Source organism: Cupressus sempervirens, chromosome 10 (assembly GCF_028749045.1).
Source record: "Cupressus sempervirens isolate cs-2001-9-10 chromosome 10, ASM2874904v1, whole genome shotgun sequence".
Classification (NCBI taxonomy): Eukaryota; Viridiplantae; Streptophyta; class Pinopsida; order Cupressales; family Cupressaceae; genus Cupressus; species Cupressus sempervirens.
This window is the reverse complement of record NC_143127.1, coordinates 424454715-424598893: the sequence shown is the minus strand read 5'-3', so window position 1 is coordinate 424598893 and position 144179 is coordinate 424454715. Positions and strand designations below refer to the sequence as shown.

The following is a 144179-nucleotide window of genomic DNA, read 5'->3' as shown; positions in this document are numbered from 1 at the left end:
AAATAAACCTTAGTTTATTTAAATTAGGGTAAGGAAAATGTAATTAAATAAATGCAAATTTATTTAATTAAGGTAGGGGAATTAAATAAATAATGAATATTTATTTAATTGGTCAGGAAATGGGTTTTGGACAAATTTAGGTGTCTACATTTTGCCCCTCTTTGATATAGCATTAGTAATGTTATATCAAAGAAGAATAAAATATAGTGCCTGAAAGGATAAGATTAGTAGCGTGATGCCCCAGTCATGAAAGGATGAGGAAGGATGACGAGGGTGGAAGGGTATGCCCCCTCGAGAGGACATGCGGGTTAGGAGAACACAGATGTTCTCTCGAAATGGATAGGAAGATGGAAGGGAGTTATGCTGCAATGGTGTGAACAACCTAAGTTTGATATTGTATTTAACACTATGCACCAAGGTATGAGGAACCAAGATGACAATGTGTCAAGTACATGATAAACAATGGGTCTAATACAACCATATGTCTTATGAAACCATGATATGGAAGACCATGATTCTTGGGACAATAGGATGCAAAGACCATGATAAATGCAAGAAATGCTAATGCATACAAGTAATCAAGCAATCATGCACAAGAAACCAAAAGCAAACCAACATTTTGCCCCTAGTCAAGTTGAAAACCCATGAATGGATTGATTGATGATGATTGATTAAGGATGGAAAAGCTAATGCTAAGTGTAATGCACATCCAAGGATTGGGAAGGATTCATCCCATGATAATGATGTTTGAATATAATAAATGGATTATCAGCTGATCGGGTCAAATTGATGAATCGATTAAAGATTGATGTACAAGATTACAAGATTAGATTGATTGAATTAGTATTGATTTCACAGTGATTGAGATTTTTTTGATTTTTTGATTTTATGGCGGATAGAAGAATGAACGTGGATGAGATTGGAAGAATAGATATTGATAGGATGAAAAATGATGAAAGTAGAATAGAAATTGATGTGAAATAATTAGAAGAATTGAAAATTGATTGAATTAGAGGATGAATGAATTGGATTGAAGTGATTGGAAGAATTAGATTGAATGAATGTGAGATAGAATGGATAGAAATGAATTGATCAAATGAATGTGGAATAGAATGAATAGAATGGAACCAATGACAAGGGAGGGTCAAGGTATGGTAAATGGAGGAAAAGCAACATGATGTTGGTGGATGCAAGGAATAGTGAAAGGATATGAGGGGCCAAATGATATGGAATTGGAAAATGTGGAGTCAAGGACCATGTTTCAAAGGAGTCCAAATGATGCCCCATACCAAGGGTATGAAGATGGAAGGAAGTATGGTGGGAAAAGAGGCATGTGCTCTTCCAAAGCATGTATGAACATTTTTTTATTGTGCCTCTAGTATTGATCATGAGCATGGGTATGAAAGGGGAATGAAGAGGGGAGATGTGAGGGAGGGTATGAAATAGGAATAATGATATGAAGGGTATGGATGACATGTGGGATATGAAGTGGATGAAATGGAAGGGAGGACCAAGATCAAAGACATATGAAAGGAGGAAGGAAGCATGTAGGAGTATGGATGGAAAATGGATGAAATTAACATGATAGGGACTATGGGATGCAAGAGAGGGATAGCATGTCAAGATCAAATATATGGAAGAATGATGGGCGTATGTAGGAGAATGGATGGACAATGCGCAAAAGATATGTCAAGTGAGCATATGGATGGATGAAAGGAAAGTGAAAGTCAAGATCAAAGATGGAAGCAAAATATGAACGGTAGATGGAAGGATGGAAGATATGTATGTAAGTGTAGTATGGATGGAGCTTGCCCCCAGTGTAGAGTGCAAGTGGAAGAGGAAAAGTGAATTGATGGATAAGTGGAAGAGGGAGGAAATGAATACATGATAGGGAAACGAAAGGAGGACTCAAGCATCTATTTACATAGATGGTATCCCTTGATATTGTTCTTTTTATTTTCAAGGAATTTTTTTTATTTCCTCCTAGATGTTGGTAGGATAGTGAATGGAGGACAATGACTTATGAAAAGGTTTGGATTACCGGGGTGGAGTGGGTGGGAGGAAGATATGGTTGATGGATGCTAGGTTGGAAGACTTGCGAATGAATGGATGAAGGAGGTGGAAAGATCGTCATTGGCACACACCTTGGAGGGTGATGGAAAAGAGGAAATTGTGGAGGATATGTAGGGGAAAGTGTGGATTTTGGGACATAGGGACCTAAAATAGATGAAGTAGATGATGGATTTGGGATGGTGGATTTGGGTATATAAGGACCCAAAACGGATTTGGAAAATGGAAGCATGGATGGATTATGCATGAGGGAAGCCTTTGGATTAGCAAGATTGGATGCCATTTGGAATCTTTCTTTGAGATTCATTACTACATTAAGTAGCTTTGGTATCCACAAAATTTTTGCATTTTTGATTTTCAACCTTTGTGGCCTTCTGATTTTGCTTTGGATTAGATTTTTCTTTTCTTGGACATGTTGTTTAGAGGGGACATGTTGATCCTTGGATTTTTGTGGATTTTTTGCTTCATTTGCTTTTTCTTTGGCATCCAATTTTCTTCCATTGGCTATGGTATGGGTGGATGAAGGTAAATGGGATGGAGAGTGTATGGATGGTGAACATTGGAAGGAAGTCAAGGATGTGTGCCTTTGTTGATCTTTAGGAGCATGAGTGGATGAAGGGGAAAACATGGATATGGTGGATGGGTGTATGTAAGGACCTAAAATGGAAGGAAGGGATGAAGGATTTGGCGGTAGAATATAAGGACCTAGAATGGATAGAAGGGAGGAAGGAATGGGAATATGGATATAAGGTCCTAAAATGGATTTGGAAGAGGAATGATGGGAAGTTTTAGGTTTGGAAGGATGAATTGTGGGGTTGGAAGAAGTGGAAGGTGTACCAACATCTTGAGACATTATTTCATTAATGGGATATTTATTATTTTCAACACAAAATGCGAGTCCAGGTATATGGGGTTCATGAGTGGATTGGATAGGTATGATAGGATCATGTGGAGGATTAGGATTACAAGGGGGATCACGAGGGATAATAGGATCTTGGGATGGGGTGGGATCATGAAAGGAAAATGGAGGGGTGTTTTGATCTTGACTTGAAAGAGGATCGTGAAGTGGAATGAGAGGATCATGAGATGGAATAGGATCATTGAATGGAGTGGAGGGAATGGAGCCATGAGATAGGGTGATTTGATCTTGACATGGAGGAATATTAATGGATGGAGTGGAAGGAACTTCTGCATGAAGGGGATGATCTATGGATGCTAACTTGTGAGATGGAGTGGAAGCAGTAATGTGCATGGTACATGGAATGCCTTGATCTTGATTAGGAAGGGAAACATGAGATGGACTAGGAGGGATAAACAGATCTTGAGGGATAGGGGAAGGATGGGATGGAGAAATGCTCGGATCTAGAGGAGAAGAGGCATCTATAATGTCATGCTTTGGATGAAGGTCATGAGATGGAATTAGGGGTATCACTTTGGGTGATTGGATCGCTTTATCTTATTCTTTACACTTAGCCAAGAGTGATGTGAAAAACCCCTTACGAGGTGGGGATGAGCTTTTTGGAGGATTAGGATTGTGTGAAGGTGGAACTATGGTTAAGGGATTGCATGGAGGGTTGGGGTTGGATGGTACATGAGGACTAGGATCTTCGAAACATGGGGGAAGAGGACACATGGCATGGAAGGTGGCCTCTTGTTGTTGGCTTGCCAAGAGATAATTCTTTCATTGTTCCATTTCCATGGCAAGGGCATTTGTGTTTGAGGAAGTGTGTGGGCTATGAATGGAATTGTATGTAGCGTAAGGATAATGAAGTGGATTTCCCTTGTCAAAGGTAGAAGAATAATGCACATGAGATGGATGAGAGTTGGATATGAAGTGTTGAGGATGGATTTGATATGCAGGTTGAACAAGAGGTAGAACTCCATATTGTCTTTGAAGATTGTCAACCATTTGATTAAGCAAATTCAAATCCATAGATGCTAGAAGAAGAGTGATGAAAGATTTGATATGAACTTAGGACTAGGAGCTTTGGACTTGGCGTTGATTCGAATTGGATGTGACTTGATATGATTTGATTGAATTTGATTTGATTTGATTTGATGTTGATTGGATATGATGTGATTGAATTAGGGTTTGATTTGATTTGATAAAAACCCTATGATATTGCAAATAAGTGAATGTGAAATTTGAATGAAAGTCCAATGTTAATGATAATGCTCCTATGACCAAAGTAGAATGATTGGTGAAAGATTGAATTAGAGGAAGACGAATGAAATTAGGAAGATTGATTATGGAGGAATATGTAAATGAATTAAATTAGAAATTCATTAGAAATGAATGAATTTGACAAGGGATTGGATTAGAAGAATGATGATGTGGAGGATTGAATTAAGAATGAATCATGAGATTGGCGGAGGAAATTGGATCTGGATGATGATGAAGCATGACTAGGATGAAGATTAAGAATGAGATTGAATGATGAGAAAATGATTTGGACGAATATAGAGATGATGAAGATGTCAAGGAATGTTGTGAATGATGAGGACAAGAGATGTATGAGTGTGATGACTTGGATGGAAAGAAGATGTGACGTGGAAGTGATGTGGACAACTTGACTAAGAGGTCTTGAACTAAAACTTGTTTTTGTTGTTTTTGAAATTTGTTTTTGATTTTTATGGATTTTTGAAGTTTTATGATTTTTTATGGGTTTTTATGTTTTATGATTTTTTTTTGGATTTTTAAAGTTTTATGATTTTATTTTATTTTTTAATGTTTTATGATTTTTTGGATTTTTAGGTTTTAAGATGCAAAATATATACAATGAAATATGTATAAGGCAAGTGTGTTTCAAACACTGAAGAACGTCAAACACACCAACAAACCTATAAGGTTTTGACTAGGATGTACAAGGATCAACTAAAGGGTGTCCTCGATATACGCAAGGTACGTGAGGCCCAAATCTGTAGATGAAAGAAAATACTGCCACACAGCCGGGGGGAGACAATAACCCAAATCTCCTCCTTCACTTCCCAAAGGTATAAAGTTCTTTGGGTCTTAGCCAAGAGTGACAATATTTTGCTTCCAAGAGAGGTGTCTTTCGATTCACCTCCCGATTTTTATACTCCGGCAGAACGCTGGAGTTGAGGTTGTCCAAAGGGGTGATGAAATCTCCAAGCAGGCCTCCTAAAAAGAAAAATAAGACCACTTATTTCTTGTGCACCCAAGATCGCCCAAAGGCACGAGGGGAGAGAATACATAAGTGCCCTTGGGGTTCAAAAAGACACGCGTTTGTTCCCAATGAAACTTTAGGTTATTTAATCTACTTGAAGACACACGTGTTTAAAGCTTACAATGTTCTTTTCCAATTTGAAATCATGCCAACGTAAATAAAAATGTAGATTCGTCAACAAGAAAGTAAATCGAGCGTGTGCATAAGAAAAATGTTGAAAATGAAATCAATTTCCCTTACGGCATTCAAGATTGTGTGAGTTCATTTTAAGCACCAATTCCAAATGTTTGCTAGCCTAAGCATACATGTCCATTCCCTTAAGGCATTCAAGATTGAATTTGATTGTTTGAGTGTGTAACCATGCATTCAAAGACGAGTGTTTAAGCATACAAGTTCATTCCCAAAACAAAATTAAAACAAAAATCTACAAGCAATATGGTTAGTGACAAAATATCCCTACAAAATAACAAGTTAGGGCAACGAAAATGTAGGACAAACGTGAAACAACCCTGCAATGAAAAGGTTAGCACAAAGTTTGGTCTTTGATAGGAAAAATAGAGATATAAATAGTATCAAAATCTCATGAAACTAGAACCATGACGACAGGCTCAGAATCAGCTTTCTGATGATATTTTGTTTTGCAAAAACAGAGCTCGTATGCTCAAGTTATGAGCAAAAAACCAAAGGTTGCTTTTTATGGTCTAAAAAGGCATGTGGACTGCTGATGCAGTGCTGACATCAGCGACCTGCGAGGAAAAATTTGACAGTTAAGAGAACATCAAGCAAAAAAAAAATTTATTTTTGGATGTTTTTGCAAAATAAAATTTAAAAAAATGAAATATTGTTCATTAAAAAGATAAATTTTATGTTGAAAAAGTAAAATGACAATGCAATGTTTGTGTTGTTAAAATGAAAAAAAAAAATAATAAACCTAAAATATTTTAAAATTGAAACGTGGGCAGGGAAGGGTTTTGAGTGGGCGGAGGAGGAGTGGGGAGTTAGGGTTGTAGGCCGGCAGAGGCGGCCAAAGGCGGTGGTGGCGGTGCGGCCACGCGTGGGTTTCAGCAGCGGTGGCGAGAGGTTGCGCAGGGAGGAGAGTAGGTAGCGGCGCGCGGGGAATAGCAGTGGGGTGGAGCAGAGGTGTCGTGGTGGGGTTTCGCACTACCGACGGGCAGAGAAGGAGGGGTTTGTTGGGCAGTGGAAAGGGGAGGAGCGACGAAGGAGGGAGTGGTGAGGCACCGAGGGGTGAAGGGTTACAGCGGGCTGTGAAAAGGGGAGGAGCGACGAAAGTGGAGGTTGTCGGGAAACAGCGCGGGGAAGTGGAGGATGGGCAGTTTGAAGCGGCAGGGTTTTCGCAGGAGGAGCGACAGCGACGTTGGCAGAGGAGGGGGTAGGAGGTAAGTCGTGGCAGAGGAGGCAGCATTTTCAGCAGCTGCGGCGGGGGAGTGTTAAGCCGTGGGTAGAAGGCTAGCCGCGCAGTGAGCGGGAAGCAGTGGCCACGGCCTGCTGAAGTGTGGGGATTTTTAGCCATGGTGAGTGGCGCAATTGTAGGCCGAGTGACGATCGACACCAAGCAGCGGTAATTGGAGATCGAGGCCGATGTTATGAACAATGGTCGCACGGAGGATTTGTGGTTGGATGACAGCGAAGGAATTTGTTGCAGACGGGTGTGGGCTTACAACGTTGGCGGTAGGAGATTGTGGATTGCAGAAAAGTGGCAGAAAGCGACCGCAGCCTTGCCGTGGGTGGCGAGAAGGGGGGGTGGCCGCCACGACAGTTGCGCCACTTGTGGGCGCTGCCTGTGGGTGGCGCGACAGCCGGCCTATGACCAAACTAGAAAAAAAAACAAAGTTAGACAATGTTTTTTTTTTTGTTTTTTTTTTTGGGAAGGTTTTTTTTTTTTTTTTTTTTTTTTTTGTATTTTGATATTTGAATATATATAAAAATGGTAACAAAACCCCCTCACCCTTTTTTTTTTTTTGGTTTAAAAAATCTTTTCAACCCACCCTTTTAAACTTATATAGATGTATATAATAAAAATATATATAGAAACCTATTTTTGCATTATTAATATATATACAAAAGTGATTAAAAAAAGAACAAGAAGAACATGAACAACACAACTTTTTTCTTTCTTTTTTCTTTTAAGCCATTTATCTATAAACAAAAAAGGAGTAAAAAAAAAAAATTCTTTTAAAATTTTTCCTAATAACAATTAGGATATTCAATGCATATGTACCCTAAAACTTGAAAACAAAGCAACAGGCAAAATATAAAGTGTTTTATGTCAAAAAACTTCCCTTAAGTCCTCCAAATGCAATGATGGGCTCCTTGACTTGATTAGAGGCTCCTCATGAAACTTGATCTCCAAATGCATGCTTTTGACCTACAAGCTTGAAAGCTCATAAAACACTCAAAACACATTAGATCGTTAGTTTGAACCTGTGAAGTGGGTCCCACCGGGTGTGCCAAAATGTGTTGCATAAAAATGTAACTAAATGAATAACATCAAGCAACTAATGCACATTCCTACATTATCATGAAAAACCTCAAAATATGAAAGAAAACATGTAAATAAGCAACATGAAACAAAAAAGAGCATAAAAGCATTCAAAATATCACTATGCAAACCTCATGAAACCATCAAGTGGAGATGATTTCATCACTCATGGGATGTGGTTGCTCACTATTCTTGCAACATAACAATGAGGTAGATAGTAAATGTGAAAATGAGGAGAGGGCTCTCCATTTATAGGAAAATAGATGCAACAAACGATTGAGATTGAATGCAAGATGGAGGGCTAGGATCCCTCAGGATCGATGAGGTGTCAATGAGGTGAAGGACAAGTAGACTCCACATGGATTACGGTTTTGACCATTCAAAAGGGGCAATATGCTCACACATGTGTGAGAAACCTTTGATGGTGAATGAGGTGTGAGAAGCATGGCTTCTCACATATGTGTGAGACAACTTGACTCTCATGCAAGAGGACAAGTGTGCAAGAGGTGTGAGAAGGATGGCTTCTCACACATGTGTGAGACACCTTGACTCTCATGCAAGAGGAGAAGTGTGCAAGAGACATGCAAGACATGAGGGATAAGGAAAGTGTGAACATCTCTCACATGTGTGAGGATTCCTCACACATGTGTGAGAACACACTTAGGATTAAGAGGTGATTAGCTAGGATAATTATGCAAAGCAAGCATGATTAGGAAGTGGGTAGGTTTAGCATGATGGGTTAGGTATGATAGTGAGGTTAGGTGAGGGTTAAAAGTAGGAGCCATGTGCTCAAATAGGATTAAATGCAATATTTAATTCCAAGGGGGGATTAGGAGGGAATTAATTAAGTAAACGAAGTACTTAATTAAAAGGGATGGGTTAGGATTTAAATAAACTTTATTTTATTTAAATCAAGGAAAGGCAAAGGATTTAAATAAACCTTAGTTTATTTAAATTAGGGTAAGGCAAATGTAATTAAATAAATGCAAATTTATTTAATTAAGGTAGGGGAATTAAATAAATAATGAATATTTATTTAATTGGTCAAGAAATGGGTTTTGGACAAATTTAGGTGTCTACAGTACTAATTAAATATTCATCCATTAATTCATCAACTTTGCCAATTAAGTCCTAATATAGAGCATAATGAAAAATCACAAGGTAAATATCATTAGATAAGTAGTAAAATTTACTTTCCATCAAGTATCAAAATATATGTCGAGATATCCAGTTCTAAATAGCAAAAATAGAAATATAGTATCTATGTTATGATGGATTGGGGTGAGGTCTCACAATAAGTTTCACTAAATTTGTAAAAATGTCAAAAAAAAAATGTCTATAGTGGAAAAAAGACAATAAATAAATAAAAGCCCCTAACTAGACAAACTAATTTTTTAATATAATTTTTTACAATAATCAGAAGCCATATATCAAGCACATTATATTGTTTTATATTTTATCCATGTACAAAATTATTATGATCTAAAATATACGCATAGAAATTGGCAAAAAAAAAAATTAATTCATTTACAACAAAATTGATTCTACATAATAGATCGTAGATCTCAAATTTTGAAAAATCAATTTCAATTTTTTTTAAAAACTCAATTCTTTTACAGCAAAATTAATTCTAAAGAATAAATTTGGACAAGCGTCTATATATAGATTTCACTTGTATCTTGAAAGATCTCTTATGTTCAGAGGTAAAGTGGGTTATGTTGGATCTACATCCTATAAATATAATTAAACACTCAAAGACGCATTTATACAAACAACACAAAGACAACACTTTTACACAAACATTAAACATAAAAAACACTCATCACAAACTATATTCAAATTTTTAATATAATTTTCAACAATAATTAGAAGCCATTTATCAAATACATTATATTGTTCTAAATTTTATCCATACACAAAATTGTTGTGATCTAAAATATACACATAGATCTTAGTGAAAAAAACTCAATTATTTTACAACAAAATCGATTCTAAACAATAGAATTGGACAAGCTTCCATAAATAAATTTTATTTAAATATGATGATCACAAAAAATAATAGAACTATAACACAATATGATTTAAACAATAGATTTGGACGAGCTTCCGTAGATAGATTTCATGTAAATACGATGATCACAAAAAATAATACAACTACAACGCAATATAATCTAAAAGGAAAAAAAAATAGAAAAATCCTAGACATACCATGTATTTTAGTAAGAAGAGATGAAAGTCTTTAGAAATGTGAATTAAAAACAATCAACCAATGTTATAAATAGGAAAAAAATAATTACAAAAGATTTCGTAATCAATGCTCACATAGGACAAATTTTGACCTCAAAATAATTTATGAGCCACAACTATAAAAAGAAATATCTCATATCATCTATTCCAAGCAAACTTATGCAACACAACAATCATAAAAGACACAAAAGGTCATCCTTCTCATTGTTTGTGTTGTCTTGTTTTATTTATTTGTGTTAAATTTTTAGAAATGGAACACAACTATAACCACAATCTATTAATGTTTGGCAATATCTATCATTCTTATTATTATTATTCTTAGTATTGATATCTAAAGTTAGGCCAAAAAAAAAAAAAAATTGTATTAAAAAAATGAAAAATTTTCAAAACTTATGACTGTAGCACACATAAGCCAATCAAATTGCATAAAAATAAATTTCACTAAATTTACAAAAATGTCCAAAAAAAAATATGTCTATAGTGGAAAAAAGATAATAAGTAAATAGAAGCCCCTGATTGAATAAACTAATTTTTCAATATAATTTTTCACAATAATCAAAAGTCATATATCAAGCACATTATATTGTTCTAAATTTTATCCATGCACAAAATTATTGTGATCTAAAATATATGCATAGACCTTGGCAAAAAAAAAATTCAATTCTTTTACAAAAAAATTGATTCTACACAATAGATTATAGATCTCAATTTTTTTTAAATCAATCTCGAATTTTGAAAAAAAAAAATTAATTCTTTTACAACAAAATTGATTCTAAACAATAAATTTGGACAAACTTCTATAAATAGATTTAACTTGTATCTTGAAAGATCTCTCATATTTAGAGGTGAAATGAGTTATGTTGGATTTGCATTCTATAAATATAGTTAAACACTCAAAGACGCATTTACACAAACAACACAAAAATAACACATTTACACAAATAATACTAAACATAAAAAAAATCTTCATCACAAACCATATTCAAATTTTCAATATATTTTTTCACAATAATCAGAAGTCATATATCAAGCACATTATATTATTCTAAATTGTATCTATGCACAAAATTATTGTGATCTAAAATATACACACAAATCTTGGCGAAAAAAAAAAATCAATTTTTTTACAACAAAATTGATTCTGCACAATCAATCATAGATCTCAAATTTTGAAAAATTGATTTCAAATTTTGAAAAAAAAAAATTCAATTATTTTACAACAAAATTGATTCTAAATAATAGAATTGGATAAGCTTCCATAAACAAATTTCATGTAAATATGTTGATCACAAAAAAATTACAACTACAATATAATGTTCTAAACAATAAATTTGGACAAACTTCCATAAATAGATTTTATGTAAATATGATGATCACAAAAAATAATACAACTACAACACAATATAATTTAAAAGAAAAAGAATAGAAAAATCTCAAACATACCTTGTACTTCAGTAAGAAGGGATGAAAGTTTTTAAAAATATGAACTAAAAACAATCAACCAATGCTATAAATAGGAGAAAAAATATTTTTAGAGAATTCCATAATCAATGATCATATAGGACAAATGTTGACATCAAAATAATTTATAAGCTACAACTATAAAGAGAAATGTTTCATGGTATCTATTCCAAGCAAACTTATACAACAATCATAAAGGACAAGAAAGGTCATATTTCTGATTCTTTATCGTGTTGTCTTGTTTTGTTTATTTGTGTTAAAATTTTAAAAATAGAATACAACTGTAACTACAATCTATAAATATTTAACAATATGTATCGTTCTTATTATTATTATTCTTAGTATTAATATCTAAAGTTTGGCAAAAAAATTATTTTATGTGCAAAAAAAATAAAAAACTTTCAAACTCATGATTGTAGCACACATAGGCCAATCAAATTGCATAAAAATAAGTTTCACTAAATTTTGTAAAAATGTCAAAAAAAAAAAATGTTTATAGTGGAAAAAAAGATAAAAATAAATAAATAAATAAAAGGTCCTTATTGGACAAACTAATAAGATCATTCGCTTTTAACAAATGCATAAGTTTACTACCATGGTAGGAACTAATAATATTGTCAAAATTTTAAATAGTAAACTTAATGTTACTTTTTAGATTAAGAATTAAATAAATAGTTTATCCAAATTTTAATTCTTATAAAAGCAATTATCATTCATTTAATTAATTTAAACAAACTTAGTAAATTATAGTTAAGATTGTGTGTGTGTGTATAATTTTTATTATCATAAAAAATAAATATCATGTATTTAATTAATTATAAAAATCTCCATAAACAAATTATTAATAGAAAAACAATGTTGTTTTTAACTTTAATTTTTTATTAATCATAAAATTAAAATAATAATAACAATATTGTATAAAAAATAGCAGAGTAGATAAAATTAGTATAAAACTTAAAACTTATTTTTTTTGGATAAAAAAGATATGTATTAATCAAATAAAGTATTAAAGCTAGGAAAAGATTGTCTTTGAATTTCCACCCAATTTCCAATTTGAGAATTCCAAGGATATTGCTGAAATTATTATGGTTGTCTGGAAATAGTAGTTTGACTCACATATGAGTTATATGTAGATGACTAATTTTTGAACATCCACTGTTAGTTTGAGGGTTCCCGTGTTTTGTTTCCTTTGTTCTACCCTTGGCCCCTTCAGTTATGTTTTGGTCTTTGTTTGGTCCTTTTGTCTTATCCTTTTAGCCTTATAGACGATGCTACTCATAGGTTGCCAAGTTGGTATGTCATGGGCAATCATTGTATGTGTATAATGTCTCTTCATTCAGAATAGTATTATAGATGGTATGTTTTGTTTTGAGTCTATGTAAGAAATTAAGGATAATATTAGATCTTATACAGGTCATTGCTTGATACTTTGAATTTTGCTATCCTCTTTAACCAAAGATTAATAAGCTTGTTTTCATTGTATAGTAGCTTGGGTTTCCCTAATCCAATTCTATGTATATTCATCATGATATTAATATATATGATTTATTTTTTCCATATTTGTGGTGAGTTTATTTATGTCTTTGCCTCCTCTAAATGGTGCATTGTGTCTAGATTGAATCTGCTTAGGATGAATTATATATTTTGTTAATAACTTGAGTTTCTATTTACAGCTAAGACAGAAGAAATGTTTGGTTAAAATCAAACTAATGGCGATAATAAAACTAACTAGTTTTAAATAATCCAAATCATCCTAGAAGGGTAATTAAGTAATCATACAGAGCATTCCACAAATGCAATTCAAAAAAGAACAAAATCTTAATATGATGTTATTAAATGGCATTATTTGAATAAGTAATAGTAATAATCTCTTTTCATATGAAAGAACTAACCACTAAAAGTTTAGTGAGTTTCAGACTGATATTTAAAACCCATTTTTTAGCAGGACTCTGAATAATTGATGTGGTTTCTGGTTTTGACTAAAGAATGTTAGGACTAAGTAAATATTCGATCAAATTTGAAAGTGATCAACTTTATTGGGATTGACCCCTGTATTTTTGTCCCTCATGGACTATCAAAGCATTTTAGTATCTTGCTAGGAACTCAAATCTTCAACTATTTTTAACTAACAGCACAATGTTTTGCTCTAAGCTGCATAATTGATTAGCAGGATAGTAACGTACATGCATCTCAAGAAAAATAGCTAAGAAGGGGTACCTACTAAGATTATAAAGTTTTGGCTTAAACAGTTTTCTCAGATATAAGTTTATGATTGATTGGTATAGGAATCATCAGAGTTTACAAATTTTTAAAAAGGACTCTTGTCCTCATCCTTGTAATTATAATAAAATTTTGGACTATGACAACTAGGGTATGCCCCTTTTAATAATGTAATAATAAAGGACTATAGTCTTGGGCAAAACTAGAGGTTTTATTCTTCGTTTTTTCCTACTAGTGCCTGTTTGAATGAAGATACTCTATTGTATTTTTATTTTTATTTTTATTTTTATTTTTATTAAATTAATATAATCAAAGGCTTCTGTCGTTTACCGATCAAATTTTTTTAAAAAATCAAATAAAGTATTAAAATTGTAAAATATTATAATTATTTAGAAAAGATCTCATTCTAATTAACATTATATCCTTGAATTAATAAAATAGAAAAATCTAATTATAATGATAATATATTTACATTAAAAATGATAAATAATAATAATATTTTAAAAACTTTATATACTAACTTTAAGATTACTTTTTATATGAACTATTAAATAAATAGTTTTTTAATAGTATATTTTCACAAAAAATAACTTAGGCAAGAGCCTACAACACAATGGTAAATTGTGAGTCTCTTAATTGGGAGGTCTTGGGTTCAAATCTACTCGAAATTAACTAATAATTGAAACAATTAATCACAACAAATAATAATAATTAACCTTGGCTTCGGCCTCTTACCGATCAAAAAAAAAATATTTTCACAAAAAATAACTATCATCTATTTAATTAATTTAAATAAACTTACCTCACGAATTGGGTTGTACTCTCTTTTTTTACTTTTAATATATGGCCTCGGCCTCTTGCTTATAAATAAAAAAATAAAAAGTTAAACAAATTTAAATTTAAGATTTTTTATATTAAAAATTATATAAATATTTTCTCATTTTTTTTCAATATATTATTTTTCTATTTATTTATAAATAAAATAATCAAAATAAAGTATCTTTTTATTTAATAAAAATATAAAAATTAAAATATATAATAATAAAATATTTAAATATCTAAAACTCTAAATAAAATATATTTGTATGAAATCAAATAGATTTGTATTAATTAAAATTTTATATTTTTAATTATAATTTTGCCAAAAAAACTATGAAAATAATTTTAAAAAATTCAATGAGAAAAATAATCAATATAAATTATTTATTTTATTAAATAAAATATAAGAAATTAGAATAAATAATATAAAACTCATAAGTCTCTAAAATAATAAATAAAACAAAAAAATCATCCATTTTTTATTATTTTTAATTTCCTTAAAACTATGCATAAATCTTGCCATTTGTTTAACTTATGCCTATAAATATAGGGTCAGTGTATTTCAAATAACCATAAATTTGAGAAGACTTGCATACTGAAATGTATTTAACATATTTGTATAAATGAAGTTCAAATTGGATTTTTAATTGTCTATATTTTGGTAGTTGTTTATTTTGTATAGTGTTAAGTATCAATTGTCCATTCAATATATCGATTATTGCTAAAATGGAACAACTATTGCAAAAATTGATTTTCAAGATTTCTGAGTTTGTGTTTCAAGACCTTTTGAATATACTCAAGATATTTTTTCAGGGACAACTTGTCACTTGGTAATATCTACTTGTGTTTTAGATTGTAATAATTTTTGGTTTACTATGTGGTATGATTTTAGATTCAAAAGTCATCTAAAAAATCTTGCAATGTTTTGAAGTTAGTTTAAGTAAGTAATTATTACATGGATGGTTGGTTTTTTTGGGTGTAGCAACCTTTACTTTCCTTGCTTTTCGCACCTTTTGATTGGGATTTAATGGCTTTGTATGCATAATGTTTCATTGGCCTCTCTATGATTGATATCAAAAGTAGATTGTGATAAACACTTGGTTTATTTGAGCTAACTTCGATAAGAATCATCTTTCATGCAAATGAGATCCTTTAAGCAGTGTTATTCTGATTTCATCTTCTTATTACATCTGCAGGTTTGCATCTATGTGAAGAGATTTTGGCAATTGGTCATCAAAATGCTTTTCATGTCTCCTTTGGGATGAAGGGAAGTTCTATGTCCAAGATTGTAACACCCCACCAAGGAACCCAAAAGAAATTAATCGAAAGTTTCACTAATTTTTTCAAATAATTTTATTTTTTTTGAAAGATAATAACAACAATAGATAATGTAGCAGAAGCAATAACTCACATACATACAACCATCATAAATAGATTGCATCTCTTAAAGGTCCCATGACATTGAATCACATTTAAGTTTTATTAATATTAAATCTAGCACATAACCAAAATTCACATCATAGAATAATCACAAGTAAAAATCTAATTAAATAATGTACAATTACAAAGGATGCCACTTGGCATAACCAAAATGCGTAATCATCCATTATAAAAGTTACATGGTATGAAAAACTCAAAGAATACACATCATAAATAAATACATCATCTCATAAGATCTCTGATAATCAAGTATAGTACAATAGAGTATAATCATTCAACAAAAATATAAGATTAGATAGAAAGGAACATCTGCACAAGCACATCCAACAATGACATCCACTGGTTGAATCTCAATGGTATAAGAAAAATGCACTACCACCTGACCTCATGGAACCTAAAAGGCCTACTCACACCACACTAAGGAGATACTCTCAAGTTCCAAGTAGGGTAACAATACCCACAAATCATAATCAACATCTAGGTCAAGGAAACACCTAAAAGAAAACTATCTCAAAGGGTACCAAGACATAAATATCATCTAATCTCAAAGGCAACAAAGACACGTAGGAATTATATTATGCAAGTGGGAAAGTTTCATTGCACGAGCCAACTCTAAGGTTACCCTAGCAGCCTCTCTAGACTTTGTCCTCCTAGTGTCTCTATGTGGCACCAGTACCCTTTCGTACAAACAAGGCATACTAATGAAGTAAGGTCACAACCAAGCATACTCTCTACTCCCATCCTAGCTTGTACTAGTACTCAAGGCATGGGCAAAGAAAAATAATGAATTTTGTTAATTCATTTTAACTCAATTAATGAAATGTTATCACTTATTAAAACAACTTACAATGGGTTACCCAGGCAGCCACTCTGGGCTCCAAACTCCATTACAAGCCACTTCTCAATGTACACATAGATTACCTACCCTAGGCTCATAAAAGTACAAACAAAAGAATCACAGTTTTCAACTTAGTCCTTTACAAGCAACTGGAAAGAACCTATAGATAAAACACATTAATTACCTCACTCCTTTACAAGCAACTAGAAAGCACCTAAAGATCAAACCTCAATATCGCCTCAGTCCTATACAAGAAACTAGAAAGCACCAAAAGATAAAACATAATAATCACCTCAATCCTATACAAGCAACTAGAAAGCATCAAAAGATAATTGATCGAAGGCTTAAAGGTTACACCAGAAAAGTCACACCATTCACCATAGTTCTACACAAGAAAGTTGGAAAGCAATAACAACCAATAGATCAAACTCATCATAGAAGACATGTCATAGTGGTCAAGTATAAAAGATCGCATACAAAACACCATCATAGAACAAACACCCCTAAGCCTCTAGTAAATATCGTGACTAGTCAAAGCATTACATCAAACCCTAAACCCACAATAATAAACCACACATCACATAAAGTACAAGACAATGTAACTTTTATAACTCCCTAGGTTTCGACAAAACTAAAGTTCAATTTTCACTTATAGGTTTTCAAGTTTTCATTTTTGTCTTCAAGTATTATAGATTTGCTAAAGTTCTTGAGTCCATATGAGTCTCAACACTCAACAAATCATAAAAATTTGTTTAAAAATTGTTTCATAGTTCAATTCATTATCAAAACACAAGATTCAATAAACAAATAGGTTATAGTTTTCATCTTTTCAGAGTATTATATTCGTTAAGGGTTTTCAAGTTTGCAAGCATAACAAAAGACTCTACAAACCAATAAGATCACCTTGGTAGAAAACCCATTTTAGAAAAAGAGAGATGCCTTTATAAAACCAAAATCTTACTTTTATAAAAAATTTCTCTTAATTAAAATTTGGATATCCCAATTTAAAATCTAGTAGTCACATACTTAAATATTAACCAAAACAAAAGCTTTAATTTAGAAGTTATACCAATCTAGTAATAATTATGAAATTATTATTAAAAAATAATAATTTATTTTTTCTGGTTGGTAATAAGATTTTATTATATTAAATAAAAGTGTTTACATAAGGTTCTTACATAGGATTTTTTTATTTGTCTTAGAATCCATTTACACCTATAGAAAAACATAACTTTCCACTACACTTAACCTTTAAACATCTGTTGCCCCTTTTCCTAAGCTATACATCATTTACATAAACAATTTCTTACATGCCAATAAACATTTAAAACCTTTCATATTTATCCCATCTGTCCTTCCTATGGCTTTGTTCGATGACTGCCTTCACTTCTTCACACGATTTACCTTTTATTCTTGTGTTGGCATTCTTGATTTCCTTCGATGCTAAAAAAAATTCCTTCAACAAAAAATTCCAGCATCCTCGCATTTCAAAAACATTTGCCCTTAACCAGAAATCCTCTCAAACTTGGCCCTATCAAAATTTTGATTGCTCATTAATCCTTCCTTCCTTTTCCACCATGAAAACTCAAAACCTTTTCTAACTTTTTTGTTCAAAAAACAAAACAAAATTACATGACATTCCTTCTACAATTTAATCTTCTACATTTAGAGGAAATCACACTCTCACCACCCATCGGCTTCTTCTCCTTTCTCCACTCCTGCGGTGTTTTAGTGAGCCATTAGAAAACCCATTATCTTCCTTACCTCACCATCTCTAAACCTATGAATTTCCTCTACCAAGATCATCCAAGCCACTTTAATCTTTTCTCTGTAAGCCACTTTATCAACCATAATTGGCCACTAGACAAAACCAAAATTTCTTTGAGTCTTTCCTTCCTCCTCATTTTCAAAACACTTGTTATAATCAAACCCTTGTCCTAGCCATGCCCATTCCAACAATGATCCTACCCCAATGATCAAATCCATAGGGAATAACATTTTCATTACCCATTCCACCTCCTCTAATGGGAATGCCAGTTCTAGACCCCATGCCATTATCATTGTAGCTATATCTACATTTATTTTCCAATGGTGGGTGGAATTTTGATACAATTCCCTCACTATTTCTTTTACTGCCTCCATGACTCCTTGCATTGGGCACTTCAACAATAGCCTCAGTCTTTGATTTTGAACCGGGTCATACAACACCTTTTTTTGTCTTGGCATTTTGAATGTGAAGGTAGCTTCCATCCTCTGCTCACTATTTTCTATCACTTTCACCCAATTTAGAAATTTATTGTTTTGCTTGTTAAAAAAACCTTTTCAGGTTCTATATTTATAGAATGTCAGTAGTCACCTTTTTATGCTTCCCTCCAAAAATTCATAAAGCATAATCATTCCATATACTTTAGTGCATATTTTCATCATATGAGCATTAATATTAAATCTTCCATATCTTACAACTTGCCTTGTGTTAACAGTCCTCGTTTGCTTCATTTTCCTTGCATTCATTTCCCCTATACTTAGACTTCAATATCTTAACATCAATCATATTCAAAAACGCCCTCCCAACAACTACACCATTCAAACCAAAACGGTCCTTCTCCTAAATCCTTAGCTACCAACTTTGATAGTTTATCCACCTTGATAGTTTATCCACCTCATTATTGGCTTCTCTATAGACATGGAAATTTTTGAAATCCTCCAATGACTTTAACTCTTCATTGACACAAGCCAAAAAATTACCTAAGTGCCATACTGATATCACATTGTTTCTTAATGCATGAACCACTACCATTGAGTCACCTTCCAAGATCACTTTACTCTTGCCCACCTTCTTTGCACATTGAATTCCCAATAATGTCGCTTGAAATTCGGCTTCATTGTTAGTGTCATTAGGTAATCTCTTTGCCTCTAATGCCAATGTCTCTCCTAAGTGATCTCTAACTATGTATCTAGCACCTAATTTTCTTGGATTACATCTTGAAGCTCGATCAAAATTTACTTTAATCCATCCTTTCTCAGGAGATTCCCACCTTGCTTTTTCCCTTTTGTCCACCTTTGAAGAACTCTTTCCATTTGCACCAGGTTGACAAATTTTAATCCTTGGCCATGCCTTCTGGATAACTTTGTTACTACTCATAAACATAATCTTTAACACATCCTTTCTAAATATTGCTACACTAACCACTTCCTCAATTGATAGATCAATCCTTTGCAAGAGCCACTTCGTTGTTTCTAACTTTTTCTAAAAAATTATTTTATTCCTCTCCTTTCACACTTTTCAAATAACAATTGAAGGGATAACTCTCCATACACATTCAAACATATTTTTCCTACTTTCCCTTGGCCATGAAATAAAGAAGGTCAAAATGGAGGGACGCCATGGTCCTTTCCATACCAATCTTCCCTGAATACAACTCCAACATTTTGTTGCTACTTTACAATTTAGAAATAAGTGATCAACATTCTCTTCCTCCTTACCACACATAATGCATTATGTTGGTCCATGAAACCCTAATCTCCTCCTTCTTTCCCCTATCAAGATTCTTCCTTGAATAGCTAACCATGAGAAATTTATAGACTTTGATAGAATTTCTTTATTCTAGCATAAGTCCCTAGCCTCAAAACTCACATCTTCTCTATTTTCTATTAATTCATAGCCAAGTTTTACTAAGAACTTACTGAGGCTACAACACACTAGCTTATCTTATCTATTCTATCAATAAAGCATACTTTCCTTTGCATAAAAATCTCCTTTATAGATTGTTGTTGCCACTGTGATAAGCCCTCCACCTGCCAATCCTTCCATTACCACACTTTCCCTAGGATTCCATCCTTCCCGATTACATAATCTCTTACTTTTCACCCCCATAAAGCACATAGTTTTTGTTTCATATCTCTATCCAAACTTTCTTCATCTAAAGTTTTATATCCATTCCAGGAATCCTCCCATAACTTAGCTTGATTTCCATCTCCAATCACCCATGAAATGTGGTCAATTATGACATGTCTACATGAAAAAATAAAGTTCCAAATTGTTGACCCCTTCATCAAGTTTTGAATTTTTAAAATCCTATTTTCTTCAATTGAGTCCAATTATTTTACCCTTAGAACTTTTTCCCAAGTCTGATCTGCATCATAACCATCTGCCATACTAATTTTGCTCCTAAGGCAGTATTCATTAGGTTCCAATCTCTGATTCCAGCACCCCCATATTTTTTTGGTCTACAAATTTTATCCCAATTTAGCAAAGGTCATTTTTTACATTCCCTTGCTCCACTCCAAAAGAATTTCCTCATCTATTTCTCCACACTATTAATAACATTTTTTGGAATTTTTAAGCACATCATTAAAAAAATAGGAACAACAGAAATTACTACTTTTAACATCAAGATTCTCCTAGCCGAGGATAACCATTTACCTTTCCATCCTTCCATTTTCTTAAAATATTGTTCTGCTAGACCTTTCCATACATCACTTTTATTTCTTCCTTGAAAAAAAGGAATCCCTAGATATCTACTAGGAAGTGAGCCTTGCTTTATATTCAAAATTTTGCATATAGTGATTCTTATATCGATAGGGGTATTAAAAAAAAAAAAAACCTAATTTTGCCCAGTTTATCTTCTGTCTAGAGACTTTCTCATAAATCTCCAGAGTCTTTTTCATTAGCCTAGCTTCCTGCTTTGATGCTTCCCTTGTTAGAAAGGTGTGATCCACAAACTAAAGATGAGAAATTGGATCCACTCCCCTTGCCACTTTTACTCCTTTCCAAAGACCTCTAATTCTTTTTTCTTTGATCAGACTTCCCATAACTTTTGCTAGGATAATAAAAAGAAAAGGGGATAATAGGTTCCCTCGTCTTGTACCATTTTCCAACTCAAAGAATCCCTAAGGACTTCCATTTACCAGAACCCAAAATCCAACCGAACTTAAACAACCTTTTACCCATCTAATCTAGTCATCATTAAATCCAAACTTATTCAAAACTTTGAACAGAAAACCCCTATGCACCTATAAGCATGCTTTATATCTAGTTTCACCATCATTTTACTTAGTTTTTTAACTCTTATGGAGTGAATCATTTCATGTATTGTAATCACCCCCTCGAAAATTGATCTCCATGGAGAAAAACCACTTTGTTCCTTTGAGATTACATCATTTAGGACTGCCTTTAACCTATTAGCAATTATGTTGGAGATGATTTTATACAAAATATTGCATAGAGAAATTGGCCTGAAATCTTCAAAAAAATTGGACTCTTCTTCTTTTGGCACTAGAGCAATGAAAGTATTGTTTATATCTTTTAAAACAAAACCACCTTTCCTAGATTCCTCTACCATCTTTCAAACATCATCTCCTATGTTGTCCCAAAAAAATCTGAAGAAACTACCTATGAAACCATTTGGGTAAGGGTTCTTATCCTTTCCTAAACCCCAAAGAGCCACTTTAACCTCCTCTTTTGATGCTTCTACACTTAGCATTACATTCTACATCTCTATGACACACCTTGGAATATACTCCAAAACTTCCCCTTCTAAATCTCCACCTTCATCCTCAAGCCTTCCTCTATCTTTGAAAACTCAACTGCCTCTCTCTTAATTTCCTTTGGATAGCTAATCGTTATTCCTACAGAATTTTTTTATAGAGAAAATCCTATTTTCTCTTCTGAATTTAATTGAATTATGGAAAAACTTTGTATTCCTATCTCCTTCTTTTAGCCATGTTTCTCTAGTTTTTTGCCTGCAAAATACTTCTTCTCTTAGCAAAATACCTTCATATTCCTTTTTTAACTTTTTTTAATTCTTGAAAAACCTCCTCATTCATCCCCAGTAGAATAATTCCTTCTTTCAATTTTTTGAAATGATAGTTCCAACTCTTCTTTTCTCTTAAAGATCTTTTGGAAAGATTCCTTGTTCCGCACCTTTAGTTTTCCTTTGATATGTTGTAGTTTTTTTTAATTTTGAAGGCTTTATTGCCTTCCCAAATAGGGGCACTTTTCCACCAATGTTCAGTCATTTCTTTAAACCCATCCGCTCTTAGCTACATTGCTTCAAATTTGAACGGACATCTATCTGGGGCACTCTCCACCTGAATTTTCAAGCTTATTGGAAACTGATCCGACCCATGGATTGGTAGAATTTCTGCTTCTACCATCCATTCCACTTGTGTCTAGCTTTTCAACTATATTGACAAAACCAAGTCTTCTATTATTCCATGTAAATTTCCCTTGCTTAAATGGGATGTTCACTAATCCATTATTAGTCACAAAGGCTAAGAAGCCTTCCTATTTAGCCATTCTCTAGCACTCCCCCCCCCCCCCCCCCCCCCCTTTTCTCCCCAGGGTAAAGAGTAGCATTGTAATCCCCTCCGAAAATTGTAATTTCATCTTGTAAAACCTCTAAAAAATTTGTTAATGTTTTACATAACTCTCTTTTCTCCCTACTAAGGATAGGCCCATAAACATTTATCACATTAAATTCAATCCCTAATTTTTTTGAAGTTACCTTGATCCATTGCTAGTTTTTCTCCTTCTGCCTCATGACTCTAATCATTGAATCTCCTTTCCACAGCACACTAATTCCTCTAGATGCTCCTTCTGTAGCTACCCAATCACTTTGTCATTTCCCAAACTTCCTTTTCACGCCATCCAAATCATCTATTTTTATATTTGTTTCCTACAATAGAACCACATCTAATTTCGCTTGATTAAGGCCTCTCTTGATCAACCAGAGCTTGTGGGGGCATTACAACCCTTGACATTCCATGATAAGATCTTCATCCCTTCGAGAAGGGGTTTTTCCCCCTTCCTTTCTTCAACTTACTTTGGCCCCTTACACTCCCTACAATTTGAATCAAAGCATTCAGTGTTCTTCTTCCTCTCTTTTGATTATCCCCCACCTGAAATTTAAGCCTTTAACTCTCTATTTTTTCTAGAGATATTTTCTCTTTAAGAGCCATTTGCTCCTCCAAGCCTAAGTAATCCATCCATAGTCTCTTCTCTATCCCATTCATCCTCATTCAAACTCTCATCTGATCTTGATACTTAAGAAGCCCCTTTTAAGTTTCTGATTGGGGAAATTTGAATATCTTTAAAAGCCTCCCCCAAACTTCTATCCTCTTCCTCTTCAGACCAAGTCTTATAGGCTTCTTCCTCCCCCCATCCCTATTGAGTTTCCCCTTTCCTGATCTCCTCAATTACTTCCCTTCCCACCTTATTTTTTAAATCTTGAAGATCCTCCCTTATGACATTAGCAGTTTGTTCATCTCTAACATTACCCCCTCCTTCCACCTCTTTGACCACCCTCGGCCATTGCAAGCCTTCACCCCCTTCAAATCTATTCATTACTATAGTTTTCTAGTCATTTTCCCCTGCCTCACCTATCTAGATTGTTTGCTTCATCCTTCCATCCACATTTGTATTTGGTCCAGTCCCTTCCTCATTCACCCTTTTTTCAGCCTTAGCTATTTCACTCACTTGACAGTTATGTTCTCTTGTTTTCCAAATCATAGAACTTTCCACTTCTATTGTAGCCCCTTTCAAATTCTCCTCTAATACCACCTGCACCCCTTCCTTTATTAAAGCCATCTCTACCACCTTATTTAGAATATTTTCCTCCTCCTTTCCTTTGTGTTAGCCTTCGTGCTTGCATTGCTCTGAATCATGATCCTCACAAAGATAGTGCTCACACACAATTAGCCCTTCTTCCATAGATAGATGTTGCCTCCAAACCTCCCCCTCACAAAACACTTCAATCATTTTAGGTATAGGATGACAATCATTCCACATTATGCATATTCTTGGAAATATTTGTAAAGTTTCTTTATCCACCATTTCCACAACCTTTATAAAAGTTCCCAGTTTATTTCCTATCTTTCTATAGTAGTGTTCAATCCAATATTCCCGAGGAAGGTTTCTTAGGCCCACCCAAATAGGAAATTGCTTTATTATTTCATTTGTGGGGTTGAAGTTTGGAATCCAAGCTTTCATGTAAAAACCAAACCCATTTAGAAAATATGGTCCACCATTTAAAATCCATTCTCTACCCTGGGCCATCTCCACTGTAACCATACAAAACCCATTCTCCAAAGTTTTGAAATCTTTCACCTTACCCCACTTCTCATCACACCAAGACTTTATCTTCCCTATAGCTGGCCATGGTCCTCCCTATTTCAAGAAGAAAGAATTTTTTTCAAGCTGAGCTCTCTTCTCCTTCATTGGACCCATATCTAACACCACCCTTTCTATTATGCATCTTACTATTTGTTGTTCCTCTATCATTTACTTCTATTGGTTCATCACCACTTGTGGTTTCCTTAAATTTTTTGCAATCTCTTCAAAGTTCACCCTACCTCCCAAATTGACAGATGTAAATCTTTGCATTAGATGACTTCTCTATCCATTAAAACTATTTCTTTCTCCCTCATTTTGCCATGATCTCCCATTCTGTTGTCCCACTTTTATCTACTGCCATCTTTGAAAGGTTTTTCTCTCCCCCTACCATCTCCCATTACTATTTCCCTTAAACCTAAAACTTTCATACCTACTGAACGGTACAAACCCTCCACACTATTGAAAGTTTCAACCTTGTTTACTGTAAACATCCTCAAACATGTATGACAACCTTGCTCTCCCCCATTCAACCATCTAACCATTCTTTAGTTTTTTTTTTTTTAATACTATAAAATCAAAATAACTAATATATATATATATATTTATTTATTTATTTATTTATTTATTTATTTATTTATTTATTTATTTATTTATTTATTTATTTATTTATTTTTAATTTTTTTTTTTTATAATTTTGAAAAAAGGAGGGGTAAAAATTTATTCAATCAAAATCAAGATACAAAGCAAAGGCCAAAGGCCCAAAACAACACTACAAACTCCTATCCTCCAAAAGCATCTGATCAATAATCTCACAATACTCAGAAGGTAACTCATCCCTACCATGAATATCCCATCTACCCACATTCTCTGAAGCCCACTTAGCTAAACAATCTGCCACTTTGTTCCATTCACAGGGGATATGACGAAAGGAGACAGAGTCTAAGGACCTACAGAGACTAAGAATTTGTCTGGCTAAAGAGGCAAGTTGCTAGCTATCATCTTCCAAGCTCTGATTTTTCAACATATCCACAAAAATCTATGAGTCAGACTCACAGATGAAATTTTGCCACCCTAACGAGCAACCACGCTCAATAGCAACCTTAATAGCCAAGGCCTCCATCAGATTATTAGAATGTTGACCCTTATAAATAGAGAGGAGAAAAATGACACCACCATCATTGCCTCTACCAATAGCCCCAATACCGGCATGTCCAAGATTCCCCCAAGAAGACCCATCCATATTGATCTTCAAGAACCCAATCGAGGGAGGGGACCATCTCCCATCTCTACACACCCGCTACTTACCATGGTTCGGTCTTTTGCCAGAAATGCCTCCCCGACAGTTATCATCCATGTTCAGATTCCTCAAAATAACTTAATCCCTAGGATCAATATTAACAAACATATCACACTTTGCATAAATTGTCTCCTAGAGTCTATTAAGAATCAACTTCCACAATTGGGAGCTGCCAATTTTGACCTCACAAAAAATTATGCGATTCCTTTCAAGCCAAAGGTTCCAAAGAATGAAGACGGGACCACCAACCAAGCAACCTATAAAAAAGAAGTTTTCGCTGGAGGTCTTCCCAAGCTTTCTTAGAAATCAATAAGAGAATTAGCATGAATAGAACCATGACCCAAAGCCTCCCACCATCTATGCCACATCTCTCTTGAAAAGGGGCAGAGAAAAAATAAGTGGGAGACACACTCCTCATTGTGAAAATAAAGAATGCAAATCGAGGGGCCCTAAAAACCTTGTTTGCATAGATTCTCCCAAGTGAGGCATTTCTTCTGAGCCAACAACCATAAGAAAAAGTTAGACTTGGGCCATGAAAATCTGCTCCAAACCTTCTTCCACCAATGCACTTCAGCTAGACCATGAAGATTCCTGTCAAGAATAGCATAGTCTTGAGCCACTGTAAATTTACCTTTTGGACTTGGACTCCAAGCCAATCTATCCCTCCTATTGAGAGAGTTACAAAGCCTATCCTCTAGAACACTAGAGAGGAGAACGCGATCCTCAATAGAGCCACCCATTGGCCACTCCTGAGAATCCTTCCAACAAGTCATCTCAACCTGCCTCGGGTGCTTAACAGTCTTAAAATGCTCCACCTTAAGCCACCCAACATTAGTAAAGGTTTGGGAGAGGGGGAGAAGTTGGGGAAAGCTAGAAAGAATAGGAGGATGGCCATCCCATGAGTCCTGCCAAAATAGAGTATCTGAGCCTCTGTTACAAATCTAGAAGAGCCCTTCCTTGACAAGTTGAGCTCCCCTCTTAAGAGTATTCCAAGTATAGGATCCTTTACCCATTAAAGGAAGACATGGCACCTCAGAGCAATCCACAGTAGGAAAGTACTTATGGGTGAGAATCTTGGCCCACTCTTGATCTTGACTGTTACACCATTGCCACTACAATTTGGCAGCCAACATTGTGACAACAAGAGCCATCGAGCGAAGCCCAAGGCCACCCACATGCTTTGGCCTACACACATACTCCCACTTGACCAGGCTCCACTTCGAGGAGAGAAGACTACCAAACCAAAGGAATTGCTGAGATAAAGCATCAAAGTCTCTCACAAAATTAGAAGGGGGGATCTGGACACAACACCTATAAATGGGAAGAGAATACACCATAGTCTTTAGCAGAACCAATCTCCCAACAGAAGATAACCATCTATAGGTCCAGTGACTAACCTTACTCCTGAATTTATCCAAATTCGCTTGCCAGTAATCCTTCCGCTAAGCACCCAAGGACAAAGGTACCCCCAGATACATCAAGGGGAGAGAGCCAATTTGGAACCTAATAATTCTAGTAATCCTGATCTGAATAAGACGAGGAGTGTTAAAGAAATAAATAGAAGACTTATCATCATTAATTTTCTGACCTAAGGCTTTCAAATAGGTATCCAAGGCTTTCATGATATTTACTACCTAACTGATTCTAGCCATGCCCATCAATCTAGTATCATCCACAAACTGAAGATGAGAATATGAAGGAAGGTTATTACCCCAACTCCAACCTTGGATAATCCCCTGCCGCACCTAAGCTTTTAAAAATCTGCCAAGACCCTCTGTCATGATAATGAATAAGTAGGGAGATAGAGGGTCACCTTGCCAAAGTCCTCGAGAGGCACCAAAAAAATTAGAAGGTTCTACATTAATGAGAATAGAGAAAGAGGATGAGGTCACATAGCTTAGAACACAGTCGACCCAATCCACTGCAAACCCAAAAGTCAAAAGAATTTTCTGTAAGAACTCCCAACTCACCCGATCATAAGCCTTGGCCATGTCAAGTTTTATAAACATAGCTTTCTCCTTAGAAGTGGCCATAGAGTGGACAGCTTCCGTTGCTATCACAACTCCATCCAAAATTTGTCTTCCATCGACAAAGCCACCCTGTTCAGCAGAGATCAAAGAACCGAGGAATGGCTTGAACCTCTCAATAATCAGTTTGGTGATGATCTTATAGACAACATTACATAAAGCTATGGGTTTGAATTGATCCAATCTATTAGCTCCTTCCTTCTTAGGTATGAGATCCAAGAAGGTAGAGTTCAGAGACTTCAGCATCTGTTTATTCCTGAATGATTCCTGGACCACATCTATGAGATCATACTTTATTATCTCCCAGAATTCTTGGAAAAATTCAATCGAAAACCCATTTGGACCAAGGGCCTTACCTTTCTTCATATTAAACACAATTTTCTCCAATTCTAGAATTAGGATAGGATTTAAGAGGGCTTCGTTCATTTCTGTGGAGACAAGGTGAGGGATGCAATCCAAGATTTCTCTCTCCTCAGGCCCAACTCTAGGATCCTCCCTAGAAAAGAGATTAGAGAAGTAATTGATTGCTTCCCTAGAGATATCTTCACAAGAAAAGATCTAAGTTCCATCTGTTAAGACAAGAGAGGGGAGAGAGTTCCCATGTCGTCGTGCCTTAAAAAAGTTGTGGAAGAAGGAAGTGTTCCTATCCCCCTCCTGAAGCCAATCAATACGAGGTTTTTGCTTCCAAAAAATCTCCTCCCGAAGCTTTGATTCATCCAGCTCCTTAAGAGCTAGAGACTCATCTTCACTCATCTCAAAGCTCAACCCATGGTCACAAATCTAGTGCGTAATGTTATCTAGCTTGGTTTGAGTAGCAGTCTTTTGAACATGTAGATAACTAAAACATTGTTTATTCCATCTTTTAAGCATGTACTTCACATGTTGAAGCCTCTTACTGAAAGTATACATGGTCGTACCATGATCCGGCATCCCCTCATACCACCAATCCACCATAAGATCAGGTAAAGACAAGTCTCTGAGCCACATCAACTGGAAATTGAAAGAGGGATTCTTGGTGACCCTATAAGAAGTGATGGAAAGCTTGACAGGCCAGTGATCCGATCCCCTCCAGTCAAGAATTTCAGAAGTGGTAATCCACTTGTTGTCCATCCAATAGCATGAAACCAAAAATCTATCAAGCCTTTCTGAGATAGCCTCACCACCACATCTCTAATTATTCCATGTAAAGACACCATTATTTGGCTTCACATCAATGAGAAATAATGAGCCAATCATATCTCTAAGTAGATTAGACGATTGATCCAGCCTAGCTAGCCCACCTCTTTTTTCCTCTAGGCTAATGACAACATTAAAATCTCCCACCATAATCCATAGAAGAAAGGGTTCCAAGGAATGAATGAATCTAATATGGGCCCATAACTAAAATTTACCTGCAAAGTTCGTAGGAGCATAAATGTTGGATAAGAAGCACCTTTCTCTATTCTCCAAGCTAGTGGCAATCAGAGAAATGGATGACCAATTGGAGATCCACCATAATGAGGAGACTTTCCTTGGGTCCCAAAAGCAAGCCACCCCTCCAGAACTATTCAAGACACCCACCCCCTGCCAATAGCCATGGGGCCAGATATACGCAACACACTTAGCCAAACTATCCAATGAAAGCTTAGTTTCCTAAATAAAGACCATATTAGGAGACTGAGACTCAATTAATCTACGAACAACCTTTTGTCTGGGGATGTTGTTCAACCCCCTTACATTCCATGATAGCACAATCATTTATGGGGGTGAGAGAGATGAGAATCAATGGGTCACACGAACCCAGACTCCACCAAATTTTCACCCATTATCTTCACTTTGTCCTAATCAGTGTTCCTACCACTTTTTAATGGTTTATCTAAATGCCCCTTTTTGAAGGACTTCTGTTGAATGCCTAAAGAAAGAGGAGCCTTATTACTCTTAATATAATCAGATGTCCCCTTAGGCCTATGGGGGTCATTGGACACCACAACTGGTCCCTATGAACCCTGTGCTCCATGAAGATCCCCAATATCCTGAATAGGTGGGGGCACATTAATTACCAACTACCCAGCCTATAGGTCCCCTATACCAAGAATATGATCCTCTCTTTGCATATCCCCTGCATGAATCTCCTACTGAATATTGGCCTAAAAAGAGAGCTCAACTGGGATACCTTCCTCTTGGACCATGTTTCCAAGAGCATCAAATCTGTTAAAGGTGCCATCAGTCCGCCTATCCATCTAGGTTCTCTTCTTACCTTTGCCCTTGTTACGAGATTTAACACGAGTAAATCCCTCACTGTCAACAAGTCCATTAGATGTTGTATCCTTTCCCTTGTCCTCCCTAGGGGGACCAAGAGCATCCAAGGAGGGATTCTTATATCTAGGACATCAACATAGAAGGTGTCCATACTCATGGCAGATTCTACATCTAAATGGGATGGTGTTGTAATCCAACTGTTGGATCTAGGAAACAAAGCCCATACAAATCTCCATAGAATCTGGCAATGGATTATTCAAATCAACTTCAACACAAATATGAGCAAAAGAAATTACCTTACGATCTTGAGTCTGTGTAGCCGATCCCATAGGTTTTCCTAGAAGCATTGAAATTGAATGAAGAATATCCCCCCTACAGAATTCCAAAGGAAGTCTCAGTAAGCAAACCCAAACTGGAACCCAAGAGGAGATTTCCTCAATAGAGTTAAAGCCCATGTGCCAGGGCTTGATGAATAGCCCCACTTGGTTAAAGAAATAAGGGCCACCTTCAAAGGCCTTGTTCCTATCCAACATGCAAGAGAATATAACCATAAAATAATTATTAGCTGCTAATAGAATCTCCATATCTCCTTCTGGGTTCCACACTCGACGGGCCTAAGAATCCAACACCAGTAATGAAAGGTGAAGACCCAAAAATTTGCATATAAGAGCATGATTACTCTAGTACTCGACATCCTTGGAAACCTGTTCAGGTTGAACAACTAGAATAGGCCAAACCTCGGCTTTCTGTAAACACCCATTAATTTTTTGTATTTGGAGCTTTCCATTCGAAGAGGATTCTCCTTCCGCTAATTGAGATTTTCCCTTCATGATCTTACTACTAGCATGCAGCCTTGAAACTAGCTCACCCATATGTAGATCTTCACTAGAAGGTCAAGAAGAGGTGACACCAAGACCCCCCATTCACCCCGAGCCTAAACTTAGCAACCTATAAGGAAAAGAAGGGGTAGAAGCCCCTCAATCCCGCACTACCGAAGACTCTCACCCACGATGCAACAGAAAAGACCCAACAACTAGCAGAAGACACTAACTCGCAGCCAAGGAAGATCCAAACACCCCAATTACCAACAAACTCCCCACCACAACAGCACACAAGCAAACTAGCCTGCACAGCAGCGTAGGAGTCAGAGAAAATGCAGGTCGAGCTAGGGCACACAGGCCCTAGCAGACCAAGCCAAGCCTTCCGTTGTAGCCATCCCAACAATTCCTATACTATATCAATAACTAATATATATTAATAATAACTAATATTATTAATTTAATAATAATCAAAATTAATATTGAATTCTATTAAAACCACATATAATAATTTTATTCATTTTAATCATAATAAATTTATTTAAAAAATAAAGAATAAAATACCTTACCTCATCCCATAGGGGATGCTACACGTAGTCGTGGGCTGCCTTTGGCAGTCATGGTCTGTTGTAGTAGCTACATGTTATCAATCAAAGGAGAAGGAGGGGAGGTGGGGGTGGTGACCCACCTCCCATTTTTATTTTTATTTTAATAGACAAACCAATTTCAATGCCCTCCCCCATACAAAAGCAATTTTGTAAATTTATAAATATATATGTATTTATAATTATTACAGTAATTACTAATTACTAAGATAATTTTATTTTTTTATTTTTTTAATTATTCCCTCAATAAGATCTGATATAGAAACCCAGGATAAACAATCAAAATAAATTAACAATATTGGGCTTTCTTTTCTAACCTCATAACTTGATATTTACAAATCCATATATGAATCCTCAAATTAACAAACAAGGGTTTTCAAAAAGATAAAATTCATTCATAGACTTCTTCGAAAATAAAGAACGATAGATTTCACAAGGAAGGGTTTCAACCCAAATAAATTTTGAAACAGATTTAGTCAAACATAAAGAAGACATACATTTTCAATGAAAGGACTAATGCATAAAACCCACAAGATCCTACCTAGATCTGATGCTACATAACAAATGTGGAGCTCCCACACAAATTCTTTTTCTTTCAGAAACCCTCTTCTCAAAAATTTGCTCCTTCAAAACCTCGGTGTGGAGAAATGAGCCCAATTTCCTAATAAACAGTTTTTCCCCAAATTAGGGCTTCAATTGTGCAATCACATGAAACTCCTTTTCCTTTATTTGCTTTATTATATTTTAATTTCATGCACAAATTTTGCAATTTTAATTAAAATAATCTTTATTAAATCAATTTCTTTCTCTTTCCAATTAAATCCTGAGACGTTTTAAATAATATATTTATTAATTCAACTAATAATATTATTTAGAGTTTATTATTAAAATGAAACTCCTAAATAATTATTACTAAATTAAATAAATATAAATACACCAAAATTAGAACTTTAATAAAATCTTTTAAATTTAATTTATTTATTTAATTAATTTCTCAATTAATTAAATATTGAATTTCATTTATAAAATTTCCATTAAATTAAATCACTAAATTATCTTTTAATTTGATTTAATTACAACTGAAAATCACACTAGGCCCACACAACTAAATATGAAAACCCAACTAAAGAAAAGGAATATAATCAAACTCTTGGGTCAAATTCATGAATTCCTGTCACTTGACAAATTTAAAAGGTAAACAACTCAGATACTTGTCCCACTTTCTAGGACAATTGGCTTAAGGTTATGATTTGGACTCAAGAATTTTCTCTCCACTTTTGCAATTGAGATATTGTGATAGGGCGTGCTCATCCTGGCAATTTAGGGAAGTCGATGCTCGGTACTTGCAATTTGCATAAAATTTGAGCATGTACATACACATATAATCTCAACTAAATAGGAAATGATAGGGAGTGGTGCATCGTGTAGATCCTGACTAGTAGGTGACTATGACTCCCTCTCTTAACCACATCAAAAATGTCATTCATAAAGTAAAACAAACAAGTACACCATACAAATGCAAGTATGGGGTAAATAACCATAGAACTATATATAAATAGTCCATCTACTATCATCATGAGATAGCTAAAAATCACTAAATGAACATACATATCGCATAATCAAAATAATCCTGAATATATGAAATAACTGAGTATCAAGTAGCTCATCAAATAAATCAACTTAGTATGAAATAACATCTAATCAATCTGATAACCAAGCACCGATAATCATAAAACATAATCATAAAGCTGGTCTAAAAGAATTCGACAATCCAATAGGAAAAGTCAACTAGGGGTAGGCATTACAAAGATTAAATAGCAACATTAGGTCATTGCATGTAGGATTGGATATAGCTCAATTGTATCTCACTTCCATCATTTGTTTTATTTAGGTACTAGATAACTTTTTTTTACCTATATTTAGTAATATATATTATCAATTACACATCACAAGCGGTAATTTTTGAAGCATCGACATGTTTCTTGTGCTCCTATATCTCTCTCTACAACAATCTCTGACATGGAATTTTGGAATGCTTTGAGGGATGGGTGTTGTAATGTTTAATGTGAGAAAGTCCTTGCCAACATATTAACACATGTCTCTGATTTTGTTTCTACCTTTGATGCATACTTGACAATGTGTTTGAGAATGATATGGCACAAGATTATTGTTTTACAATCTATGTTAGTTCTCCATATTGAGAGCATGCTATGGTGTTCAACATAACATCATTTCTTGATAGTTTGTATGATCTTTGCCTTGATTTTTCACAAGTTAAGGTGGGTCCATGCATTTTTTCTAAAAAGATATATATCTACATTCTAATTGGTTCCCTTGTTATGGAAGCAAGTTTGTCCTATGCATTTTGTGTGTCTTTGACACAATTTACGAACTCCTCATAATCATCATTGGGGTTTGTTGCAAAGATTTTAGATGGGTTGAGTGGGCATGGATCATATATATGAGATCTGTGTATTATGTTTTCTCTTGATATTTTTGAACGAGGTTCTAGGAGGTAACATACTTGTCAATTAAATCCTTTCCTTTGATAAATTTGGCTTTATTTCTCCAATCAAGTGCATCCATGTCATGTGCATCAAGTAGCCAAATAAAGTTGTGTATATGTGCAGATCCTCGTTGTTTCCATTCATAGTGGTAGGAATAATTTGTCGCATGTAAGTGTTTCTTAATTACCTCTTCACAAAAATTGTAAAATGTTGATGTAGGTAGAGAGCTATGGTGTGTGGGTTTTTAATTACGCTATTAGTGTATTATTTGTTACTGAACATTGTTGGTGCATTATTTGTTTAAAAAGTTTGTGCAATAAACAATAAATGCAAACCTTTTCTATAGATAAGCCAATAATGACAGTAATCAATATATTAAATGAACAATTGATACTTAACACTATAGAAAATAGACAACTACAAAAATACTAACAATTGAAAATCCAATTTGAACCTCATTCATATGAATATGTCAAGTACCTTTACTGTGTGAGTCTTCTCGAACTTGTGGTTCTTTGAAATACTCTGACCTTATATTTATAGATAGAATTGCAAGACATAAGATTTATACATAGTTTTAAGGAAAATTTAAAATATTGAAAAAATAGACATTTTATTTATTTATTATTTTAGAGATTTAAGAATCTTACTATTATTTATTCTAAGTTTGATATTTTAATTTAATAAAATAGAAAATTTATATTGATTATTTTAATTATAAAAACTAATTTATTTTTTTAATTTAATTGTCAAATTTAAAATTAAAATATATATGTTTAATTAATACAAATCTATTTTATTTATTAAATTTAGACATCTTATTATTATTTATTTTACTTTTGATATTTTATTTAATAAAAATAATAATTTACATTGATTTTTTTTTTTTTTAAATTATCAGTAAGAGGCTAAAGCCAAGACTCATTATTATGTGTGATTAATTATTTTTACTTATTAAGTCTGTGTAGAGTCGAACCCAAGACCTCTTAGATAAGAGGCTCACAATTTATCATTGTGTTGTAGGCTCTTGCCTATAATGATTATTTTAATTATTAGCAAATAGATTTTTTTTTAAATTATCTTATCTATCAAAATAATTTTTTTTATATCAAATAATATTTTTTTTCTCACTCTACTATGCAAAGATGACGAATATGACGAAGTATTCGAAGAAAGCAGGAAAGAAACTCAAGTTTGGAAACAACCCCCCCAAAGCCACTATGCAAATCAACACCAAAAGAAGGAGGAAAGCACCCTTCAAGTTAAAAATCAATTTGAAGTTCTCTCTATGAATCAAGATGAACAACGAGTTTGCAAATCACCAAAAAAATCAAAAGGCTTTGAAACCCTAATACGGATCCATGCTAAACAAAACACTATCATTTACAAAAATCAGAATAGCAAAAATGAAAATGGATGGTAGATCATTCAAAATAGGAGAAAGCATAGATAGGAAGGGAAAAAATAGCACACAATATCACATAACAAGATCGAAGGTATTGATCAATGAATGAAGAACCAAAAGGCCTTTTTCAATAAAACTAAATATATCAATAAAGAGGATCAAAAGTCTATATAGGGGCATATCAAACATAAAAAGAAAATACACCAACCCTTATCAATCTCTGAGCCCAACAACATACCCTTAGGTCCATCCCTAGCACGAATATGGGCTCAAGCTGAGAAACATGAAACATATGTCTCAATTCTTAAAAACCACCCAAATAAGCTAATCCAGAAGGGAGCTAAAACATTAGCAATAGAGGCATATGTCCCTCCACATCAAGAGAAGTGAAATGCATTAAACAAACCAAGTGAAGGAAGATACCCTAATTTAAGTAATTCGCCCTAAATAAAGAATAATGACACTATAATCATCAGCAACATATACAGTGAAGAAAAATGGTAGGAATGCGATGAGAAAGGTGTTCATGCATATTGGAATGGTCCTACAAAAGTCAAAAGCAATCTAGAACTGAACCTAGCCAAAATGTGTGGAAAGAAGGTAAGTAACATAATTCTTTATACAAATCAATATTGGTTTCTGCAATGTCAGGATATAAAATCTAGAATTGAACTATTAGAATTATCAAATTATTTTTATAAAGGGCATCATATAAATTCCATAGCATGGCAGTCCAAATTCAATGAAAACTATAATAAACATAAACAGGCAATCAAATGGATGGAATGTGCAAACATACCATCTGAACTAAATGAGAATCATTATTAAAAGAATAGGCGAACCTTTAGGAACCCTAATAAGAATTGAAGATAGTAAAATAAAAACAAGCAAGATAAGATTCTTAGTAAAAATAGAACTAAGCAATACTATAAATAGGAAAATCATATCAAACAGATCAATATACAATCTAATATTTACTAAATATATAGGAGAAATAAGTAAAATTATGGGAACAGACTTTAACAATATTCACATCAACAACAATCTAAAGGAAATTCAAAGGGTAAGTAAGAGAAAGGACAAAAAAGTGGAGGAAAATAGGGCAAAAAGAACATCACAAAAGAATAGAAACCTAGATATAGAGAAAATAGAGATAGTCCAGGAGAATCAATAGGATAGATTGGAGAGAGAAGAAAAGGAAGAATATGGATGGATGACAAATACAGGTTATCAACATTCTTTAGAAAAAATCAAAAACTCTAAAGATTGTAGAACAGAGAAGGACACAATAGAAGAAATGGAACTTAATGTTAAAACAATAAAGATGCTCTCCCATGAGATATTGTTATTACAAAATGATCTAGTAGACCAATGTATTATAGCATAAGCCAATCATATAGAACACAAAGGCAAGAAGATATTGATGACAGACTCAAAGAAGGAATCAAAAAATAGAGGAAATACATAGTACAAATCAATAGAAGAAGAGACATCAGCAGTACATAAAGGGAAGCATGGTAATAATCAAATAGAACTAGAGTGCTCTAGAGAAATAGAATCAGAGCAAGGAATGAATCAAGAACAAGATCAAATATTGGAGAAGAATGAATAGAATCTTAACATCCTGCCAGCTGAATTAGCACACTGGAGTAATGTTGCTATCAAGAAAAACAAAAAGAATAAGAGTTACAAATTCTGGCAGACTTTGAGCAATGGAAAGGATATATTTGACCAAAACAAAGAAGAAATAGGGAAAGAGACAGATACAGGAAAAATATCCTTAGAAATATAACAGATTAGAAGCAAATAAGTATGCAAGAAAAAGGTCAAGAAAATCAGAGAGAAGAACAATCAATATGGGATGATTATGGAGCTATGGTGGAAAATCCTAGGTGAGAGAATGGAACAAAGGAAAAAAGACTAGAGGAAGAAGGGAAAATCCTAGAAGTAGAAGATTACCAAATGAATAAAACACTACTCAAAAATATTTTAGCAAAGAATAGCCAGATAATAGAAGAATTAGATATAGCTGAAAAAGTAAACAAACAATTAAATTTGGAAAATCTGGGTATATCAATGAATTAGGAAGGGTTAAAGACACCTACTTGTGGAAAACCTAAATAGAAGCGAGGAAGAAAATCATTAAAAGAATTAAGGGAGGCAGCAAGACAGTCAAAGGAACAAACTAAGATCTTAGAAATTCTACAAGGCGGGAACGAGAACTACATTCCCAAGGAACAATGAAAATTACTACATGGAATGCTAGGTGTCTAAATGCCCCAAGCAAGAAATGCTTACTAAAGCGTAACCTAACACTATTTGACACAGAAATTCTATTAATTCGAGAAACTAAATTAAGCAAAGAAGAAGGCTTAAAGTTAGGACAGAAGCTAGGAACTTAGAAATCAGAATGTAAACCATCACAGGGAGCCTCAGGAGGACTAGGAATTATTTGGAACACTTGGAAAGTCAACATAGAAGGCATAACCTCCCATGCTAATTAGATGGGAAGCAAAGTCTCTAGCAAAAAAACAAATCTCTAGATGACAGTTATAAACATCTACGGGCCCACTCAAACAATAGACAAATTAGCAATTTGGAGCGAGATCAATACCTTCTTCAACATAGTACAGGATGAGAACATTATTATTGGGGCAGACTTTAATGTAATATTAAAGAGAGATGAAAAATATGGTGGGATAAAGACAATATCTAGAGCTACATAAGATTTCAGAGAATGGACAAAAATAATTCTCTCATAGACATTCCCACAAAAAATGGAATGTATACGTGGAACAATAGAAGAAAAGACTTTAGCTACATAGTAGAAAGACTGGATAGATTTTTCTTTAAAGGAGAGTAAGTAACATGGACAGAGAAATCAAAGCAAAAATTCTACCAATGGTAGGATCAGATCACTTTCCTGTCAGAATGGAAATCAAGGATCAGGCTAAGCCTAGTAGGAATCCATTCAAATGTGAAAAGATGTGGTTTTTGGACAAAACATTTATGGATCAGATAAAAAAGTGGTGGTAAGAAGAGCATTTTTAGGGTCTAAAATGTTTTTCTTTGTATCCAAACTAAAAAGCATAAAAGAAAAGATATTAAAATCGAATAAAATACAATTCAAAAACATACTTAAAGAAAAAATAGATATAGAAGAGAAACTAGAAAAACTAAACAAAGAAGTTATCAAAAAAGGAATGAATAATGAAACATACCAACTAGAAAAAGAATGTCTACTAAAACAAGAAGAAATTTTAGCAAAAGAAGAGGTATACTGGAAGCAAAAGTGCAGAGAAAAATGGCTGATAAAAGGAGATTGCAACATAAAATCCTTTCACAATAGCACACTATATCATAGAACACACAATGATATATCAAAAATAAAAAAATACGCAAGGCAAATTAACAAAAAAATCCAGACAAAAAAGGAAAATTTTTAGTTGAATACTTTAAATATATCCTTAATAATTATGATATTTCTAACAAAATAGAACAAGAAGAAATGTTGAAAACAATACCTACGGTGATTACATCAAAGGATAATAAAGTCCTCAATGAGTCATTCACATTACAAGAAATCAAAATGGCTCTCTTTCACATTAACCCAGACAAATCACCCAGACCTGATGGATTCCAAGCATTCTTCTTCCAAAAATGTTGGGATATTTTAGGAGAAGATTTATGGAAAGCACTAGAAGCATCTAGGAATAGAGGGACCCTCTTAATAGAAATTAATCATACCTTCTTAACTCTTATACTCGAGAAAAACAAGAGTAAAGAACCAAGAGACTTCAGACCTATTGCATTATGCAATACGATCTACAAAGTTTTTTCAAAAGCTCTAGCTAAGCGTCTCAAAAATCTTCTCCCTAAATTAATATCAGAAGAACAAATAGGATTTGTACATAGGAGATCTATCCTAGATGGTATCTTTATCATTCAAGAAACGATCCATTCTGCAAACAAAAATAATGAAGCATGCATGCTATTAAAAATAGATATACAAAAAGCTTATGATAAAGTAGATTGGAGATTCCTATGCAAAACATTCAAAGCTTTTGGATTCACGAAACAAGGGATAAACATCATTTTTCAATGCATATCTACCCCAAAAATCTCTCTCCTCATCAACAGGACTCTAGAAGGATTCTTTAGTATATCTAGGGGGCTCTAACAAGGTGATCCAATCTCCCTGTTTCTATTCATCATCATGGTAGAATCCTTTTGAAGAGCAATAAACAAAATTAAAGGAGTAAAGGTCACCAAAAATGTGGAAAACACAACTCATCAACAATTTGCTGATGGTACAATATTAGCCGGAGTAAGCACTAAGAAAGAGGTAGATTACTTCCAAACAATTTAGAACAATTATACGTAAGCCTCGGGTCAAAAAGTCAATGCAGGAAAATCTAAAATTTTCTTCTTAAACACAACAGTTGGTAGAGAAGACTATATATGCAACAAACTAGAATTTAAAAAGGGCACCTTTCCTTTTAAATACATAGGAATATATCTGGATAAAGGAAATACGAATAGCCTAGGATGGGAATAAATTTTAGGAAAAATTGACAACCAAACTGAAGCTTGGAAAGGCAAACAGCTGACTAATGTTGGGAGAGCAACAAAAATCAAAGTCATATTATTAGCTATACCTACCTCTCAACTCTCGTGCTTACAACTACCCAAGAATATAAATCAAAAAATTGAAAAGAAATTAAGAGATTTCTTTTGGAATGGCCTAGAAGATAAAAAGAAGGCAACACTAATCAGATGGGAAAAAATATGTAGGCCTAAATAAGTAGGAGGATAGGGAATTAAAAATCTAGATTGGCAGAATGAAGCTTGAGGAGCTAAACAAGTTTGGAGAGCTTACCAACAACGAGGTAGCAAATGGGCTAGAATTCTATATAATAAATATCTAAATGCATCCAATAGTACATCACTATTTAGAACTTGGAATCCTCTTGGGGGCTTGGTAGCTTGGAAATTACTAATAAAGTGTCATCCCCTTATAACCAAATTTATGACTTGGGATATCAGGAAAGGTGACAAAGCATTATTCTAGGAAGATTCATGGAATGGGTACCCCCTCCCTCGATCTTACTAATGTAACCCACAATGTCAAAATACATTTGAAAACAATATGGGGTTCTAAAGTTGAAGATTATATCCAAGTAATCCAAACCAATGAAGAAACCTCCTGGGAATGGAAATCCTTTGCCAATTGTGGTCTTAATCACGCAGATTAGGAAATTCTACAAAATATACTTAAAGATCATCTTATCACAGTTTAAAATAGGGAGGATAGACTTATTTGGGCAGCTTCTAAAGACAAAAATTACAAAGTAAAAGAAGGATATAAACAAATTGCTAATTCATAGAGCTAGGAAGCAATAAACATTCCTATGAACCTCCACTGGGACCCAACAGGGCTTCCTAAAGTAGGTATTTTTCTATGGGTAGCCATCCAAAAGAGAATCCTAACAACAGACAGAATCAGAAAAATGGGATTTGAAGGCCCATCAAGATGTACTCTCTATAAAGAAGATTCAAAAATAGTAGAGCACCTTCTATATCAATGCAAATTTGTAAAGGAATGTTGGATGTGGCTCAAATCAAAACTAAATTGGATAGCCCCTCTTCCAAAAAAATGGCACAATCACTTGATAGGATAGCCAAAAAATGTAGACAAGAATGTTTATGGAAAACTCTGGAGTATCACTCTAGCAATCCTAGTTTGGGAGATATGGAAAGAGAGAAATAGATGAATCTTTCAAGACAAGGAACTAAATACACTATCTCTCTGTAACAAAATTGAGGCTAATATAGTGGAATTTATTAATAGCGACTTAAGGAAAAATTCAAAAGAAGAAGGATCATTCACAAAATGGGATGCAAAGATTAAAAAAATAATGGAAACATCTGATCAATACACCCCTCACATATATAAGGAATAACAATGTAGCTAGAAAAGAATGCAAATGGGAACCACCGCTGATAGGATGGAAGAAGCTGAATTTCAACAGGGCCTTTAGAGGCAATCCTGGAAAGACACAAATAGGGTGCATAGTCAAGGAAGAAACAGGGAACTGGCTAGCGAAAAGAGCAAAGCATCTAGGAGTAACTTCAAATAACATGGTTGAACTAGAAGCAGTAGAAGAAGGACTAAAAATTTGTAGCAATCTAAGAATCAAGAAAATTATAATTGAAGGAGACTCGTAAGTAGTTCTAAATGCACTCAGGAGAGGGAAAATGCCAAACTAGATTTTAAACTCCCAACTAGAAGTAGTTTTAAAACTTCTAGAAGAATTTGAAGAAGTTAGATTTTTGCATATATTTAATTCTGAAGTAGATAGTTTAGCAAACAAAGGTATAGATGGAGAAAATTTCTTATCATTTAATCATAGCTAGCTCAAGATTATTATACTCAGTTTATAACAATCATTCTCATCCCCTTCGACACTTGGAGTCATGATTGTCCTAACTAGCGCAAATCTTGGCTCATAAACTTGCGCATAATTACAATTTGTTTCTCAAAGATATCATGATGATAAGTATATCACTAATTATGACTTCAAGAGGGGAAAATCAATCAAAAACATGATGATGGCATCACCATCCATTGTTCTAGACCCTTCTCCCTTGCTTTTATATTGATGTGACTCAACATTCAGCTTTCTCGCTTTACCCTTGTTGCTTGATTTTGACCCAGCGTTGTCTCTCCCTATGGATACCAATATCTACTTGTATCATGCCTATGAAAATTGAACTATGGCCTTTTGTGGTCCAGTTAAACCTAAAAGATGGAACCAGATACATCAACTAATAGATGATATGAGCAGAGTTGCGGTCAGTAGGGTTTTGGCGCAAGGGGTTTTTAACTACGACTACTTGTATCATGCCTATGAAAACTAAAGTATGGCTTTTTGTGGTCCAGTTAAACCTGAAAGATGAAACTGGGTATGTCGAATGATAAACAATATTAGCAAAGTTGTGGTCAGTAGGGTTTTGGGGAAAGGGGTTTTTAACAATGACTACTCATGGTAAACCAACAATGACATCCTGGGGTTATGGATTGGATGCCTTGTTGGGGTCGAAGTAGAAAAATGAGACATTATTTGACTATGTAATAATCTTTTCAACCCAAGCTAGCTGATAGGTTTAGATGTTGTTGTTTCCAACATTGAAGAAAAACTCAAAATCTCGTTGCTTGAAACCTATATGGAGAACCAATTAGGCAGCCCTAAATGTCCTTGCTTGGTGATCAGAGACAACATTCTCTTCTTCAGAGAATGGCTGAGGATGGAAGCTAGCATGCAATTCTTGCTACAGTGGAGAGGCATCATAGAGGACCTAGTAGAGAATGGCTTACGAATTACCTACGAGCATTCAACGCATATATCCACTCGGATGTGGATCTCTTAGACCTAGAAGTGATTCAATTTTGTCTCCCAAACTATGACAAATCCAACAAAACAAAGAATGTCTATGAATTCCCACCTGATTCTAAAGCTAAAAACCTACAAGAAGCCTTAGAGATCATTATGGTTTTCAAAAAGTAGAATCAAGATGCATAGTCAGGTTCTCGGGTTGTCTCTCATTTTTGCTCTAGTCTTGTCTCGACTCCTTCTTAGTTATGGGTTGGTATTATTGTATTTAGTTTAAGTTTTATAGGTTTAGTTATGTTGCATTTTCACTAAATAGCCTATAGAAACTATAAAGTAAAAGATTACGGTAGATGTTGACTAGCTGCATTTTCAAAAGCAATCAAATTAGTATACATTGTCCAGGGTCCTTCTAGTATTTGACTGAGGTCAACTAGCTCTATTATGTAAACTATGTTCATATTAATATATTATCCTTATTAAGATAATCTTGTTTTGATTATTAATTGATCTGGAATGGGTTTTGGATGGTTTTTGCTTCTTTGTCTAATCTAGGCCTTAAATGCATAAGATCTTTTAGTGCCATACATCATTTTATTAGTAATCTGAATTTTCACATTACAATTTCAATCATTAAATCTGCATTTAACGAGGATGAGTACAAAACTATAACACATAATCTCTTGCAAATCTCAAAGTATCTAGAGGTGATATGAAACCTATAGAAACATTATATCTAAACAACAATTAGCAAAACAGTTTATAATAGGAATACGCCTCAAATCTAGTATTAAAATATTTGTCAAGTTAATTCCAATATAACTATTATTAGGTCAAAACACACATATGTGGAAGGATTATTATCTCCTAACTCTAGTTTTGCTCTCTCCCACTGATTTCTGGATTTTTTCACATATCAGAGATGGTTATTGTTATTTTCCTCTTATTTAATTAATGCTTAACTCTAGTTGGAGGTTAGCCTATGTTGTCCTTTCACTTTTATTAGGTACCCTACTGCATCTCGAAGGAGCACTTGCTTGGGATCTCTTGGATCTTTTCCTCATTTCTATTATTGTAAACTATGTAGCTAATCATTACAAGGATACTTTGATTTTTCATCTTACTAGGGAATGCCCCTTTTATTTCATGTATAATAAAGGACACTAGTCTCGAGCTAGACTGGAGGTTTTTTTACTCTGTTCCTTCCTACCAATGCCCACCAGAACAGAGAATCTTGTAATCTTTTATTTTATAATCTAATATAATATAAGGCTTCGGTCATTTACCAATAAAATAATAATAATAATAATTTAATTATTTGGAAATTAAATATAAATATATTTTATTTATTAATTGAGATTTATTTCAATTTTTTTTATTTAATAAAAAAGTAAATTTAATTGATTATTTTAATTAATAAAAAATAGATAACAAGATTTTACTGTCATTAAAAAATTAAATTATATTTTTTTTTAACTAATACAAATGTATTTTATTTATTATTATAGTGAATTATTAATATTATTTTTGTTAATTTTAGTGTAAGTTTTTTTAATTAATTAAATACATAATATTATATTTTTGAGTGATTTTTTTAATTTATTTTTTTCTATAGGTAAATGGTCGAAGCCTAGGTTATTTATTATTATTATTATGGTGCATTAATATTATGTGTTAATCATGAGTAGATTTGAACCCAAGACCTCTCCGGTGAGAGGCTCACAATTTACCGATGCGTTGGAGGCTCTTGCCTATTTTTGAGTGAAAATTAAATAATCATAAATTATTATTTTTTTAATATATAAAATCTTAACTTTAGTATATAAAGTTTTTTTAATTTATTAAACGAGTGATATTTATTTTTTATGAAAAATATAATATTAAGAAGCAATACACATGATTTTTAATATAAAAAGTAATCTTAAATCTAGTATATAAAGTTTTGAAGATATTATTATTATTTTATCATTTTTAAATGTGAAGATATTATAATTATATTTCTATTTTTTTCTAGTTTATTCACTCAATTTTTTTTTTATTAATAAAAAATAAAATTTAAGAGACTTATTTTAATTAATTAAAAAATATATTTTTTACTTTTATAGTTAAAAGAACAATTAAATTAAAGAAATATACTTGCTATACTATCATTTACCAAGAATACATACCAAAAAAATTATACTATCATTTTACTTATACTTTAATATTTTATTTTATTAATACATATCTTTTTTAACAAAAATAAATAAAAATTTGGGATTTTATACAATTAATTTTATTCTTTTTGCTACTATTTTATATAATATTATTATTTATTTTATTTTTTTAAATTGATTAATAAAACTTATAATTAGTCATGATTTTTTTACTGAATAAAAAATAGATACAAAGAGTTTTTTCAAATAAAATTATAAATATATAATGTTGAAAATTATTTTCTTGACATGATGATTTTTTGACCATCACAAAATGGTTTAACGATTTTCTTAAGGTTGCTTTGTGGCTTCTAAAGTAGTTTCACAACATGAGACAATAAAAATGTACAAGGGCAATCTCGCACTAAAAGCCTATCAACTAATAAAGATAATATGATATAATGTGATACAAAGGAAAGATGCCTTAAAGAAAAATATTAACTTGTGCTTGACAAAGATCCAAGAAGAGTTTTAACAAAGAGTATATTGTTCAAAGATATGACATCCTAGGGAACTGTCTCTAGTAATAATTACAATACAAGGGAATAATAAATTTTGAAGAGAACATAATGTAAGGAGATTATAGACATATCGAGTAAAAGTTTAGAATTGTATTACACTATTGTGAAGTAAATTGATGACAAATACAAATTTTTAAGTTGGATCGCTTAAAAGTGACATTTATATTATGTATTTCAAAATGGCATAAACAAATGAAATATAAAACACTTGATGTGCTCAAATATTCCATATTAACTAGTATAAGTATATGATTTGTATGTGACATGTTGTGTGGCTTTCTTTTTGAATGACTTCTATGTATGTCTAATGGAAATGACATAGTAAAAGATGGTAGCATTCATGTATGAGATGTTAGTAATTTTGTTCTTGTTGTAGGTATCTTGATGAAGCACATGGAGTCTTTGATTCATGATAGTACATGTGCTAAGAGGGATTATTCTCTTGCTCATTTATGTGGCTACTTGATCCTTATGCAATGTATACAAGTGAGAGAATGTTGGCAAATTATATTTTGTACATCTTGCATAATAATGTATAGTATTATATTATATTATTTTATTAAGTAAATGTTGCACCTAGGAGCACCTAGATGAACATGTAACCTGTAGAGATTCTCATAGAATATTCTTGGGACCACTCAATGAGCATTGTAACATTGTAATAGTTTTGGCAATGTCTATGCAAGGGCCAAAATGCGCCTAATTAAATAATTTATTTACATTTTTAATTAATTTAAAAATTGCAGTACAATATTTTTTCAAATTAGTTTTAAAATACCAATAAATTTTATAATCAAGTTCATTTAGCCCCTGGATAGCCATTTCGATATTATTTGATGTAATTGCTTAATATTGGGGAAATAATTAAATAAAGTTTTTAATATTGAACGTGGGTCAATGGGGATTAGGTAGTACATGTTTTTCGCACATGGTTTGTATGTAATACCATTTGATAGTTTTGTGGGAGCTTGTTTATATAAAAGCAACCACACAAGCATTTGTTGAGATTAGCCAAGTTAGCATTTATGGAGATTGGAACCATGGCATGAGATGTGTGGATTCATGCTTGTTCCCATGGAATGCTTGTTTATAGTTGTTGGTTCACATGCATTGTAATGTCATATAGTTGAATAATACATGGATGATAGATGTTTTTGGAGTCTAGATTTTTTCCTCATAAGGGTTATCCTAGGATGCATCTTCTATCACATTTTTGTGGATGTGTTGTCTATTCTCTTGCATGTGAATTGTGAGTGTTTATTTGCATAAGATATGTAATGGGTTATGTGAAACTTATCATAAAGTTGGCGACATGTTTCAACTCAAAGGATGCCTTTAATGTGTTTCAAATGTAACAAAATTGACCATAAAAGAAGTAGTCATGGATATTTTAATAAAGCCACCCCTTAATGCCTCACAACTTTAAACAATGGGCTTCTAGTAAAGACTCTTTGGATATGGATTTTATATCACGAGGGAATCATTTTTGTTTCTAGATAAAAGGCAAGAGAAAGTGAAAAGCCACATGGGAAGAAGATAGATGATTGCCAACTAGTAGTGGGTGATCCTTCTTTAATGGCAACCAAGATTCATAGTGAATATCATAAGGAGATCTCATATATGAAAGGAATTTGACAAGGGCAAATCACATGAAAACATGAAATTATTGTCTCAGAAGAGGATGTCTACTAGCTAGATGAGATGAGATGACAAGATTTTATTATTAGCTATAGATATCATACATCCTAATAATGCATTACCAAGAAATCCTGCTCGTAACACCAAGAAAAGAAGGGGTAGAGAAGTGGATTAGAGAAGTTGATTATTGTGTTATTATGAATAAAGGAGCTACATAGATGTTAAATTGCATCTTCATGGTAGCGAGATTTCATTGAGAGCTCAAGTTTGTTTTGATAATAATTATTGACTATCATAATAGATTGCTTGTTGAAGCTCACTTGATACGGTATGTTATGATGCTTATTAAAAAAAATCTTTTTATTTTATCAAATAATAATTTAAAGAATAATCTATTATAATAATATAAACTATTGCATCTCTTAATGACTCTTATTTACTATTTAAAAAATAAATCTATTAAATAATAAATAATATATTTCTAGGACACATATTTCATAATGAACTAATTGTTAGAGTAATTAGATATTTCCTAATTAACTCTAGTTTGCTTAAGCTAAACTTTAGGCATCTAATAATTAATTCTTTAACTAATTATTATGATGCAACCTAGGTTAGACCTTTATAGGGTTCGGTCTTCTTTATAAGAACGATCTCTCTTTGTAATTATTAACCGATTCACTTTTCATAATAGTAATTTCTCTTTTTGCTCATCAAGAATGTCTCATCTATGGATCTGGCGATTCCAACCTCCATAGCTTTTTGGTTCTCTATTTCTGTGACAGGTGTTTGCATGTAGGTGATTCTTGGGAGCTATGGGATTGATCTTTCATCAACTTCAACATGGTATCAGAGCTTCAGATCTTTATGCCCCTGTTCTATTTATGAAAGATTTGGCTTGGATTTTAGATCTGTATTTTTTCTGTTGGAGGGTTTCATTTTTCAAAGGATTTTTGTATTGAATCTAGGGGGTTCACTTATTTTTTATGCACTTTGAGCCCAAACGTACATCACCATTGAGCTTGGAGCGCCCAAAAACCCTATTTTCACATAAAATTTGTCCAATTTGGACACAATTAGAATTTGAGGCAAAAAATATTACTCCCAGATTGAGCATGTTTCTCGAGGCTGCAATTTTATGCTTTTTGGCACAAAAATTGAGATTTTTCGGCATGAAAATTGATATTTTTAGCACACAAATTGATATTTTTCAGCACCAAAATCAATATTTTCTGGATGAAAATTGATATTTTTACACATAAATCATTATTTTTTGGCACACAAATTGAGTTTTTTTGGCATGAAAATTGAGATTTTGGGTACGCAAATCAAGATTTTTGGTACACAAATCAAAATTTGGCATGTAAATTGAGATAACTTTGGTACTAAAGTGGTATGCTTCCTGAGTTAATTTTTGATGTTGTTGGGCACACTTTTCGAGGCATTTTGGCACATATCTCGAGGTGGTATTTCAAAAAAAAATTGTCATTCCAACATTTTTTGACCTACATGTATTTTTTAGCCATAACTTGCTCATATGGCCTATATTTTTTGCAAACATGATATCGTCAGAAAGCTGGTTCCGAGCATGTTGTGATCATGAAGTTTATTTGGACTTTTGATGATGTTTGATTGCTAGTTTATGCAGTCAAAGTTAGAAGTTCTATTTGCACTCCAGGAGATATATCTTGAGGCATTCTATTTTCTAGATTATGGTCTAGGCACACGTCATTCAATTTTTTATATTTTTGCATTCGAGTGGATATCTTGGTTGTTTCAAGTCCAGAGATCAATTTTTTTTGCTTCAAATAATTTGTCATGGGTTGTATTATCTCTTGTATTAGCTTTCTATCTTGTTTGATCTTTGTTGACATCCATTTGTAGTATTTTTGGAAACGCACTAAGATAAATTGTCACTCTATTACATTTTGAGATCTTGCACATCTTTGTGTTTTTTTGTACTCGCACTACATTATAAAGTGCCTTGGGGGGTTTCATGTTGGCCATATTCACCATCTTCCTTTGTTAAGTGAGTGTTCCTTCCATGACATTAAGCTCATGATGTGTCGATGACACATGCCATTATAGGTGTCTATACTTCTTTTGTACTCTTGATGTTCTTGGTTCTTCTTTCTACAGGAGATATTGCATTCAGTTTTAATGTTAATGTCTTATCTCTCAGCATTATAGGGGGTTATGTTGGTTCTATTGCTTTCTTGGTTCAATGGAGTGAGTTATGTATTCAGTATTTGATCTTTATGTACTAAGTGATTGCAGTGGTTGGATACATATGCATTTCGGTGAGATGGGTCATTTATCATATAGATATTCTTTCATTCCTTTTTTTGGAGGCCATGAAGATACCTTCCATCTTTGATTGATCATCTCTTTAGACTTAGTCTTCTCTACCTAGTCATGTTCTATACAATGGAAGTTATTCAGATCAACAATTTGACAATGTTTACAGCTTCATGCTTCAGTGGTGTTCTCATGATCATCTTTTGTTCATATCTTTTGGGACATTCCCTAGTTTGGAGGCTTCTTCAATCCTTCACTAGTTATTTTTAGCAGTATTTCCATCTCTTTTTGGAGTAGGGTTTTTCCCATGTGGTTTTCTCCATTTCTCCTCTTTTCAAAGATTTGGTTGTGCTTAAGCACCTCATCAGGCCTTGTTGTCAGGACCCAAATCTGCTTTTTGTAGTAGTTTCTAGGTTTTTAGCTACTCCTAAGTTTATTTCAAGGGGGGGTATTAGAGTAATTAGATGTTTCCTAATTAACTCTAGTTTGATTAAGCTAAACTTTAGGCATCTAATAATTAATTTTTTTATTAATTATTATGATGCAACCTAGGTTAGACCTTTTTAGGGTTTCAATCTCCTTTATAAGGATGATCTCTCTTTATAATTATTAACCGATTCATTTTTTATAATAGCAATTTCTCTTTTTGCTCAACAAAAATGTCTCATCCATCGATCTGACAATTCCAACCTCAATAGCTTTTTGCTTCTCTCTTTTCTTGACAAGTGTATGCATTTTGGTGATTCTTGGGAGTTGGGTTGATCTTTCATCAACTTCAACACTAATTATTACAATGGTTTTTAGAAAATCTTTTCCTTTCTCATGCTTGAAATTATCTCTAAAAGATATGTTGAAATGATAGTTCAACCAATTTTTTTCCTATTTGTCAAAGGCTTGAAAATGCAAGACATGTCTTCTCTGAATGTTAGTATGTTAAGAAATATTGAATTCAATTTTTAATGATTTATCAACTATCTTTGAACATAAACTAAACTAGAAAAATGTTCTTCTTGGTGTGGGTAGAAGCTAATACTATTCTTCATGGAGTTATGTATGTTATTGTTTCACATATCTAGATACATGTAGAAAGCTCTTTTTAATCTTAAAAATAATCACGAGGAAGTTACATCTTTAATTGTTTGATTTCTCTTTTTCCTCAACTCCAAGCAAAAACTTGAGAAGAACTAAAAGATGAATTTTCAAATTCAACAAATCAAACAATAGATCATAGTTTTGCTTAACAGAAGAAATGCAATCATGATGTAGATTTAAGACGATCTTTCCAATATTGATATATGTTAAAATTAGTTAGACAACAATAGAAAAAAAGAAAGACCTAAAGAACTAATAAAGATGAATAAGATCAATCTTTAATTACCACAACTTTACAAATTCTATACTCTATCTTTAAAACACCTAAAAAAAGGTTTATAAGCTCATTTGGTCTAATTGCTTATGTTACAAGGTCATTGTATACTTTGTATGATTGAGTACTGGTTTCACATATTGCTTAGGTTATCGTATTTGTAGTGCTTAGTTGTTATACTTTGGTTAGCCTCTTCTTATTAGTCCCTGCCTATCTATAGGCAGGGTACTAATGTTCCCAGTGCTGGTTGCTATTAATTTTTCCCATTGAGATCAATAGGTTTCTAAAGTCTAAAAGTCAATTTATTTTAAAATTATTTTTCATTCATCAAATTCTAATTTTTGATTGGTCAGAAGTAACTTTAGCGGGGTAAAATTAATTTTTGTGGTAACAAAATTGGAAAAAAATTAAATGTGGAATGTTCTACAGCCTTCTACAATGGGAAGCTCAAGCTTTGTTTACCAAAAATGTATTCCTTGCTCTGAGAGTCTCACGTAATCACCCCATGCTTATCTAGATTTGAAAGAAAATCTGTGAAGAAATAGGATGCGTAGGAGGAAACACTGTACACTCCAGCATCGACATTTCCTGTCACATATGTGATCTTCTGAAGCTCTATTGGGGACTCTTCTTCCACGTCGCTCCCTTGGAGTTGGACGAAAGAAGAGAGATGTTTGTGAATACACGTACCCTAGCAGATGCTTTTCATCAGACTCTACCCTCTTTCCAAAGCCAAGAATCTGAGATGCACTTTGGCTGCTGCATAAATTTTGCTCAGGCTAATCGCAAGTTTTCCATTTTGGACCGACAATACTACGGTTGGCAAATCATGTTGCCTTCGTCCTTCATCTGCCACCGCCATGCTGAAGCCTGTAGCATCGCTAGATCACTGTTTACACTATGGGCATGTTGACTAGAACTAAGAGGATAGGTAAAAATGATAGTGATTTATTTAATGCATTTGCATCTGATATGTCTGACTAAAATATATCACGTCAACATTAATAGATAGTCAGAATTGCTGCATAGCTGTTCGCCTAAGATATTTTTAATCTCCTAGCATATTTAAAATTGTTTTAAACAATTTTAATGTTTCAAATTTTAATTTATTTTTAAACCATTTTAACTTTTAGTTGATTTTCATGAGTTTTGCATTGTCAAATAGAGGTTAAAGAACATTTTATTTATTTTTTAATTTTTTAATTGTTTACTTTGTATTTTTAATATGATATATTTTTGAAAATAAAAATGTAAAATTATGAAATATAATAATCTAGAAGTTTATATTATGAAAATCTTTTTATTGGTTATCTCAATGAATAACAAAAAATAAAAAAATAGAAATGAATTATATTTAATATTTAAATATATTATAACAATATTATTGTTAAATAATATCTATCAAATTTTATATTTTTAAATTATAAAAATAATAAATTGATATGTTAAAATTATAAATTATAATACATTAAAATATTACATATACAATAATAAATGAGTTTTATAAGTAATTTAGCATGGTACTGTAAATGAATATGTACCAAAGATTTCACATCTTCTAACTTTGTGGACTAATAGGTCATATTCGTACAAGATAAAGCCTACAACAAAAAACCAACACTTCTCAAATTTGGTGATATCTCTAACTGTTACACATACCATTGATCATTTTTTTGAGGCGAAGTTAGAAGTTAGAAGTTGAGCTAGGTCAAGGGCGAGGCAAAGATTTTTCAACCAAATGTGCCAAGGTGGGAATACGCTCTTCTAGTCACCACTGTTGACATCGGCTATGGAAAAGCTGTTAGCTATTAAACTGTAGAGACATCATCCAAAATGTACAAAATATGCACAGGGATGAAAAAGCCTGAAATCCATTCCATACTGTGAAATAATTTAGGAAATAACTGAGTGCATAGATTTTATGGATTATAGTTTTTTGAATTATTGAGTATTATCTTAGTTATTATAATTTTATAATAAAATTTAAAATTTATGAATTAAATATCGGAAAATCTTATAATATTTCTTTATAGAGATTTTAGGTAATACTACTATTATTTTAAAGAATATTATATTATAAGTAAATACTATTATAAATATTTTAAGCTTTTCATATTAGAATGAAAAAACTAATCTTTAATAATATTCTAATTTTAATTAATTGTTAAAAATGAAGTATTCTTATATAAATGTTAAAATTATATTATTTCTATAATTAGTTATTATCATTTATTAGGTTGAAATATAATATAAAAGTAATCAATTTAGATTTAAGTTAATATTTCTAAATATATAATTATTTAAAATTATATTATTTTATAACAAGAATCATATTTAAATATTAAAAATACATATTTCTACTTTCTGAGTTTTGTTTTGTTTTGCAGTTAAAAATGGACTATCATACTTTTGAATTATCTTTTAAATGTATGTAATTAATGTTTACTTTTAAATATTGAATCTTAATTTCTTTTGAATTGTATGGATTGGAATGGCTCCTGCTGAACAAATCATCAAATGACTTCATATATTCTTTAAAACAACGAATTTAGAAGACATAACATTGCCAAGCGTGGATGAATATGACTATTTTGATGAAGAATTCATTAGTGATATTGATGATGATGATTATTACAAATTTAAAAAACTTAGTCATCTTATAAATTAGTACAAATTACAAAATTTACTATTTACAATACATGCCTTTTATTTGGGTTGCTTTCAAATTCATTTAAATTCATTTTCAATTACTTAATATCACACGTTCTCTTTATACACTTAATTTATATGTTAATCTACATAATCACTAGAAATCACATGTCATCCATCCTACAATGCCTCTGTTTCATAGAGAAAATGGTTTAATGTTGCTCAAGTTGAAGATTAAAAAGTTCTATAAAAAATCATACACTCTAAATTATTTGATTTATGAATAGAAATAGCTTAGATGTAAAAATCTAGTTAGTAGAGAAATTAGTTTAATGAGGTATGCTCTCATGCATCTTTCTTATTATATATTAAAAAACATGTCCATAGCTATAACAACAACTACATAGAAGTGCAAAAGGCAGGGACTCAAGCTCCAACAGAGCTCTTGTTTTTATTGTCTTTATAATTTGATTGGCCATTTGAAACCATTAATGCTTTGGAGTGTCTTTCAACTTTAATGGTCTATTCTTGGCAACCGATGGGTGAGTTATTTAAAAATAAATAAAAATGGGAAACTTATTCATCCCATAATAGAACACCAGGAGCTCGGGACAAATAGGAGCCTACCCTTCAAACGAGCAGGGCAGGACTGTTAGTTGGCAAGGTCAGCGTATATAAAACGATATTACATCTTATATCGTGTATATACATTCTCTTTAACTTCTACTACCTAAACAATAATAGGAAATTCCACACTTCAGCCAAATTGGCGTGGAAAACAGGGCATTTGTCTGGAAGCTCAAAAGCAAAGTTTGCCGTGCAATTTGGAAGAAGATCCGCTCGAGAGTTAAAATAAAATTCTAAATTCATGTGTTGACGGATTCGTTCGATCCCCTGTAGTCTCAAATTCAACAGGTGCTGCTGTTTCCAACGATAGGCTTTTTGTTTAAATCGACGGAGATTCGGTGCACCTATTTATAAGTTCTACTGGTAATTCGGTATGTCATGTGTTATTTTTCTATATTTTCGGTTGTTTATTTTGAAGTCTTTCCAGTGAAAATAAGATATGAAATCGAAACCTAACATTGAGAAGAAGAATTCATTTTTAAATTGTAAAAGGCTAAATATTTGTAGAAGAACAAGTGTAATTTGACTAGGCTAGAAAAAATAGACATTGAAACTCAAGAATTTCTTTAGGTGAAATGAAAGATTTTATTATTTTTTGATTCAGATTGGATAGGTGCATGAATTGATTGGGCAGTCGATAAAATTTGTTCCTGTAAGATTGCACATGCTAGTTAGTGGCTATATGAGGAATCAACTTTTGAATAAATTATTGCTGGTTGAACTTTGCAGTGAATCCCTAATTTTTGGGTAAATAAGGAAAATCGTGTCAAAAATGTTTTCCCAGCAGCCGTCCTCGCGAACAAATTAATATGTTCAATGTCCTGTATTGATGTTTCATAATGTTAGGGTTTCCAAATTGAAAGATCCTGGAGGTGCTGTGCAGAAAAGTATTATTTTGACGAGAGTTTGATTACGTTTGTCAAAGTAATTGTATATTCAAGACGTTTATGGATAGGTAATTCAATTAGTAGATACCATGGAAAGTACCGGAGAGGAGGATGCAGCACTCAGTGATTTTGAGGATGGGGACTTAGAGGCTGAACCAGTAGTATTACAGCCGAATTCTTCGGATGACTCCGCAGAAAGCCTTAAAAAAGCTCTTTTGGAACTTGAGTCTGAAAGGGAAGCGAGAAAAGCTGCTGAAAATGCAAAGGCAAGCTTGGAGAGTACTTTTGGCAAAATGAAAGGGCTTGCACACGAGGCTATCAAGAAAAGGGATGAATATTCAAGGCAGAGAGATGATGCTCTCCGGCAAAAGGAAGAAGCTCTTAGAGATAAGGAAAGCACTGCAAAACAATTAGACGAGGCCTTGAGATTGAAAGAAGAGGCAAGTAAGCAAAGAGATGAGATTTTAAAGCAGCGGAATGATCTTGCAAGACAGAAGGATGAGATTCTTAGATTGAAGGATGAAGCAACAAAAGCACGGGAGTCCTCAAGGTCCGAAATTGAGGCAACGGCTCAATTGCTTATAAATGGAGCCGAAAAAATCACTAGCAAGGTTGGATCAATTAAGAGCTTCAATGGAGGGCTTCCAAGAACTTCAAAGCATACAGGATTAGTTGCTATTGCATATGGAGCAATGAAGAGGGCAGAAGAAATTGTGGAAGAGCTTGTCAGACAGCATGAAATAATTACAAAGGGAAGAAATGATGTGCGTGAGCAGATGGAGCAAAGGAATATTGCAATTGCTATTGAAGTGTCCCAGCTGGAGGCTACGATTACAGGCCTTAGAGAAGAGCTTGGGAGCAAGTGTATAGAGTCGGATAATTTACAAAAGCTTGTTCTCAACAAAGACGGTCGTATTTCAGAATTGGAATCTAATATATCAGAAAGGCTTGATCAGGAAAGGAAAGAGTATGAAACATTGAAGAGATTCGCAAATGAAATGGAAGATAAGTTGAAGAATCTAGAACTGAAAATAGAAAAGCAGAAACCCATCATTACTGGTCAGTTGGTTTGCATATCTAAAGCTCAGGAATGTCTAAAGAATATGGTTCAGATGATTGATGCTTCAGCATTCGACCAATTTGAGTTTTCTGAACCATTGTTTGTCTCACAAGATCTGGATATTGACAAAGATCTGGCGGCCTCATCAGCGGGAGCAATTTTTATCTCAGAGCTAACCACAATGGTCGAGAAAAAATTAGTAGCATTTTTGGAAAAGCAAAGTAAAGAAAGGAAAGACTTAGGAGACAATATTGTCAATTTAGAAGCAGAAAAAAGGGATATTAGTACTTTGCTTCGGAGTGCTCTAAAGGAGAGACTTGTAGCTGAAACAGAAGGTGAGGGTGAATACCAAACAGGTTCAGATCAAAGAAAGGGTACAATTTTACAGGTTGCAGAAAGGGATCTTGGATTAGATTTAAGTGGTGGTGCCCTTGTTGGGAATAATAGAACAGAGAAAGGACACAATGAGGTTTTTGGTCTGGTATGGATACTCTAATTTCTTTTAAATGTACCATAATCCATGTATTTTAGATTGTTCTTCCTTGATGTTTTATTAATTCTTGTAGGGTCTGCAACAGGGAAATTAAATTTAAATTTTATAGCTTGAATGCTTTTATAATTTCATTCAATGTACTATAACAAGGAGTCCTTTATATATGTTTCATTTAGGCCTCTGCATTGGAACATATAATTAGAACATCACAACTTGAAATTGCAGAATTGCGACACTCACTGGAAGCTTCAAGGTGTGTTCCTTTATCCAAAATCTGTTTAGAAGTGTAACCTATGAATCATGACAGTGGATATTTCATCATGGTAGATTGATTAGCAAACCTTGTTTATTAGGAGCCATTTAAGTTAAACAAAGCAGTTGAAGCATTGTAGTTTTCTTAATATTAAAATGTATTATTAGTTTACACACCTTTGCTAAAATTTCCTTTTTCTTTCTATCTTCTGATTTTCAGGGCAGAAGTAAATCGTCTAAGAGTGGCTTGCGAGACACAAACCAAAGAACTGGCTGCCAAAGTATTGCACATAAAAGAACTTGAGGAAAAGGAGAGGGCGGCATCTGAAAATGTAATTTGTAGTTATTTTTAAATTAATTTTTTGATGGCTATATTTTTTTCTAGATAATATTAGAGGGGTTTCCAAAAGTAGAGGAGTCCCAGCCCAAGCAAATGATTAACTATACAAACTAATAGAAAAGGCAGGCCAAAAAAGTTGAATCCAAACCCATGCAGGCAAGTTGGCAAGAAACAAAACAGCTTCAACACTAAAAACTGAGAGAGCGCATACCAAACCCACATGAAGGAGATGGCCACTCAAAGGGACAAAAGGAATTGCGACATGGCCAAAGCAGTAACAGATCCAAAAAGCAGTGTCATCTTGAGCAGTTAAAATTAGGAACTGAAAGTAACAACCCAACCACAATTACCACATGTAGGACATGTTGATGTTATGTCCAGAAAATAAAGATAAACAACAATACAATCAGAACAGAAACAACAATGAACACTAAGACACAGCAATTTATCCTTGGAAAACCCTCCAATTTGAGGGGAAAAACCCAGCCTCACAATAAAATATGATGCCCAAACACACTGCTCAAACTGCAATAATATTCAGAAGCACAAGATGTCAATATGTTTTCATATGAATTTCTCCTGAAGAATATATAAAATTGCTTTGACCCGTAATTATCTTGCCGTTACAAAGTGAAGACCCCTTTATTGTCTTGACCTTTCATTGTCTCGACTTTTCAATATCTACGCATGGTTTTTTAATTAGCAAACGTGGAAGATTCTTCATGATCTTCAAAAGACATGGATCTTCATATGAAAGATAGTTCAAAAATAAAGACTCTTCATAGCCTCATCATGTTATAGGATTAGATAATGCAGTAGCATCTCAAATATTATGCTGATGCAATTACAGGCACGTAGATATCTCCTTCAACTACCGAACTTTAACACTCCCTCTTAGGAGATACCATTTGCAGATTTCATGTCATCATGACAAACACAATGGCTACACCCATGTGTATCAACAACAAAACTTTATCATGTGATATTGCCATCTCAAGATGAGGTTCACCATGGCAACTCCTAGAGGGTGAATTACACGAGCCAAGACATGGAGTTGCACATGACTTCCACTATGGCTACTACTAGAGGGTGGATCTGCCATGGCTACTCCTAGACTCCCACAAATAGAATGCATTAATAAGAGATTGCACCTCAAACTTCTCCCTCACGGAAAAGAACTCATTAACAAGGGATTGCACCTCAAACTTCTCCCTCACAAAGAAGAACTTAATTAAGGGATTGCACCTCGAATTTCTCCCTCACAGAGAAGAACTCATTAAAGCGCATAAAAGATCATTTGAATGTTGAGACTCCCTCCCAGCCGATACTCCCTTTCAAAAGGGGCATCATGCTCACATCTTTGATTATCATAATAAAGTAATTGACTCCAATGTTAAACAAGGAGCTTTTGTAGTCTCACTGCTACATGAGCATGTTGATCCTCTGCAAAGAACGTGCCACTCTCCCTCTGCAACACAAGCTCCCTCCAAGTCTTATTGAACCTGGAAAAGTCCTCCTTCTTCAGCTCATCAAGCTTTCCCTTGAATTCCTTATGTAATCTCTCAGTGTCTTGTTGCTTCACAATTAATCTTGGAAGGATTTTAAAGAGATTAGTAATAGACTCAACCTATGTCTTAAAGACAAATACACAGATTAATAACTAGAAGCATACACGATTCACCTATGTTATTGCATAAATTAACTACATAAAATTCATAATCAATATTCAAAGGTATAATAAAAATACTTATCTTTTTATTGTCGAACAATTTAGCAAACCCATTTCAGATTTTGATTGTCATATCCCTTACAGTTCAGCAGATCTGATTGCTATAGAAACAGGTGCCCGTATCTTATCCAAGAATTTCTTAGAGAATCACATAACCACAAACATGAAACATCCAAGAAGTCATACAATCGCAGATGCTTGTAACTGAAAAATAACATGTCATCGTGATCCTTGACCAACACATGCAACAATGATGTTATTCAATGATTGATCACATGCGTATCCGATAGAATCATATTACTCTCTAGCATCACCCATGATAGTCAGAAAAAGGTTATCATCAAGAAAAGAATGATTATATCATAGAATGATCACAACAAACTGCAGCAACTATGCTTGCCACTTGCCAGTATACTCTAAAGAGCTTGCAAACATAAACTATAGTAATTACAGTAGCAACAGATTCTTTAGAAAAATCCACCATCAATACATACACCAGGGAACCAAATTGCTACAACAGGCACGCTGGAAAGATCACAGTATGTATGCCAGTGAAACCATTGCAGGTACACAGAAAGAAAGAACCTATAAAAGGACATACACAGGTATCCATGCAACGATATATGCATCTCGAACTAAAGAACAAAAACAAGAACCACTCTCTTGAGCAATAACTACTATTGTCACTTTGATCCTGATGTTGCTTAAACCTTTTCTGATCCCATGTCAATACCCTTAAATAAAGATAAACAATCACAACAGAAGCAATAATGAACAGTAAGACACAACAATTTATCCTGGGAAAACCCTCCAACTTGAGGGGGAAAACCCAGCCACGCAATAAAATCACTTTCTAGTTTCTATTGCATAATCAGAAGTCTGAAATACATTATGTCCAAACACAAGGCTCAAACTGCAATAATATATAGAAGCACAAGATGCCAATATGTTTTCCTATGAATCCTCTTTAAGAATATATAAAATTGCCTTGACCTTCAGTATCCTGCCATTAGGAAGTGAAGACCCGTTTGTTATCTTGACCTTTCACTGTCTTGACTCTTTAATGTCTTGGCACAGTCTCTTCATTAGCCAACACTGAAGACTCTTCACGATCTTCAAAAGACGTGGCTCTTCATATGAAAGATTGTTCATAAATAAAGACTCTGCACAGCCTCATTATATTATAGGATTAGATAATGCAGCAGCATCTTCAATTTAACGCTGATGCAATCACAAGCACACAGATATCTCCTGCAGGTAGCAATTTTCAACAGGACAAACATTTGTTAATTCACTTTTCATCATATCTCACCTCCCATCACCTGCTACTGCCCCTTGCTTCAGCACCACATTCATTCCACCCTCCTAGGGAGCAGAACACTTGAACTTGACACCGAATAATCTTAGGTCCCTTCTATACATCTTACCACCTACCAAGGATGCCATTTTATATGTGTGCTTATAACCTCTAGAGTGCCGTGATGATGAGATACCAGAAGATACTAAAATACCAGATGAAGGCGCTTTCAAAAAAAGTGAGCTCTTCAATGCCCCCATTTACAGATTGAAGCTTCTTTTTTAAAGCATGAATTCCCTCAAACTTGTAGGGGAAGTAGTGAGGAAGTACTCACATGACACCCATCCTCATCAGCATTGAGGTCAGCATGTTCTAACGTCAGACTCTTTGGGAGGAGCTTGACCCATTTTTAAACCTCTTTAATAGAAGCACCTTTCCAACATAGTGCAGAAATCCTCCACAATTGATGCTCAGAACCTCTCCTCCTCACTCTCTCCAATTCAATCTACTCAAAAAAATTCTGAACAAGTTTCGCAGAACAGAATCTTGACAATAAAAGATCTTTCGTATTCATTTGACTCTTTACAGTTTTTACATGCTATTGTCTGGTAGCTTCTTGTAGTCACAGTATTGTTAGGTGCCTTGTGGAGGTTGTGGCAGTTTTGTTTTGCTTGCTCATATGCTTTCTTCTGGGTTGTAGCATGTAAATGATTGTTGGGTGGCAATAAGGGTCCTTTGCATCAATGTAGGGTCTTTGACGTCTGACATCGACACTAAATATGAGCAGATTTGAGGGGGATCCAAAAAAGAACAACTTTTAAAGGCAAAATTCTTAGATATAACAATCTTAATTATTACTTTAATGGGAGAAAACGTGTTTACGCCTTCACTTCATACCTTCAAGTCAATATCCTCATTGGATTAATGATTAAGATGATTGGATCTTATTGGCAAAGGCAAAAGCTTTTAATTATTTAATGTAAAATATTTATAAAAGCGGATCTATAGGTATTAAGGCATCTCAATTTATTAGAAATAATGTATGTGCACCGAATCTAAAGCTATTCAAGACAATATTTTAGATAAAGAGGAGTCACACCTTTAAAATTATTTCTACGAAATTGCCTCGATGCTAAAATTGCAAGTTAGATTATTAGACAAGCAATAACAAGTTATATCGATGAGCTTAAATTTGCCAATTTAAATGGTCCTAATAAACCCAGCTCTCCCATGTCACTATAAATTTAATTTTATAGCAATTTATTTGAGCAGTAATTAATAAAAATATAGTGATTTATACTCATTAAATGCAAATCATCCTAATAAATAATTACTTTTATATTAATTATAGTGAGTTGTGACTGTAAATTATCATTAATATTAATTATTTGGATATAGATTCTGCCACATGATACACTGTAAGTCTGATAATAGGTTCAACTAAATGCTAAATAGCCCTGGCTTTTCTTTCCACATATTAGTCCAAACCGGGCCAATGAACAATTTGGGTACTCATCATTGTTGAGAAAGGCATTTGGTTTATCCGTGCATTAGTTGACAAGTTCCCACCTCCATTCCCTTCCCAATACCAGTTATATTCGAAGCCCTAGCACAATATTATGCAACCTGCAGATAATGCTGTCTTGTCACCTTAATTGATAAGATTCCTTGTAATGCCTCTCTTGGAGATCCTTGGAACAAGGATAAATATAAGCGAAGATAAATATTTTTTTTAAAACAAGTATGGATGCACACAACATACAACATATGAGGATCACAAAAATCGCAACAGAAGACTAAACAAATATCCAAACACCAACAGATCTTCAAATGCCACTACTAACCAAAATGACTAACCACGAAAGGACCCAAACGATTTCGAATCTAAAACATCTCGAAATCAAAATGCAATTCCAAGGTATTCAAGAACACCGTAGAGGGTAGCCAAAACACCTCTCGAAAATCTCCGGTCAAACCGAAAAGTGCCCGATGTCTGCCTGGATAGGTTTTTCCAAAGACCCAAGTGATACTTTCCAGTATTGTATGACCTTTCTAAAGAAGGTGTGCGATACTTTCAAGGTCTGGGCGACACTTCTCCTAAAGCCGTGCGACACTCTACCAGTGTCGTATGACCTTTCTCTAGTGGGTGTGCAATACTTTAAAGTATCACATGATAGTATTCCTATGGGCGTGTGATACTTTCCTGTATTACATGATTCTTCTTCTTTGGGCGTGCGATACTTTAAAGTATCGCCTAATGCTAACACATGGTCGCCTAGGAAAAGCAAGAAACGCTCCAAGGACAAACAAAGGGATAAAACAAGAAGTCAGAACCTCCACACCAAGGAGTACTAGATCCACAGTCAAGGCATAAACATTCGAACAATAACTACAAGATGGAAACTGCATCTAACCATCTAACATAGTAGTGGAGGAAAAATAACTGAAAGCAACATCGCAATGTATTGAAATAACAAATTTAGTGTGCGGTTCCTCCCAACTGTAATAGCATCATGAAACCTCGAAGGCCCTAGCCATCCCCTGCGTGTAACATCCCAAACTGCCCACTAGATAGTCTGAGTTGTCTTATAAGGATGTCACTACTAAAGCGTAATAACATCATAAGAATAGGAAATCTAATGTGCTAAACCAATAAGCAAAGATACTCCAACCAAGCAAATAACATCATCTAATCATATGCTAAACATCATAATAAGGAGATGCGTCAATATTAACATCATCGAAATATGATATACAGGCATTCCAATGATAGCAGAAGTCACAAGAAAGCATACTTTGGAATCCGAAGAACCAAGTGAAAATATCTAGCATGGGTCACACTAGGATAATAGACCGTCTCTATACACTAGCCCCCAGCAGTGGCATAGGTAGCTACACCGCCCAACCACATGAAACCCGTAGGTGCACTCTCGCCATGCTGATGGAGATAATGATCCAACCACAAACACATAAAACAAACGTCCATGGCTAACACTCACACCAGATAGTAATGATGACTGAAACCAAGATCATGAGAGAATGCAAGTACAACAGGTCTTGGTTAGACACTCAGTGGGCTTCTATGTAGGGGCTGACACCATGGAGAGTTGCTTGGCATCAAAAAGCCCAAGCTAGTATTGGCAGCTGCTCTCCCCAACGGAAGGTGCACAATCCAGGGGGCAGCTCTTTCCGACGGAAGGTGCACAATCCACTTTTTAATTATCTTAAATTTATTACCACCCCTATTTTATTTAGTGATCACTTATTTAAAACTTCCTTTGCCAACCCACGGGTAATGGTCACTAGGCTGCAAGATAGAAGCCCCTCCATGTGCTACCCTACCCCTACCCATGCTCATCCAACGATGAGTGCATGTAGGCATGCATATTTCCAACCCAACCTCAAATGATTAAAACTCCACCAAAACTACCAACGAGAGATCGGGCCTCGTAAGTCACCCGACAATATACGCGCATGTACTTGTGTGTGGAACTCCACCATCACGAAGATCATAACATAAAGACTAGATGAGAACACGAGCAAAACATCACTCAATCAAAAACAAGCTCGGGAGGGCGAATGTGACACGCATCCCAATGCAACATAAAAGTGCACCAATGGTCTGACTAACATCCAAACGGATGATCCAAGTCCATGACCAACATCATGCCCAGAAAATCTGAGAAAATAGGATAGCACACAAAACGAGGTAAAAACCCCAAAACTGGAAAACTTCGAAGATAAAACCCATTAGGTTCTTAGGCACTAATACCACGAAAATCCAATAAAATTTGGGTTTGGACACCATATGCAAAAATTGCTAGCATAACAGTGCGAAACCCCAAACCCTCATTCCAAAAACTGGGAAAACATTTGTACTCAACCAACTGGGCAAAACTAGCAAACAGAATGGAGGGGAACATTAGTTCTCAGCCTCCAAACAAACAACTACCAGAAACAAAACCAAAAATGAAGCTAAAACATGAAAACGGGAGAGCCCTACCTTACAGCGAAAAGGGCTAAAACTGAAAACAGCCAGGTAAAATAAATAATCCACAGACACGGCCGAAAGTGATGACAAAGCAAAGTCTCCCTGAGTTGGATCCAACGAGTCTATCCTCGCAAAGATCCCATGCTTGTAACTCTCACAACGAACATAAAACCAATCCTTCAAAAAATGATTTCAAAAAAAGCTCTTAATTTTCTAAATTGCAAAAGTGAGAAGTGAGGAATTAAAATCCTCTTTCAATACTTATGCACTTTTCGAGTGAATAATCAATTAGGGTAAATAGCCAGTTAGACTAGCTAGACTCGGAATCAACCCAAACAAAAACAAGCTATTCCAAGTAATTGGAATTCATCTATGGCAAAGATGCCATAAATTAAAAATCAATTAAATAAAGCTCGAAAACCTTGAAACCAAAATCACAGAAAGCCTTAACAACTTCGCAACAATGTGAAACTCTAAATGCACAAACACGCTCACTGGTCCAATCACATAATGCAAATGAGTCCAGATTTAACAAATCCCTGGAAGATTTAATTTAACATTTAAAAGATACATCGACCATACAGGGACGACATTGGTAAAATATGAACAGTTGAATCACTAACTCCATGTACCACTGTTAGGGATATAAATCCTGCACACTAAAACACACGATTAAGTGCAATTGCATATAATAACATAGCTGAAGTAATAAATGCATTAAATACCTAATTTAACCGTTTACTCAATTATATTGAAATAAACCATTTACATCACTTACGTTCGCATAAAACATAATGAAACAAGAATGAACTAAATCACCAAAACATAAATCCATGTATAACCAAATCAAAGATATGTCCAAAATACCAGATAACCATATATCATCATAGACCTACTGTAATCTCAAAATGGCATCAACATGCAAATATGATAAACTGAACAGCATAGTAGTATAGTATCTATGATAGTGAAACAAGGTATAACATCCAACCCTCAGGTCATCTCAAAAGTAACATAACATGAGTATCAAGTATCTTGTGGATCAAATTATAACAAGGTTCAGACTGGAAACACGAGAGGCACTACACCCTCCCCCACTAGGCATAGGCCTACTCCTGGAAGCCAGCAAAAAGATAGGGGTACAATCCTCTCTATTGTGTAGCATCTTCCCAAGTAGCAGAGGTCTTATTGCTCGGGTCCCACTGGACCCTTACTTGCTCTATGTCCCGACCTCTCAAAATCAACATTTGATGCTGAAGGATACAAATGGGCTCCAAAGCTGCCCGTCCTCCACCTACAAAGCATCCCAATCAAGAACATGGGTCACATCAAGAATATAGTCTCAAAACAGAAACATGAAAACATCATGGATGCGCAATAGGCTAGGTAGCAACGCTAGTCGATAAGCAGTAGAACCGATCCTCTCGAGGATCTCAAATGGTCCGACAAAACGTGGCGCCAACTTAGAGCAGTTCCCATAACAGATGGGGCTCTTCCTTGGCCGCACTCTCAAAAACACCCTGTCACCAACAGGAAAGTGACGATCCAACCTATGGGCATCTGCATACTTCTTCTGCCTGTCCTGAGCAGTAACCAAATGCTCTCTAATACTAACAACCTACTCTCCATATCTTGAAGCATCGTTGGACCTAAAAGTACTCGATCCTCCAAACGATCCCAACTCAAAGGGGTACGACATGATCTACCATACAAGGCCTGAAAAGGTGATATGCCAAGAGAACTATGATACCTATTGTTGTATGCAAACTCAACAAGGTATAAATACTCCTCTCACTTCACCTACTTGTCCATCACATACATGCAAAACATATCTTCCAAAACCTAGTTCACTCTCTCAGTTTGACCATTGGTCTCTGGGTGATAAGCCGAACTAAAATTTGAGTTGCGCGCCCAAAGCATGTTGGAGAGACGTCCACAGTACAAAGTAAACACTAGATCTCTATCCGAAATAATCCAACGAGAAATCCCATGCAAATGAACAATATCCTCCAAGAAAACGTGCGCTACAGAAGAAGCTGTGTAGGATGCTCTCATGGATGAGAAATGTGCTACCTTGGACAACTTGTCCACTGTTGCCATGATACAATCATGTCGCCGTGATGACATAGGCAACCCTGTGATAAAATCAATAGATATCATATCCCACTTCCACTTTAGAATGGTATGCAGCTGCAAAAGACCCGCCAGATGCTGATGCTCTACCTTCACTCTCTAGCACTCAAGACATCGAGTCACAAAATCAGCAACATCGTGCCTCATCCCTGCCCAAAAGTACAACTGTTTAGGATCAACATGCATCTTCTTGACACCGGGATGTGCGGAATACGGTGCATGATGTGCTTCCGACAAAACCAAGGTACGAAGATCACCTCACACGGGTACATAGATACGCCCCATGTGTTACAGTAATACATCAGACTCAAGCAAATAACTTGAAAATCTCCCCTCAAGGGTACGCTCAAACTCGATCTTTGCCCTCACCTCCTGATACCAAGTGTCCCCAGGCAAGGCCTCCAAGATACGACCTTGCAAATCCACTCCGAATGACAACACTAATATCTCATGTCACCTCCTACTCAAGGCATCTGCGACAACATTTTTCTTCCCCTTAATGTAGTGTACCTCAAAGTCATATTCACACAAGAACTCCATTCGATAACGCTATTGTGCATTCAGGTTTGGTTGAGTAAAGATGTACTGCAAGCTCCTATGATCGCTATGCAACTCAAACCCGTGTCCCAAAAGGAAGTGTCTGCAACGAACAAGCACATGCACTACGGCCGCGAGTTCCAAATCATGAGTGGAGTAGTTAAGCTCATGGTCCTTGAGTTTTCTAGACTCAAATGCAATCACTCGGCCATCCAACACCACACCCACGCCTTCCAATGAAGCATCTGTGCAAACCATGAAATCACCTACAGGATTAGGCACTGCAAGGAGTAGTGCACTGGTCAAACACTCCTTAAGACCATTAAATGTTGCCTCACACTGGTCTGGCCAAACATACTTCTTCCCTTTCTGCTGAAGAGAAGTGATGGGATGAGCCACTCATGAGAAATCCTTCACGAAGTGATGGTTATAACCTGCCAATCCCATGAAATTGCTTACCTCCGAGACATTAGTGGGTACCGACCAATCCATGATAGCTCGGATTTTTTTCGGATCCATTGCAATACCATCACCAGTGATGATATGCCCCAAATACTTCACCTCAGACTGGAAGAATCCACATTTACCCAAGTTGCCATAGAACTGATGGTCTCTCAAACACTGCAACACCTGACGTAAATGGACCTCATGCTCCATAGTCTTCAAATAGATCAATATGTCATCCAGGAATACGATGACACACCGATCGAGGTAAGAGTGAAATACTCCATTCATCAAACTCATAAACACTGATGGTGCAATGGTTAACCCAAAGGGTACAACCGTGAACTCATAATGCCCATATCGTGTACGAAAAGTTGTTCGATGAATGTCAGCCTCTTGGATACAAAGCTGATGGTATCCCGACTTAAGATCAATCTTTGAGAACACTTGTGCTCCCTTTATCTGATCAGACAAGTCATCTATCCTTGGCAAAGGATATCGGTTCTTCACTATCACCTTATTCAATTGCCAGTAGTCAATGCATAAACACAAAGATTTATCTTTATTCTTCACGAAGATGACTGGTGCACCTATGGGGACACACTAGGACGAATATGACCCTTGGCTAACAATTCCTCCAACTGTAATCTGAGCTCACTTAACTCCTGAGCAGTCATGCGAAAAGGAGTTCGTGAAATCGGCTCCGTTTCTGGTATGAGATCGATCCAAAAATCAATGTTACACTGCGGTGGCATACTTGGAATCTCATCAGATAACGCATCTGCATATTCACGAAGGAGTGGGTGATCATCAAGTGTCACTATACAGCTGTCGGCTTCTTCGAGATCAAATCACTGACAGAAACAAGAAACATCTAACAACCCTTCAGTTGAGTAGCTGAGATCATCTGAAGTAAGATTGGTCTCTGGACTCCCAAAAGTTCCACTTGCCCACCTTTGTCATCAACACACTGTACTGACTTACGACGGCAATCAATATTCGTTTGATGGGCGGCTAACCAATCCATGCCCAACACAATGTCGTACTATCCTAGAGTTAGGATACGAAGATCCACTATGGTGGTGAAGGTTCCTAGGTTCAAAATACAACCACTGACCAAGGAGTCTACAGCCACCTTAGATCCTATGGCTAACTCAACTTGCCACTTATCGACCTGACGTACTGCCACAAGCCCACATCGCTGAACAAGAGATGGTGAAATTAAAGAATACAAAGCACCTGAGTCAAACAATATTGAAGACGAAATACCATGCAACTTACTTGTAGCCTTGTTGCCCTGTTATAAAATTCTTTAAATTTTATAAGCCTCTATTAATTTTAAAAACTTGCCTAGTTTTAAACATCAAATTGGCCATTCTATCTTTGAAATTTGCAAGTCTTTAAACCTCCGTGTCTCCGGCTCGTTCTCAGCTCCGCACAACACTTGAGATCTTCGAAATCCAGCTTCTGAGCCTCAAGATATTAAAGGTTAATGATTGCTTTCAAAAACGTGTATTTCTTAACCTTTAACTTCTTAAAAGGTTAATGATTACCTTCACAAACACGTATTTCTTAACCTTTAACTTCTTAAGAGGTTAATGTTAACCTTCAAAAATGCGTTTTTCCTAACCTTTCCAAGAGGTTAATGATAGCCACCAAAAATATGTATTCCTTAACCTCTCTGAGACGATTGTTAACCTATTCAAAAACTCTTTCATAAAAACTCAAATATGTACATGGAGGCGATTAGAAACAATGGAAATGAATCGAATGAGAGTCCCTGATAATTCACCATGTGCAATGGGAGCTGTTTTAATTTGAGTAAACAATGTGGAAGCTTCTTAAAGGCTCAAATTAAGTTTTTTTTTCACTGTTGTACAGTAGATACCAGCTTGTCTATAAAACATGGTATTGAGGGTTAATAGTGTCGCATCCTCATGATAATTGGAGATAAATACTTGTCTTCCTCTGCTATTTTCACTCACACCCTGCATAATTTTATTGACGAAGCCAATCATTCCAACCCATTGCTATCGGGAAATAGGGAAAAACAATGTGCCAAGAGGTTTCTTGCCTTGATAATAGTTTCTATATCGTGTCACAGAAAAGCAGATTTCTCTCTACCAAGTCCAGGCTAAGAACGTTGTTAAGGAAGCAATAACGATGCACCACCTTATTCAATACATTGCCAACTCATGATTCGGCTTTATTGTAATCAGTCTCAACCTGCAGTTATTGTTTCCTTTATGGCTGGAGGGTGTTCAAAGTTTGGCAACTCGGATGACATAAAGCCGCCAACATATATTATGAGTAAACAGCGATATGCGTATCAACTCGCCAACTGATATAATCAAGACGCCACCTTGTGTCTCCCAGCCTCATGCCAACAGTACAAATTGCGATGCATGATGGAGAGATAGTTCAAGTTGGAAGCTACAATAATCTTCTACAGAGCAGTACGATGCCAAGAAGTTTCGCACTCACTTCATTAAAATGAAACGTTTTCTACTGGATGCCATTAATAAGCCCCGCTCATTGCAGAATATATTCATCAGACTACAGCATGCTTTAAAAGACGCATTCGGCGCAGTTGAGGAGATCAAATCTTTGGGTTTCAGCAACATATGCTCTTTGCTAATAAGTTTCGAGAGAAAGCCCATGTTAGACAAAATGGAAAGAACTTATTGAGGCCTCGTTGCTGGAACGAAAGTCACTCCAATCGATATGCCTGGAACCGCATTTCATTATGCCTTCAAGTGCGGAAAGTAATATCAGAATATTTTATTTTGATGAGCGGTTATGTGAAGGTAGAAAGAGCGCGACAACTTGGCGAGCACGATGAAGAAACAGATAAATTAGTTGAAGCTTAACCGCGGTAAAGGCCAGCAAGTGGGGCAAGATGCGGAGACAGTTTCAAGACGTGTGATCCACCTCCATCTCCATAACTTCGCCATTGTGAATTCACGCTGGTGGAGACGTAAAAATAATCCACATTTTCGCGGCCATTTCTAAATCAAATCCGCTCCATGATGAATTTGTTGCCACTATCATGACGGTTAGCAATTTCTACAAATAAACACACGCCAAATGCAGGATCCTTTAAGTCAGTTGAATTGGTGGAAAGAAAGGCCATGCCTGAGTACCGAAAAGACGTCATTTCAAACCACTTTAAAAATAAAATCTGAACCGTCCTGCACATCAAATATCTGAACCGGAATAGCAATTGTTTGTTATTCAAAACAGACAGCCGTGGATTGGGTGCAAATTTTGTCTCAGGCTTTGCGAAGAAACACAATCGCCCTCGGATAGACCGCCATTGATGATCCCCCAGAGCTAATAAAATAATCTCGGTGGGAGAAGTGGAGACACTCTATTTTCGGACACTCCCTTTTCGGTGAGGGTTTTAAGTAATGATGAATCTGAAAGCAGAAAGAAGAACAGTAATGTGAATCGGGAATTGAGTGAGGTCTGGCATGTATGGTGCCATGCATTTTCATTTCTTGATTGGGTTGCGACGAAAAGCTTGTTCGCGCCATGGGGACTGCATTTAAATTGATGGGTACCATTTCTGAATGGAAGCCATGTGAATGTTAAAAGAAGAGAAACTGTCGCTCTACCAGTATACCTACTATTGAAGGTATTAGATCTCCTATTTGGACAGGACCCAATAGTTGCTATGGTGGGATACAAGTAGTAGGGGGCATCTTTATTTTCTCTGTAACTCGGCATATTTGAGAAAAGGATTGGAAATCAAACCATGAAGTACAAGTATCAGAGGCCGGATTATGCTCCTGTTTTAAGAAGTACGCTTCCAGATATTGGCGATACCATTTTGGGAAATGTTTGTCTTCAAGACTTCTGGTCATCTCTTGCGAATGAAGAAAAGACTCCATTAGCTGGAAAAATACTGGAAAGTGGTTTGGCCCAAGCAGGCGGGCATCCCATTTCCGTACAATGCCCAGAATTAGTGCTGGAGTGCATGAAGGCTTATCATCCCAGCACTAGAGAAGTTGTTTCGCCGAACAATGAAACAATTGTCCGCCTGGACCCTGCCTCTATTGCTATCATTTTTCGATTGCCTGCTAGGATGCAATATGCCAGCGTTAATCTAAGAACTGCCAAGGAATATTTTACTGCCAATCAAACTCAATGTTTAAATACTGTGGCAAGATCGTGGTTTTTCCAACCGAGAAGAGGCAAATCTCAATTAGGCAAATCCATTCACAGATCATCACTGAAAGAAGATGTGGCGGACATGGTAACTTTGTTGAGCAGGATCGTTGGTCTTCGGGATTCACACGAGTTTGAAGGTTGGATGTTTCTATTCATTAATATTGTCTGTGAAGGAAAACAATACATTGATTGGGCTGAAATTATCAGTGACTCACTGCACAGACAGCTCATGGGACTTCGGGAAAATGACTACTTTTATATGACTTCATACCTTTTCTACGCCATTGCAAGTACCAAAGGTTGGCCAGGACTTAACCGGCAGGGCATTTATGATGACACGACCATCATTTATAATTATCTTCCTCAAATTCAGTATGATAATAGCCTACACCATTTCAGAAGAGTGAATGACGCATTCACCATGCTAACTGTAAGGGAAATTCAGGGGAACATTGGGCTCAGGATTTCACCAGAAGCAGCAATGAAAGTGCAAAAATATGGAAGTGTTTTTATACAATTTTCGAAGTTTACTTATATCCGGCTGGCTGCCTATGATGGATGTCCGTTGATGTTACCTAGGTTTGTTGATGATAAACTAGTCTTAATTGAAATGTGCAGGCAAATTAATCAAATCAACAAACTTTGCAGGAACAGGAGGACAGATGAAATAACTTTCCCTATCGGCATCGGATATTATAGTTGCGACACTGCATTAGATGCCAGGAACATTGAAAGATCTATCGCCACGATAAATTTGCATCCTTACACGATGCGTTTCCCTTATGATAGTAAGGGCTATGCTGTGAATGAATTGAAGTTAAATCCCAGTCTCGGTCACTTCCCGGCTCTAGAAGACTTTTGGGAGGATTGCGAAAATGACTTCGAAGTCAGGAAGAGGGATTGGATGCGGCTTACAGTATGGCAGGTAATAAACTTTAAGTTAGACATTGATGTAACAGGCATAGATGATGATGAGGTTTCTTTGGTTGATCCTTATTATTACGAGAAAATTGAATTACTAGAGCTCCCTCCTATTGATTGGTCAATTCCTGAATTGAAAAGTTTGAAAGAGAGGTCTTCCTATGTTCTTAGAAGAACAAGAGACTGGATCAGTAAAGTCAGAATCGAAAAAGCAACTGGTGAATCTCAAAATAAAGAGGGGAGAAATAATACAGGGGAATCGTCTCGAATGGCGATAGAGGCCACTTCTAGTGAGAAGATACGACAACTAGATATAGATGCTCAAGATCAAGAAGAAAATTTGAATCAGCCAGATAAGTTTACAGTACAAAGGAAAAGGACAAAAATGAAAGGTAGAAGAAATGAGAAATACCAAAGAACCCCTCAAATTGCTGAATCACATGTTCCGGTTACATCCCCTCGTGATGTAGCGATTCCTCACTTGAGTCTTCTTCCTCCTGATGCGCCCATAATAGACATTACACAGTTGGATGACCCGTTATCTAATTCGGAGGACTTAATAATGGTTGCTGAAAATGTAACAAGTGCCGAACAAATTTCAAAGGTTACACATTCATGGTTCCAGGATAGTCTTCAGAAGAGGAAGAATGTTGTTCAGTTGGTTCCGCCTCCGTTTGATATGGTCTCTAGCATTCTTCAGAAGCCTCCTAAGGCGAAAAAGACCAAAGTGATGTCCAGGTTAGCTATTGATAAAACTTCAGGCAATCTGTATGTAGAATTAGCCAAGCCTATAGTTGAAAAGAATGTTGATGAAGCATCTGAATCAGATTTCATTCTAGAAAACGTTGACCTTGGTCCTTCTAATGCGGAAAGAGAGTTTCAAAATTTTGAATTGATTGCCGCTCAGATGTTGCAAAGGGCGAAGAAAGAGAGAAGAGCCAAAGAGCAACTCAAAGAACAACTTCAAATGATGGTAGCTTATGTTAATTCAATCGGCAACCCTTCTAATACCCAAGTCATGGCCACCCCGCCAGTTCCAACAAGACTTGATGGTATTTTAGATCATACTATTGTTCAAAGAATTGACCAACAAAAGTCATATAGTTTAATGATCGAGGCTTGGATAAACAGGATGATAGAAGATGCTTCAAAACTTATAACTGGAGTAAAGGAGATATGTGGGAAAGCCATCACGCAGGTACAGGAAATTTCTAAGGAGCTGGAAAATAGCAAAGAACATAAATCCAATTGGCAAAAAGTAGCCGATGAATTAAAGGAAATAGCCAAGTTGGATACGGGCACCCTACTCCTTGAGAAAATTATTGCTGATCCGAGTGACAACCAAATACGTATCTGGAGTAAAAGTGTTGGTTGGAAGATGATAAACATCAACAAAGGGATCACTGAGTTCGAAAAGTTAATAACCTCTTTGGAGCAGTTGAAAGCAAAAAGTACAGATGAATTAATCTCTACTATCATAGGTGGGATGCCAGTAAGTGATCTTCAGCATGTTGATTGTCAGTTTCTCCTTGATTCATTCAGCGTTCAAATTCATTCAGAAATAGAGAACCGTGTGTCAGATGCTGAAACTATGATGAAGCTTAGCCTAGTTGCAGTCACGTTGGGAGATTATAACATTTCAGCCTACCGGCAGGAGTCAGAAGAAATCCAAGATAGATATCTCACAGCCAAACTCAAGATGGAAAACGTGTTCATTCCGAACTATGAATCAATGATACTCGTCCAAGATGCTTACAGGGCTTTCCGAGACAGATCAATTGTGTCCTGATAGATAGGGCTAATAGCTAGAAGAATTAGTGATTGTATATGTAAACGTTTTCAGGAATTCTAGCTAAAGTTTTGTTTTTGCAAGTTTCCTTGTATAGGTTAATTTTCTTAAGGCTAATTAACCTTCCAAAATTTTGTGTTTCGAAGGTGGTTATTAACCTCAGAGAGGTAGTTATTAACCTCTATGTCTATATAAGGACACCTTTTGGCTTGTAAAGGGACTTTTTGGTTGGAAAAATAAGGGAACACTATGCTGAAATTTTGATCTAGAGATAAATTTTGGAAAGTATGTACACTTTTTATCTTTGAATTGAAAAATCTCTATTGCTTTCTTGGTGCAAGAAAAAGAAACGAGATGTGCGTTGGGTTTCTTATTTTAAAATCCAAATTGTTATACGTTTTGGTAGACATTCTCATGGTGCTATGCGAGTGTTTACAAATGATAATGAATATGCTTAATAACATTGGTTGCTTTCAAGCGTAGTTCTCGGACACCACCGTTATCGATCTTGTTAACCACAGAGGGTTGTGAGGGCGTGTAGTGCATTCGTCTTCCATGACTCTCCCCTTGAAATTTGAAGTTTGAATTCTTTATTTGAAAATTTATTAAAAATTATATCATACGAGGGAGCTGCCCCTCAAAACGCAGAGGAAGGCCGGATATCAAGGGCCTATCCAACTGTTGTGAACGGTTTGCCACACACACTCCGTTGGGCAATTCTACTGTGACAAATCTGTTTACCAACAAGCCTCGACTATGGTACCTTGATGCTTAGCTTGTCAACTGCTACAAAGACTCGATGGCTCCTTCCTACATCTCCCACCGTAGGTTCCGATCTAGTTGTACTCTTACTAGGTCTTGTAGACGGTTTAATAGGACACCCAAAAGATTTATGACTGCATTGGCCACAAGAATAACAGTTTCCCGCAAAGCTGGAACCTGTTCCATGACCACCCTGAGTAGCAGTACGATAAGGTGCACTACCCCTACTAGATTTTTGCTTACCACTTTGAGGAGGGCAATCCTATTGAGATTTCTGACCACGGCTCTAGTCATCTCCCTTCTTTCCTGAGTCACTTGCATTTTGTCCACCTTTAGACCATTTTCCCCTCTGTCAAAAACGACGACTATTACCGCCTTGTGAGGGTGCTAATTGGGCTTGGCCCTTCCCTGAGGACTGGGTAAACTAGGCATCCTATCCTGAATTCCGTGCACTAGGGTTTTGAGAACCTAATTTACCACTGAAACTTCTAGTCAAATTACTTAACAGCATGAATAAGGGTCCTAGGCTGATGCATACAAACTTCTCCAATAAGGGCATCCTTAAGGCCTCAAATGAAATTTTGAGTTAGGAGTATCTCATCATGGTTGTATCATGAGTACTGCTTAAGCTCAAAGAACCTGATCTCATATTGGTCCACTAATATATTTCCTTGTTTGATCTTGTGGAACTCATTAGTACGGGCCTCCCTGACTGAGGAGATAAGAATCTCTCTTGGAACCTCTCCTCAAAGATCTCCCAGGTGAGATCTGCGATGCTGATCTGGAGCTTTTGCCCCTCAATATTCCACCAAATGGATGCGTGGTCCCTAAATTGCATAATCATACAACGGGCCCTCATATTGGTTGCATATGGGTACATGGTGAAGCAACGCTTTATGTCCAATAACGAAGTTCCTGCCTTGAGGCCACCGCCCTTGCCATCATAAATGGTGGTTTGGATTGTTGAAGAGATTTCATGATATCCAAACGAATGGAATCTTCACTGTCGCGATTCCTACCACCCCGATGGTGCCTTTGACCACTTGGTGGAGTACGGGAACACTCACGCTCTTCCTCTCTGTGTTCAAACCTGTGGAAACCTCCATGATGAGATTCCTCTTCCCGACCTCCCTTGTGTTGGTTTTCCTCAACACAAGTCCCCAACCGAGCAAGAATCTCTTGCAGCACTGGCATCAATGCCCCAATGCCGCCCTGATTGTTATTACCTTGTTCTCCCTCCCCTTCCTGTCGTTCCTCTTTGTGGTGTTCTTCTCCGTGAACCACTTGTTGGTTACCACCCTGATCACCAGGTCTACGTGCAAGAGGCATCATTATAGAGTCACAAGATAAGGGTAAGAAACATGCCACACAACATAAGTCACAAGCAAGAACAAGAAAGATATCAACATACACAACATAAGATAACAATACACAAACAAAAGACAACAACTGGTGGAAGCATAACATAGAGATCCCAATTTTGCAACATGGGCTCTGATACCAGATGTAATGCCCTGCCCAAGATAAAAAAAAATTTAAACAAGTATGGATGTATACGACATACAACATATGAGGATCACAAAGATTGCAATGGAAGATTAAATGAACATCCAAACACCAACAAATATCCAAATGCCACTACTGACCAAAATGACCAACCACGGAAGGACGCAAACGATTTAGAATCCGAAACATTCCGAAATCAAAATACAATTCCAAGGTATTCAAGAACACCGTAGAGGGTAGCCAAAACACCTTTTGAAAACTTTTGGTCAAACCGAAAAGTGCTCGCTGTCTACCCGGATAGGTTTTTCCAAAGACCTAGGTGATACTTTATTCCAGCACTGTGCGATACTTTCTAGTATTGTACGACCTTTCTAAAGGTGTGCAATACTTTCAGGGTCTGGGCAACACTTACTCCTGAAGCCGTGGACACTCTGCAAGTGTCGTACAACCTTTCTCCAATGGGCGTGCGATACTTTAAAGTATTGCCCAATGCTGACACATGGTCACCTAGGAAAGCAAGAAACACTCTTAGGACAAACAAAGGAATAAAACAAGAAGTCAGAACCTCCACACCGGGGAGTACCAGATCCACAGTCGAGGCATAGACACTTGAACAATAACTACAAGATGGAAATTGCATCTAACCATCTAACATAGCAGTGAAGGAAAAATAACAGAAAGCAACATCGCAATGTACTGAAATAACAAACTAAGTGTGCGGTTCCTCCCAACCGTAATAGCATCATGAGATCTCGAAGGCCCTAGCTATCACCTGCGCATAACATCTCAAACTGCCAACTAGATAGTCGGAGTTGTCTTATAAGGACGTCACTACTAAAGCGTAATAAAATCATAAGATAGGAAATCTAACATGGTAAGCCAATAAGCAAAGATATTCCAACTAAGCAGATAACATCATCTAATCATATGCTAAACACCATAATAAGGAAATGCGTCAATACTAACATCATCGAAACATGATATACAAGCATTCCAATGAAAGCATAAGTCACAAGAAATCATACTCCAGAATCCGAAGTACCAAGTGAAAACATCTAGCAACGGTCGGAGTGGGATAATAGATTGTCTTTGTAGATTAGTCCCCAGCAGTGGTATAGGTAGGTATGCCTCCCAACCACATGAAACTCGTAGGTCCACTCCTGCCATGCTGATGGAGATAATGATCCAACCACAAACACACATAAAGCAAATGTCCATGGCTAACACTCATGCCAGAAAGTAATGATGTCTGAAACCAAGATTATGAGACAATGCAAGTACAACAGGTCCTAGTCAAACACTCAATAGGCTACTATGTAGGGGCTGAGACTATGAAGAGTCGCTCGGCATCGAAAAGCCCAAGATAGTATTGGCAGCAGTTCTCCCCAACGTAAGGTGCACAATCTAGGCAGCAACTCTTCCCAATGGAAGGCACACAATCCACTTTTTAATTATCTTAAATTTATTAACACCCAGTATTTTATTTTTTTATCACTTATTTAAAACTTCCTCTGCCAACCTTTTTAATTATCTTAAATTTATTACCACCCAGTATTTTTTTTTTTTATCACTTATTTAAAACTTTCTCTGCCAACCCATGGGTAATGGTCACCAGGCTGCCCCATCCAATGATGAGTGATTGTAGGCATGCATATTCCCAACCCAACCCCAAATGATCAAAACTCTATTGAAGTACCAACAGGAGATCGGGCCTCGTAAGTCACCCGACAATGTATGTGCATGTACTCATGTGTGGAACTCCATCATCATGAAGATCATAACATAAGAACTGGATGAGAACATGAGCAAAATATCACTCAACCAAAAACAAGGTCGGGAGGATGGATGCGACATGCATCCCAATGCAACATAAAAGTGCAACAATGGTCTGACTGACATCCAAATAGATGATCCAGGTCCACAACCAACATCATGCCAAGAAAACCTGAGAAAACAGGGCGGTACGCAAAATGAGGCAAAAACCCCAAAATTGGAAAACTTTGAAAATAAAACCCATTTGGTTCTTGGGCACTAAATCCACAAAAATCCAATAAAATTTGGGTTCGAACACCGTATGCAAAAATGATCAGAATAACGCTACGAAATCCCAAATCCTCATCCCAAAAACTGGAAAAATGTTCATACTTGACCAACTGGGCAGAACCAACAAACAGAAATGGAGGGGAACACTAGTTCTCATCCTCCAAACAAACAACTACCAGAAACAAAACCCAAAACGAAGCTGAAACATGAAAATGGGAGAGCCCTACCTGATAGCCAAAAGGGCTAAAACGGAAAACAGCTAGGTAAAATAAATAATCAGCAGATACGGCCGAAAGTGACAACAAAGCAATGTCCTTACACTAGAGCCAACAAGTCTGTGCTCTTGAAGAACCCACGCCCGTAGCTCTCACAATGAACAAAAAACCAATCCTTCAGAAAAAGCTCTCAATTTTCCAAATTGCAAAAGGGAGAAATGAGGAATTAAATTCCTCTTTCAATACTTATTCACTTTTCAAGTGAATAATCGATTAGGGTAAATAGCCAGTTAGACTAGATAGACTCTAAATCAACCCAAATGAAAACAGGCTATTCCAAGTAATTGGAATTCATCTATGGCAAAGTTGCTAGAAATTAAAAATCAATTAAATAAAGCCCAAAAACCTTAAAACCAAAATCACAGAAAGCCTTAACAACTTCACGACAATGTGAAACTTTAAATGCACAGACACGCTCATTGGTCTAATCACATAATGCAAAATGAGTCTGGATTTAACATATCACCGGAGGGTTTAATTTAACATTTAAAAGATATGTCAAACATACCAGGACGACATTGGTAAAACATGAACTGTTGAATCACTAACTCCATGTGCCACTGCTAGGGATATAAATCCTGCACACTAAAACACACGATCAAGTGCAATTGCATATAATAACATAGCCGAAGCAATAAATGTGTTAAATACCTAATTTAACCATTTACTCAGTTATACTGAAATAATCCATTTACATCACTCATGTTCGCATAAAGCATAATGAAACAAGAATGAAGTAAATCACGAAAGCATAAATCCACATATAACCAAATCAGAGATATGTCCAAAATACCAAATAACTAGATATCATCATAGACCTACTGTCATCTCAAAATGGCATCAACATGCAAATATGATAAACTGAACAGCATAGTAGTATAGCATCTATGATACTGAAACAAGGTATAACATCCGACCCTCAAGTCATCTCAAAAGTAACTTAACATGAGTATCAAGTATCTCACGGATCAAAATATAACAAGGTTCAGACTGCAGACACGAGAGGCACTACATTCCTGCCACCCTTCAATTTTGCTAGTGGGAGTCCAAAAATGACAGCTTCCAATTCTGCGTCATTATTTGTACTAGAACCAAGGAAGAAGGAATCTTTGTTAATGGTTTATACCAGAATTGAAGATAAGCAACAAAAAAACAAAAAATAAGGCACAATAAGACAATGAATTATCCTGGGAAAACCCTTCAACTTGAGGGAGACAAATCCAGCCACAAGAAAATATCACTCATATTTAATGAAAGAGCAGAAGTTAGATTTACAATTTGGCCAAACTTCCCAGCCGTCATGATACACCTCGCTAGATATAAATATACAGACAATCAAAGAATAGCAATTTGTTGTCATACAAATTCCTCATGGAAGAACATGTAAAATTGTCTTGACACCCTTCATTGGCTTGCTGTAATGAAGTGAAGACCCTTCATTGTCTGGACTCTTCATTGCCTTGGCATTACAGAGAAGATGATGATATGTGTTGAGTTGGCTTCAATTATATATATACACATATCGAATGTAGAAGAGAGAGAACTCTTGTAGCTATAACATCAACACTTCCTCTATGTAGGCAGTAATCTTTCCAGATTTCTATGTCATGGAGTCTCTCAATATGACACCCACAATGGGTACACCCATTTGTGGAAAGGAGGTTATCACTGAATCTCTCAATGCAATAACATCATGGAGTCTCTGAACATGACACCCACATTGGCTACACCCATTTGTGGAAAAGAGTTTGTCATGAAATCTGTTAATGTGATAGCATCATGGAGTCTCTCAACATCACACCTACACTCGCTACTCCCACGTATAGAAAGAACCATATGCACAAGTGCCTATCATGGAGTTACTCAATGTGATGTCATTATGGAGTCTCTCAACACAACGTCCACCATGGCTACTCCCATGAGTGGAAAGAGCAACATCTCTCAAGGGCTTTCACCTTATATTTCTCCGTCTCAGAGACTCATGCATTTTAGCACATAATAATAATCATTGATGCTGAGACTTCCTCTCAGCAAGGGCAACGCCAAGCCAAATCTCTAGGTTCATCAACTGGACCAGTGGACTCGAATGGTACACTAGACTCCCTCTGAATGTAATGATATTTGATCTCTACATGTTTTGTGGAGATCCTACTGGTACATTGCAATCTGCCCCTCTCCTTGCGGATCCACTGCAGCTCTTCACAGGTTCATGGAGCAATGAGTCGGCAGCAACACATTGCCAAGCAATAATACAAGCGAACCACAAACCAGACAGATTGGTCCTATCTTTACACAACCACTTGTAAATGCACATGAGCATACAGGTACAACCCATTCATAGGAAAGAGATTGCCAACAAAGATGCATCCACACAGAATGCACCTCAGAGCCAGTAGGGCAGAGATTCGGAACCAGAACATCAATGCAAGCCCAACAAGCCCCAAACTTGCTAGGACAATCATTACCCTTGAAAATAGGGGTACACCAGAGAAGATTGTCACAACCAACGCCTGCCAAATCTGTTTAGATCTACCGTGATATTCATCTTCATATTCCCCTCTGCATTGCCAATATTTGAAAATCTCTGACCATTCATATTCCAGTCTTCATTTCCATTGAGGACTGCAGAGAATCATAAAGCTGACTCTGCAGTTTGAAAACTTTAAATTCAGAATAATAAACTATGGACGACATTCACATCCATGTTTGTTGATGAAAGAAATGCTGGAAAATGTACTCATAGATTTCATTTGACAACTCAACACCATAATCTGCTAACTACTGTTGAAAGGAATGGTTCGAACCCAAATAGCAATTCGACACACCAGTAGTTTATGTTAATATCCAGAAACTGATGAGTTTAGCATTATGATAGACCTGTCAATTGAGGAACTCACTGCAGGAACAATAACTGTTCAAACACCCGAAGTGTGCCTCTAACATTATTTCCAGGTGATGTGAGAGTGGCCCCCCTTTCAGCCTCAGAATTGACGATTTAGTACAACAGACATAGGCATGCGGAGCACTATAAAGGAACAGAACAGAGGAATTAATTGCAGAAGTTTAATTGCCACCAGTAATAATATTAATCAACAGGAGTCTTGAGAGTTTAATACAACATAATATTCTCAAGATAAATGTTTCAAACATTAGCTTAATGCTATGGCACTCATCCAGATATGAGATAAAGAACCTTTGATGCTTTGATGTCCCTTAATTCAGTTAAAATTGAAACATAATTCTTCTTTTTAAATCAGTAAGAGGCCGAAGTCAAAATTAATTATTATGTGTGTTTGATTAATTATTATTATTCATTTATTTAACTTGAGTAAATTTGAACCCAAGACCTCCCAGCTAAGAGGCTCACAATTTACCGTTGTGTTGTAAAAATTGAAACATAATTCTTACCGTGTGTAGTACCTGATATTCAATTTAATATCACACTAAAAAACGATATAATACCTCTTAAATATCTCCACCGAGTCTTTAGACTTTGGTGATGAAACTTCTCCTTCCCGTAAATGTTAAATTAATCTCCAAAACATAATAATGTTTCTTCAACATATATCAAGTCCTATCACTCTTGTCAAAATCTCATGATATATATTACTTTGCACCTGCAAAGTTTTAAAAATTGCAGCGCTTTTGAAATAAGTGACCGACCATGAAATATTTCTGAAAGCCAATATCCTATAGAATATTTTTGAAACCTCACAGGTCTGGGAAGTGGGCCAACTCTAACATCATGTCAATGTTTTATACCAGAATTGAAGATTAGTGGGAAAAAAACAAAGATAATGCATAATAAGACAATGAATAATCTTGAGGATACCCTCCAACTTGATGGAAAATAACCCAGCCACAAGAAAATATCACACATATATAATCAAAGAGCAGAAGTCAGATTTACAATTTGGCCAAACACTACTTTCCAGCCCTCATGATAGGATCTCTCTAGTTACAAATATGCAGACAATCAAAGAATATCAATCTGTTTTCATGTGAATTCCCCTGGAAGAATATATAAAATTGTCTCAACCCTTCATTGTCTTGCTGTTACAAAGTGAAGACCTTTCATTGTCTTGACTCTTCATTGCCTTGCTGTTGCAAACAAGATGACAATATATGTTGAGTTGGCTTCAATAATATAAACATTTATTTTGAATACAAGAGAGAAAGATCCCACAGCTATAACATCAACAATCTCCCATCATAAAGTTTCTACAATCCGTGCAGCATTGCACTGGCCTCAGCTAACATTGGGTTAGCTTTGGATGCCCCATCAAAATTAATCTTAAAAAAGCTTCTAGGTTGGGTGGGTGAGGCTCTTCATCTTTTGCAAGCCTTTTTACCTTTAGGGCTACTTGTGTTTTTTCAGTTTTGGAATCTGTTCACAAAATCTTTCTTTGCTGTTTTAAATTGATATACTTTTTGCGTCAAATATTATATTTCTCATGCATGAATTTCAAAGATGAAATCTTCTACCATAATTTATAATTAATTCGCCTGTTCTTTGTCTTCTTAGGTTGAAGGTCTTATGATGGATATTGCTGCAGCAGAGGAAGAAATAGCCAGATGGAGGGATGCAGCTGAACAAGAAGCAGCAGCTGGAAAAGCTGTTATGGAGGAGTTCCAAGAAGAGGTATGATTGTATTCTTACAGTTGTTCATCTCTCTTCCATTTGCTAATTGCAAAATATAGTGCAGAATTATAAATTTACCAATAAAAATGCCTGTAGCAAGACCCTAGAATAAGTCCTGCAATCATGGTAGATAACATTTATAACATATTTCTACAAAATATTTCTGTAAGGGTTAGGGTAACATATAAATGCATATATACTACTAATCATTTCAATCTATTTTAAAATAATTAAAGGACACAAGCATCAATGGTTCCATTTCCATAGTCAACCATAATAGGGGTTGGATAGGAAGCATGCTAGGGTACCCTAAATGCACCAGAACTCAGCCCAAGCGCACAGAGTATCCAAACTCAACCTCTAGGCCCCAAATGGCAGGAGGTCTTGTCCATCCAGCATGACGTGGGTTACTTAGAAGGGGAACGCACACCTGCTCCCCCAATCATGATTATACAATAAGTTGGCTTAAATTCATTATATGTAAGCCCAAGAGTGTGGATGATCCAAACTCAACCTCTTTGGGTCAAGTGGCAGAAGGTCTTATCCATCCATCATGAGGTGGGCTACTTAGAGGGGAATACATACCTTCTGTTCTTATTGAGGGCCTCCCTAATCCTTATATGGTGGCTTTAGGAAATTTCAATAAATAAATGATTACATAGATTAATTACTATCAGTATAATAAAGGTAATGTGGATTATATAAGCAATTGCAAAATATTTATAGATTATATTTATTCAATTGTATAATAATTCTGCATGCTACGATGAATAATCTCTGATCAGTATATATATGCCTGATTGCTGACATCTAATGATAAACTGAGTGCTGATGCTGATTGCTTGATTCCTTGGATGATGTTTAATTCCTGAATGATTAATATTGACTGATTGAATTGATATAAGAATGGTTTGCTGATCTGCTCGCTTGTGATTGAATGATTTACTTTGACCCAATGATTTGGAATATTAGTGAATGATTATTGAATGAATGTGGAATTCATAGAGTGATGAGTGATGATTGGGTGAATGTTGATTTGATGTATTGGTGTGTAATGATATATAAGTGCTCCTTGAATGCATGGCAAGATTCTCCTTTATGCTTATATTTGTAAAAGAATCACCACCTTTCATAAGTATTGAGTCACCACTTTTCATTCTCACCTTTGAGAACAATATATTATTCCTCAAATTGATCTCCCTCAGATGTCCTCAATTGAAACCTTCTCTCCTTTATATCTTCCAATGCGAGGGAGGGCACACCTCTTCATCACGTCTTCCCTTTGTAATGGTCACAACCTTTGACAATTAGCAGTCCTCTAAAAGAGTCAATCCTTCATCATTTTTTTGGCTTTGAAAAATTCGCAAACTTTCATAATTGATACTTTCGAGAGAGTCGCAATCCTTCATAACCCTTAATCATTGCCAGCCTTTGAAAGAGTCACTTTGTTATTCCATTTGTTTCCTCTTCCACCCATCCTTCCTTAAATCCTATGCACCCTTACTCACTTCCTTATTTCATTCCTTTCCTCTTGTATCCATCCTTCCTTAATTCCTAAGCTCCCTTCTCTCTACAATCCTACTTCCTCTGTATGCCACTTCAAATGAAGTTTTCTTTTCCCTTCTATATCTCTTGTTTGAGGGAGTCACAACTTTTTATTCTTGCCTTTTGACCATTTATTAAAGTTAACTTCATTTTTTTTCCCTCATCTTTGTCGTCTTCTTGTGTAGCCCCTCTATTTAAGAAAGTTTGTTCCAGTTCTCATCCAAAGAATAATCCTCATATAATGGTCTAGATTCTATACCATTGCAAAGCACTACATTTTCAAGTACGTGAAATTGATATTTTCATATTATATGTTTACTGTGAGTTATTTTATATTTGTACCACCATTCTAATGCGTCTCTACTCCTAAGAAAATTAAGAATCTCTAATGAAACTAGGATTTTAGGAAAAAAAACATTCAATAGATAACCATTTTATCAATTCCAATTGACCCAACTTTGATCTGACCAAAACATGATATAGTTGGCCTTAAATTATAAAATGACATGAATTTTGATGACCTTTTCGGAAATGTTAAAATTTCAAAAAACACCTTGACTTGCGGCCTTATTAAAAATAATAAGTTGAAATAACTCACAAGATATTGGTGATAAAGATCTGATTTCTGGACTGTACTTCTTTATGAATCTCCAACATAGGTAAAAAGGATCGCTGAATTTCTTTCTGTCATTTGGTAGATATAGGCTAATCTGGAAAGCCAGGGTTTTTTTCACCTTTGCCCAAATCGTAGCTTTGATACCACCTGATAAGATCTACACAGAATAGAAATAATATAATGCAGAAGATAGATGCCACATGATAAAATAGATACCTTCTCCTAATAATACAGTGGAAGGGTAATCCTAACGAAGGCCTTCTCAATCTTGATATAATTTATTATTTTTACCATGACCCAATATAACTAACTTGAGAGATGGGTGCCACATGTCAGCATCTCCATCCACTCAGATACATTATAATATCACATCCCTAGGTAAATAACAGTTTTAATACCTACCAGAAAGGAACAAATTTAGATAGATTAGCTTTTGCTTTTTGCTTTTTCTGGATTTTCATTGTAAAAAGCTATATTTTTCTGCCGTGGGTATCTGAGATGCCTTGCTGGGTATGGCCTGAGCTTGTTTTGACAACCTCAGGCAGACCCACAGGGACAGACAAATTTCCCGTGAACACAGAAATGCTCAGCACCATGACGTAGACTTGACAGAAGTATGCTCCCGCTAAAGGCTAAACCCAATGTCAGAAGTTTTTTTGTCAACTTACTAATTTAAAGATAAAATGGCTGTTGTAGATGCGAAGGTCATAAAGGTGAACGCAAATCAACATGTTGGAGTCAGCTAATCCATTTTCAACAAAGATATAAGAAATCAAATAGTCCATGTTGTTGTGGGCATGGAGAATCCACATAGAGTTGAGCCTTTCATGTGGGATCTTTGTTGCCCTATTTCTATGTGAATCAGCCAACCGAGAGGGTTCAATTGACTAATTGCAACATGTTAAGCCTTTCACATGGGATATTTGTTGCCCTATTTTCATGTGAATCAGCCAACTGAGAGGGTTTAATTGACTAACTGCAACATCAAATATCCCTCTTATGTGGGATATTTGTTGCCCTATTTTCATGTGAATCAGCCAACTGACAGGGTTCAATTGACTAATTGCAACATGTTAAGCCTTTCGTGTGGGATATTTGTTGCCCTATTTTGTTAAGCCTTTCATGTGGGATATTTGTTGCTCTATTTTTGTGTGAATCAGCCAACTGAGAGGGTTCAATTGACTAATTGCTACATGTTAAGCCTCTCATGTGTGATATTTTTTGCCCTATTTTCATGTAAATCAGCCAACTGAGAGGGTTTAATTTGACTAACTGCAACATTAACAGGTTGTAACTGCCTTTTTCATCAGATATATTACTATGCAATATTTGAAATTTATTTTGGTTTGAATCATAAAATACAGGAACTATCACCTGCAATCAGCTAAATTCGTGGCCCAAACTCCAAAGGGCTTGAAATAGAGAGCTTGACCCTTGTACCTTTTCTTTTAACTCTTCAACCTTATCTTCTACATGTTCTTTGGTTCTTCAGTAAGCAAAGGGGCCCAAGTCCTTTTCACACCATTCTTCTGATTCTACTTTTATGGCTCTTGAGTAGGTTAAATATTGGAGTTCTGTTCACAAGCATTGGAGTTTCTCATCTGCTCTTTTTTGAGTACTTTGTTTTCTGTCGTTAGGTTCTTTCTTATCCTCTTTTGTAGATTCTTGGTGTGATAGCTTGCATATGATTTTTGCTTGATAATTATTGGTTGCTCAAGATGTAAAAAGCCCTATTAAAGTCATCTTTGTTTAACTTTCACCAACACTAAATGAACTTCTTTTGTGTGTCAAGTTTGATGGATCTCACAGATTTCAATTAATGATATCAAAAAATAATATCTGTAACATCCATATATATGCTGCGTAAGTGTGAGGGAAAAGCATATTAGTTCGAAGTTAGCTTGAAATCTTTAAACATTTTATTGTTATCACCATTTATTTTTGTCCTCTTGATATTCTTGGTTGAGTATTCAACTTCTTAGCCAAGGCATGTTGATGATGTTTAACCTCTTGCTATAGTCTATATGAAGACTTTAAATTGTAACATTGAAACTTGTTTCATGGAAACAAGTCTTGGGCAGTTCTCTTGCTTTTTTCTGAGCGAAGGTAGAATTTATCTGATCTTTGCCCCTGTTTAGCTGGAAAAGCCACTAAATGTATGGACAGGTGATATGTAAAATATTAACCATGAGCAATAATGGTGTATAAAGCCAATAATCATCATTTTCTGGCAGCTTCTATCATATAATCATATGATAAAACAGCTAAGTTCTGATCAACAGCTTGTGTGATCATGTTATTGTCAATATATGAGATTAAGCCTTAAATAAATCATGCCTTTAGTGCTGAATGAATTAGGGTTTGTAAACTTTCATTAAGTTTATACAATTTACAGTCATGTACAGTTATAAAATGGAAGCAAGAAATATCAGCTCATAATTAAGGCTTCTAAGTAAAGCAAGGCTGACAAATGTAGTTAGAATTCAACAGAATGTCATCAATTTGTTTTCCTGGGCTGTAACATTATTCCCTTGAATAGTTTCAGAACAATTTAAATTTAATAATTTACTGATTGTCTAAAGGCTAGTATGTCACGTGTAATATAGTTAGGCTTAATGGTGCATTAAACCACTGGTACATTATGTTATTGCTGAAAACTTGACCCAATAAATCCATTAATATAAAAGTAAAGGACCATTGGATGCCATGAACTCTTGTGTCATAGGTATCAAGAAGCTTTCTGAATGAAAATCTTTAATATGCCAGTGGATATCAGTGCACTGGCCTTTGTTTAAAATCAAACCAAGTCGCAACCCAACACATCCATCATACATTTTCCATGGGTTACCAGAATTTCGCACTAAGGGAATGGGATTGAAATTATAATAAAGAAAGCCTTAAATAAGGTTAAAATATAAATTATTTATGTTGCTTATATTTAAAGTTTGTTTAAATAATTTCTCTCATATCTATCAAAGGTTATGAAGGAAAGATGAGGAGTCATGTCTTTTGCAGTTAAACTCTATTCAAGAGACTTAGAGGTTAAGCAAAGAGGAAGATAGGCTGATCAAGCATTTTATTTTCTAATCAGTACTCCTTTTTGGAGCATTGGACTTTGGTTCAATTAACTCGAGGATGTAAGTTCTCTAGCTCTAGAATTGGAGGGCAAATGTTTTAAATTTCTTAACAATCATTCCGCACAGAAATTACCATTGTGCAGGTTTGTTTTAAATTAGGTATTTGGCATATTTTTGTTTGTTAAAATGTTTCCTTTAATTTCCTATATATACCTCTAAACATCTTGACAAATTGAAATCTCCCATATATACTGTACATCTTCCTAAATCTTCTAAGTTGACTCATGATTCTGGAAATTGACAAATCAAGAATAGTTTTGATCTTAGCTAGATCAATCTTGGCACCTTCCTTAGTAATACATGCAGCAAATACAAGCTGTCTTTGTAAAATATCATTTTGATTTAGTTTCAAATATTGAGTTTAAGCCCAGGATTCTAAAACACATATTAGAGGCTTCTCCATATCTTTGTTTTAATGATGAAAGAATGAAAGAATGAAAACAAACAAGACAAACCAAAATTCACAGTGATCATGATGAGTATTAATGTTGTCTTAAGCTGGTCACATTCCCTCACCACCACAAGATCTCAAATAATTGTATGTAAACACTACTGCCCCACAAAGCATAGTCAATAGTTCAGCTATTTGTGGAATAAGACATTTGTTCGTGATAGTCTTTTAATTGAACTCCTTGAAGTCAAAACATGAATGGAATGGACCATCTTCCTTTTGTTGTGTACTATAAGTATAGATCCCATACCTAATACTCAAGGATGCTTTTTTCAATAGTTTTGAATAACAGGTTTGAACACTAGTTCGAACTCCATAATGTCTTCTTTTCTTCTGATCACTTTTTGTAAGTACTTGAAAACAAGTGCATATTTATTAACCTGCTGCACTTACTTCTAATTTTATTTATCCAGTATTTGTATTTTGATTTCAACATTGAAAGATGCAAGTTATCTTACCTTTTGCAAGTTGTTTGCCCTTTAACAAGCTAAAATGTATTTGCTTGCAGCTGTTGGAAGCCCTCTAATTATAGTCAGCCTCCATTTCTATTCAAATTTGATGTAAAAGTCATCAAGTTTCATTTGATATTCATCCATTGTCTTCAGCATTTGCATTCCTACAACTACAACAATCTGTACCAGAGCCATCATATAAGAACCAGAGTATTAGTTCACAGTTTTCTAGAAGTAACATCAAGCCTTTAATCATTTTCTTGCATTTCATGGAGAAGTGTTGCGACAACCCTCAAACTTTTAGATGTCACCAATCTCATATCTATGAAATCATGAGTGCTCCTAGAATTAATGAAAATCACCAGTGTGAGGTCTGATGTTGGTGACACCCATCATGGCAGGAAGCGAAATAGTTGGCACTTCATTCTCATCATGATCTATTATATGGATCATTTCTTCCAAATCATAAGCATCCCTCCAAGAGTTTAGTATGTGTGTAAATCAGCAATAAAACAATTTTACTATTCTTTCCTTCTGTTGAGCAACTGAATTAAGGAAAAAAATAGTTTTCATAATATTTTTTATTTCTTACTCCACCACCATCCTAATATTAGGGCATAGTTTTTTCTTTAAATTGACTTCCAACCCTCTCCAAATATGACTCTGCTTCCTAGAGGACTTCATTAAGAGTGACAAGCTTCAAAGCATTGACTACCTTCTCTAGAGCCTTTCAATCATCAATAAACATGGCAACTGCCATTGTGGAGAGATATTCTTCATTAGCAAGCCAGCATTATTGAAAATTGAAATCAATAAGACTTGTATGCCAGTGTTCTTTGTTGCTTCATATTATTTTAACAAAGAAGTAATCTTCTAGGGTGTAGACTGTAGACCTTACAATTACAGTAAACAACTACAAAACCACCTCATTGTAAATGGGGAGCCCCTCATTTTGCATTAGCAAGTAGGAGTTGTTGTCTTAGGTGGGTTTAGTTGGCAACATTTTCAAGTCTCTAAGTCCGAGAGCAAGTTTGAACAATCTTGTCTTGGCAGGAAGTAATATTTGTCTGGGATTTTCATGAGGGTTTTGATGTCCTTTTGAGGTATTTTTGTAGCCTAGTCCTAGTGGAAAGGTAGAGTTTTTGTAATGTCCCCTTCTCCGCACTAGCTTGAATGGCACCTAGTTGGTCTATCTTTCCATCCGGATAGGCTAATGGCATGTGATTTAGGATGCTGGCCAGTCACAGGAGTTTAGGTTTCAGTTGAGGAGATTTTAATTGGGAAATCCTAAGGTTTAAGTAACTTAATTTTATTGAATTGAAAGATAAAGTACTTTATTATTTAAAGTCAATTTAGGACAAAATGACTTAAGTGACTAAAAAACGAAATAGTCTTTTATCCCACATTGCTAAGATGTTTGTATCTCCCCACACTTCGAGGTTATATAAGAAAGTTTTTACATTGGGATTGTCACCATGAGAATTTATGTTGTTTTCTAAAATCCTAAGAGTTGCTTAAATGTGACTGGATATTTCCCATGGACAAAACCCCTTAAGGAAAAGGGTGAGGCTGGACGCAAACCTGGCACTCACATTGCACTTTTAGAATTAAGGACTGGAATGATACGTTGATTCCAGGAGATTATAGCTCCAGGGCAGAAAGGTGATTAAAGTTTGTAGTGTCTAACACCACACACAGGGCGTTATCTGGAAAGTTAGAGTTGGACGTCAAGGAAGAGTGGACAGTCATCTCATTGCAGAAGAATAGTTCCCCACCTAAGTACCATTTTCAATCCAGCAGGTTGTGACAGAGAGGTTTAGCATAATACTCCAAAACTGGAAGCGTAGCAGATAAGGAGGACTGAACAGCAGTCTGGTTTTCTTTACAGCAACTGCCACACGTGAGTATCTTCCCAGAAGTAGCAGGTCAGGAGTACTAACAGGAACAGGTTACAGAGTTTGGAGGATCTGCAAGGGCGATTGTATACTTGGCAGGGACTCGGGGTCAATAACTCAGCATTAAGAACACCCTCACCATTCCGTCTGATCGTATATCAGTCTACTCTAGCCACAGTGAATCCTGAAGAGAGAACGAAGGTGAAGAAGTGCAGTTGGGTTCAGTGTATAACAGATGACAGATGGCATTTCAGATCAGAATCAAGGACGTGGATGGTGGGAGGACCTTCAGGACACATTTGGCCCTCCAATCTGCTATTCACATTAATAACGGGTCTATATACTAGTTACCAATCCACATTCAAATCACTGTATGTTCTTTTATATATGAAGTTGGAAACCGGTCATCAGTTCATTGTGCAACAGCTGTAGGTTTGTTAGCATGATTAGAACTCGTTATTGTAATATTGTGTGTTCGAACCACCATTTAGGGACTTGTTAAAAGAACACGATTTCATAGTTTAATATTACTACTTCATAACTTTCTGCTAGAAATCGGTACAGTGGTATGTCAGAAATAATTTTGCTTAAGATCTTGTTTACATAACAACTATTTGATGAAATGCTTGTTAGTCCAAGTTCCATATTTCTAACCCAATCTGGCAGAGATTATTACAGTTTTAGTCTAAATGAGAAAGGTTTACATGCTTGGGAGATGGGAGAAGGATTGTGAGCAAATGCGTAAGGTAGCGGACATCCTCTCATTAGAGGATTTCCTCCTCTACCTCTGGGATTTCCACCAGCTATTGTCTCTCCCAGAATCGTCAGGATTTTGCCTCAGGACAAAGAGATGTGGTGCAAACTTGGTTGTTTGGGATCCATAGTATGGCAGCAAATTGATTGATGCAATGTTAAAACAATGAAGAGGACAAATAGTAATTTTCCCAAGGATAGCTGCCACAGTCATGCGTGGTGGAACCCTTATCCTTACCTGCACTTTTACCTGGATAGGTAAATTAGCTTATATCTATCAAGTTTATATATAATCCTCCGTTTACTCCACTAATCAAAAAATGTAAGAAAACGTCCCACACACACACTCATCTCAACCCTTATCCATACCTGCACTTTACCAGGACAGGTCACTTAGCTCCTACATATCAAGCTTTTATAATCCCTCTTTTACTCCACTAATCAAAAAATGTAAGAAAACGTCACACACACACACTCATCTGAACCCTTATGCATACCTGCACTTTTACCAGGATAGGTAACTTAGCTTGTATGTATCAAGTTTATATATAATCCCTCATTTACTATGCTAATCAAAAAATGTAAGAAAATGTTACATCATACATTGCGATCTTTCCAACAAGACAAGATAGGTTGAAACCTATGCTCGTAGGACATGTGTTCCCTACCAAATATGACCCTATCCTTCACGGGATGTTCAGGGACAGGCAGAAAATGTCCACCCTGATGGAGCTTAAAATTTAATCTCCATTATTGACCAAGATAATTGAAACACGAAGTTTGGAAGTTATAGAAACAGTCCCTTTAGAAAGTTGTATTTAATTATTTGTTTCAAATCAATGCTGCCTTTAAGAAAGACATGCCAGCACAGAAACAGATTGAAAATGGTAAGGATTTGAAAAGGAAGGAGCATCTTTGATGGTTTCAGACGTTAAAGAAGGTGAATCACAATCTATGTTTACAGTTGCATGCCAATGAGACTCCATTCATCTGCAATATGCGATGATTACACAAGATGAGAGTCTCATCGATAGATACATGCGATGCCTTTATGAAAGGTGCCGAGATTTGATCCCTCTCAGAAGTGCTATTAAAGTCGGACCAAGTTTCTCAGAATAATAGTCTGGTTGGTATATTTCTTTGACCTCCAAATACAACGGCGAGAATCGTCCTCAAGCAACAATTGCTCCCAAAACAACAATGATACAACAACCTACTGCTAAAATCAAAGATAGGAAGCCTTGCGTGACAGCATGAAGAAAAGCTCCACCATCATGATTCAGAGTGTCATTCACAGCATTAAAAAACTCAAAGTTGGTCTTCCCGTGTTGAGCAGCTAAAACATTACAAAAAATTTCATGCTCGATAATTTAAAAAGAGGATAGCGGAAGAGATTAGTATAAAAGAAATTAAGAAATATACATGCGAATGGTACAGTTTATGATGATTAAAAAGCCCGAAAGTTAAACTAAAGTGCTGATAGTAATAATATTAAGTAATATGAAGAGGTGCAATTAAAAATTACAAAATATTATTATTGAAGGGGCGTGAACTTAGGGATGTATCTTTCTTTAGAGACATAATCTTCAATATGAAATGCCATATATAAATAGAAGTTATTTTATTTGAAAAGGAAAAAAGAATTGTAATATATTCAAACATTTGTATTCTCTTAGGAGAAAAGTATTTTTATTTTATTATTGTATGGAGGAATAAAGGGTCTATTATGATTTTGTAATATGAAGTCCATTATTTTTTTAAAAATAAAATAAAATGTCTTTTGCTTATTTTTAAATGGCATGGAGATTTAAAATGCAGGCGAATCGTCCTTCATAATTATATTTTAGAATTTTGTATATGATTTTGATATCAGATAAGTGGACATGGTCAGTTGGCATTTTAGATTTGATCATCATAGGTGTTGTGAAATATTAAATTGTTTCCGTACCTCTATCCAGTTTGTCTCCTTCTCAGCGGAGTTAAAATTCAATCTGGACTAATTTAAGATTGCATTATAATTGATCTGTGGCATCTAGATTATTAAAATTGTTGGCAGTATAAGTGCATTGAACATTATGAAGTTGTATGTGAAAATTCTCTAAAGTTGACTCTATCGCTTGGATGAGCAAAGGCACTGGTCTTTTTATTGAAATTAGAAAATCAATATATTCCTTTTGCAAGCATCAATTCTATTATTTACAAAATTTATACAAAACATTCAATTATCAAATATTCAGCATCCAATTTTAGTTTATTGAGTTCGAGGACCTTGCCAGTCGAAGAAATCCAAGTTTAAATTCGCTATAGAAAACCTTGAAACCGGATAGTCAGCATTTGAGGTAAAGGTTAACCTGCCTGGGTGTAGTGGAGCCCGAAGTGCAGGGGAATCAAGAATTATTCCTGTTCATTGGCCAGAACTGATTGAGAAGTCCTATCGGAGAAGTGGCAGGCTCTTGAATTTCTAATCTGCAATTTTGGGAACCAACACACCCCTCATCCCATATTTTGCAAGACATTCATTACGTCTCTAGTATGCTTAACTTTTTGTGGGGGACACTTACATGCATTGTGTGATGGTTAGCTGTACCTAGTACATCAAGGAGTGCCATGATGCCCCCCCTGGCCCCAGACACACTCTAGTTCATTTATTTTAAACACTTACCTTTCAATACATGTTTGATTTGCAATGCCCATCTAACATTGCCATAACATAAAAACGTATCTATGTCCACTGATCCGCTATCAATCAGTATTAACTGCAAATGCCAAAGATTATGTCCCCAAACTAAAAGATATTGTTGCCAAAGCTTAAAACAGTACTACAACTGAACTACGATTAGAAAAGATTAAAACTTTATTGTCTTCTAGATCCTGTGACCCTCACATTTATCTAAAGTTTTCAAGTCATTTGTCTATACCTTTTTGATATGAAGCAATGGCAAATCAGACTCATTTTTGTGCTATATCCAAGCCATCAACCTTGATAACTTGGTTGTTATAGATCTACATCATTAAGCATGATTCCAGCAATTCTAACTATAATTCTGACCAAGTAATAGGCTAACAATTAGTCGTGATTACAAGTACAAAATACATATCCCCTGTTGCATATCTTTGCATCTTGACAGTTTTAAGTCATACTCAAATATTATCTCGTTTCATGCATTGGACAACCAATTGTGTCTTCTAGATTTTGCGACCCTCACATTTATCTAAATTTTTCACATCATTTCTAAATACCTTTTTTATATGAAGCAATGACAAATCACACTCATCTTCTGTGCTATATCGATGCCATCAGCCTTGATAACTTGGTTGTTATAGAGCTACATCATTAAGCATGATTCCAGTAATTGTAACTATAATTCTCACCAAGTAAAAGGCTAATGATTAGTCGTGATGACAAGTACAAAATACATATCCCCTGTTGCAGATCTTTGCATCTTGACAGTTTTAAGTCATACTTTATCTTGTTTCATGCATTGGACAACCAATTAAGTCTACAAGGACTGCCGTAGACAAAGTTGACATTGTACACTCGTTATACTGCTGAATACAAGTTCAGTCATATTTGGCAGGAAATGCCTCTTTTATAGCACAAAAATTTATCAATTCTGTCTCACACACTTCATAGAACATTCCTATCTGTTAGTATCCCAACTGAGGTCAAACTGGAACATAACCAGTTATCTAGTTATTTAAGTTTTTAACCATCTCTTAATAATTTTGACAGCAGAACATGCAATTTTGAAGGCTTCACGAAAACTTCAACAATAAATCCCTTACCTCAATACACACACCAGTTAGGCATGCTATTATTAACTCATCCTCCTAGGTATATAAGGATCATAATTCCTATTCAATTATGCATGCTCACAAAGTTCTTATGAAGACTATGATGAATGCTTGATCCATGTTATCAAATGAATATTTGAAAGGCCCATAGACATGGGGGAGCATAGGTTACAATAAATCAGAACGGATTTTGATGAAATTTGCATCAAATACTATCATAGAACTTGTATTGATTTTAATTTTTTTGCAAAGTTTACAACTGTTTTATTCTTACAGATAAAAACACTCAGGCAAGACCTTGAAGAGATGAAACAGTCATTGGATGAAGCAAATAGCAAATTGAAGTCCAAAGAAGAAATGGCAGCAGCTGCTGTGGCTGCCAGAGATACGGCAGAAAAATCATTGCAGTTAGCGGATGAGAGAGCATCTAGACTAAGGGCAAGAATTGAGGAACTCACAAGACAATTGGAAGAGTTAGATGGGGGAGATGAGCAACAGAATATTAGAAGAATGCGATATGCATGCTGGCCTTTGCAGTGGCTGGGAACGGGTACACTTGGAACTTATTTTACAGCTTATAGAGATGCAAATGGCAATTCCGCTGAGATGGAACTTTCAGACCCTCTCCTTTAAAAAGATTGATTGTCTTCCAAATTGACAAAAAATCACGGCTTCTGTATGATTTGCTGAGAGGAAAACATCTGATTGGACGGGCTTTGCAAGGTGCTTTACAAAGCGACTCGTTGCCCTAGTTCAAAATTGTACATTGGAAGTCATTGTTTAATTTTATTTGTTAATATGTTCGTGCATGTGAAGTTTGTAGCCCCAATTGTTGGTTTTCAAAGAGCTGCACTCAATTGGTTGATGGCTGGAATTTCATATATTCTGGGAAGAAAAAATTGTGGCCGATTTATAAAAGGCTGCAACATGTTTTCTTGTGTAAATTCAGAAACAACATTTTTTGAAAAATAAGAGCAGACATTATTTGTGGACGAATGCTTTATGACATTTTAATCTTTGTTTTGCATTTCAGCTGAGACTGTATCCTGCTTGTAATAGGTAGGTATGCAAATGTTTTTGACTCTTTCTATGTTCCTTGAATAATTTTTGAGAGGGGCATTTGTTCATGTTCATCACAAAATGCCTAAATTTGGTAGCTTATAAAGACACAAGAATGCCAAATTGCACATAGACTGCTTGCGATTATATATATATAATTTTTCCTTTCATTCCCAGGGGTTCACCATATAGAACCATAAAAAATATCAAGCCAAATCAATATTATTTTTATGAGAGAGATCGACCCACATAGGAAGGAATTTGAAAACAATCCCATGCATATTTAGCATGACGGTCATTCATGTTGTGAGGCATTTCTTTAAATCAGCAGTTGCAATTTATTTTATGTTCCCTTTTTCTTCACAACTTACAAACGTTTAAGCAGTTTCGTGTTCTTTTCGAAATTTCAAAGTGAGAGAAAATTTAGGATCCTTTGCTATATTTAAGTAGAGTTATTATTTAAGAATTGTAATAAGCTATGAGAAAAGATGAGGGACTGAAAATAAGAAATGGTTGCATAGTGCCAAAAACTAGATGTGGTTCCACAAAATTTTCTCCTTCCTTTTTAACAAAATTTTATTTCAATATTTTTCTGTGTAAATTATTATTAATTAATAATTCAAATTTTAAGTTTTAAAAAAAATTAGTAAATGAATAGGCATGGGACCATAGCTTCACCAATATCTCTTATAAAAGTTGAGCAGCCATTGTTAGCCAAAATAAGTTAAAGAGTGGTATGTGAACATGCCCTTTGTGTGTTTTTATAGAAGTCAAGAAAGGAAACTTTATTGAAGGGAGAAGGGGTGAACATGATTACTGAAGAGATTCAAGTATTCTACTGAAGGTAAAAGGCTAGAATCAAGATATTTTTTAGTGGCTAATATTTGTCAATTGACTAATTTTAGAAATTTTTTGCTAGTAAATTGGCTAATAATTTAAGATTTAATGCAACCTAAATTGTCATATTTCTATAAATTTTTGCTCTAAAATATTTAGAAGTGTTCAATAATTTATTATATTTAAAAAATTATATTCAAATATTTGCCATAATATTCGATATATGATTATATTTGATTCACCTAAATATTATATATTATTGGAGAAAGTAAAATTAATTCATCAATAATTATCATAATTATTAGTTACTTTAGTGATATATCAGCAATATTTAATTTTCACTGATCTTCATAATATTTAATGAGTTAAAAAATATTCAATTTTCATTTGTAATACTCTATGGTGATTAATGAAATTTCTATTATTATTAAGATTCACCAAAAAAAATTATACAAAAATTATTAGCTAAAATAATTGCCAATGTAAATAATATTTCAAATAAAAATATTGAAAGATTTGTGAATAAAAATATTTGTTCTTTTCAAAAAATAATGAAAGATTTGCCAATATTTTATATCTTTTTTTCGAAGGAGGTTTCTTAAGATTAACGTGTCAAGAATTTATCTAAAAATGGTCTCATATAAATATAGTATAATGAAAAGATTTTAAAATTACAAAGCCAATAGAGGTCAACAAAGGAACCTATATTGAAGGGAGAGGGGTAACAAGAATGATGAAAATAGATGATGTATTCTAGTAAATTAAAGTTGAAAAGCTAGAATTGTGTGAAAATAGCTACATCTCAAAGTAGCATAAAGAAAAGAAGGTTAAGAAGAAATTTGATGATGATCAAACTCAAAGACCTTAATGAAGAATATAGGCATATGTTCTTGAGATCCTCTTATACGTATGCACGATAGAAGCATAACTCATTGATTCTAATTCCATATGACTTCTTACAAGAAGTGATATTTTCATTCAATTGAACTACATTAGGGATATCTTCTTGGTAGGTAAGGCTTTTTTTTTGGCAAAAACCTCAAGCTTATATTAAAAAATGGAAGGATAAATTAACTCAATGTGCTACAAATCTTTGGTTCAATATGGAATATTGTTTTTTAAAGTAATATAAATGATTTGGTCCTACAATTTATTTTTGGCAAGTCAATTTTATGAAATAGGATTTAAAAATAATTTAACCAATAATATAAAAGAAAAAATTAAAATAATTAAAAATGTAGTCAAGTTAAATAAATGGTCAAAAGACATGAATTGAAAAGTTGTGCCTTGTTCAAACATTAGATATAAAAGGCAAAGAAGAGAATGTCATTTGAGGGGAAGAAATGAAGTAAGAAAGATTGGAGCATGAGAACCAATAAAGGATTAATAAAGGAATGAGAAGTAAATAAGGAATTGCATCTTTCAAAGGGCAAAACTTATGAAAGGTTGTACACTTCCAAAGGCTGTGAACTGTGAAATATTGTGCCTCTTGCCAAATGGTAGAGATGATGAAGAGAAGTGGTGTGCCCCTTGCATTGGAGGATGTAAATGGAGGTTTCATTTGAGGAGAATAAAAAGGTAGATATTATGAGTACAATAGTAGACTTGTGAGGGGAGAAGAATAATAACATATCCTTGTGAACACTTCTAGTAGATGTAAGAGAGTTTATAATCAGATCTTTAAGAAAAGTTTGAGTAGAACTAAACAAATAAAGACAATAGTAGAGTAGGCCTTCAAACAGATCTTGGACCAAACTTTAAGGTAGATCTTAAAAGTTGCCTTGAATGGTCAAAAGTCATGAATTGAAAAGTTGTGTATTGTTCAAACATTAGGTATAAAAGGGAAATAGAATGTCATTTAAGGGGAATAAAGGAAGTAAGAAAGAATGGAGCATCTCAACCAAGAAAGGATTAATAAAGAATGAGAAGTAAATAAGGAATTACAATTTTCAAACAGAAAAACATATGAAGGGTTGTTCACTTCCAAAGGTTGTGAACTGTGAAAGGTTGTGCTACTTGCCAAATGGTAGAAATGATGAAGAGAAGTGACATGTCTCTTACATTAAACAATAAAGGGAGAAGGTTTCATTTGAGGAGGATAAAAAGGTAGATATTATGGTTACAATTGTAGAATTGTGAGAAGAGAAAAATAATAACATATCCTTGTAAACACGTCTAGTAGATGTAAGAAAAAGTTTATAATCAGGTCTTTAAGAAATGTTTGAGCTGAACTAAGAACAAATAAAAACAATAGTATAGTAGACCTTCAAACAGATTTTGGGCTAAACTTTAAGGTAGGTCCTAAAGGTTTCCTTGAAGAAATAACAATTTCACTCCAACAATTCAAGTATTCAAAGGAATTGTTTGTAATAAATAGGTTATGAAAAGACATCACTGACAATCAATTCTAGAGGATATGATTCAGTATAGAAGGGAAAATACCTCCAAAGATTGCATCTCTTGAGGGAAACAAGAGGATATAAAGTCATGCCATGAAGAATTTGACAAGACTTTAAAGAAGAAATAATTATGTGATTGAGCAAGAGATTTGTAGTCTCATAGTTGACACATATTGTTCAAGGCCTTGGTACGGTGCATAGTGTGTGGTGTATAATTAATATTGGTAAAGATTTATTTAAGACCTACAACCATCCCATTATGGAGGGGGAATAGAGTACATGCAAGGAATGCAAAAAACATAATGTCAATTCAATTAGTGTTGACATGGGACCGAAATTTCAAATGATGAGAGTAATTTTGTGTTCTTGGCCTTCATGGACATGCTTGAGGTGACTTGTATGATCCCCACGATGCACATAGGTTATTGGAGAAGATCTTAAGAGATATGGTACAACCAATATGGTGTACCATTACGGAAGGGAGATAGGGACATGCAAGTAGAAAAAGAGTCCATTAAAGTTTTGGCAACTTTGAGTGGGGTAGGGAAGTCGAATGGCAAGTGGCATTCCAATTTCCTGGGCTTGATGGATAAGTTTGATGTGACCTTGTATTGATCCCATGGTACTTTATAATGAGGATAGATTGTTTGGAAAATCCTTAAGGGAATTCCTTGTGTACATTATGATAGAATTCATATAAGGGTCGCAAGTAGTTCCTATGTTACATTATGTAGTGCCTGCCCCTAGTTTACATTTTGTTATTATTGTCGAACTCTTTTAGGCCAGTTTATGCGCGATGGTTAGTAGCATTATCTTTCAGATTATCAGATATTGTTTCATATTCAGTTGATTTTATGATGAGACTACTTGGTACTAGTTACTTCATGTATGCATGATTATACCTTGATGATGATTATTACAGTGATTTTAGTTATTTGATGATGTTAGTGAGATGGATTATTAAATGTGTTTTCTTATGATGCTTATCCCATACTGCATGTGTATGGTGTGTGTGTGTATATTTTCTTTATGTATGTCATTTCTGATGTGGTTAAGGGAGGGAGTCATAGTTACCTACTAGTCGAGATCTACACGATGCACCACTTCCTAACATTGCATGTTTAGTTTAGAATATATGTGTTTGTACATGTGTGGATTTTATGCAGATTGCAGGTACTGGGTATCAACTTCCCTGAATTGCCAGGATGAGCATACCCTATTGCAATATCTCAATGGTAGAAGAGGGGAGATAAATTTTCGAGTCCAAATCCTAACCTTTAAACCAACTTTCCTAGAAAATAAGGACAAGTATTTGAGATGATTACCCTTTTTAATACGTCGTATGACATAAATTTGTGATCATACCCCTTAAGTTTGATCTTGTATGTGATATTTTATGATGGGTTTTCATATTTCGTCTTGTAGGTCTTTGGTGATTTTCTATTAATTAAGTCAAATTAAAAGATTAATTAATGATGTTATTTAATGGAAAATTATTATGATAAATTCAATATTTAATTATATTTAATTAATTGAGAAATTAATCAAATAAAAAATTTAAATGTAAAGAGAAAATTATAGTCTAGTTTGAGAGCGTAATAATTTAACTTGATGCTGGAAAAATTACGGATGGAGTGTGATACTTGGTCTATTGCTAGGGCTTGCATGCCCTAGCCCGACCTGCAACCTTTCATGCTCCCTAAGGCATTTTGTCTGTTGTTTCGAGGTTCATGGCTTGCTGCAGATTGGGTGTACGTTGGTGTTCTGGGCGCCTGATTCCCTTTTGGTTGTGGGTGATTGCCTGCAGTTCGTTCTTTTGTTATCATAGATGCATCCTTGGTGGGAGTCTATTGTAGTGTGGGGTTGAGGGGCTTTTGCCCCGTCTTTTCCTTGTCTACTTGCTAAGTCTGGGCTCGGGGTGAATGGGGGATCTTGGTGTTGCCTCTCCCTGGCCTTCTGGTGGAGATTTGGAGATGGGTGAGTCGGCTTCGGGGGTGCATGCCAGTAGTAGGGCTCTAAATGGTAAATCCCAATCGGGGGAAGGAGAATCCTCTTTGAATGGGAAGCTCTGACTACAAAAAATTAATGAATGTTTGCAAAAAACCAAGGTCCAGCCAATTGTAGTCATTCAACCTGAATAGGTTTCAGAGGATGTTGAGTACTAGAGTAATCATGCTCTTATCTGAAAATTTTTGGGCCTTCATCTTTCATTGCCTCCATTGGATTCTTGGGCCCGTCAGGTGTGGAACCCAGAAGGAGATATGGAGATTATATTAGCAGCTAATAATTATTTTATAGCCATCTTCTCATGCATGTCGGATAGGAATAAGGCTTTTGAAGGTGGCCCTTATTTCTTTAACCAGGTGGGGCTATTCATCAAGCCTTGGCACACAAGCTTTAACTCTACTAAGGAAATCCCCTCTTGGGTTATGGTGTGGGTTCACTTGCCAAGACTTCCTTTGAAATTCTAGAGGGAAGATATTCTTCACTCAATCTCTATGCTTTTGAGAAAACCTGTGGAATCGACTACACAGACTCAAGATCGTAAGATAATTTCTTTTTCTCGTATTTGTGTAGAAGTTGATTTAAATAATTCATTGCTAGATTTTATGGAGATTTGTATGGGCTCAGTTTCCTGGATTCAACAGTTGGATTACGAGACCCTACCATTTAGATGCAGAATCTGACATGAATATGGGCATCTACTTCGCAAATGTCCTAGGTGTAAGAACCCCTCCTTGGATGCTCCAGGTCCCCCTAGGGAGGACAAGGGAATGGCTACGGTATCTAATGGACTTGTTGACAGTGAGGGATTTACTCAGGTTAAATCTTGTAACAAGGACAAAGGTAAGAAGAGAACCTGGATGGATAGGCAGACTGATGGCACCTTTAATAGGTTTGATGCTCTTGGAGACATGGTCCAAGAGGAAGGTATCCTAGTCAAGCTCTCTTCTGAGGCCAAAAGTCAGCATGCGATTCAAGTAGGGGATATACAGAGAGAGGATCAGATTCTATTTACAGGAGACCTACAGGTCGGGTAGTTGGATATTGATGTGCCCCCTCATGTTCAAGATATCGAGGGTCTTCGTGGATCATAGGTTTTGCAGGGACCAATCTTGGTGGCCACTAACCCCCTTAGGTCTACGGGGACATATGATTCTGCAAAGAGTAATAAGGCTCCTCTTGTTTTAGGCATTCAGCAAAAACCCTTCAAAAAGGGGCCTTTAGATAAACTGTCAAAAAGTGGTAGGAAGACTGATCAAGAGAAAGTGAAGATAATGGGTGAAAATTTGGTTGATTCTAGGTTTGTGATACCCATTAATTCTCATTTCTCTCATCTCCATAAATGATTGTGCTATCATGGAATGTAAGGGGGTTGAACAACATCCCTAGACAAAAGGTTGTTCGCAAATTAATTGAGTCTCAGTCTCCTGATATGGTCTTTATTTAGGAAACTAAGCTTTCATTGGATGGATTGGCCAATTGTGTTGCGTATATCTGGCTCTAGGGCTCTTGGTAGGGGGTGGGTGCCTTGAATAGTTCAAGAGGGGTGGCTTACTTCTAGGACCCAAGGAAAGTCTCCCCATTATGGTGGATCTCCAGTCGGTCATCCATTTCTTTGATTGCCACTAGCTTTGAGAATGGAGAAAGGTTTTTCTTATCCAATATTTATGCTCTTACAGACTTTTCAGGTAAATCTCAATTATGGACCCATATTAGATTCATCTGATCCCTAGAACCTTATCTCCCATGGATTATGGTAGGAGATTTTAATGCAGTTATTAGCCTGGAGGAAAAAAGAGGAGGGTTAACTAGGCTGGACCAATCTTCAAATCTGCTTAGAGATATGATTAGCTCATTGTTTCTCATTGATGTGAAGTCAACTAATGGTGTCTTTACATGGAATAATCAGAGATGTGGTGGTGAGCCTATCTCAGAAAGGCTTGACAGATTTTTGGTTTCATGCTATTGGATGGACAATAGGTGGATCACTAGTTTTGAAATTCTTGACTAGAGGGGATCGGATCACTGGCCTGTTAAGCTATCCATCACTTCATATAGGGTCACCAAGAATCCCTCTTTCAAATTCCAGTTGATGTGGCTCAGAGACTTGTCTTTACCCGATCTTATAGTGGATTGGTGGTATGAGGGGATGCCTGATCATGGTATGACCATGTATACTTTCAATAAGAGGCTTCAACATGTGAAGTACAGGCTTAAGAGATGGAATAAATAGTGGTTCGGGTATCTACATGTTTAGAAGACTGTTACTCAAAACAAGCTAGATAATATTACCCACCAGATTCGTGACCATGGGTTGAACTTTGAGATGAGTGAAGTTGAGTCCCTAGCTCTTAAGGAGCTGGAAGAATGGGAGCTTTCGGAGGAGATTTTCTGGAAGCAGAAATCTCGTATTGATTGGCTTCAGGAGGGGGATAGGAACACTGCTTTTTTCCACAACTCTATTAAGGCATGAAGGCATGGGAACTCTCTCTCCTCTCTTGTCTTAACGGATGGAACTCAGATCTTTTCTTGTGAAGATATTTCTAGGGAAGCAATCAATTACTTCTCTGAATTCTTTTCTATGAAGAATCCTAGTGCTGGGCCTTAGGGGCGAGACATCTTGGATTGTATCCCTCACCTAGTCTTTGTAGAGATGAATGGTGTCCTCTTAAGCCCTATCCTGCTTCCAAAATTGGAGAAAATTGTGTTTAATATAAAGAAAGGTAACACCCCTAGTCCAGACGGGTTTCTGATTAAGTTTTTCCAAGAATTATGGAAGATAATAAATTATGATCTCCTAGATGTGGTCCAAGAATCATATAGGAATAAATAGATGTTGAAGTCTTTGGATTCTACCTTCTTGGCTCTCATACCTAAGAAGGAAGGGGCTAATCGGTCGGATCAATTCAGGCCTATAGCATTATTTAATGTTGTCTACAAGATCATCACCAAATTGATTGCTGAGAGGCTCAAGCCATTCCTTGGTTCTTTGATCTCTGTTGAACAAGGTGGCTTTGTTGACGGAAGACAAATTTTGGATGGAGTTGTGATAGCAATGGAGGTAGTCCACTCTATGGCCACTTCTAAGGAGAAAGCTATGTTCATTAAATTTGACATGGCCAAGGCTTATGATCGAGTGAGTTGGGAGTTCTTACAGAAAATTCTTTTGACTTTTGGGTTTGCTATGGAATGGGTTGAATGGGTTCTTAGCTGTGTGACCTCATCCTCCTTCTCAGTTCGCATTAATGGGGAACCTTCAAAGTTGTTTGGTGTCTCTTAGGGACTTTGGCAAGGAGACCCTCTATCTCCCTACTTATTCATTATCATGGCAGAGGGTCTTAGCATATTTTTAAAAGCTTAGGTACGACAGGGTTTTATCTAAGGTTGGAGTTGGAATAATAACCTTCCTTCGTATTCTCATCTTCAGTTTGTGGATGATACCAGATTGATGGGCATGGCTAGAATTAGTGAGGTAGTGAATATCAAGAAAGCTTTGGATATCTATTTGAAAGCCTCAGGTTAAAGAATTAATGATGATAAGTCTTCTATTTCTTTCTTTAACACTCCTTGGCTTATTTAGAACAAGATTGCTATAATTCTTAGATTCGAAATTGGGTCCCTTCCTCTGATGTATCTTGGGGTCCCTTTGTTCTTGGGTGCTCAATGGAAGGATTACTGGCAGGGGATTTTGGATAAATTTAGGAGTAAGGTTAGTCATTGGACTTGTAGATGGTTATCGTCTGCTGGGAGAGTGGTTCTGCTAAAGACTGTGGTGCAGTCTCTACCCATTTACAGGTGTTATGTTTAGGTTTCCCCTTCTAATTTTGTGAGGGACTTTGATGCTTTATCTCGGCAATTCCTTTGGTCTGGTAGTCTTCTATCCTCAAAGTGGAGCCTGGTCAAGTGGGAGTATGTGTGTAGGCTGAAGCATGTGGGTGGCCTTGGCTTCGTTTGATGGCTCTTGTTGTCACAACCTTGGCTACCAAATTGTACTGGCGATGGTGTAACAATCAAGATCAAGAGTGGGCCAAGATTTTTACCCATAAGTACTTTCCTGGTGCAGATTGCTTTGAGGTGCCCTGACTTCCTTTGGCAGGTAAAGGATCCTGTATTTGGGATACTCTTAAGAAGGGAGCCCAACTACTTAAGGAGGGGCTCTTCTAGATTTGTAATAGAGGCTCGGATGTTCTGTTTTGGCAGGACTCATGGGATGGCCATCCTCCCATTCTCTCTAGCTTTTCCCAGCTTCTCCCCCTTTCCCAAACTTTTACTAATGTAGGGTGGCTCAAGGTGGAGCATTTTAAGACCGTCAAGCGCCTGGGGCAGGTTGAGATGACCTGTTGGAAAGATTCTCAAGAGTGGTCGATGGGTGGCTCTCATGAGGATCGTGCCCTTCTGTCTAGAGTTCTGGAGGATAGGTTTTTCAGCTCTCTCAATGGGAGGGATAGCTTGGCTTGGAGTCCTAGTCCAAAAGGTAAATTTACAGTGGCTCAAGGCTATGCTATTCTCAATAGGAAACTACACGGTCTGGCTAAAGTGCACTGGTGGAAGAAGGTTTGGAGTAGCTTTTTGTGGCCCAAGTGTAACTTTTTCTTATGGTTGTTGGCTCAGAAGAAATGCCTCGCTTGGGAGAATCTTCGTAAATGAGGTTTTCAAGGACCTTTTGTTTGCACAATGAGGAGTGTGTCTCCCACTTATTTTTTCTCTACCCTTTTTCGAGAGAGATATGGCATAGATGGTGGGAGGCTTGGTGTCATGATTGTATTCATGCTACGTCTCTTATTTATTTCTGGGAAAGCTTGGGCAGACCTCCAGCAAAGACTTCTTTCTTACAGGTTTCCTTGATGGTTGGTCCGATCTTCATTCTTTGGAACCTTTGGCTAGAAAGGAATCACAGAATTTTTTATGATTCCAAACTAGGAAGCTCCCAAGTGTGGAAGTTGATTCTTAATAGGCTCTAGGAGACGATTTATGCAAAGTGTGATATGTTTGTTAATATAGATCCTAGGGATCAAGCTATTGTGAGGAATCTGAACCTAGGAGATAACTGTTGGGGATGCATTCTCGAAAAAAGATCGAGCCATGGTAAGTAGCGGGTGTGTCGAGATGGGAGGTGGTCTCCTCCCTCGACTGGGTTCTTGAAGATCAATACAGATGGGTCTTCTCGAGGGAACTTGGTCATGCTAGTATTGGGGCTATTGATAGAGGCAATGATGGTGGTGTGGTTTTTCTCCTCTCTGTTTACAAGGGTCAACATTCTAATAATCTAATGGAGGCGTTGGCTATTAAGGTTGCTATTGAGTGTGGTTGTTTGTTAGGGTGGTGGAAGATCATCTATGAATCTGACTCTCAGATTGTTGTGCATATGATGAATAACCAGAGGTTGGAAGATGTTAGTTGGCAACTTGCCTCCTTGGCCAAACAAATTCTTAGTCTCTATAGTTCCTTGGACTCTGTCTCCCTTCATCATATTCCTCATGAATGGAATAAAGTGGTGGATTGTCTGGAAAAGTGGGCTTCAAAGAATGTGGGTAGATGGGATATTAACGGTAGGGATGAGTTACCTTCTGAGTATTGTGAGATCATTGATCAGATGTTACTAGAGGACAGGAGTATGTAGTGTTGTTTTGGGCCTTCGACCTTTGCTCTGTAACTTGGATTTGATTGAATAAATTTTTACCCCTCTTTTTCAAAAAAAAAAAATTAAAAAAAATTTAAATTTTTTTAAAAATATTCATTCAACTTAATAATAATATATTTAGGAGATCATTTTTAAATAAATACTAAATATTATTATTACTTAATAAATATTTTATCAAATAACGCTTCTAAAATTAAATAAAAAGTGATAGAGGAATTAATTTATTAAAGATATTTTAAATTGCATAAAGTATGTATGAATATTCAAAAAAGTAATAAAGAGTTAAAAGATTGTGATCAATGACTTGCCTCACGTGATCACACAATCAATGCCCCGATTTTAGGGAAGAACCCCATATCAGAGGTTGAGAGTTCATTTCGTAGGGACCGGGAATTTTGGAGAAGGGAATTTTCAAGAGAAGGTTTTGAGAGAAAAGATTTCTCTCACAATCTTTGGGTGATTGCGAATTAGCATCAGAAGTAGGTAGAGCCTCGTGTTTTATTCACCCAAAGATTTTTGTTTCTTCGAATTACTAACTTCATCGTGATTGTTGAATTGTTTTCTAAAATTCATTTATGATGAATCTTTCAATCTTTCCTTAGAATTTACTATATTCATATTGATTTCTTCTGCATATGTGAGGATTGAAATTGAGTAGAACCCTCGTTCTGAAGATAGTTTAGAAGTTGTTAATTAAACCGAGAAAGGTTTTGAAAAGAAATAGAAATCTTAAATTGAAAATTTGATTAGTTTGTCATAATTCCTTTATCAGAGTATTGATAGAATTCCTTATAAAAAATACATATTTATAAAATGTGATACAGGGGGGAGGACTGTTATTAAACAAGTTTATTTTAAAATTTTTAAAAATAATAATAATAATAATATTTAGTGGGGAGGCAGGGCCACCAAACCCCCACCTCCCACCTTCCTTAACCCCCTTGCAGCATTAATGGCCACTGCTACTCGCAATGGGTATTGCAACAACAACCGTTCTAGGCAGCCACACGATAGCCTTTAAAGGTCGACCGACCAACCTAAACCGTCTGATATGATTGCGATTTTCTTTTTTAAAATTTGTTTTAGAATTTTATTAAAATTTAATTTTTTTATTAATAGTTTTGTTAATTATTATTAATTAATAATTAATAATTTATTAATATAGTTTCTTTTATAATTATTAGTTGAATTTAATTAAATGAAGTTTAATTAAATATTATTGGATTAAGTTTAAATTTATTCATTATGTTATTATTTAATGATTTTGATTATTAAAATAATCATTAATTATTAAAATAATAATTTAAAATAATTTATTTACTAAATTATTAAGATAATGAATTATTGATTATCTCATAAGATAAGAGTAATTGTGCAATTTATTCAAATACAAGAAATGGGTTAAATAGTAAGGATTAATGTGTAAATCTTATGTACTCAAAAACTTACTTTAAAACGAAAAGTTGAGCTTACTGTTAACTTAAACTATGTGCTTTCAAAATCAAACTGAACTATGAAACTACACTGTTAACTGTATGTTGTCTATGTTTTGGGTTGGGTTGACTAGAGTGTTGACCAGTCTTAGGATGTCTACCAAAGGCTTGGGAGTTCTGTGTTTGTGATATTATGATGATTCGATCTTGATCTTTTAAAATCAACCATGGTAATGTGTTTGGTATGATTTATGATGAGTTTTGGATCTATTGTTCATTATTGCTTTCAGTGTTCTTGTTTGATAACATGAGGAATGGGTTGACATAATTGTCTTGACCTTTGAGTCTTCAATCAGTTATTGGGATGCTTTCTAGTTGCTTGTAAATAACTGAGGGGTTATTGTGAATTATCTTTTGATGCTTTCTAGTCACTTGTATAGGATTGAGGTGAAATACTATGGCTCTTTGATTTGTACTTTTATGAGCTTAGGGTAGGTTATCTATATGTAATGTCGGGAAGTGGCTTGCAATGGAGGGTGGGGTCCAAAGTGGCTGCCAAGGTAGCCTATTGTAGGTTGTTTAATAAGTGAAAACACTACACTAAATGAGAGTAAAATGAACCTAAGAATAGTCATTGTCTTTCCTCGCCCATGCCTCGAGTGCTAATACAAACTAGGATGGGAGTAGAGACGATGCTTGGTTGCAACCATGCATCCTGAGTATGCCTTGTCAATACAAAAGGATACTAGTGTCGCATAGAGTCACTAGGGACTCGAGGTCAAGTTAGACTGCCAGGGTAACTCTAGCATTGATTCATGCAATGACACTTGCCCACTTGCATAGTAGATTCCCTATGCATCTTTGTTTGCCTCTCGATCTAGATGTCATCTTTTCTTGGAAACCTTTGAGTTAGAATACTTATAGGGTTTTCCTTAACATAGATATTACTTTTGATTTTTGGGATTGATATCATGTTTGGGACTTGAGACTATCTCCTTAGCACGGTGGGAGTGGACCTTTTTGGGTTACCACGAGGTCGAGAAGCAGTGCTTTTTACTTTTACCATTGAGATCTATTTGTAGATGTCATGGTTGGAGTTCCTTGTTCTGCATTTCCTTTCATTCTATCTTTGTGTATTATGATGGATGGTTATATTTACATGGTGGATGATTTTTAGCCGATAGGTTATTATAGGTGGAGATTTCACCTAAAACATGTCTGTCGCCTAAAACAACTAGTTGTTTTTGTTAATGGTTTGCATGGATTGTGTATATTTCAATAACTGTGATATCTTTTATTAGATCACAATCCGATTTACCAAACTACATATGTGATTTGATTGGAACATCTTTTTCATTTGTCACCTACCTTTTGCACTTTGAAATCATAAAACAATAAATGTTCTGACATGGAGAACCAACACTATTTTTTCGGTGTTGTCCATGGAAACCCTTCCTTCTACACATGCCCACAATAGGCAATGTCCATGGCAGACTCTAGTCAGGAAGCAATTCAATCAAGGCAGAGACTACCCTACCTCAATGGCTTTCATTTTGTTGCTTCGATGCAATTGCAGTGAGTATTTAACATATTTAGATTTAAGTTGTTGCACAAACTTGAAGACCTTGCCTCCCAACATAGGATAACTTCTCTCACTAAAAGATTTCAACTTGTTGGCTTGTTTTAAATTAGAAAAATTGCCTTCAAACATTGGGGAACTTCCATGTTTAGCACAATTGGATTTAAGATGATGTAACAATTTAAAATAAGGTCCAAAATCTTCTGCCATGAGACTAACAATTTAGCTTCCAAACCACTTAAGGTGCAGACAACTCTCTTCTAATCAAAAGCCTTGATTGTTCAAGCGTTGATGTTGTCTTTATCCTCTATCATCAAGGTAGAAATTTGGATTCATATAATGTCAGTGTGTGTCTTCAACATATATTTGAAAGTTCCTCAAAGGCGTTGTTGGGGGCTCCTTTGGACTTGAGAATTGGTTCCTTTTTAAAAAAAATATTTTCTGGTTGAGAATCGACCACTTGATGATTTTGAAGGAACCGTTTATTGATTGAATTTGTGGATGATATTATAGTTTGGAAAGTGTCCAATTATTATTAGGAGGTTTAATAATTGTGATCATCATTTTTTAAGTATTATCATTAAAGAGTTTCAAAAATGAAAAATATATGTATTAATAGTAGGTCATAGTGTTAATAGTCAATCATATTTTAACTTTTTTAGTTGGTAATTGGAGTATTTGTGCACCACTATTGAGACATTTATGATATGCCTCTCTTAAGAACGTATTTATTTATGATAACTTATAAACTATACCTTCTACAAGCCAAAATATATATATTCTAGGAGGCAAATTCAAACTACAAAATAAATAAATGATGAATTTAATAGAATGAGAAAGGATTCAAAATTTATAGAGAAAATGCATGGAAACTGTAAGAATTTGGCTTAGGCTAGATGTGTGAGTTATGGCCTCCCGAAGTCGAACTGCAAAAACCAAAATCAATCTGGAGAGGGGTTGCATCAACGAATGATGGGGTTAAATTTGACGGTCATACGGTCGTTGCAGCAGTTGTATTTTGTACTATTTTAACAGTCATACAGTCGCCAATTTTAAGATAGTGGATTGATGATATCAGCATCCCCTTGGCCTGTGATGATGTCAGCAATGATGTCAACGGCTGATGTGGTTGTGTCATACCGTATGGAATGTATGGAATTAGGATGCATTTCTGACAGTTGTATGCTGACTGTGTTGTGAGCTGGCATACAACAGGGTGATGTGTATCGCTGTCATGGGCTGGTCCACATGTCATAGGTGGATGCTAGGGTGCAGACGTGGCTGCTCCATTGGTGAGGGAGCCCTGTGCACTGCGGCCACGTGTACTCAATTTGATAGAGTCATGTGTCAATGTGATGTGTTGCAGAGCCGGATGGTGGATAAAGGAACGATGCGTGTCCCCTTGCAGGTCTAACGAAGCAGATGCTTGGTGAGTATATGCAACGAAATCTGTACTTCGCAAGGGATAATCTGTTAGAATCTCAACGTAGTGGCTACTGAAATTAATTTTGTTCAAGGGACATTAGTCCCACATCGGCCGTGGAGGGATGCACAAAAGTCTTTAAAAAGGCTTTGTCGCAGATGCATAAACAAAGGCAATCGATGGCTAGAGGGTCGTGTGCTTTCCCTGTGGTTATGAGGGTCACCAAAATTTGGATTGTCGATGGATCTTTCGCCCAAGTTTCTCTATGCCGAATGTGGTACGGCCTAGCAATAATGCCCAAAAAAAGTAGAGATGCCCTCCGATTTAAAAATAATCCTTGCGAGATTAATAAATAATATTCCACCAAAATACAAAGCCGAGTTGGGGTGTCACTACCCGGTTCAGCTAAAAAAAATTCTCTACCTGAACGCTCGAATGGGTAAAATATTTGAAAAATAAAATTTGAAAATATAGAGAAATTGCAGAGATTCAGATCTGCAAATTAAATAATCAGATCAATAAAATGATCATACACGAACTGCAAATCGAGGCCTTTGGGTTTTGATTTGCAAAAAAAATTGCCTCACGATCAACTTTCACTCAACATAGGCAAATTTATAGTCGATCTTCACCGAATCAATTCTCCAGATGCAACGGTGAGGTTAGATCTGGCTCTAGACGCTCCCAATTTTTGTGGATCCTCCGGATTCGAGTCGAGGTGCTAAAGCATGAATGGTCTCAAATGGCTATGTGTAGAGAATCTCCCTCAAAGCTCTAATACCATGTAAGAATTTGGCTTAGGCTAGAATTCACCCAAGAACTAAAGAACTCAACACAAGCACATAGTAGACCAAAATAGAGAGAGTATGATCAGAATGATTATATTCATTCAATATACCAGCTTGAGAGTACACTAGAAGTGCCTATATATAAAGGCCTCAGGAGAGCTTCTAGAATGCATAGAAGTCAGCATCATGATAAGTCATACAACCAGGCACATGTCCACCAGATTTGGATTATCCTCCATTAAGCACGAAATTAAGTGCGATGATGTCAGGATAAGCCTACAACGGTGTAGCACACAAATCAATGGTGTAGACAACATGTACTAAATAAGGAGTGCGGATAACTATGTTGTCAACATGACAACTCAGTGAATGATGTGAACTCCTGTGTAGTAGACACCATGTGCATAATTAGAGTTTGGCACTTATGTGAGAGTACACAAACTCCTAGGTGTCTCACCTAAATAAAATAATAAAAAAATGCAAAATGCATTAACCTAAGTAAACTTAAGTAAGTGTAAATAGTGAAATACTTATTTACACCAACAGAAACTACAACTCCAATCAACAAACTTACATTCGAACTTTGAACCCCTACAAATTGTGATACAATTGACCCATATATTTTAACATAAAATTGATCTAAATATGCAACAGAACAAGCAAAGACTTGTTATGATTTGATTGCGGCACTAACTAACAAAAAGGTAAATCTTTTAATGTGTCCTTTTAAAACAAGTTTATCAATTTTTTGACCTCTCATTTAGTTGAACAATGAAGAAGAGAAACTATGAAAATCAACTCTTTAGGCTTTAATTGTTATTATGTCAAATATTACTTGTTATATATTAGGCTTATTTTTGTGTATATATTTGGTTATTAGTTAAACTTTAATAAATTAATTTAAAATAACTTTATTAAATTATTTATCAACTTTAGAAATTTGATATTTATTATTGATTTTTTTAAATTATTATTTCTAATAACATGTGTATTTTGATATATTTTGACTTTGCATTATATTTGTTCTATTTAAGTACAAAGAGAAAGAGAGGTAAAGATGAGAGAGAGATCTAAATAGACATCGAAACATAAAGATCTAATATAAGGCAATGATCCATGACGACAAAGTATTAGGCACACGAAGGGGAGCCCAAGTGATTTTTGTCCATATTATGCAATTATGATATTTTATGGGAACATATTTATCTATTGATTTGAGACAACATTTGCATAAGGGGTTCGAAATAGTCAAATTTTTATATGCACTCCTAGACACCATCTAGAGCATAATTTGGCTAAGCTTGAGTTGTAGCTTATGGACATTTAAGAGAGCTCATGAAAACAAATGAATCTTAATCTATGACAAAGATCGCGTATGATTTATCATGAAGTTTTAAGAAAGCTCAATAATAAAATGGTATATAGAAATATAATCTTATATTATTAAAGAAATAATACAAATAACTCAATTACTATTGAATAATAACATAGTAATAATAGAAATAATATATATTACAAGTTTAATATATATTGTATCTAGAGCGTGATCTATAATAATAAATAGAGTTCATATATGAATGGTACATATAAGAGATACTAATACATATGAATCTGTAAGAGAAAATAGAAGACAATACATAATATACTGCAATATATATAATATAAAGCTATTCTATTATATATACAATACTAGTAGATTTTAAAATATAAAAACTATAACGTATATTAGCACATATACGTTAATAATAATTTATATAGTGTAGGTTTCGGGCATACGGATTAGTAGTGGTTTTATATAGTAGTATGTAGTATGTGTATTAGTTGAAGAGCTAAAAGATGAAAGTTATAAGAAAAAACTTATTAACATACACAATATTATGAACTTTGAATAACATGCATGTTATAAGAAAAACTTAAATAATTTTAATAACATGCAAGTTGTATCTCTCTTTCTATTATTATTTCTCCATTGCACTTGGTATTGAAGTCTAAGTGTCTTTCTATTCATAAATTTGTATATTGGTCATGTTTAAATCCCTATTAGTAAATGTCTATTTGATTTGATGCTACAAGAACAACCAAATGAAGCACATGTACTACATAAAGTTATGCAAAAAATTAAGCAAAAAATTCTCTAATTAACCTTCCATACCTCTTCAGCACACCCATTACACACTAAAGTGTGATTGCTAGTATATAGTATACACTTTGACACACACTATTTCCTCATAGCAATTGGCTCTTCATGTGTCATGGAGTTTAAGATTTGTTAAGTATCATACTATATAATATATTAATATATATAGCTTATTTGTACATGACTAGTAAATTTTGGTTTTTTAAACCTATGTAACAAATCTGAAAAAATATCAAATTTTAAAATATTTTACAATTTATAAATTGATTTAAAAGTTTAAAGATAGTAACAAAGTTTCTAGTTAAAATGTTATAAATAAAAAAACAATAATTGTAATTAATTTTATTAATCTAAGTAAAAATGATAATTTGATAAATTATTTATATTAATTATATTTTAATATTCATAAAGTAAACATATACTTATGGCACAAAATATATTTGTGCTGAAATCGAATTCCAAATTTAATTTTACCCTAAGCTTTATTGTACTTACATGAAAAATGCCCTAAAGGGATTGTGCATAATGTATAATATGTAGCATATTTGTAGTATGCAAAGGTAATATTATATAGATGTGCATCATGAAGAACTAATCTATTCTTTTAATATTATTGCAAGATGTCTATGTATCTACAATGATATGGAAATCTTGGCATGGATAAGAAAATATAGATAAGTGGGGAATAATATTATTGAAATAGGTCCAACATGGTAGTTTTGAAAAGGAAGCTTGGGATAATGGTATTCTCTAATAGGGCTAGGAAATTTATATGAACTCATTGTTGTTTTGATTTCCTTATTATGTCTTAAACATAGCAATGCAATTGTTGTGCAAATGGAGCTCAACAGAGGGGCCCTCATCTTGATCCCCAAGGATCACACCATTATGGAAACATTGCATTTCTAGAAACATTGAGCTTGGAAAGTCAGACCCCTTCATCAATAGGAACCAACATTGTACAATGGATGACATTCCCTATGTATAACCTGATACAACATAGAAGCTTGTAGATTATTGCAACATAGGTAGATAGTTTTTCTTAAGTGGTATCCCTAATAACCTAGATGGAAAATGTCCATACCAGTAGACTATTGTGATCTACAGAGTGTAGAGCGTGCTTCTTATGATTGTATTTCAAAACTCTTAAAACATCATCCAGACATGGAATGTGGATGGGTACTCTTTGTCTGTAGTAGGTTAAATTATAAATCTTGAACTTGATAAAAAATTTCCCATTCTCTTTTCTTTATTTTGTTTCTCAAAAGACCCATGTGTTGTAAATTAATAGAATGTATATCAAAATTAACATCAAGTGTAAGCTCAAATATATGTTCATGAAGAGATATGTAGGAAAAAATCATTAATGTTTTCATGCCTTTTTACCTTATTGCAGCATTTTATCACGATAGTTACATAATCTTATAAAACAACAAAAACTTACTTAGAATGTTGCTTCCTAATCTTTTAAGCAATGAGCACCTTAAATGGCTACCATTCTTTGGGTATTATTACAAATGGTCATAATCTTTTAAATTTTACTAAACAAAGAAATATGCATGGACAATCATTACCTTTTGTCGCTATCAATGTACCCCTTGCTCCTTCGGGTGCAAGTGCTAGTACTTATTGTATTGCACCTTGTTTCATGGATCCGAAAGGGATGATGTAATCTATTTTTATAAATGTATATTCTCTCAGCCTTTCATACCCTGTGACATGTACAATAGATGATTGTGCATTCTGAATTTTATTGCCAAGTGGCATTCAAAACAAATGTATATTATTTAAATGGATTAGACTTGTAGTTATTATTTTATGTAGATGTGTTATTTATTGGACTTGGTATTATTTAAATTTAAATGTGATTCAACATCTTGGGATCCTTAAGGAATGTAATATGTTATGTTTGCTTATGGATGATTGTATGTTATTGCTTCCACTACTTTATGATTGTTGTACATGCTATTCTTTTTAAAAAAATGTTTGGCAAACTTAGTAAAACATTAGGTTAGTTCTTTTGGATCCCTTGGCGAGGTGTTACACATTAAGGGTATTCTATGTGTACATGAAAGTGGTATTTCATCTTCTTGGGCTTGATGGATATGCTTGAGGCGCCTAGTATGATCTCCCATGGTAATTCATAATAGAGATGGATTGTATGGGAAATATTTAAGGAAATTCACCATGCACTTATGATGAAATACATGTAAGGAATGCAAGTAGCACCTAAGTTCTACCCGAGTAAGGCTTGGAGCCCAAATGATGACTCTTTGACTTGATGGAAGGGAATAAGTTAAAGACACCTTATATGACTTTCCAAGGAACTCCATCAATGAAGTTAATGCTATCATATGTGTGAGTTAATGTTTCTAACCCTAGTAGGAAAGATATGTTTGGTTGAGTATTTTTTAATGATTACCTAATATAATTATGGGGTCTCAACTAAGATCTATCTTATTTGGAAAGTGGTAAATTTTTGCTAACTCTCCTCAAGTTCCTTCCTTACTTGGAATTGTAATTTTGGGGCAAAAACCAGGGCATTGGAAAAACAAACATTACAATTTCAAGTAGGAAGGATCTAAAGTTGTCAATGAATCTAATAATTTTGACATTACCTAAAACTAAGAAATTTAAATTTTATTTGTTAAAAAAAAAACCTTATGGCATGAGCACATATTACATATTAGTGAAATTGCCTTTAAAGTCTTCAATTCAAATTTTTTGGCTAAAGGCCTCATTGGTTCTCTTTTGGATTTTAATTTTTGTTAACAATGAAATTTGATGTGTATTTTTTATAGGTGTTTTGACTCGTTTAGTTCCCTCTTTCAAAAATAACTATAGAACTTTGAAACCTTTAGATAAAATCCTTAGAAATTCCAATCTTTAAGGATATTATGGAGAAGAAAATTAAAATCATAAGCACAAATGATGGAAAGAGTTCTATTTTGTAGACAATATTAAAAAAGAAAGGCAAAAAGGAAAGCATTAGAGGAAACCCATATAGTAAAAAAAGAAAGGCAAAAAAGAAAGAAGGGAATATTCACCCAAAAATAAAGGAGATCTAATTTACAATGGAAAGCAAGGAGTTAACCAAGAGATCAAAATAAGAAGTTGAACCTTGAGCTCAAGTGATGAAAGGACCATAGACACACCAAGTGAACTCAAAGAAAATCAAGGAAGGAGTTAGATAAGCGAAGAAAATGATAGAATAATAGGGTAATAAGCATCATCATGAAAGGGTTAAAAGACTATAAGGAGAGGAAAATACAAAAGAGCTAACAAGAGATTTCTTTAAAGATTAACTAAAATGATCTCGAATTTCTCATCAAGCTTAAAGAGCTGAAAAATAGATAAGAGATCATAGGAGTGGACATGTAAGGGTCACTTTGAAGAGTATAGAAGGCAAGAACATGATACTAAGAACCAAAAGATTGTTCTTAAAAGACACACATATATCTTGAAGAGGAATTGGCCATAGATTGGCAAAAATAAAGAAGGAAAGAGGGGGGAAAAATGAAAGTAACAAGAGATGTTAGATAATGGAATTGATTACAAATGAAAAACCCCAAATAAATCATAAAATGACACACAATCAACCTCAATTCCCGATGAACAAGACATTTTGTATCAAATTGTTCTTTTTAAAATAAAAAAATTGCCAACATTCACCAAATTTGCGAGATGATCTTATTGTCAAAATTATGATGAAGTATAGTGTTGTCAAAATTATGACGAGCACAAGCTAAAATTCTTAAAAATCAACTAATGGCGCAACCAAAAGGAAAATATGTGGTTGATAAAACTCGTTTGACCAAAAATAAATTAAAACAATTTTGTGCAGATAAGGCATGTGACCAAAACCAAAAACATGGTAATTGTTTGTGCGTCAATATGTAACGGAGAAGATGCAGCAAGGGCAGTAGGAGGTGGGAGCAGATATTCACAAACCCTTGTAAGAACCTTTGTTATTGAGGGTTTGAAATGAATCTATTGAAGCGCTGCTTCATATCTTACTAGAAATTGTGACCAAAGAAAAAACATGGCTTAGAATGGAGTTAATTGTTCCTCTTTACTGTCAAATAAGATTCAATTGATGTTCAATCCGTTATCATAAGAAAAATGCATTGAAATAGAGAACTGGCCTGACTATGCATGGAACAATTAGGAACAAATTGACGAGTAATCTTACTTTTATTTCCCAAAACTTAGGTTATTACCATACATTTTTTCCAGACATATAAAGAATCTTTTCCCCTTCAACTACAAGCTTTACATCACATAGATTCTTCCAAACACCTTATTGTCTTGCTTATTTCCTATAGGAAACTCCTTTTCACAATTAGAGGTTTCTCTGATATTTGTTAATGCACACCTCAAACTAGCTTCTTCTCTCTTCCTCAACCATAACAAGACTCCTCATAGTCTCCAATATAGTTATGAACGGCTTGACCAACCAACTTGCTAATGACAACTAGTTTGTCCAACATTTGCAACTTCTTGACAATATTGCACTTTTTTTTGACACTTAATGACTTAGAACTCTTTGTGAACCTTCTAAACATATCCAAATAGGTACTTTAAGATCTTTTATAATTTTCTTTCCTTGTCATGGGTTATTTTGTAACTTTGACCTATTTGACCAACCTAGGACCATTAAGGGCCTACTATGACAACCTAAGCAACTTTTCACAATTTTGACAAAAATGGCTCATGGCCTTACATATTGTAAGTCAAATGATTGGCATACATTAGAACTACTTGGATTACAATAGCTCTATCATGGTTCAAAACCTCTTGGTATGCTTGTTCCTTAGGTGCTTATGTGTCAAGTCTTAAAGAAAATACAAGCATTCATCTTCTCCCTGAACCAACCATAACATTATTTGGTGCAAATGTTGCAAAAAAATCATTTTTGCAACATTGTACTTTTACACCTTTTAAGCAAATTTCCATTTTATGTTCTTTCTAGACCCTTAAGGATACTTAGACTTCATGATGCCAAACTAGGATAAATTTGACAAATTACATATTTTAGGCCTCTGTATTGACCCTCACACATGTTTTGATCCTCGGTGCAGAGCACCCATTGTACAGACACTGTCAAGATATTCAAGATCATATTTGGGTCTTTAATGTGTCTATGTATACATTTGAATAATTTGGAACCATTCGAAGGTTAATGTGTAATGTAATGGATCAAAGTTGTAAATGTTGTCCTAAAGGTTTTAAGTTTGGCCAACAGGATCAAAACATGTGTGAGGGTCTATGAAAAGGCCAAAAGATTATAATTTTTCATTTCCAATCCATTTGGATATGGTTGGAAGGTCCATGTAAAATTATATGGGAAGGAAGAGGAAAAGGCAATATTACTCAAAAAGTTGCAAACCTGTAATGTTGCAAAAATGCAATTTTTGTAACATTTGTACAAAATTTAGTTGTTGTTGGTTAGAAAGGAAGATGAACGATTGTAACGATCTAAGAAGCCTTGAAATATTTCTTGTAATGTATTGATTTTATGTTTAGAAATAGTGAGTTGAGACTCTAAAGAAATTGTTTTGAGGCTTAACCCTGATAAAAAATAAAAGAACGAGTGGATTTGACCAAAATTGTCTTTAAACGGTTTTAAGGTAATGTGCAAAGGGTTTGTATTACCTCACAAAGTAACCATTAAAAAATCCTAAGATTATGGTATTTGATAGTAAACTCAATGAGCTTTCATTTGGTGTTGGTTTTAGATGGACAAGTGATTGCATGTGGGAATAAAATGATCAAATGAATACTATTTGTAAGTTCATTCACAAGCCCTCGAGCTGGGGAATAAATGTGTCTCTCATCTTATGGACAGTGAACTGTGGGTACAAAAACCATCTTTCGATTGTGAAACATCTTCCAAAAGGGATCAATGTCCTTTCCCTTCAATTGAGTTGGGTGTAGGGGTTGCATTGTGTCAATTGGATACACCACATAATTAAGTGGTACATTAAATGAAGCAACACAACTGTTGCACACCCAATTCTAGTAAATAAAGAAAGCACATGGATCCCTCACATTGGACAAAGATGCTTCAAGACCAAAATATGGTAATTTTTGTTTGTACCTAAAAAGAAATTCCATGACTTGACATGTCCTTTCAATCCATAGTGTTCATCTGTATATGAGACTATCGACATGAGTCACTCCTAGGCTCATGGAATCTCATAATACATCCAACACATAAGCCATCCCATATGTCTAGGATAACACATGTCTAACATCTCATGAAGAGTTACAACTCACCTTCATAGATCACATGATATAGCTTATATGATACCTTGGAAATGCATTTTGGGGATAAATGATAGGATACCATCTTTCGCTTGTGAAGCATCCTTATCCAAAGGAGATTAGTGTCATTTCTCTTCAATCGATTTGGGTGGAGAAGTTGCTTTACATCAATTGGGTACACCACATAATTGAGTAGTATATTCAAATGAAGAAGACCAACTTCTGCACATCCAATTTGAGTAAAGAGAGAAAGCACATGGATCCCTAACATTGGATGAATATGCTTCAAGGCTGAAAGATGGTATCCTTCCATTTGTAATTTCATACATACATCATAATGCATACCCGACATCTCATGAAGCATTACAATTCACCTTCATAGATCATAGGATAAAGTTTATACAATACCTTGGAAATTCTTTTTAGACAGAAATGGTGGATACCATCTTTTGGTTGTGAAGCATCCTTATCCAAAGGATATCAATGTCATTTCTCTTCAATATTGAAGTCGGGTATAAAGGTTGCTTTTCATCAATTGGATAACCACATAATTGAGTGGTATATTGAAATGAAGCAAAGCAACTTTTGTACAACCGATTCTAGTAAAGAGAGAAAGTACATGGACCCCTGATGTTCAATGAAGATTTCATTAGGATTACTGAAATAGAAAATAACAATTACACGCAAATATAATCAATAACACATAGGAATAAAGAATACAAAAATAGAACATGAGACACAAAGACTTAGCATAGTTCACCCAATCTAGGGCTACATCCACCAAATAAAGTGTGTGTCCAATATTATTATCTAGTAACTCTAACTTGTTACAATCTTCAATCTCCCTTACAACTCAATATTGTCGCAAGGAGCTATATATTCTCTTTTGAAACCCCTAACCCTAAGCCAATATTACATGACTTATGGTGTATTAACAAGTTAACCCTGAACATACTTGACAAGTCAATGTAAGGAAATGGTTGACAAGTTAACTGAAAAATGCTTGACGAGTTAACCCAAAAAAAAAATTTGGGTTGATGCCTTGAATCCCACACCTTACAAAAAGTGCACAATACTTTCATGATCAATCACTATGGATGAACAATCTCCCACTTGGAGATTGATCCTATAGCCACACTACTACTCTTGAATCTCCCACTAGGTTGGCACTCCTTGGACTTTGTGTTCCTTGTATTATTTTCAATCTAGAAGACCAATTGAAGCTGAAGAGGAGTTCAACTTCTCTCCTGGAACCATCTTTGTAAACATATTTGTTGGATTATTATATGTATAGATATTTTTGAGCTTTAATTGTCCATCATCTAAAATTGACTGAATGAAATGGTACTACAACTATATTTGTTTTGTCTTGAATATAAAGTAAATTTATTGGTAGGATGAATAACACTCGGGCTATCTGTATATAGATAATTATTTGTCTATGAATGTCCCAACACTTCCATGAAATATTGAAGCCATATTACCTCCTTCAATACCTCTATAGAAAAAACATACTCTATCTATATAGTGGATAAAGCATTCAACTTGTATAACTGATAAATCTAACTCAATTTTTTCCCTCCAATAGTATATACATATCTTGTAGTACTCCACTTGGTATTTAAATCCCCCCCTTCCAAATCTAAGTCAACATAGCTTTCTAAATGTGTAGTAGAGCCCTCAAAATGTAAACATTTACTAGATGTACCTCTAAAGTAGCTAAGAATTCCTTTTACTACATTCCAATACTCAATTCTAGGATGAATCATATACCTACTAATGGCTCCCAAAGCATGTGCAATTTTTGGTCTAGTACGTACCAACATACATTAAACTACATATTTATGAAACATAAGGTACCTTGGACATTTTATCCTCCTCTTCCTGTGTCTTTGGGCACATCTCTTTAGTCAATTTCAAATGACTAGGCAAAGGTGTGACATTGATAGCTTTTGCATTCACCGTATAAAATCTATGCAACACCTTTTCAACATAATCAACTTAAGATAGAGTCAATTTCTTGTTCTTCTAGTCTCTACAATTTTTGTACCTAGAATTTATTTTGTTGCCCCAAATCCTGCATTGCAAAAGAATTTGCAAATTGTTGTTTCAACCCCTTAATGTGATCCATGTTAGACCCCATGGAAAGCACATTATGAACATATAAACATCAAATAATGTAGTTATCATGTGCAACCTTTTAAGATAAACACAATGGTTTGAATGACACTGATAATATTCATGCTCAGTCATAAAACTATCAAATTTAATGTATCATTGTCGAGGTTCTTACTTCAAGCCACATAAAAATTAAATCAATTTGTACACTAAATTCTCCTTACCTTTTCCCTCAAATCCCTGTGGTTTTTCCATATATATGTCTGAGATCTAAATCGTTAAGGAGAAAAGTTGTTTTTACATCAAGTTGTTTCAAATGCAAATCATTAGTAGCCACAACATTTAAAACAATGAGAATTAAAGTCATTTTAGCAATTGGAGAAAATATCTCATCAAAATCAATGTTATTTTTTGTACAAATCCTTTTACATCTAACCTGACTTTAAATCTTTTCTTGTCTCTATCCTCCTCTTTCAACCTCTAAACCCATTTATATTGTAAATCCATTTTACCTACAAATAACTTACATAATGCCCAAGTATAATTTCTCAACAAGGATTTCATTTCTTCTGTCATTGCAGACTCTCATTGAATCTTTGTATTCACCTTAATAGATTGATCATATCCTTATGGTTCATCAACATTTGATGCTAAAATATAGTACAAAGAGGGAGAGAATCTTTCTCAAAGATTACTTAGCCTTGTTGACCTTCCAACATTCATTCGGGTTTGTGGTATTTTATTTTTATTATTGTTGGTGTAGATCATGAGGGACCACTAGAACATAATCTTTTGGATTATCATTTAGTACTACATAATCATTTTATTTCTTCTCATGTTACTACAACAAATCTTTTAACACTACTTTTTTATTGAATGTATCATCTCTATTTTTTACAATTTTATGATTTTCAAAATCTCAAAGTCTATATCCACATTCATCAATGATATATCCAAAAAATATACATTTCTTTGACTTAGATTCTAGCTTGGTCCTATTTTTAGAATCTAGATGTGCAAAAGCTTCACAACTGAAGGTTCTGATAAAAGAATAACTCACTTTCTTGTCTATGCATGCTTCCTATAGAATACCACAACTCAAAGGAGTAGGGGGAACTCTATTAACTAAAAAAATAACAATATTTAAAACCTCTTCCCACATGTTTGAGGGCACCCTAATATGCAACCACATACTCCTTGCATTCTCCATTATTGTCATGTTCATACATTCAACTGCTCTATTTTCTTGTGGAGTCATTGGAACAATTTTCTATCTATGAATACCATTAGTGGAACAATGTGTTGCAATACTCACCACCATTATTAGATTTGAGACATTTTACCATTTCACCAGTCTCATTCTCAACCAAGCTTTTTCATTTTTAAAGTTTCAAATACATCAGATTTCTAGCTAAGGAAATAAATCCAAAATTTTGTAGTTGCATCATCAATATAACATAATTCAAAGAACCACCGAGGGAAGATTATTGGATAGGTCCCCATCATTTGTATGTACAAGCTCTAATTTCTCAATTTTATTTTCCTCCCCACTCTTTAGAAAAAATTATTTTTCTTCCATACACACAACTTTCACAGAAATTCATATTAACACATTTTAGACTAGGTAAAACTTTCTTTGAATGAAGTAATTTCATGCATTTTTCACTTATGTGCCCAAGCCAATTGTGCCACAGTATTCTTTCAGAATCTACAACAATTGTTTGATGTTCTTCCTGCTTAATTGCACCAACTATTCCAAAACATTGTTTTTCCTCTTAAACAATTAAAGTAGAAGGAATATAAGTATGACATGTACAAAGATATAAGGTGCCTACTTTCACACATTTTACTACTACTAAGGAACCTTTTGACACCTTCTAATTTGTATCTTAAAAATTAATCGTGCAACCTTCATCATGTAGTTACCTTGTTGAGATTAAATTCCTACTTGACCTTGAAACATGCCTTACCTCTTGTTGTAGCTAGTGATTCTCATTTTGCAAAAAGTAATATTTAATACTTCCCTTTCCATCAATCTGACAGTGTTCATTATCTCCCAAATAGACTAGCCCAAAATCCCCTTGGACATAATCAATAAAATAACCTCTATGGGGTGTGGCATGGAATGAAATCCATGAATCTAAAAATCATGAATCATCTGCATTTTCTAGGGAAAGAAGAAAAGTATCCTCTTCATATTTATTACTTACCATTTTTGCCTCCTTATTTCCTTCTTGCTTATCTCCTTCATTATTCTTTTGAGTCCAATAATCTTTCTTCTTATGACTTGGTTTCCCATAGTATCAACAATCTCTTGGTACTCTAGATTGAAACCTCTTTCACTTTGATTTTCCTTTTTATTTCCCATTATCTACAGAATTATTTCCTCTATTTTGATCTGCCCCTACTTTTTGCATTCAAAATACTACCTAATGTAGATTCACTTGAGTTTTTTCTAAAAAAATTCTCACTTAGAATAACACCAACAACATCATTAAATTTTAGGGTATTTGAATCAGAAATAGGGTTACTATTAGTCATTACCAATCCATTTCAACTTCCAAGAAAAAAACACATAATTAGGAGAGCCCTAATTTTTCTCATCAAAATTGGCATTTATAGAAGATAACTCATTGGTAACTATACTAAACTCATTTGAATGATTAACAATAGACCCACCTTCTACCATCTTCATATTAAATAAATGCTTCATGAGAAATACCTTGTTTGAAGTAAAAGGATTTTCATACAAGTTGTCTAGGGTTTTCATCAACTCTTTAGTAGTCTTCTCTTTTGTATTATTAAATTCCACTGATTGTGCCAAGCATAAAAAAAATACTTCCAATTTATTTGTTGTCGAAAACATCTCAGTCCTCAATCTGACATATCTAGTTCTTTCTCAAATTTTCTCCCAATGGTTGCCATAAATCCTTTTGATAAAGATGTTCTACCCATTAAACTTCTCAACCTTCAACTTACCCTCATCTGTCATTACTCCCACTCAAGCATGAGATGTAAAGGATATTAGATCTTTATAGACAAAGATCATTGTACTTATTTATCTCAGACTTGAATGATTTTATATTTATATTTATTACAGTTAATCTATAATGTTCAATGTCCATATCAGACTATGTGACTAATGGTGATGTCTTGTATCGGGTGACTGCAGTAGTCTTTATGCCTTGTTATTGATGTTGATTATCTCAGTCATCGAATAGCATTTGGAATATATACATTCACAAAGAGTCAATGTCTACGAAGGGACATAACTCTCTCATGACATATGCCATGGAGAGTCATGGCCCTCCGTGGGCTTGACTTAGTATAATTATATAAGCACCGATCTATAACTATCAACTAGTCCTAAACATTCAGAATGATGTGATTCCATCATAATTAACTAATCATTATATATGTATATGTATATGTAGATGTAGATGTAGATGTAGATGTATATGTATATGTATATGTATATGTATATGTATATGTAAATGTATATATATATATATATATATATTTTTTTTTTTTTTTTTTTTTTTTTTTCTCAATTTCATATATGTATAACTATAGTAATAATCTAAAACTTCAATTGGAAAGAGACTATAATCTTAGCCCTCTCTCTTAGAAGAAAGAGGATTGAAATCATTCAACTTAGGAATGTGATAGTATCAAATTTAGATGGTGAAGATAATGAAGTTTTCAATCCACCACAATTATGGTATAACCATTATCACAATTCCAAACTAGTTGGGAGCTAGATCGAATGATAACACTAATATCAAGATATCCAACACAATCCAGGACTTCAACTTAATGTAGTCAATCTTGATGCATTTGTCATCAAGTGTTTCATCCAATTTCGTGACACGTGATAACAATTCAAGCTATTAATAAGATCATTACCTTACAACAACAACCATATCCATAGAAAATATTGTCATCTTTCATGCCACAACACATCCACAATATTGCAATATTGATTTTATTTAAATATTCATGAATAAATTACATAATATGAGATTATAATCTCAAGTTACAGTTTAGTCATACCAAGTTTGTTTCTAAAGTATTCAATTTTCAATTTTGCATGAGGCTTTTAGTGAAAATGTATGCATTTTGTTCCTTGGTGCTAATGTAAATCAACTTGATAACATCTCTGTCAACCATGTCCCTTATATAGTGGTAAGGAATTTCTATGTGCGTGGACTTGTTATGGAAAACTAGATAAACTAATAATTTAATACAACTTCGATTGTCACAATGGATTATGGTGGGGTTTAGTGGTTTTCCAAATAGTCCATATAGAAGTTTCCTTAGATATAATGCTTCACATGCTCCTATAGAAGTAGCCATATACTCATCTTCAATGGAGGTTTGAGCAACTGTTGAGTACTTCCTACTGAACCAGGATATAATGGCTTATCCAAGACTAAAACAACATCTTGTAGTACTCTTATGATCACTAGAACTGCCTACCCAGTCTGAATCAGAATAACCTTGAAGTTGTAACTTTGTATTCATATACTTCAATCCAAGTCCAATTGTTCCTCGTAGATATCTCAAAATATGCTTGGAAGCCATTAGGTGGATCTTCTTGGGTTCACACATAAATGACTTAACACATTTTTAGCATAGAAGATATATGGTCTTGTATTTATTGGGTTCATAAGATATCCAATAATTTGACGATAGTGAGTAGGGTCTACAGGTTCTAAATCTACAACTTCATTTTTAAGCATATGAAGATTAGTTTCCATTGGAGTTGAAAGAGACTTATAGTCCATCATCCCAAATTTGGTCAATATTTCCTTGATTCAGGAAAATATAGTTCTCTTTCTACCACACTTCTAGACCCAAAAAATAAGTAGGAGTCTAAGATCCTTCATATCAAATTCAACTATGAGGTCTTGTTTGCGTTTATGCACATGTTATAAATAAGTCATCAACATAAAGAACAAAATTTAACATGTCATCATTAGATATTTTGAAATATATGTTAGGATCAACTTCATTTTTAGAGTATCCTAACTGGGAGAGATAGTTGTTTATCCTCTCATACCAAGCCATGGGAGCTTTCTTAAGGCCATAGAGAGCTTTCTTTAGTTTTTGTACATAAAAGATTCATGTCATGTGTGGTGAACCCTTTAGGTTGCTCTAGATATATACTTCCTCTTCAATGATATTGTTCAAGAAGGTTGTCTTTACATCCATCTGATGTATTTTCCATCCTTTGGATGCAACAATGGAAATTATCATTCTTACAGAGGTGTAACATGCAGCCAGAGCAAATGTTTCTTTATAATCAATTCTGATCTTTTGAGAAAAAAAACCCTTCACAACAAATTTGACTTTGTATTTTTCAATGCTTCTTCTAGGTGCATATTTGATTTTAAATAGCCATTTTGAAGATACAACTGATTTGTCTTTAGGTCTACGAACAATATCCCAGTCATCAACTTTTAGAATGGATTGATATTCCTCTTCCATTGCATCTTTCCATCATTTTAAAGCCTCCTCAACATTAATAGGTTATGTTATTAAGGAAACATAGCATATTTGATTTCTTATTTTCTTATTTTCTCTATAAATCTCATTTGGTTCTAAATTGTTCATTTCAATCATTTTTATGGCATATAGTGGTCTTTTCTTATGATTTAAAACATCATCATTCTCAGCATTAGATGCAAGTGTGTCTCGTTCTTCAAAAAAAACTTGTTAGAGTAAAGCATTAATTTCATTTCATTTATTAAATTCACTTTATTCCCTTCTTAAGATATTACTTTATGCACCTTTTGTTGCAATTTACAAGTGGGAAGATTTACTAGTATTCTTCTCAATTGCTTCCTTGGCATCACTTCTAAGGGTCTTTGGCCAATCTAGGGTTGGGTACCCTATCACTCTATGTACAATTCTCTTTGTGATTTTCACTAGGCCATCCTCTAACCATAAGCTTCCATCATGTATTCTACTAAGCACTAGTCTAATCTGTTCAGTCTTGAATACTATGGGGAATTCTAGGGATTGTGTCAAACCCTTGTTTTCAATAATTTTGTACTCTTCTTTCAACACTCCATTTTCACACAATTTGTCATATGCTTCCCTCATTTCCACGTCACCTATGGCTCCAATCTTGCAATTGTAACATCTCCTTACATCTTGAATCATAACAACCTTAGGGGGTATGACAGATAGGGCTCCAGCTTAGTCATTTTTATATGCCACTTCAGGGATTGGGCAGAAATCAAGTTGTTTCACCTCATTGGACACTAGCTAGACTTCAAATGGTTCCTTCTCCTGAGTTTTCCTAGAGCTAGAGGCTATTCATGCAATCTAGGGTTTGTGCACAAAGAAAATATGAAACTATGTAGCTCAGCACAAATGTAAATACCTTTAAATCGATGAAATCGTGTTGAAATGCTATTGAAATCTGCTTAAACACTTGATTCAATGTTGTGAAGTCGCTCTGCACTCTTTCTCATCTTTTCTTTTCATTCGTGATGAAGAAAAGTGATTGAAAATGTGATAATATACCCTATTTTTATTGCATTTAATGCTTAGTGCATTTACAGCTGTCCACTCAGCTTCTAAAGGATTTCTACATTACTCAAATTCCATTGGCTTTTCGTCACTCAACATCCACAGGTGTATCCTTTAATCAGCTTCCACTAAATTTTCCTCTTTCACTCAGCTTCCTCTACCAACTTGGCTACTACTAATCATTCAGCTTATACTATTTTGACAGTCAACTTGGCATGTACTGGGATTTTACTCGGCATCTGAGGGCAACTCGGAAACACTTGTGAAATCTTGAAATTTTAACTTTGCATCTTTAATCATGTTGATCTCTTCTTTTCAGTACTTTCTTATTTAGGAAATGATGTATGATAAAGCTTAGTAAATTAGTCCCTCATGCCTTCTCTTTGCTTAGTTTGATGAAGTGTGATCACTTGACCTATTAGGTGAAGTGATCCCTTCATTTGATGTGCTACACCCATCTTTCTTCTTCCAAGTCTTATTTATCTCTCCTCTGATGTGTTCAACATCTATCTTTTCTTTACCTTTGTTATTCTTTGAGTTGGGTGCCTTTGACCTTGTTGGGTAATTCTTGCTGATATGACCAATCTTCAAGCAACTGAAACATGTGGTTTGACTCAACTATCTACTATTGTTTCCTCTGAAATGTGTCCTTATGCAATTTTCAAGAGTGTGTCCATATTCCTGATAGTAATGACAACTATACCTGGTGTTGTATTCCCAATTGTGGTGATGTCCATGGTTATTTCCTCTTGCTAGCTGATTAGGTGTCCACATAGGCTTTGATTTGCACTCAAAAGCTCTATGTCCATACTTCTTTTGCAATTGTAGCAGTGATCTTCAAATCTTGGTGTTCTGATAGTCCTAGTCCTGCATTCATGTGCTTGATGTCCTTTCTTTTTGCACTTATGACAATAACTCATATTCTTAGGTTTGTCATGCTGATGAGCATTCTTGCTCCTACATACATTAGAGGTATGTCCTTTTTTACCACAGAAATGACAAGTAGTTTTAGTGTTCTTACCTTTCTTACTTCTTTCTTCTACAGTCTTGGATGACTCTCCTTGTTCAATGCTATTGTATCCTAGTCCTAAAGTATCATTGCTAGCCCTTGGTGATTTCAGTAGCTACTCAAAGTACTTAATGGTCTCATTGGGTTTGTTGAAGCCCTTTGCAATTTCTTTCTCTCTTTTAAGGTCATTTTGCAGTTGTTCATTTTGCATCTTCAATGTAGAGATCTCAATATCCTTGACATTCGATTCATGATGTGCATTCATCATCTAACTTCAGGTGTCTAGCTGCATGTTTGAAATTCTTGCAAGCTCAACTGATTTTTCTTCTAGTCTATTGGCAAGGTTTCTCTTGCCATCTTCTAGCATAGCCTTATCTTTAATGGCTCTTTTCTTCTATTCAATTACCTCACAAAGCACCATGGCTTGTGATTCTTGTTCTATCTTGAGTGTTCTAATTTCTTCTGCTTGAGCTATATTCTTCTCCATCAAGTCTGCTATTGCTACATCAAACTCTTTGGAATCTCCATTTGTAAATAGTTTTGTGGTGTCTATCTCCTTGTATTGTGTATCATTCATAGCTATGGCAATGTCTCTTCTTCTCTTTAAGGATTTTCTCAATTCTTCTCTAGCTTCTTCCAAAGTGTGTAAAGCAAGTTGTATATCAATTGTTTGATTCTCTATGATCTTCCCAAGTTTTTAGATTTCCATTTACATATATTTTCTCCAAGCTATAAGGCTCCTTCTTGAGAGAACTTGGCTCTAATACCAATTGTTGGAATTTACAAGTGGGAAGATTTACTTCTGAGAGGAGGGGTGAATCAAAAGTAACTAACTTTAACCTTTTCAAAACCTTTTAACTAAAAACATTCAAATGCATCTAATTCATCTAGTAAAAATTAAAGTAAAGACATGCATGAAAATAGATGACATAAGATTTGGTAACCCAGAAACCCTCCAAAAATGAGAAGGTAAAATTGGGGTGGGGATGACACCCACAAAGTATCACTGCAACAATATGTAACTGTTCAAGGTTACAAAGTTTGACCACTTCCAATGGTCTGCCTTGTGAAAGGCCTATCCCATTAAAGACTTTACACCCTATTAAAAGTGACCTGGTTAAAGGATTTACAAACATTCACTTAGAATGTTACCCTATTAAAGGATTTACAATCCTATTAAGGATCTACAATGTGGCTACTAAACCAGTCTAGCTGCTAAGCCAACCTATCAACATAGGATTTCCATTCTCACAATACAATGGTTAGAAAGTATAGAAGAATGTCTTGACCTAATGACTTGCAATCTTTAATTTATGATTCCAAATCCTCTTTCTACTCTGTCTATTCTGATCCTTGCTTGATATGATATGTCAATCGTCGAAACGCTGATACCCTGTTCTTGATCAATTGAGTTTTGCAATGTTGCTCTACTCTTCTCTAAGTATTTACACCCTTCTTCACTTTGCTATAATTCACCCATACACTTCTCTCATCCACGCATACAATGGGGTTTTGTCCTCCTTTTAAAAATTTCAAAGACTTAGGGTTAGGTATGAATCTACGATCAATATTTACTCTTCATTTCTTGCTCAATTCTTGCACTTTTCCTATTGGTTGCATGCCTTCTCCATTTTTCTTATTGGCTACATGTTGATTACATAGGCAATGCAAAATATTTGATCTTATCTTCAAGATCCTTCGAGATTCATCCTATGTTGGCTCCAAAAATGGTTTACATCTGAGTTTGTGAAGATACAAACTCATATGTTAATTTTGTGTTGCTTGGCACTTACTATTTGTTGATGCTTGGCACATATAGGAATTTTGTCTCACTCGGCTCCTATAGTAATTATATTTCACTTAGCATCTATACTCTACTTGTCACCTATAGTGACTCGGCATCTATAGTAACTCCCCGCTTGAACTTCGCTCAGTACCTGAAGATCACTCAACACCTGAAGTTCACTCGACACCTATTGAATTCTCTAGCTCGGCACACATTGTACCTCAACTTCTGTATTATACTCGGCATCAACTTGAGAATTGGTTAAGTGTGTTGACACTCAAATGTCAAAACTAATCTGAGACCAACACCATTTACATCTTTATTTAATAATTATTAAATAGCTTTTCTATTTTAGATTAACCTTTGTAACTTTTTAGGTTACCCTTTTGGGTTTTGATCTCCTTTTATAAGGATTGATTTTTTGTTATTTTTATCTCTTTCATTTCTAAGAATACATTTGCATAATTTTTAGAGCAAAACCCTTGCCTCCTCTCATTTTTTTTGTTTTGTTACAAGTTTTTTTTTACATGCAAGTGTTTGAAGGCTTTATAGATTTTTATTGATCAAATCCTTCATGGTATCAGAGCCAAATCTATTGTAGCATGTTCTTTATTTGGAGAAAAAGGAGAAAGAGGGTTTAATAGAATAGATTTGGAGTTTTTCAAGTATTTTTTTGTGAAAAGAGGGGGGTCACTAATTTTTAGAGCAGGTTGAGGCCAAACGGACATCACAGATGGATCTAGAAGGTGTCAAAACCCCTCTTTTCATATAAAGTTTGTCCATTTTGGACAACATTGATCTAGGAGGCAAAAACATTTTGCCCAGAAGGCCGTATGACCTCCTACATGCATCTCGAGGCAATTTTTAAAAATTAAGATTTAAAAAAAAATTGAAAATTGACCCACAAAGCCATTTTCCAGCCCACAGAGATATTTTTTGGCATGCCAAACCAGATTCTGGGCCACAGCGTCGATTCCTTCAATTTTTTGACATTGATGTTTAAAGATTTTGAGCTACAACACCAGATTGCCGATGCCATTAAACTTTCCAGTGTCGGTTCCTTCCGTAGCTGCCAAAACTCTACCTATCGCTTTGGTTTGCCACCTCTGACTTCCCCTATCGCTTTGGTCTGCCACCACCAGCCTGCCCTCCATTCTGGTGCACCACCTCCATCAATGGTTCAACCAGATCACCGCTCTGCCCAGCGCTGGTGTGTTTTAATTAATTATTTATGTATTTATTTTTTCAAAAAAAAAATCTTTTTCAAGCATTTCTCAGGGCCCTGTCACTTTTTTCGCAATATCTTGAGCATACGGGGGTCTTTTTCCAATCCAAAAAAAGTGTCAGAAAGTTGGTTCCGAGACAAAGACGATGGAAAGGAATTTTTAGGATTTTTTTTCTAGATTGATACCTATTTTGGCACTTGAAGTCTATTGATGACTTCTATCTTCTAGGGGGCATAACTTTTTTGTTATAGCTTCATTTTTCATTCTAAAAAAAGTGTTAGAAAGCTCTTCTTGAGAACTTTCCATATTCTCTATCATTTCACTAGTATTTGGTACCAAGTATTTTTTATTAATATCTGAAGCTTTTTTTCTCTTCTCTCATTTATGCAATCTATTTGTAAGCTAGGGTTCAGTTTATTGCATTGTGGGGGGCATTTTTATATTATTTTCTGTTATTATATCATTATATCAGAAAACTTAAAAAATCCTTTCTAAACCAATGGTGACACCACTTCTCTAGAACTTCTGACCCCTTGCAATTACCACACTTGGAAGACCTTGATGACTCGACTTCTTTAGTCTAAAGGATTGTGGTCATGTTTAGATGTTGTGCAACCTATTTTTCAGAGGCCTTATGAGATCATGCAACATTGAAACAAAATGGATGAGGCAATGAGATTGATTATGTTATAGGTATCAGATAGTCTACAGTTTTATTTGGATGGGTGCAATACTCCTCTAGCAATGTGGACCAAGCTCCATAGCTTGTTTGCTACTGTAAATGAGTTTAGGGCACTTCAAATAGAGGTAGAGCTTATATCACTTGTGTTGGATTCCTTTCCGACTATTGATGACTTCTTGATGAAGTTTAATCAATAGAGATCCTTGTTGTAGGGTTGTGGAAAGACGAAGACCAATGTTGAGTGCATCTATTTGATTCTTTCTAAGCTTAGAAGGAATTTTTAGATATTTGCTTCCACATTCTATTCCATGAAAGATGCCTTGGGGAATGTATTTGTTATGCCCACTTTTGAGCTCTTTTTTGATCACTTGACTAGAGAGTAGTCAAAGCTTACACAGTTGGATACTATGACTAGTTCTAAGATGAAGGCATTAGTAGCTTAGACATCTATAGGAAAGCTAATGCAAAACCTAAAGCATAAGTCAAATTCAACAGGTAGTGAGAGTTCCTCCGAGCCTTCTCCCAAATTAGATGCTTAGAAGCCCTCTCAGAAGGGTAATACTTCTAAGTTTGGTGAGTCTTCCTCCAAGACTAGAAGTACTCAGGTGAACCTTGCAATTTTTTTGGCAAGGAAGGAAATCCAGTTTCCATGTGTTGGAAATGTCTTGAGGCATTAGAGGAGGCCATGCAACATTATAGTATTTCTTCTCTAAAGCCTCCACCTCCACCTACAAGGAAAGGACATGCTCTTTATGCACAAGCATTATCTTCTACAGCTTCTTGGATTCTTGATTTTGGAGCTTCCTATCATATGACACACTCACCTAATTTTGTTACCTCACTTGCTCAAAGTGTTACTACATAGATTACAGATGGTGATTATTCTCAACTTTCAGTCATAGGTTCAAGAACTATCTCTTTAGAAGATGGTTCACTACAAGATGTTCTCTTGGATCCGGCCATTTCTACAGACCTCGTGTTTGTCTTTCAAAATTTGTCATTTAGGCTCTAGAAAGATAGTTGATTTCTTTCCACATGATGTGGTTATTTGAGACCTCCATGATCCTGACTTGGTTATTTTGCTACAGGGAGTGTTGATCTTCAGTCTTACTTATATCAGTTTAATGGCTTTGAGAGCTCTAATTCTATAGGTGTTTCTCTCATTGCTCATGCAGACATAGTGAGCAAGCTTTGGCATGATAATTTTGGCCATGTCAACTATAGATATCTACAACAGATGAGTACATAGGAGCTAGTGATTGGGTTACCTTAGATCTCTTATACTAACGGTGTATGTCAAGGTTGTGCACTTGGAAAACATCACGGAGATCCTTTTCCAGCAAGTGGATCCACACATGGTAAGGCACCATTAGAGTTGATACACAGTGATCTTATTTCATTTCCCACTCCATCTTTTTTAGGTGCTCGATATGTACAAGTCTGATGTCTTTGATTCATTTTGAATCTTTATGACTTTTGTGGAGAAGCAGGTTGGTCTTTTAGTCAAGTGTATACACCCCAAAATTAGTCTTTCAGAGATTTTTGCATTGAGCATGGTTTACAACATCAGTTCTCTATTCCCCATAGACCTCAGCAGAATGGGGTTGTAGAGAGAATAGGACATTACGGGAGATGGCTAATTGTTTGATATAGTCTCATGCTATGAGTTCTTGATTTTGGGTTGAGACTATCAATTGTGCCAACTATATTCAGAATCAAATGCCTCACAAGGCATTACAACACTTGAGTCTTAAGGAGGCTTGGACTCATGTCAAGCCCAATGTTTCTACTTTCTGCATTTTTGGTAGTGAGGCTTGGGCATTTATTCCAAATGCTTAGCGAAAATCATTGGAGAAGAAGAGCCAAACACTCATTTTTGTTGGCTACTATGAGGATCTGAAGGTGTACAGGTTGTTTGATCCTAATTCCAAAGATGTCTTGTTTCGATGAGATGTTTAGTTTGATGAGCATTATCCTCCGATGGATCCTGTATCTTCAGCTTCTTCCTTACTACCTAGTACTTTCTCTACTCCTCTATAGGAATATGCATCCTCTAAGGAAGATCTTGATATTGGTCCCCCTTCACTACCTCCATCAGATGTTTTGTGAGTGCCCAAGTGGTCTCATGATACTGTTGATGCAGTTGGACCTTTGGTAGGTGATCCTATAGATGCTCATCACACTTGTTCTCAGACTACAGGTAGTGGTTTTTTGAGTCATGTCATTTTAGATAATCCTTAAAGTTTTTCAAAGGCGATAGGACACTCAGAGTGGGATAGGGTTGTGGATGAGGAGTACTCTTCTTTGATGAAGAACCACACATGGGATCTTTGTCCTTTTTCAAAAGGAAGAATGTTGGTTTAGTGTCATTGGATGTACCATACCAAGTATGTTGCAGATGGTTTAATTGATAGGTACAAGGAACATCTTGTTGCAAAGGTTTTTTCACAATTTGAGGGTATTTATTACTCCTAGACCTTTTCCCCTGTTGCCAAGATGAACTTTATTCACCTTGTACTCTCTCTAGTAGCTTCATAGGGATGGACATTTTTTTAGATGGACGTGAAGAGTGCTTTTCTACATGGAGACCTTCATGAGGATATCTATATGGAGCAGCCTCATGGTTTTGTGTAGGACTCTTCATTGGTATACTAGCTTTGAAGGTCTTTATGTGGTCTCAAACAAGCCCCTAGGTCTTGGTATAAGAAGATGGATTCCTTCTTGCTTGCTTCACAGCTCACTCGGTGTCATTCTGACCCTACAATTTACATTCAGCATTATGGGGCTGACTTATTAATACTTGTTCTTTATGTTGATGACCTCATCATCACAAGAAGCTTAGTCTCCATGATATAGGGTGTTCAACAAGCATTGAGAGTAGTTTGAGATGACAGATCTTGGACTTCTGTACTATTTTTTGGGCCTACAAGTTGTTCAATCTTCAGATGGGAGAGCCATACTCTAGAAAAAGTATGATTTTGATATTCTTTAGAGATTTGGCATGCTTTATTGCAAACCTCCCCCCATACCTTTTCAATCAGGTGTTGTTTTATCTACCACTTGCTCTACTCCTACAGTGGATTCCACTCTATATAGACAGCTTGTGGGTAGTTTGTTGTACCTGACACACACTTGTCCTAATATTTCCTTTGTGGTTGGACTTGTCTCTTGATTCTCCCATGATCCTCATGAGATTCATTGGCAAGCATACAAACATATCTGGAGGTATATTAGAGGTACAACATGTAATGGCATTCACTACACATCAAGAGATCCTCACATTGTTGGTTTCACAGATTTAGATTGGGCTTGTAATATTGATGATCACAAATCTACTTCTAGTTTTGTATTTTATCTTGGTTATGGTCCTATCACATGGTCTTGCAAGAAGCAGCATGCTCACACATTATCATCTATAGAGGCATAATATAGGGCAGTTGTATTGGCTAGTTGGGAGGTTTTCTGGCTTCGACAATTGATGACAGAGTTTGGATTTTCTCCTAATAGTCTCACCTTTTTGTGGTGTGAAAATCAGAGTGCTACACAATTTCACGTAACCCAGTTGAGCATCAGCAAACCAAGCACATCGAGCTTTACATGCACTTCACTAGGCATCTCATTCAGGATAATGCCTTGAGATTGGAGTACATTCCTACTGCTAAGCATGTTGCAAACATCTTCATTAAACCCTTTGCATCCTCGTGGTATCTTTAGCTATGTTCTATGCTTGGGTTGAAGGAAGTTGTCCTTGGGGGTTGTCAGTGATGAGTCCTTCCTTCCTTCTTTTAACTACATCTCTTTTTGGAGTAGATTTTTTCCCACTGGGTTTTCTCTATTCCTTTGTTTCATAGAGATTTAGTTGTGATTGGGTACATCATTAGGCCTTATTTCTAGGACCCAAGTTTGCTTTCAACATTGCATTGTAGTTTCCTTGCTCTTTTTTCATTGTTTGTAGTTGCAGTGTTGCTCATCTTAAGGTGGGGTATTAGAGTAAAGTGTTATTTAATTTTATTTATTAAATTTGCTTTATTCCCTTCTTAAGATTTTACTTTATGCACCTTTTGCATCTCTATTTAATAATTAATTAGTAATTATTAAATAGCTTTTCCCTTTTAGGTTACCCTTTGTGACTTTTTAGGTTACCCTTTTGGGTTTCAATCTCCTTTTATAAGGATTGATCTTTTGTTTTTTTATCTCTTTCATTTCTGAGAATACATTTGCATAATTTTCAAAGCAAAACCCTTGCCTCCTCTTGTCTTTTTCTTCTGTGACACATTTTTTTTACATGCAGTTGTTTGAAGGCTTTGTGGATTTGTATTGATCAAATCCTTCAAAAATCTCACTCAAATTTCCAATTGAATTATTTTCTATAGTGTTCTCCCTCTGATTTTTAGTATTATGATAATCTTCTATGATGAACTCCCTCTGATTCTCAATTTCCCCATCTTCTTTGTTTAAGGATATTTTGAAAGTGATATCTTCATCAAACTTAACATCCTTATTGATTTCAATAGGCTTTCGTCCTGGAATATATACTCTATATCCCTTAGTTGTTTCATTGTAGCCAACAAATATGCCTTTCTTTTTGGAAGGTTCTAATTTTGACCTTTTCTCTTTCGGAATGTGAATGTAGACTAGACAACCAAAAATTCTCAAATGACTAAGATTTGGTTTGTTCTCTATGAAGGCTTCTCTAGGAGTTACATGAGGACTTCTTGTTTTGAATGTAGACTGATGTCTTACTGCTTTGGCCCAAAAAGACATAGGGAGATCTTGATCATGAATCATGGCTTTTGTTGCTTCTATAATAGTTCTATTTTTCCTTTCTACAACCACATTTTGTTGAGGATTCTAAGGTATTGTAGTCTCCCTCTTAATCCCAACAGAAATACAAAATTCTTTGAAGATGTCAAATGTGTACTCACCTCCATTATCTGATCTTAATGTTTATATTTTCTTTCTAGTGTGATTTTCCACCAGGGCTTTAAATTCTTTGAGTTTTTCTAAAACTTCATTAGATTCTTTAAGTTTAATAAAGTATATCCACTTTTTTCTAGAGTAATCATCAATGAAATTCATATAGTACAACAATCCCCCTAGTGAAGGTGCTGACATGGATCCACTTAAATCAGTGTCAACAAGTTCTAGTACAATTTTAGACTTGTGTTTACTTAAAGGAAAATATCCTTTTTTATTTTTTTATAGGGCCCACCCTTTACAAATACTAATGTGATCAGATTTGAGATTAGGTATGCCTATAGTGATTTTCCCTATGGTAGGAACGGCACTAAAGCCAAGGTACCCTAATCTTCTATTCCAAAGATCATTTGATTTATGGACTTTGTGATTTAGTTCTTGTTTTTTTGCCTTATTGCTTAATTTGTACAAGCTTTCATCTCTTGATCCTATACTGATGACATTTTTTATGTTAAAGTTTTTAGGCCATAGTAACACTTTATCCTCATTGAAGGTGACACAACATCTTTGATCGGCTAGACCTAAAATGGAGATTAGGTTTATTTTTATCCTTGGTACAAATAGAACATGTTTTAATTCAAGATTTTTTTATTTGTAAGGAGCAAGTCCCAACTCCTTTTACTGGATAAGTAGAATTATCTCTAATTGTGACTTCTTCTGTGCAATACTCCTTGAATGTTTCAAACTAATTTCTAAACCCATTTATATGTCTTAAAGCTTCACTTTCTATTATCGAATTGTTATTACTTGTATTTAATTCACTTGACAAGGCTAAGTAGAATAGAGGATTTTCCACTTCATGAGACTCAGCTAGGGTAGCCTGATTTTCCCTTCTTTCTGGACAAAATCTTTGAATGTGATCAAACTTATCACATTGATAGTACTATGCTTTGGATAGATCTATTTCCTTGTGATTTTTAGAGTTATTTCCTTTCTTTGGTTTGAAATTCCTATTCTTTCCTTTATTTCTAGAGTTTTTATGTAGTGCTCGTATCTCTCCTTTCTTATTTGTGCACATTCCTCTCTATATTAGTCATGACTCCTCTTGAGTGCATTCATTCTTTAGTTGATCAAATTTTGCAAGAGAAGGGTGACTTACACATTGAATGAATGATTCCCATGATATTGGTAGTCCTCTTAGGGAAATTAGTGAAATTTCTAAGTCATCTACATTGTTTCCAATGATGGCAAGTTTATCCTTAATTTCATATTCTTAAGAAATAAGTTGTTATTGCCTCTCCTTTGTTTATTTTTATGTTCATGAGTTGTTCATTTAATGTAAGTATTCTACTTGCATTTTTTTATTTCAAATTTATCATTTATAGTTTTAAATACTTCATAAGTTGTTTTCAATCTTTCTATTGAAGGGAGAATGTTATCTCTAACAACGTCGATTATGATTTTCTTGGCTTTTATGTTTCATTTGATCCAAGTTGTCCTTTCTGGTTCTTCTTTAGGCATTTTCATAGCTTCTTCTATGAAGGACTCTAACTCAAGTTCTTAAACTAAGGCTATAATCTATAACTCATGAAGAGAAGTTTCCAGTCCCTCCCATTATATCTTCAACTTTGATCTCATTCACCATCTTAGTCTTAATTTACTCTTGATTAATAGAATAAAATTTCATATCGATTTTTTTCCAATGATTTTCCTCTAACTAGGCTTTGATACCATGTAAAGGAAATCAAATCTTTATAGAGAAATATCATTGTACTTATTTATCTCAGACTTGAATGATTGTCTATGTATATTTATTACAGTTAACCTGTAATGTTCAATGTTCATATCAGACTATGTGACTAATGGTGATGTCTTGTATCGGGTGACTACAGTAATTTTTATGCCTTGTTATTGATGTTGATTATCTCATTCACAAATATAATTTGGAATATAGGAAGAGTCAATGTCCACAGAAGGACATGACCCTCTCGTGGCATATGCCATTAAGAGTCATGGCCCTCTATGGGCTTGACTTAGTATAATTATATAAGCATCGATCTATAACTATCGGTTAGTCCTAAACATTCAAAATGATGTGATTTCATCAGAATCAACTAATCCTTATATATGGATGTTTAGTGTGTAATTCCACACTAAGCATAACCGAAAGATTAAAAAAAACAAAGAACAAATACCATAAACACAACAAAAAACTTTTAATTTAATTCTAGTTATTACAAGTGCTAGTGCAAAGATTGAACCATTCTCAATCTGACAATCTCATAATGAAAGATGATATCATCCAAAAATGCTTCCATACTAATACTAATACAAAACGAGTTCAGTACAATAATGAAGTACAACATCATTCTTAATCACTAATGTCCAACATATGGACTCTACAAGATACAAATTCTTCTATAAGAAGTAACTTCAATAATCATCCTTTAGCTACATGTTAATCAACTCGAAGCACCTGAAAAACACACAGAAATGCAACACAACACAAAGAAGGGGGCTCAGTACACACTGAGTTGAAAAGCGTAATCCACCTGCATACATTTTAGTTTAAACATATACATGATCATAATGCAGATATATGATTTACTTAACAAAGTGCAGTTTCCATAATTAATATGCAAGAAGTAAACATTTACTTAACAATGCAAAATTAAACTCACACTAAGAATAACCCATAAATGAGACATATATATACTGAGGTGTCATCGTTATGGTACTAAGATTCTGCATCCATGCATGGTATGCTCATAGCCAACACATAACGCTAATATCTATTATACTTGTCAATGACAGAATAGACATATGCCTTGTTCTCCATACTTAACCATATAGGTTTAAGTCATAGGTAAGGCCAATTAATTTTCATATGTAATTTAACCCACCCAATTTATTTTAAAGTTATCACTAAATTAATTAACTAAATAGGATAAATCAAATTCAGCCACCTCGAAATACGTTCATCACAGCTATTCTTAACATTCACACCAAACAGATTTACAAAAGAATGTACATGCAACAGATATAAAATCAGTATACAACATGCTACTACATCCTTTAATCCATTTGTAACACATCTTATTCTACCAATTTCAAAGGCAAATATAGATAATTAAAACAACAGAAATAAAACCTATAATATCAAGATCACACAAATACAATTGAGTTGATGTCTTGCTCAACGATACTTACTGAATCTTCATACTATACATTAAATTTCCTACTGACCTAACCATCTTTACTTGATTTTGAACTGACCAAGATAACAAAACAAAATGCATATGATAATCTTGTATAAAATGACATATCATCAACATATATCATAATCTGCCTCAACACTAGAAACCACTTCCATCTCAATAATGATCTAAAATACATCTTCATAGTCAATGAATTCTGTTTCAAACATCTTATCTCAAAACGATCTATAAATGCTATTAAGACACTATAATCAAAATCAAACATAATAGATTCTAAATACAGTTGTTGCTTTATCAAATGACCATAAACAATGTTACTAATATTCAAGTGTCTATAGAAGTTATACTACTGTTTGACAAAAGCCACCACCCAGTTATAACCACCTCAGCACATGAAAATATAATATTTAAAATCAATATAAAATGTGATTCATAAAATCTGCATTGTAACTTTATCATGTCTCCAAACTAATTAGGATGTGATATCCCAAAACTATAAAATGTATATTAATTGTTCACAAAATCATCACAATGATAAAGGAATAACAGCAACTATCAAAGCCTTTGTTTATCAAAACATCAGTTAAAAATGATTACGACTCTATTTTCCAACAAATTTTAATGGACAACTTTTGCTAACTCTCTAATATTTTCATTATATCGAGATTCACATAAAAACAAATTCTCATAAAGATGCCTCGATAACTAACAGAATCATAT

At 34.9% G+C, this 144179-nt stretch overlaps 1 protein-coding gene across 2 annotated transcripts; it reads left to right on the top strand.

The window, feature by feature from the left end:
* Positions 1 to 54472: 54472 nt before the first annotated feature.
* Positions 54473 to 97392, top strand: LOC149534512 (paramyosin). Of its 2 annotated transcripts, none has more exons than XM_089803089.1 (6): positions 54473 to 54849; positions 55083 to 56906; positions 57095 to 57171; positions 57391 to 57502; positions 83636 to 83752; positions 96673 to 97392. In XM_089803089.1, exons 2-6 carry the CDS (start codon positions 55455 to 55457, stop codon positions 97027 to 97029), a joined length of 2115 nt encoding a protein of 704 aa, XP_089659215.1. In that variant the 5' UTR covers positions 54473 to 54849; positions 55083 to 55454; the 3' UTR covers positions 97030 to 97392. The 2 variants fall into 2 exon arrangements, with proteins under 2 accessions (XP_089659215.1, XP_089659214.1); XM_089803088.1 differs by having other exon boundaries at positions 54553 to 54849; positions 55208 to 56906.
* The last annotated feature ends 46787 nt before the right edge of the window (positions 97393 to 144179 follow it).

Bases quoted from the DNA above. Each gene is read 5' to 3' on its own strand.
- LOC149534512 (XM_089803089.1), top strand. From the start codon at position 55,455: ATGGAAAGTACCGGAGAGGAGGATGCAGCACTCAGTGATTTTGAGGAT. The intron at 56,907-57,094 runs GTATGGATACTC...TGTTTCATTTAG, and splicing joins ACAATGAGGTTTTTGGTCTG to GCCTCTGCATTGGAACATAT. The intron at 83,753-96,672 runs GTATGATTGTAT...TTATTCTTACAG, and splicing joins TGGAGGAGTTCCAAGAAGAG to ATAAAAACACTCAGGCAAGA.